At 37.0% G+C, this 144,179-nt stretch overlaps 1 protein-coding gene across 1 annotated transcript; it reads left to right on the top strand.

Annotated features, from left to right (window-relative positions):
• The first annotated feature begins 11,132 nt into the window (after positions 1-11,132).
• LOC145981929 (uncharacterized) lies at positions 11,133-104,825 on the top strand. The gene is made up of 10 exons (XM_083115427.1): positions 11,133-11,249; positions 22,204-22,385; positions 38,983-39,163; positions 57,499-57,672; positions 64,976-65,121; positions 71,735-71,846; positions 80,863-81,006; positions 95,167-95,374; positions 99,139-99,596; positions 104,425-104,825. Exons 1-10 carry the CDS (start codon positions 11,133-11,135, stop codon positions 104,428-104,430), a joined length of 1,728 nt encoding a protein of 575 aa, XP_082971553.1. The 3' UTR covers positions 104,431-104,825.
• Positions 104,826-144,179: the final 39,354 nt, after the last annotated feature.

The raw sequence follows: 144,179 nt of genomic DNA on the forward strand, positions 1-144,179 counted from the left end.
TATTGATTTATTCCATCAGCATTATATAAAATGTAGTGCCATACTGAACTTACCAACTTAACAAAGGCACATTGATTGCTAAATGAGGCATTTTCTTGTGTTGCAGAGCAGGTTCAGTTTTTGGAGTATTGCAATGTTTTACACAGTCCGTTCGAAAAATTTTGAGAATATTGATGTTTTGTCAAAGGGACCACCCCCGAATAAATATCTGTGGATGTTTTACAGGTTTCATCGTATTTAAGAAGGTAATATTTCCGGTGCAACTTTCCTCCGTACAACATGTCTTTTGCCACTCAAGCTGAAGAGCCGATTAATAGGTGCAACGACCTTGGCAGAGAGAAACTCTGATTGGCACCATGTTGACGAAATACTCAAGAAGTCCCGCAACCGACAGAACTCCTACGGATCCTACGGTGACATACACTTTGATTGAACACAAACGGATGCATTGGTAGGAAATACAATGATTTTATGGGCCGTCCCTTTCTGGGAAGTCGGGGAACTTTTGAAAACACACTTTCTCTTCATGCACACCAGGGGGCTTAAGAGCCCGTATCAGCGTCACTCGAAAAACGCACCGGACAGATGTCAAATTTTCTTCCTAGTCTTGCCAATATTGATTCCATTTCCCCCTTCGAACGCAAATCCATTGCATGGTAGACCGTTTGAGACTTTACTGGTGGGAGGGTTGCTTTGTCGAAAGAAACAGAAGACAAGGTTCCCTGTCCGCTACTCACCCCCCCCCCACCCCGCCTGGAAGGTCAGGCTCTGACCATAACAGACCTTTCTTTTGAGCCCGCACGTTTATAACTCCGTGCCGAGAGGGTTTCTGTGACAGTACAACACTTTTTCCGAGTGTCTGAAAGAAGAAAAACACACATTGACGAACATCGCAATACAACTTACATGTAATAGAGCCAAGGACTATTTAGGGGAGGCGGGGTGTCCAGGGAGTCCGAATCTTCCACGAGAGACTTACTAAAATTAAATTATGTAAATATGCTTGTTTTGTTTAGCATCTGTCGTATAATCGAGAGAGGTGTATTTCGTCAAACTTATTGTAAGGGAAGGATTACATTGGGGTCATACAACTTTGGATGACTGTATCAAAGAAGATTTATACACACCACTACCTAAGTAATATGCTTAAATATTAAATTAAGAGCTTTACTTTTCGTCAAATGGATCTAACATCCTTTTTTGTTATTCAATAAATATTCAATTCCTTATCTGTTTCACAATCACCTTGCCAGATCAGTTGTTTTTATACAAATTGAACTATTGAACTAATTGAACTATTCATGAGCTAGATAATTAATACGTGCTGTTATATTCCTATTCTTATGCCATCTTTTCCCATTCATGTGATAACAATATTAATTAATATTTTAATATTATTAATTTAATATTACTGTTATTTTAACTTGTTTTTATTATTAGAAGAAGGTACCAACATCATAGGCGTGCGCAGACCCTCTGATAAGGGGGGGGTGGCAAAAACCTTGAAAATTAAGTCAGATCGGCAAAGAAAAACCTCATTTTATCTCACTGTTTTAGTTTTTTTGCATTGATGTGATATATATATATGTGTGTGTGTTTGCGCGCGCGAGTGTGTATATTATATATATATATACCTAGGTATTAACACATTATTTAAATACATTACGTAATCTATTCATCCGCCCCTTAACAAACCAACAGCAAAATTTATATAGATTGTCTCTGAAATGTGAGCGCTCGTTTTCCTCCAAACCAAACTGTTATAGCAGCAAATGTCTGAATTACTTATTCGTTCTACTTTCTTTCTGGTAATTTACAATGTATTGGAGAAAAGAAACTGCGAGCGAAGCGAGCAAGAAAATTTTTCGATCCAAATTTTTGAAAGTTGAAAACAGTATTGATTTAATAGGGCGCAAAAAAATTCATGGGACGGCATGGCATTCTCTTTTACAATTTTTCTCAATCAGATTGTTCGGCGCCCAGGGCCAACTCCCGCTACTTCCTAGCTACGGCTCGGAAGTTGACAAGACTGCAAGAAAAGCAGGTACCCCGAGCGAAGCGAGAAAGAAAAAGAAATGTATTTTTATTTGTATAAAATTTAAAGTCGAGGGGACAATTGTCCCTCTGTAACCCCCCTGCAAGTGATCCTGACCGTCTGGAAGAAATAATGCAAGATGGACGTGAAAACTAATTCCGTCTTGAGTATACTTTTGTCCTGCTACTAGTAGATTCTGCTAGTCTTGCTTTCTTTTAATTCAATGATTTCCGTCCAAGGTTGGAAAAAGGCATAAGCAATGGCCCCCTGTCCCATTGTGGTTGCGCCATTTCCTTTTAGAGTATAATATTGTTTAATAACAGCGACAATATTGCTCTGCACTAAATTTCTAGGTGAAAGTATAATAATATAGGGGCATGGAACGTCTGGAAGGGGGGCAAGGATGACCACACCTTGAAAACAAATGTCAACCTAAAAGTATATATTTCACAAGTATAATTAGATTTCAGTCATAGTAATTTACATTAATTATTATGTAATGGGGACGCAGGAATGCGATAATTTCAAATTCAAGTGGTGTTTTATGAGGGGACAGCACTAGTATCGGGGTAATATGCCCCATGAAAAAATACCTTTCTTGTCCCTTTGTGGAAAAATCTGCGAACGTCCGTGATTAGGGGGCAATCCCCCCCCCCCGCCCGAGCGCACGCCTCTGACCAACATATATGGAATAGTTTATAACATCGAGTAGCAGGATATCTCTCCTGTATGGTGCTGTAAACTAGGGAAATAATGACGATGTTTTGTAGTAGTGCATAGCTATTCACCCTGTTGCGACACATGTGCAGGACAGGCGGAAGACATTCTTTTGTGTTTTCTGCAGTTGGTGGATTATCCTAAGTGAGATGATTTAGATGTTCTTTCTTTTCTTAACGTAATAAAAACGTGTCTTACAACCTAAGGCGTCATGCTTTGTGCTCAGCCTGAGGATGAATTGTATGATGAAACTGATGAACGGACACTCACAAAGAGAATCCATGCCGGGATTCGAACTCCCGGATGTGCTAACCACTTCATCACGGAGGCCAGTGCTAATGCACATGAATATCAATCCAAGTTAGCCATTTGGAATCATTGGGAAAGTCGTGTAGTTAGTAAAATGTGTACTTTTAGCATTTTTGATACAATTAAAACTAGTTACAGCCAATGCATATTACTCATATTGAACCGAAACGACGAATTTGTGAATATACTTCAGGACTTTTCAAACATCCGCAGATAAGGCTAATACAGTTTCTTGTTCATATCTATCATAGTTATCCTGAAATACACGTATGTCAGTTTTCACGCAGCTTACTAGTTTCCAGATATGCTTGATTCTGTTAACTGTACACTCCTCTTATTCATAGTTGCGAACTATCTCTCCGGATCCGAGCATGCATGTGAAAAAGAACTGAATTACTCCGCCACGGGGGGCAGCTTTTCTGATTGTAGTTTCTCATTCGAGTATTTGCAATGAACATAATTGTCAGCGATGTTTTCTCAATCCTTTCATCGTTACATCGTTATTGAAAACATCCGAGAGCCAAAAATACGACATTAAGGAATTAAAAGACTAAAGAAACTAACTCTTAAATGTTAATAATTAGAAAGATTATAAGTGAACCTTCCCGCCTCGGTTAGCGGTAATAATGATGCTTTGTAATCGACGGGTCACGAGTTCGATCCACGGTTAGGGACATTTAATTAAGTGGCTCGGATTCCACTATAGGCTGTAGGTTTTGTCCCGATTAGCCTCTGTGCAACTAAACATTGCAATTTAGTGCAAAAATCAGCAAGCTTGGGCAGTTTTATTCCTTGTAAGCCTAGGTCTGCATGTTAATAAATTATTATTTATGACGTTGGAAAATAATTTATGCCGGGTGGCCAATTTCTATTCCATGGAGAAGAATCAGATGTGAAACACATATAAAACTATTGGTAGTTATTTTCACTACTAATCACATCTGCCCAGTGCGAGAGCTGCAACTGTATCCATTGATTTATGTCAATGATATTGATAGTCAATGCTTTTGTCTCCTAGTGTAGGTGAATTTGCACTGAAAATATGTTTGTTCTCTCAGTGTTACCTTCACAATACAATTGGTAACATCCTCCAACTTATAAAAATTAATTTTTAACACTCGTTCCAAAAATAGTGACATGATTTACATAGGATAATAATTCAATTAACTTCGTAGGCATCGTATTATCATCGTTTGACCCTCCAACAACCAAACAGCAATCCCACAGCCACTGAACACATCCACCTACCAGATAGGCAGCAGAGTATCTGTAATTTTTTTTTGGCAAGTTTGGAGACTTGTGATTTAACAATTACTTAGTACGTATTAAATAATCAATGTCCGTTGTTGATCCATGCAGATCTGCAGCTGACACCTCCAACCACGATTTTACGTACAACACGTTGTAATAATCTTGCGATCTTATAAAAGCAGGAAATGTACTTGAACATTGCAATGGCCTTGCCCTAAGGGAAGTTTTATAATGGAAAATATTACGTAAGATAGCTTCTACTTCTTTAATTTTCGATCGCAAGGCGTCTACCGTACTATAAAAATCTGGGGGCTACAGGGAGCTTAGATCTGTTGTTGGGGTTTCATCCCCCCTAACCTCCTTGTAGCGCCGTCCCTGGCTGTATGTATTTCGTCCAATGAGTACAAGCTAGCAAAACTGTGAATTTCAACAAGTTTGTAGATAATTCTGCAGCTGTTCATAAAAACAGACGTATTTTATTAGTTTCTTGCTGTGGTTCATTTTCCCATTTCAGCAAAAAAGTATTCACACTCTTTGCATACGGTGAGTAAATGTGGGGGAAGGAAGAAGTTCCCCCTTAATAGTCTCACTTAGAAATTTAGTGCAGAGGAATCTAATAACCGTTCTTAAACAACATTATGCTTTTATAGAAATAAAAGTATATACTATTTTCAACCCTACGAAAGTTCCAAGTAACTACGTAAGGAAAGGGTAGTGAATTACTTCCTATGTAATTGGACTCGCCCACTAGCAAATTTCTTATTAACACCTCCACATATTTCATTCTTTAGTTGTATTATCTGTATGTGTCTGCAGAATAAATTGCCCATATATTGCACATGAATAAATTATGTGTAGTTCTTTTGAATTTGCGGTACTAAACCACGTTTATACGTACATTAGTCTTTGAACGACAGATATGGAAAATAAAGCGCCAGCAGAGAACAATGGTGCCACTGAAGTTGAAATTCATCTAATAAAGTGATTTTAGGTGGGTCGAGACACACACGACCCTGTTTTGTTCCCACCAATGTAATAAAAACAGTGAGATGGAATGAGGGCTTTATTTCGTCAGCTGAACTCTTATCAAGGCCCTTGCTCCCCATAATCGGAGGATCTGAGACAGATATAGTGTTATTTGTCGTATATCCAGAAAGTTGATTGATTTGCTTTATTTTACTTCGCGTTTTGTGCCACTTTTGGCCAATTTGCGAAGATGGGGATGAGTGATGATATGATGAAATTGATGAATGGACACTCACAAACATCCGTGGCCAAGCCGAAATTTGAACCCGGGACCCCTGGCGTCGTAGCGCGATGTGCTAACCACATCCCCCACGGTGGCCGGCCCCAGAAAGTTGAAAGTGAATGAAATTTTTATGGTGTGTTTTGTATGGTCATTATCAATAGTAAGTCTGTCATATTATTCCACTAAATAATGTCTTTGGAAAAGAAAAAACAACAAATAATTAATGTATTTTATTTTACATAAGACCTATGCCTAAAAGTATTTTTGTATATGATGACACAGAACTATCTTATGTTGTGATTTCTGACTGTAATATATATATGTAATTGGTGATAAAATAACGCAATAAAGTATTAAGTAAATATATTTTATCCCCCTACTTACAAATCATGGAAGGAGTCAAATTCGAAATTAAATTGAACGGACGTTCAAAATTTTTAAAAATAGCACTATTTCCATAACAGATCATCAAGTATTTTTTACCATTGACCCTCAGGAATATCTCAAACTTACAATGAACGTTCATTGAACTTATTTATGATCGACAGCTAAAAAGTCATTCATTTGCATGACTGGATGATAATCCACCACCAGATAGAATTTACACAATATTTACCTAAAAACTTTGGGTAAAGTCACCTTCACCCTAAAAAAAAATCCCTTGGTAATGGACTTTCGTGTTCTCACAAAAAAAAAAAGTTATAATTTGGCACAATTTTTCTTTCGCGGGCAAACCTTTTGTAAAGGTGTACTTCAGTCTGTGCAATCAGCCCTTCCCATTTGTGAACAATATACTGGGGAAATCCACCGTCCTTCACTGTTGTCATTGCACTACAACCCCATCGTGATTTAATATGAGGATATCGCGTAGTGAAGAACTGTTTACAAGCATCGCCCAAACCATTGATTCTCCCCCTAAAACCTTTCCCTGCCTTCTTTTTTCTTTTCCTAGCTCTCAGCATGCGGTTTTCTTGCCACTTGATGAAGACTGGCCGATTGTGAAAGAAAAAAAGGAACGGGATAGGAGGGGGTTCATGAGGGGTGCGAGCGGTACAGAGGGGGAAACGGCTAGCGCGACCAGCTTAGAAAAGTCGAAGTTCAAATTTACATTCATTGCTCTGTACGTCGACAAACTACAGACATTCTAAAGAAAATTATGTAAGATCAGTTTCATTTCTTTGCTGTAGAAGAACAGTAGAAGCTTTCTTGTTCTTTAAAATGTTGATTTAAGTTATTACATATAATTGGCGAGCAAGTGAATTTTACGAAATTGAGATAAGAAAAACTACGTAATAAATAATGTATTTAAAAAAAGGCTTAACGACATAACAAATTTCATATTTGATCTTTAACTCAGTAAAATTTAAATGCCACACACTTGACTGTTCGAGCACAGAAGGTCGACGCAAGAACCTATTTTTTAGGTATCGTCACCAGCGGTGATACGGGCTCTTAAGCCAGATGCCAGGTCACCCCTTCCCACAAAATCTTCTCTTCATCTGGCTCTGGTTATCGGCAGCGCCGAAACGCACTGCAGGTAGCTAGGACTTTCTGGGTTAATTACTTTATGGTTCAGCATGGACATAGGCTTTTCAAATTGCAAGAGACAAAATTCTACTGTTTGTCCTTTTTCTGGCGGGAGATGAATGACAAAGATGTCGCGGTTCCTTCAGGTTCCCACACTCAACCCTTGTGCTCATAACCTGCAATGAAAGGAAAGGCCATAATAAGCCTTTGTAATGGACTTTATATCCTTCCTTGGTAACTTTCCACTCATTTTCAAGAAACATCTGCTTCTTTTTGCCCTACTGTGTTGATTGGTCGACAATTGATGACTGCCAGCTAGTTCAAAGAACAGTTTGATCCAAGAAGTGGTTTCATAGTTAGCTTCTGTAAACGTGAGATTCCGGTAGAATCACGGAGTGCTTGAGATCTCATTTTCATGCTTTGCGAATGAAATTTCGATTGATTTGGTTCATTTTACTTTGCTCTTCTGCCACATTTGGCTAATTGCGAAGATGGGGATGAGTGATGATATGATTAAATTGATCAATGGACACAACAAACACCCATGCTCAGTCCGGAATTCTAACCCGGCACACCTGGCATCGTAGCACGATGTGCTAACCACTCCGCCATGGGGGTAGGCGAAGTGAAATTTCGAGTGTGAAGCTGCCAGCTTGTTTTCGTCTCGAAAAAGTTGAAGTAGGATCGACTGATCAACCAAATGTCCAACACATTGACTTTCTAAATTGGTGTTCGACTACCACACAGGAGACCGGGTTTGACTCCCAGGACGGTTGATCTCACATGTGATGAAGAATAAGTCACATTTCAATTAAGGAAGGAAACGAGGTATGTAGTCAACTTTATAAAGTAGTGTGCATGCTCTAGAAATAATACCTTTCAAAATTCTGCTTATTTTGTGATTTTTCTTCATTTAGCCTCCACCAGGGTTGTCAAAGGTCCATCTACCCATAAGTTCTATGGGTTTTATTGAGTTCCGTTGCAGAACCGGAACCTTTCTTCTCGCACAATTTAAATTCGGTCCTAGTAGTGTATTGTTCCATTAAAAAAAAGTTACTGGATCGCATTTAAATTGATCCGGAAAAAATCCTGCACCGAATTTTAATTGATCCTGGAAAAATGGAAAAAAGGTTCTTGGACAGTGTTTAAATTCAGCCGCAAAACAAGGTTCCTAGACCGTATTTAAATTTTACCGAAAAAAAAGTGTTCCTGCACCGTATTTAAATTCATACGGAAAAAAGGTTCCTGGACCGAATTGAGGCCTAGAACCCATTTACACTTCCTGATTTTCTCTCCCGGATGGGAAATGAATTTATTTACAATACCTGGACCATTAACAACCCTAGGATTGTTAAAGATTAGGGAACGCATACATTCTAATCGCATTATAGGACCGGAACCTTTTCTCTCGCACAATCTAAATTCGTACCAAGTTGCGAATTGTTTAATTTCAGTACGGAACTTTTGACCCTATTTAAACTGATCCGGAAAAAAATGTTAGTTGACCGTATTTAAATTCTTCAGGAAATAAGGTTCCTGGACCAAAATTAAATTCATCTGGAAAGAATATTTCTGGGTCGAATTGAAAACTTTACAAATGAAAAGGTTCATTACGGTCCAGAACCCATTTACGCTTGCTGATTTTCTCTCCTGGACCGGAATTGGATTTATTTAAAATTCCTGTACCTTTAACAACCCTGCCCTCCCCCGCAAATGCAGACGCTGTGGCTGCTGCTTAGGCGGAAAAATTGACTAGACATACAAATAAAATTTATCCAAAGGTATATAGCGAATAATAGTTGCTTACATAATAATATCATGAAATACGGAGAGCCAAATTACTTATCAAGCATTTTCTGTTATTTGCCTATCCTAGTGGGAGCGAAAATCATTTGCCCTTGCTGGTGAACTCTGTTCCTGAAAATTCAAGACGGCATTTTCTAATTTACATTTCTATTTGGGCTTACAACTCCGTGTTGAATGTCCCGTGTTCGAATCCCGGCCTGAGAATGTGTCTTCTTTGTGATGGTCCTTTCATCAAGTTAATCTTAACTCATTCTCATCTTCACGATTAGCCAAAAAGTGTCAGAAAAGTGAAGTAAAAATGAACCAAGTCAATCAATAATTTCTATTTCGTTATTTTACGCCGCTTTCTTCCTCTTGTGTTAAATGCGACGATGAGACTGAATGATGATCCGAAGGAATAGCGATGCGAGATATGAGGCAAACACACCTGTCCAAGGTCCGAACCTTGGACCTCTGGTTTCGTAGTGTGTCATGCTCATGCTTCGGGAGTGGAATCATTTGAATTAAAAACTATAAAAGTAGGGTGAAAGAAAACAACATTGTACTGCGCAAAAAAAAGGCATGTTTAGGCCCTCTAAAGAAAAGTACAGTTATTCAGTACAATTAATTTTGAAGGACAAAGCCTCCGAAGTGTTTTTCCATTCGGTGACGCGTGGCCATCACATCGAGTCCCATCTAGCTTTGAGAGTGGAATTCGCTTACATATTGATTTCAAGTAGCTTCCCAATTGTCCTCACGATGTTAGACCATCACAGAAATTTTGGAGTTCCTACCAGGGATCGAACCTTGAAAGACTAGAGCGCAATAATTTGAGCGCGCGGGAATTTTGTTTTTTCTATTGCCATCATATATTCAGTTTTGCACGCGCTAAGAAGATTACTTTTAAGAAACTAGATGCGTGCATAACATTTCATATATATAGTCATCATTCTCCAATGTGAACAGTACGACGCCACAAGAGACTCGTGCATGTCCCATATAATAAAGGCCGCCGGACTCGATTCTGGTATAAGCAATATAGATGGGATGCCTATCTTGAACTCATTACACAAACATTTCATTTTCGCACCGTTGTCATACTTGTACGTACACCTGATACCAGCACCCTTTTATATCTAAACCCACGGAAAAGAGTTTTCTCTACTTCTCAATTTTCTTCGAGCAAATTTACAAATCTAAGGAGTAAGGACTAATGACATTGTTCTTGGTGTCTCAAAAATCTAACATAAGAGAAAATACATGGAATTTTAAAGACTGTCTAGATATCGTTAAGTTAATAACTTCATTCTGCATTTAGATTCCCGAATAATGGCCGTGGATTTCGCGAGTCTATATCCTCAAATTTTTGGGGGCTACAGGAGAAAATAATGTTCTCTTCCAACAAGATTATATATATATATATATATATATATATATATATATATATATTGTACATATACTTATGTAGGCCTATATGGTATATTAATAGTTTGTAAGTTTTTCATGGTTTGATAGAAAAAAAAATCTTAAGTTTTTGGCCCCCCCGAACTGATCAACCTAGCTACGTCCCTGTCGTGCAGTCATTACACTCGCAACAAGACTTCGCACAGGTCACGTGCGAAACAACCAACACCTTACTCGACTTCACTTATCTTCTATCCCTTTCTGCAGTTACGGTGAGGCCATACAAACGATTAATCATATATTCTTTCAATGTCCGTTAAGCGAAAGACGCATAACTACTCTTTATCAGTGTATTGTACGAACAGGAACAACATTTCCTATTTCCATAGGATCCATCGTGTGGATCTTACACGGGTTCACCCGAAAACAAAACATCCTACTGTAAACAAAACCCTGTTGATCAACAAAGAGACCACAACAAGGAAGTGTGATATAAAGTGCTAGTGCCGAAGACAGTGACAAGTGAGTAACAGGCGAGAATGGAAGTGTTAATGACTTTGGTAATTCCAAATGCTTAGAATATTTTGTTTTCACAGAAGAGGAATAATATCAACACTAATAGCAACTTTGGCCGGAGATTGCAAAGGCGATGTGGGCTAGAAAACGGCAGAAGAAGAAGAAGCTTATTAATCTGTGCGCAATCGGCACAGAGGGGGAATGTTATCTGTGGTGTGGTGCGCATGATCTTGTTGCATGGCGGCAGTATGATGTGATTGTGTAACCGTAGTTGCTGTTGAAATATTGTTTACTCAGATATTCTTTAGTGTTTGTATTTTTTTGAGGTATAATTGCAAAATGGGTGACAAAGAGGGTATCGAGAAGTTGTTTTCAGACGATGTTCAGATGTTAATTAAGAATTCAGAGCCACAAGTGTGGAAACGTTGCCAGTTGAGTGTCAACAAATCGGACTCTGTAAGTATAAGACGTGTACTTAACTTCATGTTTTTGTGCTTTGGAAGTTTGTGAAATAGTGCATGTGTCAGTGCCTTTGTACAGAAAGACGTTGAAGCTTGGTGTCAAACACTTCGAGTTCCATTTAAATACCTCATGGAACCGGTGACCGATGTACCCCCCTCGAAAATTAAGTTTACTTTTCTTTTGTTATTCATAGTTTCGGTGTTTTATGTAACATGAAATTAGTTTCGAGCCACGAGACAGCCAATAAGTAAAATATTTGGTCTCTAAATCAGACCTGCGTAAGCCTGCAGACACGGCTCGCATTTCCTAGAGATGGTAAAAATTTACTATCCTTCGGACACCTCTAATTTTTTTCGTTTCGTCAATTTTTGACATTCGTACTTACGTATCTGCTTCGCAGAACATTCCTGAAGGTGTATCAACGTTGTTTTGATTAAATTAATTGCAATTTTTCACATTACCAGTACGTCTTTCTGGTAGGCCTTTTCGCTTCCCTGAGATGAACTTACCTAACCATGGGCCAATGGTTCGCAAGTATTTCCAATTTCTAGATCCTGATACTAACACGACTCCAAATTTTAACTATGTTTCCTAACCTAACACAACAGCTATCCACGCGCCAGTGGTTCGTGGGGCTAGCGCCAATGGTTTCCTTTCTTCACAACCCCGTGTTCAATTAGAAAATCCACTGGATCCTTCACACCCGGTACAAACTTCACCATGCATGCAGGACACGTCATCCTTCTAACTCTCGTTGCAAACGCAGACAGTTCGAAACACTTGATACCCAATGAACATGAACAAAACACAATCACGACTCGTCATAATACGGTCACGACGCGTGATGGTGTACGTCGGAGAATTAATTTTCAACAAACAACATGAATTTCAGCTATGAAACATTCCCACATCACACAAAACCCCTTCCTGATGTTCGACAATGCTACAGGAACTTATTACGGTAAGTAGTTTCTTCTGTAAAAATAAATAAATGTGTCCGAAGGATAGTAAACAAGTACAGGCAGCAGCATCTACAACTTCTGGGTTTGGCCCAATTTCCGATTATGCAAGTTTTGCGACAATTTTTTTTGACCCATGTGTCTTTGTTTTATGGCTGCAACTATTTTCACTAGGTGGTGAGAATAGCATGTAGGGCTATTTTCACCATGTGCTGAGAACAGCATGTGTGGCTGTTTTCACAAGCAAATTAGTTACCTGAATCATACCATAAAATTGTATTTTATCTTTATTATATTAATTGACAGTGTTGCCAAACTTACTGGTAAGAAGTTATTGGAGAGCGAATTTACAATATAGATATTCTCCAATTTTGTTAATATTTTGCACACTCACTAATTTAGGCCTCACAACCCCGAATCTGAAATTAAAATTTGGGGGTCATGTCTAGAAATCAGAAAATATGGGGGTCCATGATCTCGAACAACAATGTAGAATTGCTCATTATTTATCACAAGTTCTATCGTTTCACAACGAAATATACATAATCCTGATATACTACAACCTCAAAGGTTAACTATGTTTGCCTAACCCAACTGCAACTAACCTAACTTTACTGTGAATGGTGCGTGGGGCTATTTGCCAATGGTGCATGATCTATGCATGCATGGTTCTACAACCCCAAATTTTAACTGTTTGCCTAACTTAACGTAACCTTCCTGTAAATGGTGCATGGGGCTGTTCGCCAATGGTGCGTGATCTATGCATACATGGTTCTACGATCCCAAATTGTAACTGTGTTTGCCTAACCCAACTGCAACTAACCTAACCTTCCTGTGAATGGTGCATGGGGCTATTCTCCAATGGTGCGTGACCTATACATCCATGGTTCTACACTTTTGTATCATGTAACTGGTGAAGAGATATTTTCAATCAAAGGAACTGAATCACCATTTTCAAACTTACCTCTAATTAAAATCTGCATTCCACATGCTGACAATTTTAAAGCGTGCCTGCGTGGACACATGTAAATACCCTCCTTCAGCAGAACACCAAATTCCATCAATTTGTTAACCAAACCATGACCCTCCTCTTTTACACTTCACTTCTATAACTGTAGCACATTATCAATCTTTTCATTCCTCTCTGCCATTCTTCCACGACCAATGCTGTGAACCAAAGAGAATCACCCTAGACAGCGGAACGGGCATTGATCGTCATTTCTTCACATCATCAAACATGGTTGCAATTTTTGTTTATGGGGAATCATCACCATAATTAACAACATTATTTTACAAGTTCTACAACTCAATATGCAATTTAAACATGTTACCCCCAAATATTATGTGCATATACGTAAGTACGATTGCATATTTAGTGAGTATAACAACTAGTAAAGTAATTACAGAATATCTCTATATTGTAAATTCTTACCATTATGGGAGATGAAAAGTGGGTACGGACTACTACTATCACCAGGTGGTGAGAATAGCCGATACTGCTGAAGACCGGAAGATACATGATCAGGTGTTGGGAAGCATTTACAGAAGTGATTTTATTGCTAATAGCTCTAAACCTGACCTGCCTAACCTAACAACAAAATCATTTATGAACTTAATACCCCTTTATATTTATGTCACGTGACACATTAGCAGCACCAGTCCATATCTGTACACCTTGTGGTATTTTTCCAACTCCATGGCATGCAGGAAAAAAAAATACTAGCATTATTTCCAATAGAGCTCCAAAATACAAACCACAAATATGACGTAACATGTGAAATTCCATTCACGTCCATTTGCCATTCTTCCAAAGCACTACAAAACCAATTCGGTAAATATTCCATCTCCGCCGAACAGATTTCTTCATTTTTACACAAGAAACTACTTACGGAAATGAGTTTCTGTAGCATTTTCAAAGTTCGTGGATGTATTTTCTTCCATCGTGGAATCTATTTGACCGGGAATTGATGTATTTTTGAAGAAAAATATCTCCCCGACGCATGATTGCTGTTGCTTGTATTTGCTTCCTGTAAGGGAAGCAGATGTCCCATACGTTCAATGACTTATCCCCCTGTCAATGTTTCCAACCATGCCATTTTATAGCAAGAAGATGAAAAAGCTAAATATACATTCCAGATAGTATTACGACCACAAATTTTAACTATGTTTGCCTAACCTAACCTTAACCATGAATGGTTTGTGGGGCTATGCATGATTGGGGTGTGGGGCATTTTTTGGTTAAGAAGGTTGGAAACACTGCATACCCATTGATGATCCACGACGCGACTCAAGTTATGCCCGCCATATTGTGTGTTACGGAACCGAAGAAAGGAAGAACAATAATTACTGTTAATGTGAAAAATTGCATTTTTTTCATGAAAAAAGAAAAATGCCACCTTAAAGAATCTTTCAGAATGCAGAATAGGTAAGTACAAATGTTAAAAAAGACTAAATAAACGAGTGAGAGGATGCGTGGTAAAAATGAAAGGTGTTGAAGATGTAGTAGATTTCGTAATACAGCATGGTATTGTGAAAGAAGAAAAGGACTGTCTGAAATGTGGTAGCACATGTAAGCTGCACATTTCATGTACAGGTACATGGAAATTTATTTGTAGAAAGCAAGTGGCAGGATGTGGCAAAATGAGGTGCAAAAGAGTTCCGTGTTGTTTTAGGTGTTCTGCAAGATTAGGAACTTTTGTAGGACAAATTACACAAATGTTGAGAAAATCGTACAATTTTGTGTACTGTGGCTTTTTCTGCCAAACCCAAGGCTAACTCTCATTAAATTTGAACTTAAAATTTGTAGTCAAACGTTTGTGGACTGGTCAAACCACTGTAGGCAATTCAAGACCAATCAGAGGACATGGAGTTATTGTTGAAATTGATCAAGCTAAATTCGGCAAGACAGAAATGTGTTAATAGAAGAGGATGTCCAATTGAAGGACAGTGGGTCTCTGGAGGAATAGAAAGGGGTAACAGTAAATGCTTCTTCATGGTTCCTGTAGAAAACCGAAACGAAGAAACTTTGCTAAATGTAATACGCCAATTCATACTTCCCGGAACAACAATCATGTCAGATTGTTGAAGAGCATACATAAACTTATAGAGAGCAGGCTACAGACATCTAAGAGTTAACCATAGCGTGGAGTTTGTCGACACACCAGCAAGCGGACGTGTTCATCAAGAAAACTTGCCAAGAATGCAGGGTGATTACGTTCCAGTTCACTCTCAAAACATAGGACGAGTTTGGCGTAATGTTCGTCAGTCCATGCCAACTTTTGGACGGAGCAAATACTTGTTCTCTGGCTATTTATCCGAGTATATCTTCAAGACCAACTTCGCGCTGGACAGTAGAGTGCACACATTTTTTATGCGTGCAGGGGCTATGCATTATGTAACTTGAAAAGAGAATATATGATATCGTAACATGGATTAATTTTTTCTTTTTAATATGTAATACCAATTTTAACTATGTTAGCCTAACCTAACTTCACCTAACCTAACCTAGCTGTGCATGTTTCGTGATGATGTATAATGTTTGTTTGTGATTTAACATTTCTTAAATGCCTTTAAGAGGGACTCTATAGAGAAGGGCAGGTAGTCGGAGCAGAGGCGGTAGGTCAATTACCCCAGGGGTGGAGCCCGGAATCGGTGGGAAATTTTAACCCAAAAATTTCAAACTAAAATAATTTTTGAGTTCAAATTTCCCACAGATTCCGTGCTCCGCCCCTGGGGTAATTGACCTACTGCCCCCTACCACTGTTTTCTCAATAGAGTCAGTGTTAAAGGCAAGTTAGAAATTGGCCGGAGTCACCTGGCCCCAAATGAGTTCCAATCTTCAACTGCACATTCACTATTAGGAGACCAAAATTAGTAAGTATAACGAATTTAACATTGCAGACATTCCTCTTCACCGGCACATAATGAGCAATTGTGCCGATCGCGGACCACTCCATTTCGCTTTTCTTGCACTTTCTACGTGTGGTGGGGTGGAAACATTGCATATAGACTACAGTGGTGAAACTGTGACGGCCATTTCGTGTGTTACGGAAGGGAAGAAACAACCAAGAAAACTTACTCGATATGTCGGAAATATAGGTTATTTCGGTGAAATAAGCGAAATGCCATCTTCAACGATGTTTCTCAATGCAGAATACGTTAGTACGGATATTGAAAAGAAATGAAGTATCAAATTTCAGCCGTTTTCCGGAAATAAGAAATTTACCAAACATTCATTACTCCACTATAATAATCTCCATGAGCTAAAAGCAACAGAGATCATTCATATGAAGCTTATTGTTCATAGCCTATATCATACAAAAGTTTTACTTTCACATCACAGTATGGAGGTTTAAGTGTACCCTAGATGTTTGTGAACAATTTGTATTGTTAGCTCGTGGAGATGTATTATAGTGCAGTAATGGGTAACAGTTCTGTATATCGGGAACACATTACTTCATTTTTACAGAAGAAACTACTTGCGGAAATGAGTTTCTGCAAGCTTTCCAACGTTCGTCGAGGTATTTTCTTTCATCGTGGAATCTATTGAACCGGGAAATCATGTTTTTGTCAAGAGAAATAACTCGCCGACGCACAATTGCCATTGCTTTCGCTACGTGAACATCATGCTTCGCACGTCGATGACGTAACCCACTGTCAGTGTTTCAAACTCCTCTTTTTTTTTTATTATGCTTGCCTAACCCAACCAAACCTAACCTATCCGTACTCAATAATTTAGGGCTCCTAATCATGAATCTGCAGTTAAAATTTGGCACTCACTTGTGGAACTGACAATGCACGATTGCTCATTATTTATCGCAAGATTTTGCGTTTCCAATACTTAAAGAACGAAATATATATTCCTGATATTACGACGACCCCAAATTTTAACTCTTTGTCTAACCTAACCTTACTGTGCATGGTTTGTGGGGCTACCCATGTATCATTCCATGGGTATAAGGCTAATTGCGACCAGGCACCAGCAAAAAATGTCAGTTTCGAAGCACAAATTTTAACCACAGATTTGTGATCAAGTGTCCTAAATTAGTGAGTATGCGAAAAATGAACATATGCCCTGTATTATTAATATTTAATATTTAAACAACCGAAACTGACTAAAAAAAATGGCTATTTTCAAAGCAAAACTTATGAAAAAATGGACATTATCACCTCCCTTCAAAGATGCCATCTTCCTCACAAACAACTGTATCACATTAACATGTTTCTGTTCTGCCATGCTTTCCTGCTGAATGCACTCCAACCACGCAACAGTGTGGCAATGCTGTAGACAACGTAACGAATTGCGAACGTCACTTGTTCATATGAGAAAACATTGTTTCCAATCGTTGTTTATGTATCGAGAATCATCATGGTAATTACAACATTATTTTACAACTTCTACAGGTTAATTTAAAATTTCTTCATGTCACCACCAAATCTTAACTGCAGAACGTTACCAGGAGTCCATAATTAGTGAGTATTAGAATTATTAACGAAATTATGCCTTTTTTTGGTACTATTCTAAAATCGCAACCTTCTACATGTTATTTTGCAAGTTCCACACATGAGCACCAAATTTTAACTGCAGATTCGTGATTAGGAGCCCTAAATTATTTGAGTATGTGAAATATGAAAGAAATTTGGAAAGTGTCTGGTATTGTAAAATCAGACCTTGATTCTCTTATTAAAATGAAGTCCCTAAATGCAATATAATAAGGTTCTGATTTAGTTCTATATTAATTCCCACTAGTCTACAATACTTAGTCACTTCTCAAAGGAAAATGCATAGTCCGTGGGAAGCGTGCATGCTTGCATAAGGTAATTTTTAAGTTGTTTTTTAATCATAAATAACTTTTTTTCAAAATCCAAACAGTGCTAATTACTTTAAGGAAGGTTCAATTTTCGTGCGCCAATGATTTCCAAAATTCTATGATAATTTGTCTTCCTGCTAGGAGAATTTGCAAAAAAATCATAAAACAATCTGAACTTACCGTAATTTTTGATAGGTTAAGTGAGGTTCGATGACATTAGCTGTTAGAAATTTTACATGTGGATACCAATGTGATATTCTTGGGTTAAGAGTGTTAGGCTCTATGATGTTAGGAATTTGAAATAATAATAACTCGTGATGCAACAACCCATAAAGGCCAAGGCCTACCTACCGAATGCTCGCTGCACTCCTACTGGAGTTTGAGATCATCCAACCAGTTATTGGGTGAGGTGGAGTCTGCATGATGAACCCCCAGTCATTGTTGTAGGTTCCCATGATTGGGTTACGCTACACATTCATAGCTCCCAATTTCCTCACGAAGGTGGGTGGAACCTATCACAGGCTAATATCTCAGGAAAAGTTTTGTTTCCCCCAGAAGTTTGGAACCTGGGCACTTCCCGTAGTCCAAAGCTTGCATCTTGGACTACATGGCCACGGTGCAGGACAGTTGACATACAGATATTAATTTGATGTTAATTTAGGTGCGTTAGTTTTGATGGTTTTTGTAATTTGACATTTACATTATTATTGCATTTTCCTCATTAACATAACCGATTGGGTCTGCGTAGGTGCCCAAAAGTCAACCTCACTTCCACGCAGTACACCCTGGACTCCATTTTGCAGACGAACGAGGCTCTGGCAACTGGCATTATGGCCAGTATAATTTTGTGTGTGTTGTTCTGCTCTTTGTCCTTGTGTGTGCTGAGTGCCCGTTTACAGCCTCAGCTTTTAACAGAAGTCAGAAGATTTTAAGATTTTAGTTACGAAAAATTAGAGTTGTTATTTGTAATGGTAAGGGGCTGGCCCCGTATGTGACGGGTGCAATATAGCTTAAGTGCTGACGCACCCAAAATTTTAAATTCAAATTCAAACATAACTGATTGTTTGGTTTGATGCTAATGGCATGTTATTGTGTTATTTCACTATATGGTTGTCTAATGAATGTTTTTTTGATGGATGAGAAATAAGAGGAACTAGTTCTGATTGTTTAATTCTGAATCAATCATGGTATATATTTATTTATTTACATTAATGAACTCAACAGGCTGGCGCCCAGTTAGAGAGTTCAGAGATATAGGTTTTAATACATGCTTCAGTGACCATTATTTGATATTGTTTTCATTACGCTGTTTTTAAATTGTATATATGGCATCAATATTTTTGTTACGCTTTTCTAAGGCATTGTAGAGAACACTCATTCTCCAGATAGGGGATTTCTTGACAATGTTTGTTCGCGCTCTATTCACAAAAAAGGTTTGATGATTGGGTCTCTTGGTGTTTGGGTGTCTCAAAAGTCTCTGCCCATTCTAATAATGAACCCAATAAGTTTGTAAGCGTTGCTTATTACTTTGTTACCAGGTGTGCTGGTTAATAATTCTTAATTGATCCGAAAGAAAACAAGTGTATCTGGGGAGAAAGGTAACAAATGCTTTATTCAAAGTATGCACCATCGCTAGCTATACATTGTGCCCATCTGTCAGTCAAATTGTGGGTGCTCTTCCAGAAAAATCGTTCACATTTTGAGGTGATCCAGTCAACTAGCCATTGTTCAACATCTTCATAATTGTTGAAGTGTTGCTGGGAAAGTGAGTGAGACATTGATGAAAACAAGTGGTAGTCCGAAGGGGCTAAGTCTGGTGAGTATGGTTGGTGGGGCAAGAATTCCCAGCCAAGTGCAGAAATGGTATGTGTGATGAGGTGTTGTCATGCTGGAAAATCACTTTTCCATGTCTTGTCGCACAATCTGGGTGCTTTTCGATCAATGCATGGTTCAAATTGATGAGTTGTTGACGGTAGCGAACAGTATTCACTGTTTCACCTGGTTTCAGAAGCTCATGGTACACCACAGCCTCCTGATCCCACCAAATGCACAGCATTGTCTTTCTTCCGAAGCGATTCGGTTTTGCAGTCTATATTGAAGGTTGTCCTAGGTCAACCCATGACTTTTTGCATTTTGGGTTCTCGAAGTAGATCCATTTTTCGTCCCCAGTCAGTATCCGTTGCAAGAAAGACTTTATTTCATGCCGAGAAAGCAACACTTCACACACCGTTTTGATGTGGGACCCATTTTCCTGCCTTCTGTATCTTTCCCATGGCATGAAGACCATCAGATATGGTGTGGCAACCAACTTCTCTGCCAGTTGTTTATTGCGTTTGCGTATCATCTTTGTCCAACAGTGCTTGCAATTCGGCAACTTGGAATTTTTTCGGCTGGCCCGGGCGATCTTTGTCTTTCGAGTCAAAATTACCACTTTTGAATCGTCGAAATCCAACGCACACACGCGTCTTGCGTTAGGACATTGTCACCGTACATTTCCACAAGGATACGATGGCTTTCACTCACATTTTTCTTTTGATTGAACAAGAAAAGCAGGACGTGCCGCACATGCTCCTTATTTGGTTTGAAGGTCAACATGTTTCCCACACAAACCGAATATCACTATCACTCGCACTCTGTTGCACATCCACAGCTTTTTGACAGGTATTGTCTTGGCAACGCACTGACGTAACACTTGAGACTGTGCACCAACCCTTGCTTCCAGCACCATCCAGCGACGAAATTAAAAATTATTAACCGGCACACCTGGTAATATGGTTAGCTTAGAGTCAAAATACATTCCTAGGTCCTTTGCCGTTTGATTTTTTTAGATTGGTAATATTAAGTTTATATTGAAAATTTAAGACCGTTCTTTGTTTAGAATAAGTAACGGAATAGCATTTTGCTGCATTCAGAGAAAGACCGTTGCACAAGCACCACACACTCAACCTATTTATGACTTGTTGCAGACAAACAGTCTTCAATATTTTTTATTCTTTGAAAGAATTTCGAGTCTGCAAATAAGTTTCCTAGTATTAATCAAATGTTCTGGTGAGTCATTGATTAATAGAAGAAAGAGAAGAGGTCCTATGTTAGACCCTTGAGGTACTCCAGAATGTACTAAAAATTTGCTGGATGTGTGGCCTTTATACGAAACTGCAACATGTTGGATATTTGGAATTCAATTTTTTTTTTTTTTTTTTACAAAGAATGCCACTTAAATTGTAGTGCCCATGCAAAATGAGATGTCACTAAGTGAAAATATATAATATTCATGAAATATATTCTGTGGTTTAGACATTTTTTCTAATAAATGCAAATATGCATGAACATTCCGAAACTAGTCTCGATTTGTCTCCGTATGAAGCTTTACAGATTTCACCGAATTTGATGTCATTTTTGGTTCACCAGCCTGATGCAAGCTGGTGGATCGTGGAAAGCACGGATAGTGTTTGAGGCAAATGGAAACCAATAATGCTCTCTGCAAGTAGCTGGTTGTACATAAGCCACTATTACTTTGTGATGATTACTTTCTCCAAGATTCAAACTGAACAATTGATTCCAGTATTCTAAAACACTTCCTACTACAACTGTACTCCATGGTCTAGTGTTTAGCACTAGGGTGCAAGCACTGATCATCTTGATTTTTTTATGTTGTGCACCGTATGTCAATTTTACGTAGCTCTAGTAAAACTAGAAGAATCTCTCATGTAATTTTGACATTTGAAAATTCTATTTTGATAGTTAGATTTTGAAAAAAAAAGAAAAGTTTTGAAGCATGCACTATTTCCTGTAAGATTTTGAAATTACATTCGTTCCTTATTTACAGTGTTATAAATATTATTATTGTTTGTTTTAACTTTCTGCCTTCATTCTTAATGCACGTACAGGCTTGTCAATCAAGACCTTCTTTTAAAATATTCTATTTTTAATAAAACCATGTCTATACATTTTAAATTGAAGAATAAAATAAAACCCCAATATAGAGAAAAAATTAAATTATGTTAAAAGAGAATCGTCATTTTGTTTTCATGATGTAGAGGTTCTGTTGAAAATCAATTTCTTCATGTACGTAAAACTTACATAGCGCTAGTTACAATGTAAAATGGGAACACACTAGTGTTCTAGGGTTTATTCAATATAAGATGGTTTGTGTTACAGTTGGTTAATTTTTCTTTTCAGTTGGAGCTGATTCTCACTATTCCAGATGATGATGGCAAAGAGTGGTGGTTTTGCACTACTCTTAGTGAGGAAACATATGGAATCTTAAAATGTGCTCAGAATCTTACCTCGAACTTCGATGGTTTCTGCAAGGATTTAGTGAAGTTTCTGATTATATGTAAAGATGTTGATGATGACACAAGGTAAGTACTTTCGATACATAAGATATAAGTGTGAACTGAAGTGATTTTTAATAGTTTTATTACTATTTCTGCCTAAAATTGCAGTGTGTGAACCATAAGACATGTAGTTATACTGTAATCATTGTGCATATCTTTCTTAAGTCACTTAGGGCCAGTTGTACAATCTCTGCTTAACGTCTTAACACCATTTTGCAGTTGTTCAATTGCCACTTAATGTTAACTGGCAGTTAAAGTCTCGTGTAACATAAGTGGCAGTCAGGGCTCCACCTAATGCATTAAGTGCCACATAAACATGGAAACTAAGTACACTGTGCAGTTGACATGGCGAAGTCTAAATCAGCTGTTGTAAATTGCAAGAGTTTGTTGCATGTTTGTCATTATCATAATGACAGCAAGAAGGTGGAATTGTTATAATTATTCCAGGAATGGCAATAAATAAAGCAACATTTATAAATATAAACGTGTGTATGTGCGTATTCTGAAAATGTTATGTATTAGCAGTTTCACTGTAATTTCCTTAATTAGGATTTGAGCTCATGCTGGTACAGATATATAAATAAAAACTACAGTTCCAGGTTAAAGTCATGCATTTGATGCTTGCAAAATTATATTGAAATTTTCTCCCAAATAAATAAAGGTGTGCTTTCTACAACAAAATTCTTCCAAAAAAACAACACAATACATGAAATGTACAATTATACACCATGTATAACTTGCTTTTCTACAATCCTAATATGTAATCTTAAAATTAAAACATGTATAATATTATTACGAGTCCCTTCCTTTGCTGTGAATGTGAATATAACATTGCAAATAACCAATTAACATGTTGTTGCCGAATAATAACTGGCAAAAGAGAATGCAGGTATAATTTTTAGCAGCACCCTTACCATTCATATGGGCCATTACATGTCAAATCGACAAATTTCAGAAAAAATCCAGGCCATAGTTTTGGATTTGAATAAAATTTGGCAGAATAGTTCAATCATGTCTGGAAGGCTTATATTCCAAATGTTAGGTTCCTCCAAGGAATAGTTCTAAAGTTATAGCCTGTGCAATTAGGTGGCATTCAACAGAATATGTGACCCAAATCTGAGAAATGAGCCTCAGAGCTAACTTCAGGACTCTATAACTTTGGAACTATTGATCACAGCCTAGTGATGTTTACACACCAAACAACCCTACAACCAAGGAATATGCGTATTGCATCAAAATTACCTCAGCTTTTTTGTTAGCAAATAAAATACCCCCAAAATATGCCTCAATAAGCCTTACGTGTCAAAAAATTCATATTTTGTGTGCCTGCTGTTACAACTGTAATCCACCCAGCAAGGTGACATTAATTTTTCTAGTAAACCTGATGTGGGCTCAGTATGCACACATCATGTTGCTGCCATATATATCACCCAATCCATATTATATGTGGCTGAATATGCATGAAAAACCACCAGAATATGGCAGATTTTTGAAATGGTGTAGCACATAAGGGACAAGTGATATCCAAGCCAAGTTGCATACGCTACATAAACATACCTTCCTCAAATGTGTATCAACATTTTAACTTGTTATTGCAAGGCACTACTGTACAGTAAAGGTAGTCCCTTAAACACCGATCTCGTATTCAGCGGGAAGTTTAAAATTGTACAAGGTTTGAAATATAGATTTATATCTCCGTAACGACAAATGCTAGAGTTACAAATTATAGCTAGTTTCTTTCAGTACAGTCTGTGCTACATGCTCATTATTGAAAAAATAAAAGAAAAAACAATTTTCACTCACCCAATAGAAGAAGACTACAATGAAATTTAAAAAAATGTTATTTTCTTTTACAAAATTTTAATTTTGTAGGGCCCCCACATAGGCAACGCCAGGACATGACAGTTCAAAATAGTACCTACGTATTGCCGAATATGTATTTCATTCTTATAGCAATGATGATGATACTTGCTTAGAAAACTATCTAATGTAATAGCCTTGCTTTCTTAAAGGGAACCTCCAAATTCCAAAACTGTGATCTCTGAAACTATGAATCCTAGAGATAAAAAATTATGTCTCGTTTTCTTCAATACACACTAGACTATACTGTTATGGTCGAATACACTTAATTTTCATTTATAAGATGGAAGAAGACGAAAGTTCAATAAAACTATATTTTTACAAACTTTTAATTTCATGAGGTCCGCACATAGGCAACGCTTTAATATGATGGTTTAAAACGGAACCTGCATATTGCAGGATATGTGTTTCAAGAATTGTGCATTTGCTTCTGATACTTTCAGAGAAAAAAATATAATTTCCAATGTAAGAGCAGTATTTTGAGGGGGGGGGGGGGGTAAATTGCACCCATCCCCCCCAAATATATCCAGAAGTAAATTGAACCTTACTAATTACTAATACGATGCATCCAGGCTCTTTGTGTAGCAGTGAAAATACGTATCTCTGAACATTGCCTGAGTCGCACTATGCTCTAAAAGTCGAAGAAACCAAATGTGACATTTGTAACGTCCCGTCATTTAAACTTTAAAAACATGTATTGGAACAGATGACCACTTTTTTGTTACAACCTCAAAAACCTTGCAAGGAATCACTAAAATGAAAGAATCTTATTTACGGTTCTTTAGACACACACGCATTTAATTGCAGACTCACCATCCATTTCCGGACATATGTTGATATGAACTTTTTTGTTCCTTTACCTGTCAGGAACCACCTTCTGAAGTTTGTCCCTATAGTTTCTGTTCACCCTGTGTATGGTGGGAACGTGATGTGTGCATACTGAGCCCACATCAGGTTTACTAGAAGAATTAATGCCACCTTCCTGATTGGATTACAGTTGTAGCAGCAGGCACACAAAATACTATGAATTTTTTGACACGTAAGGCTTTTTGAGGCATATTTTGGGGTATTTTATTTGCTAACACAAACAAGCTGAGGGTATTTTGATGCAATACACATATTCCTTTGTTGGAAGTTTGTTTGGTGTGTAAACATCACTAGCCTGGATTAATAGTTCCAAAGTTATTGAGTCCTGAAGTTTCCTCTGAGGCTCATTTCTCAGATTTGGGTCACATTTTCTGTTGCATGCCACCTTCTTCCACAGGCTGTAACTTTAGAACTCCTCAGAGGAACCTAACATTTGGAATACAAACCTTCCAGACAGGATTGAACCTTCATGCCAAATTTCATCCAAATCCAAAACTATGACCTGGACGTGGAATGACCCATATGCATGTACAATGAACAATAGCAGCATGTTGGTGTGTTTTGTACAAATGGGATACTTCTACAATAATAACTTTGCAAGCAACTACATACCTGATGGTACTATGTACATAAGACGTAAATACAAATCTTTAAAGAAACATGTATTTATATATGTGATTTTGTATTTTAACTACCATAACTGGCCAAATGAGACTTGTTTACTGTTACGAGTATCCTTATATGCTGTTGGCACATATGTACAAGGAACAATTTTCAGATGGTTTGGTGCCTAACCTAATGTACCCTAACATACGTGGAAGTGCATAAGTTTTAAATCCCAAAGGTTTTTCTTTTGTTCTGTACAGGAAATATTTCATGTGAATTGCGAAGTAATATATTTTTATTATATTGTGAGAGATTTTGTATTTTAACTTTAAGACTGGCAAAAAAATATATGCATGTACTCTGTTACACAGTAACATTACGACGTTGATACAAATGTACAAGGAGCAATTCTAAATGGTTACATTTCGTAGAAACAAATAAATGCACCATTACAATAGTCTTGCAGTACATAATTATGTACAAGGACAGGGAAATCTCACCTGTTGCATAATCTATAAGGGTAGTCTCTCAAACTTTCGTTGGCACTTAAAAATAAGATTCATTTCTAGTTTAATCTCATTCCCAAATAGTAGGAAGTGGGAAGGATTCTCCCTTCGTTTAATTGCAGGTTCAGATAAACAGGGTGTTGTCAAATTGTGGGTCATTTCTGAATTTTAGTGGTACATAAGTACATTTGATTTGGTGTTCGAGGGGTGAATGTTACTTTACCTAAAAGATTATTTATAGGATTTCCCTTATAACTATAACCCTCCAGCTTGTGCTGCTAAAAGCTACTGAGGGTGACGTGCAAGAAACAAAAAAATAGCGGGGAAATATGAAGTTTGGTTTTGGGAAGGTTTGAGTTTGGATTGGGGTATCTTGTAATTTCTGAGGGTCTGGGGGCTTATCTTGCCTCCTGGGTGTCTTCGCAGGATGTGCAAGGATAGTTTGGGAGAATTGATTCAAATTGAAGGTAGGCTAAGTGGCCAACAACATGTGGACATCCTTCGATCTCGTATGCTCCCAGCAATAAAATCAATTTATCCTCATGGCATAATTCACATCCAGAAAGATCACAGCACAGTACACGACTCCATGGTCATTCATACTTGGTTCCAACAGGAACAGCACGTCAATTGGGTCAGATTTGAATCCTATGGAGAACCTTTGGACTGAAGTTCAAAGGACGATGAAGGAAGACTGGCCCGAAAATCCACCAAGATATGCCAATGCACTCTGGGGGCTTGTTGTCGATGTGTGGGAGGAAGTCGCGAAGAGCCCTAACTATGTTGCGAGTCTGGTTCATTCTGTTCCTCACCGCTTGCAAGAAGTTGTCACAGCCGAAAGTGGTGACATATTAAATAATTAATTATTAAATTAATTAAATATTAATATTAAATAAATCATGCGAGCAAAGCAGCCCTTTCAAGGGCTACGTAAACCCTCTAGCTTAACAATGCATTTAATTATTTCATAAGGAGAATTTCATTGGAAATATCCTATTTTACTTGCGCTGAACAAAAACAATCAGCGTGCACATGGAAAAGCACAGCGGTAAAGCACTAGACTCCAAATCTTAGGTTCACAATTTCGAATCCCAAGAAGAATGTTCTTATTTATTTTTTCATAATAATTTGAATTATAGACAATCATAAGGTAAATTTTAAAAAAAACATTCCTACAATGAAGGAAGTTGACAACTTTCTGATGTGAATCTTAAACTATTAGTAGATGTCTCATTATCTCACTTTCATTATATAACTTAACAAAAGAACTAAAGGCTAGTTCTTAGCATAGAAATTCCAGACTGGTGTCCATTCCATTTGAGAGCCGCCATTTTCACGTATCATTCACAATTTTAAACAAGGGGATAAGACCTATGTATATTTCATGTTGTGTCCATATTCTGCATAATCGCAATAAATTATGATTAACAGCAGACAAATTTATACTCAGTACAATGTAATTGAATGATGCACATGCACACCCCTCATGATTCATAATTGTATGTAACGACAAAAAGAAGTGTGTGTGTTTGTAAAATGAGGCATGTGGCTAGTTGCTCATATATGAAGGAGTGTATTGCAAGACATATACTGATGTAAATAAACATTTTCACACTTAACTTTATTCCAAAGCAGATTAACGTTTTATCCTACGGTGGCAGTTTTAGCAGCAACACGCAAAGAAACAAATACGTCCATAAGTCGTATTCTATAGATCAACTCCCACAAGCTCTCAAAGTATAATTTTTTCAATAATTATTTTCTTCTTGCCACACGAACTAAACCAAAATGATAAAACCTGTAACTCAGTAAAATACTTACGAGACATTTATTTGGCAGGGAAAAATTTACTTGCAAATGCTGGGATTCGAACCTAGGATTTTGGCTTACAAAGCTGGCCTTTAACCAACATGGCCACAAGGCACGGTGAAGAAAACAAAGATATTCGGGTAATTTCACCATAAGGTTGCATCTTTTCCTGTACAGCTCAAAACGTTTGATGTCAGTTCTCTCTAATTACATTCATTTGAAAGCAATATGCTTCATCAGATAGTGTTTATGTGCTCTGCACATTGCTGCCAGAATACAAGTGAAGCTTGTGCATGAAAATTAATGAAGACATTTGGAAGTCTTGCTTTTGTGGAAGGTTAGTGTTTCCAACCTGAAATGACAATCGTAATCTACCTTCCGTCAACATAGCAGACTCTACTATGTGATGATGGATCTAATTAACCAATGGCATATATATTATGTTATTTTAAACTATTTTTTTCAAAATGAGGTGTCATTTTCCTGGAATGTATGGAGGAAATCATTCAGTCAGTAAGAATTTTATGAGAGTCATCATTCTATTTTTTTGCTCCATTACAAAACCAACATGGACGTGTAAAAAAAGTAAAGCCCGATAATTTGTATTTTACAAAAATTCCATTTACTGTTCAAGTTAAATGAGAGGACAAGCATTGACTTATTTGTAATAGCCTGGATGACTGATGTTGGGAGGGGGGGTACCTCCTCTCATGTGCCCCCTTGGTTGTGACATAAATGCTTCTTCCTTTTGGATTTGTATTATTTTTCCCCATCTCATATTCAGTGCCAAATTTGAGATTCTGTTTGCCAAAGTGTACGGAGAAGGAGTATTTTTTATTCTTCAAGCCTTCTCCTTTACTAGGATAACACTATTTCCGAAAGAGATTTTTTTTTTTGCATAATTTTCAGGAATTTTAACAGCACTATTTCTGTCTTGCTTATTCAAATTGCATTCTCCCCCCCCCCCCCTTCGTTATTTAGTGTTATTATTCTTCCATTTTTGGCTACTCGCAACAATGAAGAGAGACCAAAAAATAACACCCATGCTTAGGCCAAATTCGAACCCAGGGCCCTCACATTCAAACGGTTTGTGATAACCACTTCATCATGAATGGTAAAATATGCATTCTTTTAAATATATTTTTCAGGAATTTTTCACATTTACATTCCTTTGATTGTAAAAGTGGACAGTTCAGTTAATTAATATCTATGCTGCAATTTTTCCGTTAGCCCTTTTCTTTTAGTCTGAGAGACACAAAATTCCCTACATGTGGTTAAAATGATTGATAGTAGCATGTTTAGCCATATTTAGTTTCCATTGCACTGCATTTGGCAACATTTTATGGCCGCAAACTCCCTCAGCAGCTCTGAATCAAACACCAGCCTCAATGCTTGTGGCAGTTAGATGGTAAAACCAACGCACCCAAAGGATCATATTGCAATGCATGAAATCTTGTTTGAGAAATGGGTCTCAACCCTCAGAGAAAAACTGAGCTTTTAGTGATTCTCGGAAAGCAACAGTCTGTCCTGTGACCATCCGTCAATTGGTGCGTCACAGCTGCTCGACATGCTTGAAGACCTACGCCGTTCAAGTGACGACAAACTGTGTGGCTCAATACTGGGAAGTTTGTGAGCATCCGTAGTAGTTTGGAGGACATGAAAGGATGCTGATGGCAAGCAGCAATCACCACATTATCATCTTCTGGTGTGGACGCTTCCGCGAAACCAGAACAAACTTTCCAGGAAATATTACAGGTTTCTTGATACTTCCTCCACCATCTGTACGCAGTTCTATGCAAACCTGATTCACTCATGCTCAAGTTGCCAGCTTCGATGAGAGCTATGACCCTCTCATGCATTGACTGTTCACGCTGATCCATGCTTGCCAAATGATAAGGTGGAACGTGAAGTGCCCACTTCGGGTGCAGGTTCATGGTGGCCGAACGAGAACGTCATTTGCATGACAGTGACATCAGAGGAATTGGATATGCATATGTGCAACCACACAGCTATTTTATTTATTTATTTTTTTCATAAATTTAGTTATTTTTTATATATATATATATATATATATATATATATATATATATATATATATATATATATATATATATATATATATATATACATACACACACACACACACACTGCAATATCTAGAAGGTGTGTGTTCGAACCAAACCAAGCAAGTGAAACATTAAATTTCGCAGATTGTTGAAAATGAGTGTGTGATTTACTGGAAGTGTATTATCCAGCAATAGTGGATTTATTTTGCTTTATGTCATTATTTGTTATTTACGGCAATTCATTTGATATGGTTTATTTACATCGCATTTCTGCCACTTTTTGAGAGACAAGAAGAGGAGAAGTGATGAAATTGTTAATTTAATGAAGTGACATTCACAAAAAACACCAATGCCCAGGGTTGGAATTGGAACCTAGGTTCTGTCTATTCATGACGATAAAGGTGACTGATAATTATAATTTGTCTGTTTGACAACCAGACAAAGTTGCTGGAAGGACAATCACAAACATCCAAGTTCATGTCAGGGCTTGAATCTGAACCCCGTGGTTTCGTGATGGTGATTGAAATGCTCAGAAAGCTCAACACAAGGAAGCTTAAAGAATGCTATCATGTGCATTTCTTGATTGCATGTTGCATTCCTATGTTGAATAAAGGCCTCTCATTGTTGCAACTTTGTGATGCAACTAGTATAAAAATCCGTTCAATTTAAAGGCATACCTGTGTGTTCAATCAGGCCATATACAGGTCGAGTTTAATCTTAAGTTCCAACACGATGGTGAGATTTCTAAAGAAACATTAAAGACAAACGTCAGGGAAATGTTTATAATACTGAAAGTAAGCCTGATTAATTTCTACATCGAACTAAAATTTCATACTTTTTGGAATTGAATTGAATTGTTGTTTTAAGTCCACTTTATGCCCTGAAAGGCTAATCGGAACTGAACCTACAGTTGAAAATGGGATCCATATCACTATGTCAAGACGTTTCGAGAAAGAGAAGGACGGACATACCAAGAACGACTATTTGCTTCAGGAGTCAGATGATCAACATTGATTTCTTTGTTGTTCATACAGCGTGAGGACATAGTTGGGGAAAATACAATTCTTTGAAGGGTTTATATTGTTTTTATTTTTAAGAAACAGAAACTTTGACTTTTTACTAATTGTGGCTGGCTTCTTTCTCTTGCCGTTTCTGTTGTGAATGCTAGCTGTTACTTGCTAGATAATATTTCATGGTGTAACAGATGAGGGACAAATATTGAATTTGCCTCTAATTACTAATTTTGATTTGCCTTGCAAGGGTGTATATATGCATGCCTACTCAATGGCCTACTGGCAATGCCGTTATCTGGTAATCAAGGGATTGAAGATTCAATGCACCTAGATGAGGATCCCATTTTAAATATTATGTCCAGTTACAATTACCCTATCTGAACACTAGTGACTTCATAAAAGCATTTTTTTGACAAAATTGCATTTTTTGCCCTTTGTAGCTAATCTACGTTTTCTTCAGTTTCGGATTCACTTTTAGTGTTACTTTGCTCCAGATTGTGAAGCCAAATTATATAGCAACTATTTCCGGGACAGCGTAGCAACCTGTGTGCACTCACAGCGTAGAAAGATTTTTGACAAAATCCAGTTTCCCTACTGCCTGCTTTGGGGAGGGGGATTTTTAATGTTGTTGCTTCTTGCCCAAGCACTAGGCCTAATTGGTTATTTGACCATGAGTTCCTTTGCAGGGAAACGTGGTAACAGGTGGTTTCTGTCATTAAGGCAGTTCCCGCATCGGATATAAGAGTGACACACCTGTAAATCCGTGACATGAATGAAAAGCGTGGAAAAATAAATATAATGAAAACCAATGTGTGTTAATGTATTTTCAAAGATTTAAAAAGTTGGAGATGAGAACCGAAGAAAGCCCTGTCAAATATAATACATAAATGTTTTTTTTTTTCCTGCCAAAAACCCACTATTTCAGATCATGTCAAGTGGTATTGCTCGGCCAAGGCCTTAGAACCGCTGACAAACACAAACCACGTGACACATCTGCCAGCCTCGCAAAGCAGTTGCCAAGCTGCGAGCAATGTTGTCTCTACATAGAGCGCATGCGTCATGGTGCTTCACTTTTGTGAAAGGAATAGATAATCTCCGTTCATAAGTTCGAACCCTGGTAGGATCAGTTATGTTTTTCATGCAGCAGAATGAAATGCCTAACCTGAGTAGACATTTTCATATGTGTGTGTAATTTACAATTGTCTGATTGCGTGGCCAAACTTTTGCAGCAGATAGGAATGGCTTTCCGCTTTCACTACTTAAAATAGTGTTAATTAAAGTAATGCAGTTGACACAATATGCATATCACTGTGCCACACAAAAAAAGCCTCCTGCTAGTTGTTTAAAACCAAAAATGTGCAAATTCAATTCGAAATGGGATCTTACAATGTCACATTACATGAATAGTTTTGAACACAGTGTAAATTTCGGACACTGCAGTAATTACCTATATAGAGAGTTTGCATTTATAATTTTAGTTAATGAAATTAACATGTCTTCTCTCTTCGCCTTCTTCTTTTACAGTAATAAAGCAAATCTCTGAGTTGAATTACCTTAATTATAATGCCATAATTTGAGAGCTTCATTTCCTTTTAATAATGAAAGAGAATAAATATTTCAAGTGCTTTTACATGCTGACAAACACTAATTCCATTTTATTCGGTTATTTTAGTTACAAGACAGCTTTGTATACTTGTAACAGTACTCCCTACAACCAGAGGGGAAGGCATATCTTGATGTGACAACTTCCATACAAGAAATTATGATATAGAAGCAAACGTGCACCCAGACATTCACTTGTGTCTATATATCTACCTACATATAGTATGTTTGTGTGCCTGGGTGTTCGACGGGCTGACCCCATGTCACCCCATTACCCGTTGAAGAACTCCACACCTCTAGGTAGGATTGTGGGAGGCAGACTGGCAGTTGCAAGATAGGCCAAGGCCCTTACAAGGCTGTCGCGGCAAGGAGTGTTATTATGTTTGTGTGTACGTTTACACGATGAGAAGGGCACGTAGATAAATGTCTCTGCTTCTTTTGCTGGTAGAGGAAAATGTGGTTCGGATCCCATTTTAAACTGTAGGTCCAGTTCCGATTATCCTGTTGTGCATTAAGTGAACTTTAATGCCAAACTCAAACAAACAAGCATATTGATGAAGAAACAATATTTCTATGCAACTCAATTTTTTTCTCGTTAATTTCAGTGACTCATCTTCCAAAGAATATTGAACACTTTATCTTCAGTTGTATTTCACAATGCATTTTTAGTATTGATTATTGTAAGCAGAGAGTTTTAGCCGCAACACGATGAAGAAAATAAAACATGCTTTGAACTGAAAAATATCTAGACATGCTCGGTCAAGGCACATAGTGGCTTGCATCCCACTTTTAAAACACTGAAATACGAAGACAATGAAATAATCAATGTGTCACAAGTTGTTAAAAAAAAAAAGGCGACGATGAGGGGGATTCGAACCTAGGTTTTTAGCTTACAAAGGTGACCTTTAACCGACATAGCCACGGTGCGGAAACTAAGTTATTCGGGTAATTTCTCCATAAGATTGCATCTTTTCCTGTCCAGCTCGAAACTTTTGATGTCTGTTCTCTGTAATTGTATTCATTTGGAAGCAATACGCTTCATCAGATAGTGTTTAGATACTGTGCACATTGCTGACAGAATACAAGTGAAGCTTGTACATGAAAATTAATGAAGACGTTGGGAAGTCTTGCTTTTGTGGAAGGTTAGTGTTTCCAACCCGAAATGACAATCTTGATCAGAGACTTGCACAAGACCTGGAAAAAAACAATCTGCGAGGAGGCGTGCCTACAAGAATATGCAACACACACGTCAAGTTCAGGTGTTCGACATCGCGCAAGCGATCTTCACGTTACAGTTGTGCACAGGCATCGATGCCTGCCAGGTTTTTCTATTACCCGGGTCTTAAGAAGACCCGTGAGACTTGATGTAGTTCTTGCAAGTAGAAGCGAGCACTCCTGTCAGTGTTGCCAATGGCCATTATATTTCACTATCCATGGAAATATTTGAATTTCTGCTAGGCGCAGCGTAGGTACCTTGAGGTTGTATAACCATTGGCGTAGCAGGGGGTGGGTGAAGTGGGCGACCACTTTGTGCCTTGCGCATGTAGGGGCCTCCCGTCCTATGAGGTTGATACGAAAAACATAATAAATGGAAGTGAGAAAGATAGAAAAGGCTAATTTTTGTGAGCAATAAAATGAAGACCTTTTTATCTGGCTTTATATTCTAGTTTAACGTTATAATTTTAATGAATACGTCAAATCAGAGGCGGGCGGGAGTTCTAACCATAAGGGGCCCTGAAAAAGTAAAAATAATTATCATTTCTCCTGTGAACCATCAACGCAAAAATTGCTTGGACATTTTTATCCATTTATTATTTTCTTGAATAAAAAGCACTTTATCTTGGCTTTTCTTCTGTCTCTTGACCTTGCATAGCCTACCCGATTTTAATATGTTAACAGTAAAGCACCTCAAACTGCCACGGAGCAAAGTATGGGGCATTTAAATGCTTCCGGTGTTTTAAACTGAAGAAGGGTATGGATAATATTAGCAGTTCTTCCTTCGTTCCTACAACTTCAGATGCAGCTATTGCCCTCTGTAACGAGCACGAAGATTATTTATCTTCCAAATTTCCTGATCCAAGTTCTACGTTTCGGGAATGTGCTTAAATCTGAAATCAAGTGCTTTGGGAAAGTTTATTCTCCGTGATAGCTCTACGCTAGTTTCCAGTGTTCTCTGTATCCTGTACCGCCTTCTGTTTTGGGGGAAGTATTTGTATTTTCTTCTTTTGAATACATAAATGTCAAAGAAAGATATGTTGTAATATGTGAAAATTCAGAGTTAGAGCATCGAATTGTATAGTTATTAATGTAATTGTAGCCACAACCAGCCATTCTAAGTAATTACATAAATTTCCTAGAAGAATATGACTGTACTTGAGGGACCCAAATTTATTTCTTGCGGACGTGTACTTTACGATTTTGTTACGCCACTGCGTCAAATATTTAATATTACAAGAACATTAAGATGTAACAACAAAATGAGATTCACAATTATTATTATCATCTAAGTCCTAAAATTCAAAGTTAACTGCTACAATTAATGTGCAACAAAGTCAAATTAGCTGTATCAATTGAATACACCATAGAATTCACACTTATGGTGCAAATGACTATCGTTTTAAGATTTGTTGTTGTTGAAACCGATTGTGTCGAAGAGCTTGTAGGTAGATACTTTGGGCCCCTAGACAGCATTGTGGTTTTGCGCACCCCTTTTCCCCCGCTCTATCAAGCACCGACATTTTATGTGCGTCCTTTGATATTTTCTACTTAAGCCATGGTTTGTGATATTTACATCCTACAAACTTTGAAATGAGGAAACAAAGAAGGACTCATTAAATAATATATAGGTTACATTTCAAGATTCTTACTTTGTATTTCTAATTTTTTTTAAAAAAGTTTAGCACATTTAAGGATATTTCAGTTGTCTTACTGCCTAAAGAACATTAGGAGTCGACCTATAGTTTAAAGTGGGATCCGAACCACCATGTGCTTCCACTGAGTATCAAACCTGGTACCCCTTGATTACAAGGCAACGACAGTACCACTGCACCATAGGGGAGGACCCCCCCCCCACCATCAGTCACACAAAGTTCCAAAATATTTACGATGGCACTTTTTGCGAGATTTGGTTCATACTCCTTTACAGGTGACAGCAGTGGCAGCAATTAGGGGCGGGACCGAGAGAGTGCAGTTGCCCCCCCCCCACTTTTTGCCACTTTTGCACCACGCTAACCTCATATACCAAGGGAAATTAAACTGTCCTTGCCCCCCTACTTTTGCACGTTGGCCCCCTAGTTTTGGAACCCAATCGCCGCCACTGGGTGTGAGTGATACAAATGTTTTCTAGCAAGGAATAAATATCATATTGACAAAAGTGATGAACATTTTAAGTGCTCCTTGACCATTTAACAATCTAAAAGTTGGCAACGGTGACTGCATGACTCATGTATCCGGAGACGGTGGAAAACCGGAATGAGCATTTGCTGAAGTTAAGCGAGCTTTGTCTTGCAAGGCCTTCCAGTTACCCGTGGGCTTTCGATCCTTGACGGGTCAGAACTCAGGTATATAGTTTTACTCACCCGCCCGACCAGCCAGGTGGGCCTAGTAAGTGATTCTGGCCGCTGTGCAGCCCTCTGATCGTGATCTACCTTCTGTCAACATAGCGGATTCTGCTATGTGACGATGAATCTAATTAACCAATGGCACATATATTATATTGTTTTAAACTATTTTTTTCAAAATGAAGTGTCGTGATCCTGGAATCTATGTAGGAATTCATTCAGTCGGTAAGAATTTTATTTTTTTGCTCCATTACGAAACCAACATGCAAGTGTAAAATAAGTAAAGCCCGATAATTTGTATTTTACAAAAATTCCATTTACTGTTCAAGTTAAATGAGAGGACAAGCATAGACTTACTTTCAATAGGCTGAATGACTGATGTTGAGGGGGGGGGGGGGGGGTTAGCTCCTCTCATGTGCCCCCTTGGTTGTGACATAAATGCTTCTTCCTTTCAGATTTGTATTATTTTTCCCATCGCATATTTAGTGCCAACTTTGCGATTCTGTTTGCCAAAGTGTACGGAGAAGGAGTATTTTTTATTCTTCAAGCCTTCTCCTGGACTAGGATAACAGTACTTCCAAAAGATTTTTTTTTTTTTGCATCATTTTCAGGAATTATAACAGCACTATTTCTGTGTCGCTTATTCTAATTGTGTTTTTTCCCTTCGTTATTTAGTGTTATTATTCTTCCATTTTTGGCTACTCGCAACGATGAAGAGAGACTAAAAAAGAACACCCATGCTCAGGTCAAATTTGAACCCAGGGCCCGCACATTCTAACGCATTGTGATAACCACTTCATCATGAACCGTAAAAAATGCATTCTTTTAAATATATTTTCCAGGAATTTTTCACATTTACATTCCTTTGATTGTAGACGTGGAAAGTCTAGTTAATTAATATCTATTCTGCAATTTTGCTGTTAGCCCTTTTCTTTGAGTTTTCTTGTTTTTAAAATGATTAATAGTAAGCAACACTGCTGCTTTCCGAACATTTACTTCGGCTGTTCTGCCAGACACGAAGCTGGACTTCAACTCAAATGAGTGTGCCACTTTCTCTGAACAGAAGTGTACTATATCTTCGCCACTGGTATGAGGAATATTCTTTTTTTAATTATGGTCATCGGAGTAGGTGGAGAATAATTTGAAAATATTGTAAGAATATTTCCCCACTACTTTGAAAGATTACGGGCTATATTGTATTATAGTATAGATTTATTTAATATTAAATGAGAGTACATCACATGCATTTCGATCAGCTGGTTCATTTTATGTCAATAAATATTTAGTTTTTTTAACATATTGTCAACTAAAAAAGGCATATACTTTTATCAAAATTATAAATAAGACAAACGCATAGTAAACAGAAACATGATCGAAAATACAACTTTCTTCAGTTTCTGTTTCCAGGTCTTATGGCAAGCAGTAGAAAGTGCCTCATTGTTCGAGCAACATCCCCCACTTAACAATTTCCACTTCAAGAGTGAATCTTTACACACAGGTATCATGATAGTATGAACATGTCACATGGTATGTTGTAGTAGATGAAACTGTTCATGGAAAAGAAGCAAAGCAGGTGGGGTATGATGGTTACCTCATGAGCAGTCAAAGACTGGCTGATAACCAATGATGTGTGACTTCATACGTTGTCATGGTGTAACACCTAACTCTTGTTTTTCTACAGCTCAGGCCTTTCTCTGCACACAGCAGCCTCAGAAGCTGTCTCTTGTTATGATGAACAAACAGCAACTGGTAAAATTGTTGCCAATGCAACAACCCTTGCATACAAAGATAGGAAGAGGAACATCTGCACAAGAATTCAGGAACATAAACTAGATATAAAAGGAAATACACAAAATTCAGGTTTATCAAAGCATTTATTTGAATAGAAAAAGCAGACACAAAGAAACAAAATTTATGAAAAGTGCAAGAGGACAAATTGAACTCAATCTAGGAGTCATTTTTTCATCTTGAAACATCTTAAAACTTAAATGAACATGTCAACCTTTCCAATAATAATTGCAATCATTTATCTAAAGTAGTACCAAAAAATAATGTAGTGTTTCTCTATGGAATCAAGATAAACAAATGACAGCCATTTCACAGTTAACAAGTGGCCAACAGGAAGTGTGACCATCTTTACTTCCTGCCAGCCTGAGATAGAGTAGGAAGCAGTCTTTTACCATCAATTTTAACCTTTTTGACCAAAATTACCTTTCCTATGTTTTAACTTTGACTGTCTTATCTCCTGAGGAAGCCACATGATGTAGTGAAAGCCTGAGTGAAAAGTGTGTCAACACTTTGGTTATTTGGTAACTTTTGGACTTGGTTATAAAATGGTGGCATGCGGTGTAAGTTATACCTTATCTAAAGATAAGAATGTTTGTTTAAAACAGTACTGAAGAATGTTTGTTTAAAGCAGTACCAAAACCACGATAAAAAAAATGGATGTCGCATGACGTCCAGCAAGTACTTTTTTTGCATCATAGACTGAAATTTGAGCCTAAATTATGCTCAAGTTCACACTAGTGTGATACCTGATTGTAAGTGTGATTACCAATCTGTATTTTGTCTAGTTCAGTATGTAAACTGAAATCCGAAACTAATAGTTTGACACTCAGTGTTTCAAGAAATAAAGCATTTATGTGTTGTTCTGTAAAGTTAGAAGTCAATGTCTTGAGTGGTAGGTATTGATTTGTAACACAATTAAATGATGGAATTCTTGTATCTTTCAGACTCTACCTCGAGATTTCCTTCAAGGAGTCAAACACACTGCTTGGGGAAACGAGCCAGGTGAAATGTAGTGTCTGCGACAACAGAGAATTTAAGAAAGTGGCATTAGTGTCATTTATCATGGAAAAGGAGTCTCCAAACCAGTCTGTTAAGAGGATTTCGTCCAGTCTGACCAAATTGAAGGTAAACATGTGTTAAAACAGAAATTGTTATTAGGTTGCCCAGTTTTTACATGAGTATTGTTAAATTTGCATGGCCTTATTACAACATTCCCTTTCTATTTCTCACACCCTTTGTGGCCGAGAGCATCAGGTGGTTGATCAACAATCTCACCAGTGAAAGTTCTAGGTTCAATTCCTGACTTGGCCATGTGTGTTCCTTTATGACTGTTCCTTCGTCAGTTTCACCTAATCATCATTCTTCCATATCATAGTGATTAACCATCAGAGGCAGAGAAAGTATTGTGTAAAAAAAAAAAAATAACAATAAAAATGTTCCACTTTGTCATTTGTACCTTGCCACAGACCCATAGCCAGAAGCCCTGAAGATGAATTTATCAGTGTAATACAAGGTGTTTAATCCTACTAAGGAAGTAAAATACCACCATACACTATTTAAATTTGATACTTACAGGATTGGGGGGGGGGGGGGGCATAAGCCCCCTGGCTACATGCTTGCCTGGCAAGGTTGATTTTTATGAAAATTGTTGTTGAAAGTAAGTACGGGGTTTGTTGCAAGCTAACACAAAACTTTCATTTTATTTGAATTTTTTTCTGGAGTAATTTTTGTATTTTTGTTGCTTTTCAACTACACCTGTAAGATACTTTTGTTCTTTACACTCAAATAGTTGATTGTATTAATAAATCTTAAGATTCACAACATTTCTTGTGCGCTTGCTAAAATGACAGTGTGTATGTTTACATATATTTTGCAGGATTACTGCAATAAATGTGGGCAGTTTCTTAAGAACCTTCTTTTCAAATTTTTACCAGCTGTTGTTTGGTGTGTTAACACACATCTTGCTTAAACAAGGCACATTATTACTGATTTTTCAGAAAGTAAAAAAAAATCACAAAATATACTTTTAACCTTTTAGCAGGTGGTTGGGATATCCGGTGGGACCATGAATGTACACTTTGCAACATCTTATTTGACCACCCTAAAATAATTGTAAGTCCCGAAATCGTAAACATTGCACTTCGGGCCCAGGTGAGAGTAACCAACTTTGAGTAGGTCTTTCCACTAGACTAAAAACGCTGCGGTGAGAGGTTTTCAATTTAACACTTTCCATGAACTTAGAAACTATAAACCGCTATTATAATAAACAATCAAACAGAAATAAATTGGGAAAAGAACCTTGAGGGATATTTAAAATCTCCACCTGGAGGAAATTGCCATCAAGTTTGTGCAGAAAGAAGCAAATTTGTGAGGAGTTTGTGACATTTTATTTACAATACCTTTCATAATATAGAACAGTTTTCAAAAAAATATATTTTACACGACTTGTTGAGAAAATGTGCTTGAAACACAGTAAAGTGGGAGTCTTCATAAACGTCAACATGTTTTTAAGGGTATAACATCATTAAGTTAACGTACAGCAGTTGGTTAGCCGTGGCCGCGGTGGCTCAGTCGGTAACGCATCTGACTACCATGCTAAAGGTCCCGGGTTCGATCCCCGGCCAGTTCAAATCCGGGAACTTTTCTAACGATGGAAGCAGTTCCGGCACCCACCCAGCATCGAATAATGTGGGTACCTGGGGGAAACCCTGGGAGGTAAAGGCGGTCAGGGGCGTTATGCTGATCACATCACCCCCACTCACGACCGGATCAAGAAAGTGTGGGGTGTTACCCCCACACCCCCTATACACCTTCATGGCATGGTGCTATGCACAGGGGAGCACTTTACTTTACTTTACTTTTTTTAGTTGGTTAGGCATTGCTATCCTTATTTTTCGTCAAGCATGAAAGGTCATGGGTTCAAATCCTACCCTCTCCTTTCTTTTTTTTACTGAACAGAGACCGTTGATGTTAGAACATTTAAAAAATGAATCCAATGCACACTTGAGGGACATATTTCACCTTAGAAGTTGCAGATTTCCAGTATTTAAAACTTTTCTTTTCAGTTATTTTTCATGTGTTGTGTTAACACACACATCATGATTAATTCACAAATCACGTATATGTATTCAGGATGAAAAATGTTTAATGTTATTTAAGTTGTGTATTGTTTGTTCTTCACTGACACCTAAAATATTGATTATTTGATTTCGATATACTAAAAAAAACAGTTATGTTAAGTAGTGATGTAGTGCAGTTCTGTAACGAAGGAGAGTGTTTAATGAGTTCAAATTGCTAAGATTGGTAATTTTATGTCCGTTCCTTCGTAATGACTGTTGTCAATCCCCTCACCACCATCTTACCATGCATCTAAAACTAATAGTAAATCACTAATTAACATAAGTGAATTGTTATTGCGACGGAGGCTGATTCGATAAGAAACTACTAATAAATATTTATATAGTGAGTGACAAACAAAAAATTCAAAACCTCATAATGATCGTTAATTCGTCACTGCTTTGTATCTAAAATGTTTGTCTTATTTGAACAGAAAGTACGAGTGTCAGATCTAACAAACATTCCCCACTAATTTTGCATTATTCGAAACCACCATTACAGACTTAGCTCTACGTAACTTGATTCTGCGCATTCCATGTGGTATGACTTCCTCCTATCATCAAAATAACTTCCTCTTACTATTTCCTTTCACCTCATGAAATACAGAGACCAATGTTAACTTCTTAGCACGATAGATAAACTTTGCATCCAACGATAAACTCTTCAGGTGGAGAATTGAACCTACGACCTCCCTCGTGAGAATCAAGCATGCTACCTCTTATCCAGGTAGCTCATGGTAAAATCTGCTACCAGTTTGAAGAAGTCAATTCACACATAATGTCATGTCTACCTAGGTATATTTTCCTCATGGCAATATTTATGAGGAATCGAATTCAGAAAAAATAGAGAAATGCTGAAAGGGAAAAATGATGAAAATGTCTATTGGTGTTTTGTCATATTTTGTAAATTGTGTAAAAATTCCGTGTTTTGAACAAGCAATCGTTTAGTTACAAAGTCTTTTGTTGTTTGTTTAAAGTAGGAGAGCAAAAAGGAGTTATTTGAACCAGAACTGATTGCCAAGAAACTTCAGCTATTTTCCAAAGATTGTATGAAAAGAGAGAGGAAAGGGATATTCAAACTTATGAAATATAAAATATGTGCAAAATTAAAACAATGGAAACCTTGCAGGATAATACTAACGAACTTCAAACTATGAAAATCATATTCTCATGGTGGAAAACTGAGTCATTTTCGAAAAATGAACTTTATTTTTTCTGTTTTATAAAGTGAAGATATGGGACGATACGATCCCTCAGCAAGAAAAATTTAAATAAGCTGCCTCCTTCCCTCCAACTTTTTCAATGGTCATAATTAGTAATTAGGGTCCGGAAGTTGATGAAAAATCAACTTTTTTTCTGACCCTTAAAAACAATGGTAAACCTGATATCATGTCAGTTTCCCTTCAGTTAGAGCCTGAAAACACTTTCTATTTTTACATTTTGTGTGCATTTTTTGGCCTTTTTTGGCTTTTAGTTTATTTGTCAGTATTTTTAACAGTTTTTGTTGCATTTTTACTTATTTTTGAGGTTTATTTTTGTCCTCCCCTGTTGTTTCATGCATTTTAAATGCATTTACTAGTAAAACTTACATATTTAGATTTCTTGACATGGTCCTTTTAGCAAATTCACCATGAATCGAAAACACGATCAATGGAAAAGCATAATATTATTCTTAACTGCAATGTTTGGCAATGGATTAAAATACTTTGTGTGAAGACTTTGAGGTTCTTTTTCTGGACACTATTATTCACTTTAATCTGTGGTTTTGAAGTAAAATTAGTCACAATATTAAATGCAATTATACTCTGGTGGCTCAGTCGGTAACGTGTCTGACTACCATGCTAAAGGTCCTGGGTTTGATCCCCGGCCGGTTCAAATCTGGGAACTTTTCTAACGGTGGAAGCGGCCCCGGCACCCACCCAGCGTCGAATAAGATGGGTACCTGGGGGAAACCCTGGGGGGTAAAGGCGGTCAGGGGCGTGATGCTGATCACATCACCCCCACTCACGACCGGATCAAGAAAGTGTGGGGCGTTACCCCCACACCCCCTATACGCCTTCATGGCGTGCACAGGGGAACACTTTACCTTTTTTTTTTACTCTGGTGTAGGCAAAGCAGAACTGTATTTGGATGCTGGCCGACTACAGTATCATAGCAGGCCCACTCTGAAAGGAGATTAATTGGTTGATTTGGTGTTTGAAGTCAACTTTATGCACAGTAAGACTAATCGGGACTGGACCTACAGTTTAAAGTGGGATCCGAATCACTATCTGCTTCCACCGGAAAGTAGATGAATGATTTATAAAGAAAACCTTGAGGTATATTTTATATAACCTTGAAGTAAACAAAGAAATTACATGATCACTTAGTTGCTATCTTCCCCTTTGCTTCAGTGGTCTCAACCACCAAACAACGGGCTTCATCGACTTATTAGATTACTTACTCTCTTGTAATTTATGACAAAGCATTTCCAGATGCAGAAAGATGCGATGTAAAGTCTGAAGTGGGTAGTTTCAAACGTTGAATATAGCATAATATTTGTGGTTGTATCATTTAAAACTCCGACGTATACTGTAGGTCCGCAGTGAAGAACACAAAGAACATCGTATCTGTGTGTGTGTGTATGTGTGATGGTATGTGTGTGTGTTGTTTTTGTTGTTGTTTTAAGTCTACCTGATGCACAGATAGGCTAATCAGGACTGGACCTACAGTTTAAACAGGAATCCGAACCACTGTGCAATGAGGCTCCACCTGATATTAAAATGGGGACACCTTGATTACAACATGCTGTTTAAGAACATGTATTTATGATATATTAATTCTTAATGTGTGCTAACATATTGACAGCTGAATGAAAAGAAAGGTCTTGCTAAACATCCTGCCAATCACTGAAAAATCAAGATGATGAGCAGATACATTCCCGAGGTATGCATCGCATAAATGTTTACAGTGATTTGATATAATCTTATATTACATTATTACAACACTTCGTACTCTGTAAATAATAATAATAAAAAAAAGAATCAGGAGTGGGTGAGATTTGAACCAATGATGTTTCGTTCTTGACGAAAAAGTTAAACGAGAAGACCATCTAACCAACTGCTCCAGGAGATTACTAACGTGAAACTCTGTAAAACAAGTTGATCTCAGGCAATATGTTATTTCAACTGAGTTCCGAACTTTTTTTCACCACAGATCAGGGAAAAGATGCACTTTGTAGAATTGTCCGGTATCGTGCAATTTTTTTACTATGATTTAACCTAAAATTGAGAGAAATTTGTTGCATTGAAATGTAATTTCAATTCTCACCAGGTGGTGGAGAACGAGTTCAGTGTTTCCAACTGCACATAAATTCCCCTATTTCCTATTTCAGAACGAATACTCTTTAAAAAAAATATCAACATTTGTATTTCCAATTTACGAGTTTTGTTTAATTGCGTATTATATTACTGGTTTAGGGTTTCTAACTTCATGGAATGTGATAGAATGAAAGAAATTCACAAGAGCATTTTCATTCAGAAAGAAAAAAATTGTTGCAAAGTTGGATACTATTTGTGGACTCTGAAGTGCTATGTTGCCAAATTTACGAATTCAGGACTTAATTTTTTCAGGGCGGTCAATTAAGATGTTGCGAAGAGTACATTCAGAGATTTTACATTTTCCTGCATTACACATTCAATCTACATGGTCCCAACATAGCTAATGCTATAAAATTTCCCTCCATTTTACATTTCCCCACATTTTAAGTTTTTTCAGCTTGGTCTCCTAAAAAAATGTTAAATCAAGGTTCCACTGTATATATTCCATAGTCTGTAAACCCATTGAGAATGGATCGTGCAGCAGCACATGGCAGCAACTAACATGTAAGTTTTTTTTAAAACTACACACACTGTTTCAGTTCTGTCTTTTTTGTTCATTAATATAAGTTTGTTGGTATGACATACTTGAATTTCAAAACAATATATACATTGTTACTATTATTAACAGGTGGAATTTGAAAAAGTCCTTTGTTTCCCCTCTTGAGTGTTATAGGATCGATTTTATAAAAAAGGGGGTATAACTCTTCAGCCATCACTTATTTCTGATATATTTCACTTTACATGCAATAATGAGAATATAAGAACATTTTAACAATGTGTAACAGTTGGGGATCAAGGTGCAAAGACCTATTTTCAAACTTTGCTAAAATTACAGCTTTTCGAAATGTCACATTTTTTCTTCAAAATTGGGCATACATCTAACATATCCTCAAAGAGTGGTTGGTCATTTGTCATGGTTCTTTTCAAATCCATAGGGCTGATGCTAGAAGAGAAATTCCAGAAATTGTTTCTGTAAGCTGACAGCGCCACTCTATAAATTATGATTTTTTTATCACAAGAAGTATCAGCCTATTTTCAACAAAACTTTGCATAGTTATTGGAATGTACTTTTATATACTACATTTTTTCATGTTGAGGGGAATAAACAATGAGGTTGATAATACAAGACATAAGATAGTTACTAAAGATATATCCGCGAAACTTCCTTGTAAATGTTCTATTAATTTCTGTGGCCTCAGCCACCATCCACTTGGGAACTTGATGCTTTACTGTTAGGTTGACTTCCGGTTCCTGTTGCTGTTTCCTTGACTACCACTAGGGGTGCTGGTGTAGCCATTTTGCCTGCTGCACGCGATGGGTTTGAACTGTTGTAATAGTGGGAGCCAAACATAATGAGCCTGACCGCTGTCGATATTCAGCTCGTGCATAATTGCATGCGACAGCAGTTCGCAAAGTTCATTCAGTGGAATGTGCCAGTGAACAGCTACAAAATTAAAAACGTCTTATACAATGCGCAACAGCGAGTGCTTACAGCCTTTATTGCGGACAAACACACAGCAATTAGACAACTGGCACACGTGTACGATAAACGAAGAACCTATCTCATATCAGTGCTACACCCCACGAGATGGGAACATGTCAACAAAAATATAAATTACATTCTACATACTGTAAAAAATGAAAAAAAAAAAACAGGACCCTCACCAGCAAACTACACCATTTAGGGGAAAGTGGCAGAGTGAAAGTGTGAAGGACCCAAATGATGGACAAGTGAACAACATTGTCAACTTGATGAACCTCAACATTCCACATTCCTTCAAAAATCTCCTAGTTTTCAGAGAAAAATTCAATGTACTAACCAGTGAACCCCCACCCTAGAAATCTTGACTGGAAGCCAACAACTGTTGGTGCATGAAATCAGATAAAACAAACCAGTATGCGATCATGTATAAAGGTGACTACTCCCGTAAAATGCATGAAATACTAAATAGTGATTCATACAAGACCATTGACAGGGACCCAACCGAAAAGTGCAAATGCATAATCAAGCATGCAGTTGAAAGTTGTGTAATGCTGAACAAGGAAGACTGCAAACTTCTCCTCAACACCCACCCATCTCCCACCATAGCTTATGGCATTCCAAAAATGCACAAACAGGGGATTCCGATGTGCCTCATCACCGCAGGGTTCAACCAACCAATGGTCCACCTCACAAAGTGGATAAAAAAGAAAATCTCTGAGCACAATCACAAACTGACCTACATTTTCTGAAGCAGTACAGATGCCAAAGAACTAATAACATCAATAGTACAAGCCAACCATGCCATAATTGGCAGCATAGATATAGTTGACATGTATAACTCCATTCCAATCAACCTAGTCCTCACCTCAGTGGAGAGATGGCTTTCTGCCAATAAGGTCTCACCAGTGGAAGTGTCTGAGGTATCCAAGTTATTTGAAATCTGCCTCAGGCACAACTATTTTCAATTTCAAGACAAGTATTTCATACAAACAGAAGGTTTGGCCATGGGCAACCCCCTGTCTGCTCCCATAGCAAACATTGTTATGCACCTAGCTGAAAACGATATTCTTCACTCACTAGAACTCCAATACATACGATATGGCAGATATGCAGATGACACCTTGGTAGTTTACAAAAGAGAAGAGGAAATAGGTCTATTCATGGAAAAACTTAGCAACATTCACCCCAGATTGAAATTTACAATAGAACGGGAAAACCAAGGCATCATTAACTTCCTAGATCTAACCATCAAAAGGAGAGGCAATCCAATTCACCACCATGGTCTATAGAAAACCAGTGGCAGGGAACCAGTATATCCACTCCCTTTCCAACCACCCACCCCAACATAAAGTCAATGTAGGCTTAATTTCTACAGAAGAGCTTTCTCACACTGTTCAAGTGAAGAAAATTTGAAGGAAGAAGTTTCCATAGTGACGTACATAGGACTTCAAAATGGATACATAGTACATCAACTCTCTACATGGTGCAGCAAAGCAGAAATGCTAGTACGACAACCTAACATACTCCACCCAGCCAGCAGTGATAAAGCTAAATGGATTGCCTTCCCTTACCACCAGACTACATCCAACCGCCTAGCCAAGACCTTGAAACAATATGACATAAAACTCGCACACAAACCAATGAACAAAATAGCCAGTGCCCTAAGCAAACACAAGAGATAATTCCTTTCCCCACTATACAACCCAGGTATATACTCACACAACATTGGCATATCCATCAGATCTGTCAACGAGCATATACATCAGCACTTAGCGGAAGCAAAAGAATCCCAACCCACTACCGTACTAGCAAGGCAGCTCAAGTTCAACAAACACAGGATCCAAAAAGTTTCAGTTAGGCATACATCACACACCCTAATTGACACCAAAATCAGAGACACGTATGCAATTATGCACTTTTCGCGTGAGCTGAATATCGACAGCGGTCAGGCTCATCATGATTGACTCCCACTATTACAACAGCTCAAACCCATTGCGTGCAGCAGATGAAATGGCTACACCAGCACCCCTAGCGGTAGTAGAGGAACAGAAAGTAAACCTAACAGCAAACCATAGAGTTCCCAAGTAGATGTTGGCGGAGGCCACTGAAATTAATAGAACATTTACAAGTAAGTTTCGCGGATATATCTTTAGTAACTCGCTTACGTGTGATACATATTTTCATTCACTTTGGTCTATTGTGGTTGACACAGGGGCATCACCAGTACCAATTTCTTTTTTAAAATTTCGATTTTCTACTTCTTTCTTTAACTGTAATTATTGGGAGGTACAGTGTGTAAATTTCACCTCCACCGAAAGCCTCCAGCAAAAAAGACTGATTTCTTCTCTACGAGCTAGAACTTTTTTGCACTTCATGGCAAGTTGAAAAGCATAGGCTTGAGAATGTCCCTTCTGGTGAGGCTATCCATACGTGGGTGGCTCCATCCACTAAATGTTAACATAATACTGGTTTCAAATATGTGAAAATTTAGAATTTTGTGTTACTTCAAGTACAATAACACCCCATGAAAGTATTGCACAGTGTTTTTGTGTGCCCCGTGAGATACCCAGACTCGAACATTAAATTGAGGGGGTATCCAATTCTTGTGCATTACTATTGTCTTAGACTGTTGCGGAAATTCTTGTGTGGAGACTGAGAATTATTTTTTTGGAGGAGGCAATATCCACTCTTCAATATCAACAGTAAGTCTAAAATTGACTTGGAAATTATGGTGGTAGGATTGAGTATTAAATTTAAAGGGAGAGATAGGAAGCTTTTGATAAAGTGTTAAATCTTAGGTTGTCAAGGGATTTCTGTAGTGGAGAAAGAGTTCGAACATTAAGTTTTGGAGACTGTATTTAGTGACATTTCGACCCCGAATGTGCCAAAAGAGAAGCTGGAAAAGACTAATTATCTTGGAATCGTAAGAAAGTATTGACACCTCATTAGATTAATATTCTTGAAAGCCTGCAAAGAGATGGATGTAAGAATTTTCCTGACAGCATGCTCAATTTCTTCCAGAACAGTGCTGTGCTGCTTTTCTCAGTGTCACAAAAGGTTCTGTTACAAAGTGAAAAATCATGGAAAATGGCCATTTGACTTTTATGGCATTTTTTTGAAAATTATTATTCCAAAAAAGATCCTACCTAGTAATTTGTGTTTGTGAATGTTGACATGTACGTGTTATATGCAGTGACATAGTGAAACAGGGTGGCGACAGACAGACCTGGAAAACTGGGAAATGTCAGGGAATTTAAGATATCAAAAAAAGTCAGCAAAATGTCTGGGAATTTTGTCTTGATTGACCTTTTTTTATGCTATGGAATGAATGTGCCAGGTGTTTGCTTTGAAAGATGTCGTTTGTAAAGAACTACATTGGAACAGGAAATCTTGTTGCTAAGTCTGAGAATCAACTTTTAGGCCCCTTTTACACACAACACAATTACAGTGCCAGAAACTCGTGATGGGAGGTGGGAGGGGCAGAAAAAATTATAAGCCTCTAAATATTATGTGGAAAATGCATTGAATTATCATTTCTTTTTCTTGTCTGTATGGGATTAGTAAGGGGACAGGACTGTCAACAAATAGAGAGTTTGGAGGGGGGGGGAAGCATACCACTGTTGTACCATCTGATAGTTGTCGGACGTTGTAGTACGGCATTTTGTCGGACAATCTGAAGGAACATTGAAACAAATAAGGGCACTATGCAACCCTGTAATTTGTCAATTGTCGTGGTACAGCATTTATCAGATGATCATTTTAGGCTCAATTGATGCATATGATTTTTTTCGGTTATCGCCATATGACTAACGTTGCACTTTGACAATATGTCTCACTACAACATGCAACAAAAATTGCATGCATGGCACTCTTATGGAAATTATTATATTTGAATGTCTTCGGACTGCAACATCTGATGAAAATGGCATGCATAAACAGAGCCTTGTACATCCGAGTTTGTCTGCTGTGGTACCACTTTTCATTGAACAAACTTCTTGGTTCCGTTTTAGCATGCAATTGTAATTTTGCAACATCCGACAAAAACTGCATGCGTTTCGCTCTTATAAATCTGATGTTTCTTTGATGTTCCAGTATGACATTTGTCAGATGGAACATCCAACAAAAGTCACATGCATAAACGTAGCCTCAGTCTGCTGCACCACTGCAAATATGCTGCTGGAATTTTATTACTCTTCTGCCTCACAACCTTATTTAATGTAGCAATCCCTACAAAGGTTTTCTTTCTTTCCCTTGGCTTAATACTGGTTTTGCACAAGTTACGAAGCATTTACAACGACATTGAACTATTTTTTGATATCAACAAGAATCCAACAAATCAAGATATATGTTGAATAGTATCACAAAAAGGTGAAACAGAAATCTGCATTGGTAAACGTTACAAAAATTTGACAAGCGCATGCTCCCAACCTCAAGTTTTCTGCAACATTCGTATTGCAATTAACACCCCCTCTGTCCTGTCTGCTTAAACTCGTAAGAGATGAATATTAATGTCACCGAGTCAAGTTAATGTGCAATGTTACGAAATAAAATAATAATAATAATTATGTAAATATTTTAATTACACAAACCGTTCAGTCCTAAAAGCATATCACTTTCTTCAATAATTGACGTTTCTCTGCCAGCCCTGCTAAATTTTCACATTTCATCTACTGGTTTATACGAGGGACATCCAGAAAGTAAGTTTCAATTAGTAGGGACCTTGATTTTTTGCAAATGTGATAACAGTGTAAAATGTTAATTGCTGCAAAGTAGTGTTTATATATGTGCAGAGATGTCTGGACACATTTTTCACCTGTTAAAAATAGAGAAATAGTGCGAATATGGCATAAAATATGAATTGTTGACATTTTTTGCCAATTTTAAAAACTGTACTTAAACAATGAAAAAGTATCTTGAAATCTAACATTCTTGTATATTTTTAGGCTTATAGAAACAAAATGTGCATCTTTGTGTGTATAGAACATGCAAGTTTTCCAACATTTTTATCCAATAGAAAACTATAATGCATGTTATACATAAAAAAAAAGTTCCAATATACACATTGAATCACATATTTCCCAAGATTTTTTAACTTCTATTGGAACAATTTGCACCACAGAGCAAAGTGGCAGGGTTCTGACTGGAGATTGAGTGTGTATTTACTGTCACACCGGAGCTGCATCATCAGTATTTGTGGCGCGAAAAGTATTTTGAATTACCGAGCTAAGTTGTGTGATTTTGACAGGGATTGAGTGCTCACCTACCGCCACAGGGGAGTCGTAACATCCCCATTTGTGGAGCGAGAAATAATGAAAAATGAGGGCGGGGCTAAAACTACACTATAACTTCCTTAAAAATCAGTTCAAACATATCAAACTTGTCACAAAAATATGTAGACAATGTTAGCTACATATGAAAATGATAGTTTAAAAGCACAATGAAAGTGTACGTTTTGGCATATTTGGCAGGAAAATCTAAAATAAAAACACATTTTGGAAAATATAACACTAAAAAGTAAAAGAAAAGAAGATAATGCCAATTTTTGTTGCTGTGATTGATTGATTGATTTAGAATTTGTGGGTGAGCCGCCCAGTATGGCCATTATGCACCCTTCAGTATATATTGGGAAAACTCCCCTTATCTAAAAACACTTACCTTAAGATTAAAAAGGGGTATGGAAAATAACTTTGTCAAAATAACTTCCAAGGTATCAGACTCGCAAAGAGGCATAGCCCATGAGACCTAAAATTTGAAACAGTACTTTAAAAACACCATGAAAGTATAAATTTAGGTATATTCCCCAGAAATGCACTAAAATGAAAGTGTGAATTGGGGAGGGGGAGAATGGCACCAATTTAGAAAAAAATATATGAAAAATCAAGATCCCTACCAATTAGGCATAAATAAAACAATATCAATAGTATTTTATTTTACATAGTTCATTTAGTTTATAATTGTCAGGGAAAAATGTAAATTTTGTCCTGGAAAAGTCAGGGAATTTCATATCTGCTTGTTTGTAGCCACCCTGTGAAAAATGGGTGGTTTTAATGTTGGCTGTCCCAATTATTTTGTGTATTATTCACACCACAGTGTTTTGGTAAAAACTGTGCATTATACATGATTAATTTTATCTGGACAAGCTATTTTTGTAACGTGTCAGGGCAAACAGTGTCCGACAGACACTGCATTGTTTTAAATGGATCTTGACCTTCTAATGTGATATTTTTATGTTGCATCACTGTGGAAATAAGCGAGTAACATGATATTTAACCTAATCATCATTGTTATGGCACTAATTCCATCATATTCATCATCATCATCATAATTGTATTTTTTTGCAGCATAGTATATGAAATATGTTAGGGTGGAAGATAGTGTGAGGAAATTGTTTTATTTGCTCATATATTTTTATTTTTTTTATTTTAGCGTTAATAATATTTTTATGTGATGTCTTATTAAATACTTTTATTTTTTATTAAACATTTGTTAATACATATGCAAATAATATTACAACTTTTGTTTATATGTTTACAAACTTCAAATTAAAATATTGCTGCAATAATTACGTAAGTGAAATGGAAAATATTTTTTTATGCCCGACCTTCTTTATATAAAGTCAAATATTGTGAAATGAAAAAGAAAAACAAAGAAAGTAAAAAAAAATATCATGTTCGCAGAAAGTATTGTTTGGAGTATGTGACAAAAAATATAAGCAACAGTGTCTGACAGACACTGGTTGCCTGGTTAAGGGTTAAATATGGTAATAACTTTTTTTGTGTACTGTCAATTATGTGTTGAAAATAAGTGTTTAATGATGGCATATTCTGAAAATTTGATGTGTTTGCCACAGTGATTCATATTTATTGTATATTTTTATAGAATATTAATTAGATATAATAGATTTAAAACAGACTGATACTTCTTGAGTAAAGAAATAATAACATTATTGTGGCAGCATTGTCAGCTTTTGAAAAATGTGCAAAATTTTGCTTCTAGCGTTGGCCCTATGGAAGCTGGATGGACCAACCTTAGAGAGATGCACGACGGAAGACCACTCAATGAGGATATGTAATGCTTGTGCCACAAATTGTTTAAAAAAATTGGTAATTATAGGCATTAGGAAACTTTGAAGTTTGGGCATTTGCCCCACCCCCTTCCCTGCACCCTTAATTGTCGAATGTTACTTAAATGTTGATTTTTACTCATTCTTAAATTTAGATTTTTTTTTGAAAGAGATGCAGTGTTTGAGCAGTTATAGCCTCTTATCTTCAATTTATTCCATAGTAACAAAGGGAAACAAAGGTATTTTTCAAATGGGGTTTGTTAATAATAATAATATTAATATACAATAATAAAAATTATATATTGTATTGTAATTGGAGTATGTAATACCTTTAGAGGCATACTGATGAACAAAAGAGACAGAACTGAAATATAGTATATAGTTTTCAAGAAATGGCACGTTAATTGCTGCCATGCGTTACCATGTGGTCTGCCAAATTTCGAATATTGGATACTTGCCCCAATGTTCCCACCCTAAATCCTTAATGGTTGGACATTGTTTAAAATGTTGCTTTTTACTTATTCTTGCTTGTAGAATTTTAATTTTTTGAAAAGATGCAGTAGTTTAGAAGTTATGGCCATTTCTATGAATCTATCCCATAATAATATGCAGGTAACTAAAGGAAAATAAGGACTTTTCCAAACTTCACTTGTTAATAATAGTACCAATAGCTATATTGTTTTGTAATTCGAGTATGTCACCTTCATATGTATACTAAAGATCAAGAAAGACAACTGATATATCATGTGTAGTTTTCAAGAAATTGTGAATTAATTACTGCCATGCACAGGTGGCAAAACAGGCTTCTTTGAATGACTATTGTGCTGAAATGACGCACCAATGAGAAAAAATATTACTGAGAATAGTTGAATGTTTTGATGCCGTCTATACATTGCTTTGGATCGTGGCTGCCATTAAAATGACACCCTGTATATAAAAGACTCTTTCAGTCACCTGACATTTATGACCTTTGCTATATTGGTGCTGTTTGTCTGTAGATCGTGTGCACATAATAGATAGCAAGTTTGCAGACTTAAGGGTTAAAACCATAAAATCCTTAACCACAATAGTCTGTTTATGCAGGTGAGTGGGATTGGTGCAATCACTTTCTTCTTTGATTAGTACCTCAGCTCAGGAACAATTAACAGCCTGCTTTGGTAACTCTTAACAGATGGGAGCCTCTTCTGCCTGTAACACTCTTGATACTGGTTTAACAAATGTGCAGTGCTGGACAAGAAATTTCACAGAAGGAAAACTATTTATCATGCAGAGTTAACTTTTTTTTCATTATGTGATCGCAGGGTCCTACAACCATGTAAACTTTTCTTGATTTCAGTCTGGTAATTTATCACATTTTTTTAAAAAATGGATTACACAATATAAAACATAGGTACTGGTAAGTACCTATCCTAGCAGAAAGCTAGGTAAATGTTTTATTGTAGAGACTGTATGCCCATCCCACTGTCTGAAACCATTTTTGGCACTGGGCACTAAAGACTGATCAAACAGAGGTGGAAAGAAGAAACAGTTTCCCTGAAGATGGTCTTTTCTGGTACATTAATTTCAAGAAACTAGGATACATATCCATTGCTAGAACCAATAGATTGCTTAGGAATAGATGGTAACACCACAATTTTTTTGCTTCTCCATAGTATGTATTAATGATATTTTATGATAAACTATGGAACAATAGTTGGAGATACATTGTGCTACTGCATTTTAGAATTTTTCTATTCAATTCAGAGTAATTGATTGATTGATTTGGTGTTTTAAGTCCACTTTATGCACAGGAAGGCTAATCGGGACTGGACCTACAGTTTAAAGTGGGATCCGAACCACTTGTGCCTCCACCAGGTATCGAACCCGGGACCCTTTGGTTTGCAAGGCGACGACACTACCACTGCGCCATTGGGGAGACTCAATTCAGAGTAATGCTGCAGGAAGTCACCAAAAAAGAATTTCTTGATAAATTACCCTTTTTTCTTTCTTCTAATTGTGCCTTTATCATGATGTAATGTCAACATTTTACTTCCTGAGATATACCTAGCCATTCCATCCAAAATATAACAAGTTTCAAGTTGCTGGATCCCAGTTGTCTACAAGAGGTCAAAGAGCATGGATTGTGTGATTTATGGCTTCTATCTTACAACTATTGCTTACCGGTTTACATAGGATAATTTGAAAGCTTGGGCTAGATCTCTTATTAGTAGGGCTGAGCTGATACCACCCTTTGATGATGCCAATACCCTAACAGATTCCTACCAATACCGATACTTGTATAATTCCAGTATAAAATAACAAAGGCTAGATATTGAGTCATACTAACTCATCACATCACCAGGTACGTATCTAGAAATATAATTTGGGGAGCCATTCCGAGCCAAGTGTCTCGGAAATATAATAACAAAAGTGTTTCTATTTAATGTGTTAATACACAGGTCTCTTCGTAATAATTTGTAAATTAATTTACAATTAGTTACTGTGATGCTTATGGAGTAATGTTGTATATGTAACCACAGATTAAGAAACTGAGGAAAGAAAATGTTAATTCCTATATTGTTCTTTGTTTCTTGACAAAAATATTGTTATTGTTATCATGAATAGGTAAAAGGACACTTAAGAATAGAGATATAATGGCAAATATTCATTATCTAGCTGCTGGCCCCCATGGTGAAATGGTTAGCACATCGTGCTACAACACTAGGGGCCCCAGGTTCAAATCCCTGCCTGGTCATGGATGTTTCTGTGTGTGTATTCATCAATTTCATCATATCATCACTCATCCCCATCTTCACAAATTAGCCAAAGGTGGCACAAAAATCAAAGTAAAATAAAGCAAATCAATGAACAATCATTATCTTGCTTATGTGTAGTTAAGGCTGCTAACATTTGTGTAAAAAAACTGTCCTGGCAAGGAAATTAATGTAAAAAAGAAATTAAAATGAATATTTATGAATAAAGAAAATAATGTTACATCCAGTTGGTGAAAAGTAAAGTTCCTGATTAATATTTTATGTGCATTATCATAAGCAGTTTTTACATAAATCTTTAGAGGGGCCTCCCTGATGGTGTAGTGGTAACATCGTCGCCTTGTAACCAATAGATCCCAGGTTTGATACTCTGTGGAGGCACATAGTGGTTCAGATCCCATTAGAAACTAGGTGAAATCCTGATTAGCCTATCTGTGCATAAATTGGACTTGATACAAAAATTCATACTGAAACTCCATCATCTTTAGTAGCATAATTCAGAGCTGTATGGTCCCAATCTAATCTCGTCTGAAATAAATGGCCCTCATTGGACGATACCAGCAGTCACACAAAAGACGGGCATAGAAGGGAAGAGGACAAGAAGAAGTAGTTGACTTCCCGCCTGAACGTAGATAAAACAGAGCTAATTTCAAAACAATCTTCATCCCTCTTTAGCAAGAACTCTGGAACTACCTAATGCCAGTCTTTGCAATTAGCCAAAAGTGGCACAAAAGTGAAATAAAATAAAGCAAATCAAACCTCTTTAGGAAGAACTCTGCAACCATCTGATCTGGCAATAGCATGGTTTGTGGTTTACTAAAAACATCCATGTATCTTACCCTCATGAGCTTTCAAGCAAGAATTGGCTCTGAATGGTTTATTTAATTTCCACAGCATTAACTAAGCAGTTCCATGCCTTCATGGTCACATTTTGGTTCAGCTTTCACTTACCCATGCCTTTGATTTTCTTCCCAGGAGGGTGAGGGTTTATGATCCAGTGTTTCCAGGAAAATCTATGGTAAATTCTTGTACTGGTCTCTCAATCTGTCACAAGGAAGGGTGAACGAAATGTTGAGACTTCCATTTGATGGCATTGACCGTAGGATTTAAAACCACCTCAAGAGCTCGCTCTGCAAATTCACTATTTTTTTTTATGTGTACATAGCCTAAATGTCTTGTGCTGACATCATAGTTTTGTTTATAACTTTTCAGTAGGTAAAATCACTTGGAAACAACTAAAATACAGCATGGAGCAGTGGTCACATCGTTGTCTTATTATCAAGGGATCTCTGATTTGATACCCATTGGAGGCACACAGTGGTTCGGATCCCAATTTAAACTGTAGGTCCAGTCTTGATTTGACTTCTGTAAATAAAAGGGTCTTAAAATAACAAAAACTCAAACTAAAATACAGCACAATATGGCTTCTTGTTTATCTTTCTCATACATTTTTTTCCAGCTCACCGATGTAATATTCTTGCTTCTCCTTACCAGTTTGCATTGCTTTGACAGTTTTGGCGCATACTGCTGATACCAGTTACTCCTAAATGTGAGCTTGCTTAGCTCTGATCTTAATTTCTCTTTTTTTTTGTCCAATGAAGCAACCAAAGGAATTCTTTAGAATAGCAATAACAAACTGTGTGTTCACCTTGTACTTTTTGTACCTTATGTAACTTTCAACTTTTTCAGGCAGAAAATCAGGAACTGATCAATAAGTTGGAGGATTCCAAAAGCAAATACAGCGAGTTAGAGAAAAGATTTTTCAAGAGCCTGGATGTTGAAAGAGATCAAAAGAAGGAAATAGAGTGGTTGAATAAGCGACACAGCGAAATGCTTTGCAGTAAGGAAAGGAAGTGGCATGACGTAAGTTTCATTGATAAAATTATTCCGGTGTCCTTAATTTACTAACGTGTTCTTCCAAATGTTAATGAAGAATAGAGCTTGAGAACCTTCATTGTGGTATTGCAGTTATCATTCACACAGTTCCTAAATTCAAATGATGTCATGGAGCTAAATGTAGTGTGTACTTCATGTTGCATCATTCCATATGAAATCACGTAGGTCCACAGCCTTACCAACTTGGATTTTTTCCCCAGTTTTTCAGGGTGGCTGCAGAGCTTGAAAATTGAAAAGAAATTTGAGTAACCAGTTATAACAGAAAGAAGTTGTGGAATTTTTATTTGGTTGAAGAATTCTGTGCTTTATGCCAGTATATTCATTTGCAACTGCATTTTTAATTCCCTGAAACATAAATAAATAGATTGTGATGTTAAAATGAGGTAATTCCATATCAGATTAACCAAAGTAAGTAAATTTTGGAATTTGATATCTTGGATTTGGCTAATTGTAAAGTAGGAGACAGTAAACAGTTATCACACACAGAAAAGAAAGGTTCATATTTCACAGCCTGGTCTCATGTTCACTGTTGAAGGAGAATTAAGATGGTGTCGGTACTGCAGTGTAGTCAGAAAGAGATGCTAGGTAACATGCATCTATGATAAAGTGTTTGCTGCATATTTGGTCATGGATGAGGTTCAGGAAGGAAAGTGTTGATTGAGTTGAACTTAGGTTATTGATTCTGATGTTCAGGGTTAGATGTTAAGACAAAATGAAAGTCACCACAGATTCGGTAGCTGAGGGGTGTACATGAGACTGGTGTAGTGGCAGGTACCCTTCGGGTGAAGAGGGAACTTACCAGCAGTAGTAGAGAGGGGAGATGATGAATATGGGGCAGGTCTTGCACCTGAGGGGAGCAGGGTGAGGGTGTTTCTGTGTATTTTGAACCAAGATGTTCTTGAGGGTTTTGGCAGGGTTGGGGAGGAGGGAGGGAAGATGACTCCAGGTTTGTCCCAAAAGATATTCCTTGTGTGATCCCAAATCACTGTGATTGATGGGAAGGAGGGGGTGAAGGGTGTTTGATCTTCATAAGGTGAGGGTGGTATTGGGTGATCAATGCAGGAGGGGAGATGGTTGGTTTTGGATTGCTTGGTGTGGGTGTGGTAGGTGGCTCTGGTGACTTATTTGTTGATGAGAGTGGGAGTAGCCTTGATAGATTAGGGCTTGATGGAGGCATAGGTTATAGTTTTTTTGGGATGAGCTGAGGTTGTGGCCTCTGAGGGCTAGGGAAAATAGGATGGCTTTTTTGGTGTGATGGGGGGGAGGGGGGGGGGTTGAGAGCTGGTATAGTAGTTCGGAACCTCACACACCACCAATTACGCAGTAAACACTGGCTAAAGTACTTTCTCATCAACACCTGTTACCTAGCACTTCTTTCTGTTTATACTGCAGTACATACATCATATTTATTCTTCTTCTACAGTAAACATGAGTCCAGGCTGCAGAATATAAACTTTTCTTTTCTGTGTGTGATTTATGATAGATGCATGAAGAGGAAGAAGAAGAATTTGTATTTTATAGCATGTTATTGGTTGTCATAGTAACCAGGTGTAAGATGTACGTGAATGAATGGCTTCCAGGCATTAAAGTTATGTTGTTTAATTTGAACCTACGTATTTTGTATGTTTTGTGCATGTATAGATAAGGAATCACACACATAACAAGACTTACATCTATGACACAGTCGTACAGGATATTCTTGGTGATTCTTCATACGAAGAAGTAGGGATGAAGATGTCATGAAGAGTAGGGACAGTCATCATTCCAGCATAGGTATATGCAAAGAGAAATTGTCTGTTTCTACGGTAAGAACCAATATTACACAGTTTGTGTATTATTTACAATAATTGTACAAGGGCAAGTTTAAATCAGTATGATAAGAATTGTATCTACAATATCGTGATATTAAGTTGTCCACAATTATAAATATGTTCGGTTTGAATTTATTCCGGCCAGATTCGGAAGAGAAAGAAGATCATTTAACGAGGTTTGAACAGTCTTGTTTGGCTCATGATGTTAATGAAGCCAGGAAGGTACCCATACTGATTGCAGTTATAGGATCTGAAACATTCAAGGTGCTGAAAAGTATTCTTGCACCAGAACCAGTCAAACAGGAATTTAATAGTGAGTTCGATCCCAAAAATGAACTTGAACAATGCACTTGCAGCCTGGAAGGAGGGAAGAGTTGCAGCGTAACCGGATCATCAAGAGGTGGCTTCTACAGACTGAAGTGGAATGATCAGGAAGTGCATTTAAGAAATTAGGAAGATACGTCAACAGTGGTTTTGTTAGTGATAAGTGAGCCTTGTTTAAGTGTCGAGAGCTCTCAAGAATATGGTTTAAGGCTTATTAGTGTCGGTCAGTATAAGGTAACAAGTACAGTGCTGAACTACAAAAAGCTAGCTAGCTAAAACCGTGAGTAATATTTCCCTGCTGGCAACATTTCTGGGCCAAAAATCCCTCACTCCAAACTACTACCAGTGAAATCCACCCAAGCCTCCTTCAATTTAGCCCCCCCCCTCCTCCTCCCAAGATCCACCCCCCCTGCCCACCAACCACCCCTTGGAAAGATACTGCCCTCATTTCCACCACCTGTGACAGCTCATTCTTAAATAACTTTCACAACCAACCTAACCTCAAACCCCCCCCCCCCCCAACAGAAAGCTCTGAGACCTCCGCAACAACCACAACATCAAAGTCCTCCCAGCTGACAAGGGGTCTACCACGGTGGTCTTGAACTCTCAAGACTACCTGGCGGAAGCCAACCGCCAGCTGGCTGACCCCTCCACCTACAAACCCACCACAGTTGACCTATCCGCCGAACACCTCAACAAAATCCAGGACTTCATCCACACCCGTGGCCCCCTGAAGGCCTAACAGCTCGTACCACCGCCATGTTAATACCCGACAATCCCCACACCCCCACCTTCTATCTATTGCACAAAATCTACAAACCTGGCAACCCTGGTAGACCCATTGTGTCCAGCTATAACTCACCCACAGAAAGAATCTCAGCCTTTGTTGACTCCCATCTCCAGCCTCTTGTGAAAGCTCTGCCCTCCTACCTCAGTGACACCAACAACTTCCTCCAGAAAATCAGCACCCTTCCACCATTGCCCCTAAATACCATCCTTGCCACCATCGATGTCACTTCCCTCTACACCAACATACCTCACTCCCATGGCCTCCGCTCCATAGAATTCTATCTCAATAGCAGACCCAAACCTCACAACCCCAGCACCAACTTTCTGACCCACCTAGCCCACCTTGTCCTCACTTGTAACAACTTCACCTTTGAAAACCAAAATTTCCTACAGATCCGAGGTACAGCCATGGGTACCAGAATGGCCCCATCCTATGCGAACCTCTTCATGGGCAAACTTGAGCAAGAGTTTTTGGCTACCCAACCCTTCCTCTGGCTCCGCTTCATCGATGACATCTTCATGCTCTGGATGCATGGAGAACCCAAAAACTTCCATTCCCTAAAATTCACCTGGACGCACTCCCCCAACCAGATCACCTTCCTGGATGTGGACGTGCACATCGAGGGAGGACACCTGACTACCTCCATCCACATAAAACCCACCAACCACATGCAATACCTACACTTCTCCAGCTCCCACCCGTTCCACACCAAAAAAGCCATTCCATTCTCTCTGGCCCTCAGGGGACAGCGCCTTAACACTTCACCCACCTGGCAACTCTGCAGTGCCCCAACTTCCGGTTCTGTCTATTTCTCCTCACACCGATGATGCTATGAAATTAGCGAAAATTTTGAATTTTTCTACTGTCCGGTGAGTGTTTCCTTTTACCTTCTTTGATTTATATATATATATATATGAATGTGTTTGTGTGTACTATTCTGTTACATCTAAAACTTTTCAAAGTTTCCCTTTGCCAATTTTTGAATTATTGTATTTTGAAAAATTACAAAATTGCCCCCAAACTGCTCACTGCCACAGCTTTAAATACAATTATCAAGAGACCTGTTTCAACTGCAGGTGAGTAGGTTTTTAAAAAAAATTAACATTTACTTTCACAATTTCAAAGTGTTATCTCTTTGATATCATCACTGAGATACAAGTTGGTGCTCAAATTTGAGTCCTTCCTTTCTTGCCCTTCTATGCTTCCTTGGCCACATAGATCCATTGTGAGGTAGCTGCCAGTTAATATCTGTGCTATGAATTGCGAGATACTTACTTTCCATAAATCTGAGCAATGTGGCAGATTGGATGATTTCTTTAAATTGCGGAAATTGAAGAGAACCTGAAAATATTCACTTCTTGTAGATTCAGTTAAGGAATGAAAAGCAAACTATCAGTCCTGAAAGAGAAAATCCTTCAGAGTTAGATAATGTTAGTAACATTAATTCAAAATTTATGGATGTTGGTACAGGCTTCAGCTCCTTGAATGCCTTTTGATCTCTCTTGGCGAGTCTCCAGTAAGTAAAAAGAAAGTGAATTCTAAAAACATATTGCAGAGAAAAGCTAGAGAAAATGAAAAGTACTTATCCAAATAATTTTTAAATTCAGATGGTGATAAAGTTGAAGAAAATGAATGTGATTGTAAGAATGCAGATTAAGAAATCCTTGAGCAACTTGTGCAGATTTAAAACTGCAAATAAAAGTGAAAGATTGATTTATTTTGACTGTTTTTCTAAAAAAAGAAGCTGCTTGCCAACCTCCATGGTGGTGTGGGTAGCACAATAATCCATGTCGCAGTGGTCCCAGTTTTGAATCCCCTCTTGGACATGACTGTTCTTTGTGAGTGGCCCTTCATCAAGTTCATCATAGCATCACTCATCCTCATATTTGCAAAAAGCCAAAAGTAATACAAAAACAAAGTAAAATAAACTAAACCCAACCAACAAGTTGCTCATGTGTATGAACTGAAAAAGAGTTTAGTTTGAGTAATTACATTTCCAGGAAAGCAAGCAAATTAATGGAGGAGAGTGGAATTTTGTTCTCGTCTGATCCTAGGCATGGAAACTTGACTACAAGAAACAGCCTTTGTAGAGGATTAGGTGTTCTGTAACAAGTGTTATGTCTTAATTTCATACTGTTTGATTCACAACACAAGCCTTGTTCAAGTTTTCCGAACAAAGCTTTCAGATTTTTTGAAAGCTGGTTTTCTGCAAAACCAAAAGAAAGCATATCGATTTTCTCTTTGTTCAACAGTGTGGAAACTACAAAAACTTTGGAAATTAGTGCAGTTATTGTGGAGATTTTGATAACATTGATGCTGGGTGGCATTTTTAAGGGAGTATGTGATAATGTTGGAGGGAGAGTAAAGAGGCTGGCAACCAAAACTATCCCACAGAACCCTCTTTCATACCAAATTGTTGATGCATCTTCAGCTATTTCAGTGGTGGCCAGAGAATATTCCATTACTAACTTTCTCACTATGAAGAGAAACCTTTACAGACATGGATTGATGAAGCTACAACTGTAATAGGGACTTAGAAAGTTCATGAATTGATGCCTGCAAGCACAGGAAAGGTGGAGACTGAAGTATTTTCTGCATCTGAAGAAACTTTGGTACATTGCGTTTAAGATGATGCAGATGTTGAAAATGTTCTCTTTACTCACAGTTCTTGTTGCTTGTGCACACACTGCCAATTAATGGGTGGGTGGGATGTGTACTTTCGAAAAATGATGTAAAATGTTAAGTGGAGATCTCCTCCTTGCATCCATGTTGGCCAGAAGCATCACTTATCTTCTTAAGATCTCAGGACATGCCATTCTTTGCACAATGGGCCCAGTAAGAGTCACCAATAGAACATACTAACTGATGCAAGAGTAAATGACACAAGCCTCATATATTTTATCACTAAGCAGTTGTTTATGTGTGCTCCTGTATTTCTTAGGTGGTTATGTATGCATCCTTCTGTATTCACATATTGGTTGGGTTTGTAAAATATGGTAACTTAAATTACTTGACCTGCAAAAAAATTTGTTTCATATGATACTAGAAAAATGCCATTCTGAAATTCTGATTCTGCCTTCAGTGGGTGTGTATCAAGTTTATAATTTGAAAATTTCAGTTTTTGTAAATTGTAAAATGAAATTTTTGAAAAGAAATTGGTTCAATAAGCCAAGATTGTTACATATCAAATGAAAGCCTTTTCCATAAGTTTTAAAATGAGGCCATGCCCAGTCCTGTAGTTTAAACAGGTTTAAATTTAATTTAAACTGTTGTCAGGAGTTTTTGGATCAGCTTTGTCAATTATCAAAATTTGAAGTCTCAAATCTGCAACAGGAAAAATTCAATTTTTTAAAATATATTTCATATGTACCAAATTTAGCCAAGTCCATATCATCAAAGGTTTATGTACTGGTTGATTTGACATGGAAATGCCCTATATTGTGTTTCCTGCTTTCAAGAATGAAAATCAAGCAAGGTATGAAAGTTGTGTAACACAAATGTTAGAAATTGTTTTAGGGCTTGTTAATCATACTGTTTTGCATACTCAAGTGAGGTCTCATTTGTACAATTAAAACATTGCAGTTCTGACACCATATTAACATGATGATGATGAATACATCAAAGGAAACATTCAGAACGTGCATGTAGATTGTGCTAGGAGCCTTTCATCATTTTGTTACAAATTGATGTTAACATGGCATCACGTCTTAAGCAAGATATAAATGAGGTTAACATCACGTCTTAAGCACTGATATAAATGAGGTTAACATCACGTATTAAGCACTGATATAAATGAGCCCTAAGGTGAAATAAGGGTATGGCAGATTAATCGATACTTTTTCTGTAAGGGGTTATGTAGGCATACCAGGCTATCATTTATTTGGTAACATTTCTGGCCTCCCTGATAGCATGGTGGTAGCATCGTCGCCTTGTAATCATGGGGTCCTGGGTTCGATTCCTAGTGGAGGCATATAGTGGTTTGGATTCCACTTTAAACTTTAGGGTCAGTAATGATTAGCCTTACTACATATAATGTGGACTTGATACAACAACTGAATCAATATTGGTAAAATTTCTGATAATTGTAATAATTTTTTCAGTGTTAAAAATATTTATAAAAATAACAAATTGCAAAACTGTTGAAGCAAGCTATTGAGCAGAAATACTGGATTGGAAAATTAATTGGGAATTTCACCAATGAATCTATATATATCTGATACTTCTCTGAATGTATAAACACCAACCTATCATAAGACTGGAATTTATTGTAAAAATGGTTTATTATTTTTTGTTTGGTTTATTAATTGTAAAAATCAGAGACTTATTTACACGTTTCTTATCCCAGGAAGTACAGAACTTAGCTGAACAGTTTGAGAGGAGTATGAGCTTGAGGGGCAAGGAATTGGCATGGAGGCAAAATGAACTACAGGAAAAAGATTTTGAGCTTCACGAGGAAGTGAAACACAGACAGGAGCTAGAAGATGAAGTTAGGTAAATCCATTAAATGCAGATCGAAACATGTGTTTGCTCATATTTTAATATCTTATTACATGAGAAATACCATATACATTGGTAGAAAAACACTAAAATACTTTAACACTATGGGGGAAGTATGTTTGTTTTCCTCCACTGTATATTAGTAGAATATAGCGGCTGTTTTATATAATGAATAATTTTTAAAAAATATTCATATTTCAGTACACATTTGGTACACTAAATAACATACTACATTACAAATATTTTTATTGACCAGGGTTGTCTATATTTTTTTTTTTTTTTGTCTTCATCGCTAAACTATTACTTCAGCAATTTGACACAGGCCATATTACATTTTAATTGTACAAAAGTAAAGCCTGAAAATAAAATTACATGTTATCAGTAGTAAGGTAGAAAGCAGAGATCCTTGGTCTACCATAATTTAGGTGGCCTTGTTCTTGATCATGTACACTTCTGTTCACAAAAACTGGCACACTCGTTTGAGTTGAAGTCCAGCTTCGTGGTCGGAAGTACAGCCGAAGTAAGTGTTCGGAAAGCAGCAGTGTTGCTTACTATCAATCAATTTAATCATATGCAGGGAATTTTGTGTCTATCAGACTCAAAGAAAAGGGCTAACAGAAAGATTGCAGCGTAAATATTAATGAACTGGATTTTCCATGTTTACAATAACAGTAATGTAAATGTGAAATATTCCTGAATTTTTTTTTTAAAAAGAAATGCATTTTTTATGTTTGTGACAAAGTAGTTATCACAATTCATTAGAATGCGAGGGCCCCAGGTTCGAATTTGGCCGCTGTTGCAATTCATGAAAATGATGGGAAAAAAATATCTCGGAAATAGTGTTATCCTAGTCCAGGAGAAGGCTTGAAGAATAAATAAACCCCTTCCCCATACACTTTGGCAAACAGAAACGCAAAGTTGGCACTGAAAAGGCGATGGGAAAAAATAATAGAAATCATAAAGGAAGAAGAGTTTATGTCACAGCCAGGGGGGCACATGAGAGTGAGAGGAGGTACCTGCCCCCACATCAGGCTATTAAAAATAAGTAAATGGTTGTCATCTCATTTAATTTTAACAGTAAATGGAATTTTTGTAAAATAAAATTTGTCGTGCTTTACTTGTTTTACATGTGCACGTTGGTTTTGTAATGGAGAACAAAAATAGAATTGTGACTCTTGTAAAATTTGTACTGAATGAATGAATGTCTCCATAGATTCCAGAATAATGACTCTTCATTTTGAAATAAATAGTTTAAAATAAAAAAGTTATGTGTCGTTGGATAATGAGATTCGTTGTCACATAGCAGAATCTGCTATATTGACGGAAACTAGAGAACGGTTGTCATTTTGGGTTGAAAACACTAACCTTCCACAAAGCACCATTTCCCAAAGTTTTTATTAATTTTCATGCACAAGCTTCACTTGTATATTGTCAGCAATGTGTACAGCTTATAAACCCTATCTGATGAAGCGTATTGCTTTCAAATTAATGTAATTATCGAGAAGGGACATCAAAATTTCGAGCTGGACAGGAAAAGATGCAATCTTATGGATAAATTACTCGAATAGCTTGGTTTCTTGATTGTGGCTTGTGGCCATGTCGAATAAAGGCCAGCTTTGTAAGCTGAAATACTAGGTTCGAGTCCCCGTGTCTCCAAAATATTTTTTCTTACCAGATGGGTGCTACATAATGTATTTTATTCTCGTCACACCATTGTATTGCATATTGGAAGTGAAGATGGATTTTTAGAGGGTGGGGAATTCATTATGGAATCTAAAAAAACTGTAGATTATCATGAAGAAATGACAGGTAACGTTTTTAAAAACTGGTTAAAGAAAATTTTACCTCTCCTTTCACAGAACAGTGTGATCATATTAGATAATGCATCCTATCACTGTGTTAAGTTGGAACGTATTCCTAACAAGCAGTGGCTTAAACATGATATTATTGAATGAATGGATGCAAAAGGTATTGAACGCAGGCCAAACATGGTGAAAGATGAACTCATAAACGAGATAAAAGAGGCTAACATTCACCACGTTTATGATAAGTTTGTTGTGGATTCAATGGCTGAGCAGGAAGGCCACAAGGTGTTAAGACTCCACCCTTATCATTGTGTCCTGAATCCTATAGAGCACGTTTGGAGCCAGGTAAAGGGTCATGTTGCTTGGAACAATAAAACATTCAAATTGAATGATGTCAGAACTTTGCTTCATGATGGTATTAGGCTGGTAACTGCTGAAATGTGGAAATCGTTTATACGCCATGTGGAGAAAGAAGAGGAACGCTTCTGGGAATCAGATTACATGTGCGACACGGTTGTTGACAGACTTGTTATCAATCCAGCTGATAGCAGTAGCGGCGGCACCAGCAGTGAAGAGGAGGAATCTATGGAAGGAATAGACTTTCTATCTGACTCTTCTTAGGCAAGTAGAACACTTTTATATCTTCAAATTAAATTCTTAAGTACAGAAGTTCAGCTTATCTTGTGAATAGTTATAGTTTTCCTTTTTATTTAATTTCTCGTAGCTTGTAACATTGCTTTCACGCCAACTTTCTCTCACACGTGGTGGAAGCAGCAGAAGCTTTACGATCATCCAATCGCTGAAGCCTGGCGGAGTAATACCTTTGCCCTTGTGTTTACAGTGCAGTCACTTCTAAGCACGGAAAAAGTATAGTAGTATTCGTTTAAAAAGAAAGCACTATTTTCGGCGACTATATAATTCATAAACAGGATGGAAAGTTTGCCTGTCTCTTTTTATCTAGAAATGTGGATTATTTGATTTTTATGTTGTTGGAAAATGATTTTTTTTTGGCAGAGTTAATTTTATAGTTCTCCAGCTTAATTGTGAGCTAAATTAGAAATTGATAAATTTCATGACATGAGAGAGTGACTTTTGTATGTTGTGTTGTAAATTAGTCCCCTTGTAATAGAGTGTCTCTGGGTGTGATAGCAGGTGGCAGACACATAGTGGTTCAGTTCTCACTTGCAACTGTGATTCCTGTCCCGAGCGTGAGTGTGACATATCAACAGACTTTTGACACGTTTTGAAAAAACATCACTTTGCCACGTGCCCCTGTAAACATCAAGAGATATTTGAAATAAATGTATAATTTTTCCTTCTCTATGTAATCTCTAAAAGTGCAGAAACATAGGTTACCCGTTAGCACCATATGTTTTGACATCTGAATGTTTGCTATTGAATGGAACGTTGGCGGTTTTGGAAATTACATATTATACATCGATGGCTTAAATAAACCGAAATATCAAAAACTACTTTCGAATCTTGCTACACTTCACTGTTTACCACGTAAATAAAGAGAAGAAAAAAATTCTTATGACAGGGTTCGAACTCGTGACCCTTGCAGTTTGTTAATTTATACCAAAGCAAAATTAATTGTTTCTGCTTCTCAGTAGCCGAGAAGAAACAGCTGGATTGTCAGGTTCACGTGACTACGTCACTAGTGCTTACCTTACTCGAACAATGCGAATACCTGACCTTGGCAGTCTAAAGCAGCTTCCGCGAAAGCCAACACACAAGAGGAAGCTTTTATTCAGATAGTTCGTAAAAAGGAAACAAACATTCCGTGGAATGTAATGTCGAATTTACTTAAAACCAATTCATACGATAAGATACCCCAGACGTTACCTGCATAGTATAATGTGAATGATGGAAACGACACAATTGTCCCTTTCATCTCTCTATACTTCATTGGTTGTATTGCTATTAATATTAGATTGCAGTCCGGATTCAGCTGTGTCGCTAAAATTGAGCCTCAAAAGCAGAAGTATAATAAGTATAATATAAGAAGAATAATTCAACCAGCTAATTATCCAAAATACATATCTGACATCTCTATTCTAAGTGCCATATGAGTAATGTTTAGGTAAATAATTGTAGTTACTGATTAATTCTGTTTGTTTCTGATAATAACATATACAATCTGCGCACGTCTTGACATTACAATTTTTACCAGGCTTTCTTTCTTTCACATCTGAAAATTACTCTTAAGGTGCGAGCATTCATTGAGTGGGTCACTTGTAAATATCTATCAATGTATAAAACTAGGATAGTGACATGTGAATGACGGAACATCTTAAAATACATCTGCTGACATTCCTCACAACTTACTCATTTAATTTTAGTGGTTTTCTTCTTGAGAATATTAACGGTGTGTTTTATCAAACAACAATCTTCAATTTTAGAACTTGTTTTAAATATCAAGGCTTAGGAGCAACTAAAATATCTTAATTTCAAGTAGTCTCGAGTAAGTCACATTCTCTGAACGAGTAATAGTTTCAATACGTATTTTCTTATTGGCACAAAAACAATAACAAAGTTTCAGGCTACAATTGGTGTGACGAGAATAAAATACATTATGTAGCACCCATTTGGTAAGAAAAAATATTTTGGAGACATGAGGACTCGAACCTAGTATTTCAGCTTACAAAGCTGGCCTTTATTCGACATGGCCACAAGCCACAATGAAGAAACCAAGCTATTCGAGTAATTTATCCATAAGATTGCATCTTTTCCTGTCCAGCTCGAAATTTTGATGTCCCTTCTCGCTAATTACATTAATTTGAAAGCAATACGCTTCATCAGATAGGGTTTATAAGCTGTACACATTGCTGACAATATACAAGTGAAGCTTGTGCATGAAAATTAATGAAAACTTTGGGAAATGGTGCTTTGTGGAAGGTTAGTGCTTGCAACCCTAAATGACAACAGTTTTCTAGTTTCCGTCAATATAGCAGATTCTGCTATGTGACAACGAATCTCATTATCCAACGGCACATAACTTTTTTATTTTAAACTATTTATTTCAAAATGAAGAGTCATTATTCTGGAATCTACAGAGACATTCATTCATTCAGTAAGAATTTTACGGGGGTCACAATTCTATTTTTATTCTCCATTACGAAACCAACGTGCACATGTAAGACAAGTAAAGCCCAACAAATTTTATTTTACAAAAATTCAATTTACTGTTAAAATTAAATGAGATTACAACCATTTGCTTATTTTTAATAGCCTGATGTGGGGGGGGGGGGGGTTGGGTACCTCCTCTCACTCTCATGTGCCCCCCTGGCTGTGACATAAACTCTTCTTCCTTTATGATTTCTATTATTTTTCTCCATCGCCTTTTCAGTGCCAACTTTGCGTTTCTGTTTGCCAAAGTGTATGGGGAAGGGGTTTATTTATTCTTCAAGCCTTCTCCTGGACTAGGATAACACTATTTCCGAAAGATTTTTTTCCCCATCATTTTCATGAATTGCAACAGCGGCCAAATTTGAACCTGGGGCCCTCACATTCTAACGAATTGTGATAAACTTTGTCACAATCATAAAAAATGAATTTCTTTTTAAAATAAATTTCAGGAATATTTCACATTTACATTACTGTTATTGTAAACGTGGAAAATCCAGTTCATTAATATTTACGCTGCAATCTTTCTGTTAGCCCTTTTCTTTGAGTCTGAGAGACACAAAATTCCCTGCATATGATTAGATTGATTGATAGTGAGCAACATTGCTGATTTCCGAACACTTACTTCAGCTGTACTTCCAGCCATGAAGCTGGACTTCCAACTCAAAAGAGTGTGCCACTTTTTGCGAACAGAAGTGTACTATGTCAAAGAATCAATGGAATCCTATCATTGGAATTACTTGAAGCTGTTGATAATATCTGCATTAGACATATCAATACCACATTTAATCATTTGTGCATCAAATGATACTTTTTTGGAGTCTGTGAAGTGTACCAAAATACACTTTCACACAATCTGAAAATCTTGGGAATTATGCAAAAGTCAGAATTCTGATAAAGTAAAACAAACTCATCCACTTTGCCACACAATATTGGTCTTAAATAATGCAGACTGGTAGACTGGGTGTTCTCATATGACCGTGGAATACTTACACTAAGGAAAACATTGACAAAATCAATGGTTAAATGAAATTAAATTTTTTTTTTTTTTTGCAATACAGACATGGGTTTTGGATCACGTATTTATGGTATCTTTCAGGCTTAATAGAGTGTTGTACAATTATAGTGGAGTTGCAATTTTTTGTTTTATGTGTTTGCCTACATACTAACATTTTACAGTTTCTTAGCTGTAGACATCAGACACATATATTAGGGTTTTATTGTACATCCTACAAGAAAATCTAGTGTCACAGCACCTATGCTTTTGCACAATAACTGAAGGGTTTTGTTTTCAATATAGAGACATTCTGTTGTGATTATACATGCTGTAATTTATATCTTGCTCCATAAATTCCATCACTCAGGTATAGGCAGAGTGTCGTGTTCAGTAAGTATGTGTTTGTCTTGATTTTATGTTTTACCAAACTTATGTTCCAGCTTTACATTTTTCTCAAACTGTACTGATATCATACAGTTTGCAGAACACCCTCACCCCGAGAGAAATACATACACGCACAAGCTTACTCTCCCTCTCTTTCTCTCCCTTCAAGTTTTTTGCCCTGAATAGTTTGATCCAACTCTCCATACATAAGATGGTAGAATATTATGATAAGTGATGTGACCAATACACGAAGGCTAAACCATTTCTGAAAATCTCAATGATCATTTTTCTTTAGGGGACTGCGCGAGACCATGTCTCTCCTCTGTGAGGAGAATCTCAGGCTTCAAACCAAAATATCATACATAAGAAGTGAAGCAGAATCTGCAATGAGGGATAAAGAGGAAAAGGTAAGGAAATTTGGAAACATGGCAAGTGTACTTTTAATAAAAAAATATGTTACAAACTGTACTTACGTATGAGAGTATGTTGTACCTATTTTTCTTTTTTTAGAACTACGTTTCGGAGATTATCTATCTCCTGCTTCAGGTTCGTATGAAAAAACTAGGTACTTAGCATAGTACCATGTCGAAATGTAATAAAAGAATTGTGGACAAGTGTTGGTGTGGATACATTTAAGATATATCCCCTCCCTAGACGTATATAAAAAGCTCATCATTCACTAAAAACTTGCACAATTAACCTATTCTCATGTTAAAAACGTTAAAATACTAAAAAACCTGTGTGTATCACTATATAGAACTTGCAGGTTCGGCCTTTCCTGCACAACTCGCATACGTAAGTACAGTTTTTAACATTAATTTTTAATGTCTTATTATATTCTGGAATTGTGAATAATACACACCAAACCTACAAAATGCTAGTGTACTTTTAATTTGTGTGTTCAGGAAAACCTCAATTATAAACTTCCAAGTATTGATGTGTAAAATAAAATACAGTTGAATATATTTTTTTTTCAGGAGGACCCGAGATTGGAAACATACAATATATAGGGAAAATGTAAAATTTGGAACATACAATCAGGGTCCCACTGTATATAGACATATTGAATCTTCATCAAAATGAGAAGGAACGTGTATTAACACGTTCAATGCCACGTCAGTCTTAATGTCTGAAACGGGTGCACACGATGTTGGTTATTATGACTGAAACATGTGGCTTGCACTTTGTTGCTCCTAGTTCGCTGTCAATCACAAGTATAACAATGATGCCCATAATGCTAGAATGACAATATATGGGAAGTTGAGTGCAAATAAAAGTGTTTTGGCAATTTATTCCTGGAAAACATGTCAGTTTTCTCTTTCAGAGGTTCTGGGCATTCACTATGGCAGTTGAAAGTAGCAATTCTATTGCAAATTTTCTCCACTTCACTCTTTTTCTAAAAGGCAAAGAATACGCTGCCATTTGGTCTGAAGTTCACTGATGATTTTCCAGTATTGTAATCAACTACTACTTTCAGCTTCTTAATGATTTGGCCATTTCTCTCCAAAATTTCAACTGTGTTGTCAGAATACTTGGAGAGCATTGTCGCATTCTGCCTGTTCTTCCAATTTAGGATAGTGATTCCTCTACTACTCTCTTTCGCAACAATGTCACTCTTTTTCTCTTTTTCACATGGCATTTAAGGGTGACATCTTTAGGGGACCCTTTTTGTTACTTCTTTCTGAAAGTTCCCAGCAAGATTTCTTTTGTCCAACAATTAGTTAGTTCGATGCTTGTGTATGAATTTCCAGTACATGCTGTTCTTTCTGCATTCAAAAGAGGTTCACATAATTACTTCACAACTCCTGTGAGTGTAGTTTTTCTAACTTGAAGACTCTTTCCAGCATATATTTTCAAGAGAAATGTGTAGCCATGTCCCATACATATTTTGAAAATATTTTTTCCATATCTGTGATGCTTTTGCTTCATATATTGTCGCATGACAAGCCACCCTCGAAAAGGCATGAGTGACACATGAACACACACAGTTTCCCCAGGATGGTGACTGGAAATTCTCCATTAGTTGGCTAAGATGATTCTGAACTTTAACCTGTTGCCTTCTGGACATTAATCTTGTTTGCAAAATGACCATACATAACAGCTCAAAACTAAAAAAATAGTTTCATTTCTGCCAAGGTTGTAGGCTCCCACTGATGCAGTCTTGATGATTCTGACATATCTTCTTTTTACTTCAGCTGTTGTGTAGAATCCTCAACTGCAGCCATGTAAAAATCACTAGGCATGCCATCGACTAGCTCATGTATCACAGCTGGACTTACTCCAACATATTCCATGAATTCTGGTAATTGATGCTGTCCACCTTGGAGTGAAAACCAGGAATAATTGTTGTCACTTCTTGCTACTGTGTCATGTTGAAATTGCTTTTCCAAATTGGTAGGTTTCATAGCAAAGAAAGTAGATGAGCAAGAGCATTGGTTCCAGTGCTATTTTTGTTTGTACAGAGGTTGATTTGGTTATATCTGACCAAGATGTAAAGTGTATTTACCCTATGAAAAACCATGCCACCACCACCGTGGTGTTGTATGGGACTATCACCCAACATTGCAATTTCCACTGCAACAAACTATTGGAGCACATGCATAGGAATTGCATCCCATTCCTCCTTACAGGATTTCCATAGGCCAGTGTGGGTGCGAGGGTGGCGATGTTGTAGACATTGTCTTAACAGTCCGAATGCACAGAAATCCATTGGACACTCATCAGGGCTTTGACAGGAATGTCATGAAAGGGCATAACACTGATTCCTGTTTCCTGCTCCATGTTCTGATAAAATTGGAAGGATGATCTAGCAGTATGGCTGGATGCTTTGTCCATGTGGATCCACACCTGGTTCGTGTTGGCTCCGTACAGATGAGGGATGTCTGTCCGATAGATTGGCACCATAATGGATTCCTGGAAGTAGGCAGCATTCACCTTTGTTTTTCTCCACCTTACGTATCTCCAACTTCCCCTCGTAACCATATCCGGCGACAACATGATTCTCTGCCAGAAACTTTCTCGCCACTGGTGGTAAAACTTGGCACGTCCCTTGCCAGAGGTGCCATGGTACGTAATTGCCCTAATGTTACCATTACGCATGAGATAAATGTACGCCTCATCCAATGTGTCAACTGTCTTCCATTTTTACCCTGCCAAGTGTCTTTCGTACAGTTTGCGGCAGTTGAACTTGCATTCTGCAATGTGTTGTGGGAGGAGATTGCGAACCTGGTCCTTACGTATGCACTGCAGGTCAAGACTGCGACGAATGATGTTGCTGACAGTGGACTGTGCCACATTGACCCTCTGGGCCATGTCACGGGGTTGGGATGGTGGATTTTCCTGGACTGCAATTCGCCAAATTCCACGAAGTACCTCAGGCTACACTTTCGCTGGCAACCTCGAATGGCCCCTTTTGTTGGGGAATGTTTTTGCATGAGCACCATTTGTTTCCCTGGCCACGATATCTTTGGCTGTAGTCACTCCGATGGTTAAATCATTTTCCCGACACTGTTTCACTATTTGGTTGTACAAAGAATGTGCATGGAAAAGAGCCAAAATGTACCCTTCCCAATAATGGTTAATTTTCGGTGGCATTTCACTAGCACGAACGTGATGCTCCGGCAACTGCAAGCTCAGACACAACACTGGTTTCAACGTTCTGGTGCAACTACACACGTGGCAGCAGCATTGCCAAATCGATCAGATATAGCCAAATTAGCCTTGTGAGATACAAACATTGAATGCAATAATGGAAAGTTTGATGTGCTGCCTACTGTTACAAAATATGCAGAGAGTTCTACAGGGTGAGTCAAAAGTACTCACAAAGGATGTTGCCCCTCCTTATTACGGGTTAGTTTCCTGGTTCATGGACCAATTAACATGGTCCCATTGAGTGGTCTCCAGGCCTGACACCAATGGATTTTTTTCCTTTGGGGTCATTTAAAGGCACTCATCTACAGAACATCCAGCATCTGAAGGAACACATTGTGCAATGTGCAGGTAGGATTATGCCAAACATTCTGCAAAACGTTCTGGAGAACTGGAAATGATGTGTGCAAAAATGCATTGATGTTCAAGGTGCACACAAATCCCCATGTAACCTGACTTTTGACTCACCCTGTAGTAAAAGAAGTCTTCTTTGTCTGGACGATGAACATAACAGAAAATTGGCATGCAAATCGCAAGCAACGTGCAAAGATTGCTGAGAGTTTACTCGTTGCCTCTCCCCCCCCTCACTCAAACAGAATCTTCGTTGCCAAAGAATGCAGAAAGGGCATTGTTATATGCAACAAGCTTTCACTGAATCAAACTTACTTAGGGTGGCGACAGACCTGGAAAACTGGAAAAGTCAGGGAATTTGAGGTGTCAAAAAAAGTCAGGGAATTTTGTCTTCATGGACTTTTTTTTAAATTTATTTATTTAAAGATATCGTTATGGAACTCTGCAGAGGAACAGGAACTGGGCCTCTCGGTGGGTATTTTAAATTTGAACACTCTTTAGAGGAAAATTGTTATAACTCTGGCACTATGGGAGCATTCTACTTCGGATAAGTTTTGTTTTTCAGATAAAACATCATAGCATGCAACAGTGTACAATTCATAATGCCGGACCGAGGAAGGCGGCTTGGGGGCATGACCCCCAAATTTCAATGGAAAAAAACAAAAATCTGGAGTTTGCCCCTTCTTCCCCCGCTATTTTGGGTAGAGGGCGTAAACTTTAGTATTCTTTTAAAAGAATGGACATTTCTCAAGAGAACGTAACATTTTTCATGTTCTTGGGTGCCATACAAGTTAAATAATAAGCCAAAATGTGATTTTTTTTTTTACGAAAAATAAGTAATTTGCATTTTGGAGGTAAATTGTTATAACTCGGGCACTATCGGATCAATCTACTTTGGATAAGTTTTGTTTTTCAGATAGAACATCAGAACATGCAACCGTATACAATTCAGAATGCGGGACCGAGGAAGGGGTCTTGGGGGGGGGGGGGGGCATGACCCTTGAATTTGAATGAAAAAAACATAAAAATCTGAAGTTTGCCCCTCTTCTCCCGCTATTTTAGGGAGAAGGCCCTAACCTTAGTATTCTCTTCAAAGAATGGATGTTTCCAAAGAGATTGAAACATGTTTCATGTTCCTGGCTGCCATACAAGTTGAATAATGAGCCAAAATGTAAATCTCTGTTCGGAAATGTGGCATGGATATGTTGCGGAGAGGGGGTGAGGTTGGTCATCAATATGAATTTCCCAGGCTTACTCCAGACCTGTTTCAGAGTTTCCACCCAAACATAAGAGTATGAAGATCTAAAAAGCACATTCATTTCGTAATCAGAACCATGATACCATATGGTATCATCGGGGGAGTAAAGGTTAAGCCTCTAAATATTATGTGGAAAATGCATTGAATTATAATTTTTGCTTGTCCGTATGGGAGTAGTAAGGGGACTTGTCACCAGATGGAGGGGATGGGAGCAGGTGGCACCATCCAACCCGACGTCATAGTAAGGCATTTTGTTGGGCAAACTGAAGGAACATGGAAACAAATAGGTTCCATTGATATATACGATTTTTGTCGAATATCGCCACCCGACAAAGTATCTCACTACAGCATGTGACAGAAATTGCATGGACTGCAACATCCAACAAAAATCGCATGCATAAACAAAAAGAGCTTTAGACTGCAAATATGCTGCTCGAATTTTATTACTCTTCTGGCTCACTTCACCTCATTTAATGTAGCAGTGCTTACAAAGGTTTTCTTTCATCGTCCTGATGTATTAATGGCTTCACACAAGTTAACATACGTTTACAATGACATTGCACTATTCTTAGATATCAAGAAGAATCCAACCAAACGGGATATATATTGAATACTATCACGAAAAAGTGAAACATAAATCTGCATTAGTGAACATTATAAAAATTGGCAAGTGCATGCTCCCAACCTCAAATTTACTGTAACACTAGTATTGCAATGAAATGAACGCCACTCTCTGTCCTGTCTGTGTAAACTCGTGAGAGATGGTCATTAATCTCTCATTGAGTAAGGTTAATGTCCAATATTATGAAATAAAATACTAATAATAAATACGTAAATATTTTAATATCATATTTACTCGAATCATTCAGTCATAAGAGCAAATCACTTTCTTCAAGAATTGACTTTTCTCTGCCAGACCTGCTAAATTTTCACTTTCCATCTACTGATTTATATGAGGGGTGGCCAGAAAGTAATTTCCAATTAGTAGGGACATTGATTTTTCGCAAACGCCAAAACCGTGAAAAATGGTAATTGCTGCAAAGTTATATTTAGGAATGTGCAGTGATGTCTGCACACATTTTTTGCCCATTCGAAATATCGAAATAATGCGAATTTGGCATAAAATGCAAATTGTTGGCATTTTTAGCGATTTTTTTTTAAAGAAATGTCCTAAAACAACGAAAAATTCCATGAAATCCAACATTCTTGTCTTTTCTAGGCCATGTTTGTGTACATAGAACATGCAAGTTTACCATCATTTTACTCAAAAGTAAACTATAGAGTTATACGTACATGGAATAATTCAGACAGACACATTAAATCATGTATTTTCCACGATTTTTTCAATTTCTATCAAAACCATTTGCATCACAGAGTAAAGTGGATGGGTTCTAACAGGAGATCGAGTGCATATCTACCGTCACACAGGAGCCACATCTTCGTATTTGTCGCACGAGATGTGTTTTGAATTACCAAGCTAAGTGCGCACCATCGGCATCATTTGTCGAGCGAGTAATAATGGAGCTCAGTCGTTAGGGCATGTGACTACTATGTGAGAGACCTGGGGTCGATCCCCTGCAGGGGAGAACCGGGATGTTTTCCACCTATTCAAACTGCTCTGGCACCCACCCAGAATCATATGAAGCTAGTACCTTGAGGAAACTTTGAGGGATAAAAGTAGCCAGGAGCATGGTGCTGATCACATCACCCCCACCTTCAGCCGTGATCAAGAAAGTGTGGGGCCCTAACTCCACACCTCTATACACCTTCATGGAAAAGTGCAGGGGAGCACTTTACTTTTACTTCCTCAAAAATCTGTTCCAACATATCAAACTGTCACGAAAATACATAGACCATGTGACCTACAATTTAAAATAATAGTTTAAAAGCACAATGGAGTATTAAGTTTCGGTATATTTGGCAGATAAATGTTCTAAACCAAAAACGCGAATTTTGGGAAACGTAACACTAACAAGTCAAAAAAAAAGATAATGCCAATTTTTGATGCCATAATATATCTGTATCTGTCACGTGAGATTGATTGATTTTAATTTTTTGTGTGCGTCGCCACTTATGGTCATTATGCACCCTTCAGTATATACGGGGAAAATTCCATTATCTAAAATCCTTACCTTAAAATTAAAATAAAGGGCTTACGTGAAATTTAGAAGATTTCGCAATTCCGCGTTGCACAATTTAATGATTCAATCCTATTAATTTCGAAGATCCACTGTCTTCATTCACATAAGGGTACGGCGTTTGAAGTGGAGATGGTACCGCGTCACTACATTGTGACAGTGACAGTGGATCTTCGAAATTAATAGGATTGAATCATTAAATTGTGCAACGCGGAATTGCGAAATCTTCTAAATTTCACGTAAGTAATTTTAAACCGCGTTTACCGCAACCACCATGAAATAAAATAAAGGGGTATGGAAAATAACTTTCCCAAAAAAAACTTTCAAGATATCAAACTCTCATGAAGAGGTGTAAGCCATGAGACTTACAATTTGAAACAGTAGTTTAAAAACACCATGAAGGTATAATTTCAGATATTTGCCAGAAAATGTGCTAAAATGAAAATGTGAATTTTGGGGAAAATAACACCGTATAGTAAAAAATAAGAAAACATACTAATTTTAAAAAAAATAACAAAATATCAAGGTCCCTACCGATTAGGCATAAATTTAAGAAGAATATCAGTTTTAATTTATTGCATTAGTAACAGTGAGTCCTAACCTAATTTTCGGCATAATCACCACAGTTGTTCTGGCATTTGTCGTATCATGGCACTAAATTTTGTATGCCCATGGCATATGTGTCTGACAGCAGACTGGAACTATCTCTACCGCAGTGTAAAAATTGTATTTTTTTTTGTATGAAGAAGTGTAATTACATGATGTACTTCTGTGTAAAATGCAATTTGTCCTATCTGATTTTTTAAATAAAATTATTTACATTTGAAGGAAAGACCTAAGCCCATTTCCACTTTTATTTCCTGCTGAAACCAACTAATTTCACTTGCTTAGAGCTGTCATTTGGACCGGTCACCCTGACTGAGTTTGGAAGCAGTTTGATTGTTGCTTTTCCTTTGTAAATAATTGCTGCTACACTTGCTCCTTGCATTGCTTGCAGCTAGAAACATTGTTTTCTCAAGAAATATTAATGAATACATGTAAATGAGTTACTCATTTTATCTGCTAAACTTACTTTTAGAAGTTCAATTAAGTTGGTTGAGCAACAAGTTCCCAAGAAATGCTTGTTGGCAATACTATATTAATACATCAATTGTTTTAGCTCAACCTGTTGCAATTAAATATAATTTACCAACAGATTTTTATATTTTTGGAAATTATGTGCATAAGTAAATAAGTTGCTTTGCAAGTCAGTCTGATATTTCTTTAGATCCAAACTCTTATACTCTCTCCAAAATTAGGTTAAGATATCTCAGTTAATTTACAAATAGAACTGAGTTAACATGAATCATATGTTGTCACCCTTGATTTTTGCAGGAATTTGAGTAATCTGAGATTTTTGGGGTATTTAATTTAATTTTCTTGAAATCTATGTTTTCAGGTTCTTCATTTTCCTACAGAATACATCTTTAGGCATTTTACAATTACACTTTTTAAGATGCATACGCAAAGACACCGGCAGATTTAAATTTTTGTTGTTCACTCCTTTTAGATCAATTCAAGCATCTACTTTTGTAATTTTGTTTTGTGGCTGGAAAATTTATTTCTAAAGTGTCAGTAGCCAAAATGGAGGACAAATTGATATCATGTACAAAATTTTACAGGCCATTAAAGCAGATTGTGGAATAATCGTTTAAAAATAACATATCTGCCAACCATTGGTTTTGCAGACTATGATGATTCAAATGACAAATTTGTTAATAAAAGTAAATCATATAGATTGTCTTTTGACATGTCCCATTTACTGTATAGAAATTTTCGAATGAAGATGGCTGAAAACATATAAGTCCCAATATTAGTACATTGTCTTCATAAATATTTTATTGCTTGCATAATGGAAAGAAAATGTAATAACAATTTTCTCAACAAAAATAAGTTCTCATAATAATATTCATGTACTTTAAGACTCTATTTCCTTGAAGTAAGCTGATGAAATTTAGATAAAGGAATAATGGCATTTTCTTTTTTTAGGTAAAGCTTGAACAAAAGTTGTCTGCAAGAGAACATGAGGTTATCTGTAAAGTGGAAGAAATTCGTAGTCTTGGTCTTGATTTGGTTAAGGCCAATGAAATAATTTTTCAGTTGCAGGAGGAAGTGAGATCCCAAAATAGAGCTGTAAGCATTGTGATTCAGATATATCCTAGACCTAAATAGTATGAATGTAGTTACATTTTTATTGTTATTAAAAAAATTACCAATTCTGATAATGTTCTGATCAGATATAACAGCATGTAGTTTCGTAATGAAACCATATGTTTCATTTACCTAAACAATTAGCCTTTAGTGTCCAGATAGTTGAATTTGAAACCACACCTGTATTTCCGTTGAGGACAGATAGTTGATTTCAACCAGCAGGGCACAGCAGTAATTAATGCATTATTTCTTGAAAACTGTACATGATATTTCAGTTCTGTCTTTTTTTTATGTTTAGTGTACATATGAAGGTATGACATACTCGAATTACAAAAGAATATATCCATCGTTAACTATTATTAACAAGTGAAGTTTGAAAAAGCCCCATATTATTATGGAATAGATTTTAAAAATGGCTATCCTATAACTTCTAAACTACTGCACAAATTTGCCTGGACCACGTGGTAGCACACGGCAGCAATTAATGTGCCATTTCTTGATAACTAGTATACATTATATTTCAGTTCTGTCTTTTTTGTTCATTAGTAGAGGCACATAATTTTGGTAAATAAAAAGCAAAATTTCCGTACAAAAACAGAGTCAATTTTGGGTTCAAAAGTGGCAAATTAAATAAAATTTCAGTGTTATAGCGGTGAAAAATCGCATGAAAAGTGGTATATAAAAATACATTTTGGTTTTAAAATTGTGAATATAACCTTAAATTTGATTTAAAAACTATGCTTACTACACAAAATTAACATTTCACTTCTAATAGCATATTTATTTAGTTATCAAGGTATTAAGTTTATTTCTGTGTAAAGGAGCCCATTTTTGCTTCTCCAATATTAACGGTGTAAGTAATAAATTTTCCACGAATTGCATAACTCTCAGGATAAATCGGACCTCAGTAGGTTTCACATCGGTAAATAAACCCCAAATTTCATGTTTAAGAATTTATTTCTCATTTTGCAGTTTATTTCGCATTATGGTAACATTTGACACCTTTCAAAAACATGAAAAATTAACACTGCAATGTGTGTTTTGATATTTCGTTTTTCGTCAAAAACTAAATATGCATGCCCCTATTCATTAGTAGAGGTAATGGTCTAAATATGGGCCCCCCCTTTTTTATTTTGTCATTTTCGGAGAAGAAACAATAATATATCAAGCACCTGCCTTTAAAATGCATATCTATGAAATATGTACTCAAAGTACCAGGTGTGCCGGTTAATAATTCTTAATTGATCCGAAAGAAAACAAGTGTATCTGAGGAGAAAGGTAGCAAATGCTTTATTCAAAGTATGCGCCATCGCTAGCTATACATTTTGCTCATCTGTCAGTCAAATTGTGGATGCCTTTCCAGAAAAATCGTTCACATCTTGAGGTGATCCAGTCAACATCTTCATAATTGTTGAAGTGTTGCTGGGAAAGTGAGTGAGACATTGATGAAAACAAGTGGTAGTCCGAAGGGGCTAAGTCTGGTGTGTATGGCAGGTGGGGCAAGAATTCCCAGCCAAGTGCAGAAATGGTGTGTGTGGCACCTTTTGCTGTGTGTGATGAGGCGTTGTTGTGCTGCAAAATCACTTTTCCATGTCTTGTCGCCCAATCTGGATCTTTCCCATGGCATGAAGACTATCAGATATGGTTTGGCGACCAACATTTAACATCTCTGCCAGTTGTTATTGCCTTTGCGTATTGTCTTCGTACAACAGTGCTTGGAATTCGGCATCTTGGAATTTTTTTAGCTGCCCCAGGCGATCTTTGTCTTTCAAGTCGAAATCACCACTTTTGAATCATCAAAACCAATGCACACACGCATCTTGCATTAGGACATTGTCACTGTACGTTTCCACAAGGATACGATGGCTTTCACTCACATTTTTTTTTTTTGATTGAACAAGAAAAGCTCCTTGTTTGGTTTGAAGGTCGACATGTTTACCACACAAATCCAACAGTTGAGACTGTGCACCAACCCTTGCTTCCAACGCCCATGCAGTGACGAAATTAAGAATTATTAACCGGCACACCTGGTAATAGCATGCTAAAGTATAGAAGGTCTCCAATTTTTTTTTAAAGAAAAACAATTTCCAAGAAATGGTAAAATGATGTATTTCAAAATTGTGGTCTAAATATGGTCTACTAGTGGCAATATCACAAAAAGCAATTAAATTTTTTTAAAAAAAGTCATTTATCGCTAAAACATTATAAAATTCATATTTATGAATAATCTGTTGTTTTGAAAATCATGTGGAATGGGAAAAATCGAAATTAAGAAAAACATCCAAATATTTGTTGGAAATGTGATCTCAGCATTAAACATCATGTCATAGCCCATATTTAGGCCATCACACTATTTTTCTTCAATTTATTTTTGCTCTCTGTGGTACATATATCATAACCTATACAAAGCAAATGAGAATTCAGAAAACGCTGACTTAAAACATATCTGCAAAAAGTTTTCGGAGGTCGCAATTCTATAACAGCGTCCAAGGCCGAAACTAACCAGCACTTTCTCTTTCTTGCAAATTGGCGCTGCAACCTTTGTCCTTGACAGATAACCAGTTCCCATAGCCTCTGCCAGGTTGCAGCAGCCGGGAAGTACTGATAACTCCAAAACCCATATTTAGACCTTCTCCTCTATACCTCCAAAGGTATTACACACTCGAATTACAAAACAAGCATTGTTTGAAAAAGCCCTTTGTTTCCCTTTTTTTTATAATGGTATAAATTGAAGATGAAAGGTAACTGCTCAACCACTGCATCTTTTCCTTTAATACTAATTATTGGGAGGCACAATGAATAAATCTTACCTCCGCTAAAAGCTGTCTTTAAGAAAGAAAACAAAACCAATTTCATCTCTACGTTTTTCAGCTACAATTTATTTTTTACTACACTGAAAGTTTGAAAAGCGCACACTTGAAAAGGTGCCAGATGCAACTGGAATATATTAGTATGATGCTCCACCTGCCAAAGATTAATTTATTGTGGGCTTGGTGTTAGAATGCAATGAATTCTCAGTTCACGATCTCACTGCTGAATCTTTTGAACTTGTGTTATGGCCAGAGTATTGATGCTTCATTGTGTTTATTGTTTCATCAATTTCTTCTCATGATTGTCTATTATCGTTGTTGTGATTTTGGTTTTGCTTTAAATGTGTATATAGATTATGTGTACATGTTCATAAGAACAGTAGCCCGACCCTGTGGCCGAGTGGTTAGCACATCGCGCTGCGACGCCAAGGGTCCCGGGTTTGAATCCTGGTCGGGCTTGGTTGTTTGTGAATGCTCATTCATCAATTTCATCATTTCATCACTCATCCCCATCTTCGCAAATTAGCCAAGAGGCACAAAACGCGAAGTAAAATAAACTAAATCAATCAATCATAAGAACAGTAACACAGTGGCAAGAAATTAGATACCACTACCAGATATTACCATGTTTACCGATATATTAAATTGTAAATATTATCAGCAAATTTAACAGTATTTAAGATGTTCAGTATGCATATCAGTGCAGGAATTAGAGGCTACACCAATAGTGGTATGCTCTTGAGAGTTATACAAAATTTTAGTGATCAATCAAGTAATGCATATTTCTTTTTTGATGGAAACACAAAATGTTACATAACACACTGTAATGTTCATTTTCCATGTTTCTGAAAGTTTAAGGTGCATTTTCCAGCCATGTTTTGTCACAAAATGAAGTGAATTGAACTGCAGAATGTCAAGTAAACATGAAATTTAGTCTATTTACATTCTGAAGTCCGAACTATCATGCAAGTTATGAAATTCCTGAAAAATTGATGAATTCTGTTGTAAATATTTGAGAAGCGAAAATGGACTCCTCTTCACAGGAATACACTTAGTGCTCTGGTAACTACATAAATGTGGTATTAGATGGGAAATGTTTGTTTTATCTTGGGATAATTGCAAATTCAGAAAGCATTGTGTTGGTAAATAAATTCAAAATTTCATGTTTGATACCTAATTTTGTGTTTTGCAGTTTTGTTAGAAGTTTGTTGGAAAATGTACCTCACACATTTCAAAACCATGAGAAGGTAACATTACCACATGTAATTTTACTTTTCGTGCTACAGTTGAAAGCGAAATGTGCTTGCCTCTAAATAAACTCCATATTGGGCCTACTGATATGGTTTTTCTCCTCTAATTCTTCCTCCAAGCAGGCCTTCATTATTCCTTGTCTCAGGATATCACCTACCATCCTAAATTTTCTCTTGATCATTCTCCACAGGCTTCTCTTGCTATGTGCACATTTCAAAACTTCTATGTTTCTTATTGTTTGACCTTCAACATTCTCCTGTAGCTCCACATTTCAAATTTCATTTTTTTTTTTTTTTTTTGCAGATCCGTGCAATATGAAAATGTAATCACATAAGCTAAAACAAAATGCCCTCCATTTTTAGAATGTGCTGTTGTTTAGTCACATGAGTTTAAATGTGTTTTTAAGTCCACTTTATACATTGCATGTGCTCAGTGAGGGGTAGGTACTCACTTTGTAACCAATTCTCAGCCTTTTTATACAAAGTGAAGTATGTACACCAAAAAGTTTAGAAATGAGCCGGTGGAAGAAAACTTTAAAATACAGAAAAATATAAAATACATTAAAATGTTGTAACCTATTGCTTTATATGTAACCACAAAGACTGAATGTTCAATGCAGGGAAATGTAAAAATTACGGTTCCAGTGTATATAAATTGAAAGACCTTGCAAATGCATGTAGCAAGTGCCATCTTGCTCAAAGTGTTCTGGGATTGAATCCTGTTGAAAGCATGGATATTTTGTTGTTCTTCTGTCTGCATCATCCTCATCATAATGATTAACCTAAAAAGGTAGAAAGCTACGATTTGGAAAGATTGATACATATTAAATGGGATCATCCAGAAGCACCATCCGAGACCTTTCACAGGGTGGCTACTCACTGGGAATTCTGGGAATTATGTGTGAATTATTTGCTCCAGGAATTATGCGTGAATTCTACTGGAATTTTTCTCCATAGATGTGAAAAATTACAACTAATTAATCCAAATCCTATTCAAATTTTTCATGTATTTATAAATGCTCTGAGGCAAGTTTTTCAAAGTTCAGCTTTCATTTATATCTAGGATGGCAATGAAAGCTGTGTGAAAAATAAAACAATTCTCTCAATCTGTTTACTTTGTTACTGTCCTTTCCAGAAATAATCTCACAGATGAAAGATTCTTGCAAGATATCTTGAGGTTGATTAGGTGAATTTGAGTTTGACAATTAACAATTTTTTCTAGATTTGTACATCTCGTAACATCTTTGACTTGTGCTTGTAGATGTATTTTGAGTCTGATTATGTGAAATTGTAAACAGTTGCTCAACCACAAAGGGGGGGCAGGAAGCATTGCCCCCAACCTTGGACAGAAATTAGTTGGAGGGGGCAATGGGACCAAACACTGACGGCTAAGTGTACCTGCAGGGGGCAATTACCACCCAGAACTTCACATTTTATGCAAATAAAATTTCCTTAGTCTTATCAGGTTTATAATCGTAGCTAGGGGGCGGCGATAGTCGGCCCTGGGCGCTGAACAATCTAAATGAAAAAGTTGTAAAATTGATTGATTGATTGTGGTTTAAGTCCACTTTATGCACAGAAAGGCTAACCGGGACTGGACCTACAATTTAAAGTGGGATCCAAATCACTGTGCCATGTGCCTTCATCGGGTATCCAACCTGGGACCTCTTGATCACAAGGGGACGATGTTACCACTACACATTCAGGGAGGCACAAAGTTGTAAAAAAGAGAATGCATTGGCATCCCATGAAATTATTTGCACTCTATTAAATCAATATTGATTTCATCCTTCAAAAAATTAGATCCAAAAATTTTCTTGCTTGCTTCGCTTGTATTCTTTCATTGTTCTCTGTAATGTAATGTAATGTAATGTAAATTATCAGACAGAGAAATAAGACTTGTCTTAATTGATTTTGTTTTAAATGTATGAACAATTGTTTTGAGGAAAGGGAGTGTGCACATTTGAGAGACAATATATGTAATTTTTTCCGTTGGTTTATTGTGAGATGGATGAATTTGTTGTGTAATCTATTTAAATAATATATGTTGTATATAATATGTTGTATATAATATGTGGCCGCGGTGGCTCAGTCGGTAACGCGTCTGACTACCATGCTCAATGTCCCGGGTTTGATCCCCGGCCGGTTCAAATCTGGGAACTTTTCTAACGTTGGAAGCGGCTCCGGCGCGCACCCAGCGTCGAATAACATGGGTGGAAACCCTGGGGGGTAAAGGTGGTCAGGGGCATGATGCTGATCACATCACCCCCACTCATGACCGGATCAAGAAAGTGTGGGGCGTTACCCCCACACCCCCTATACGCCTTCATGGCGTAGTGCTAAGCACAGGGGAGCACTTTACATTTTTATAATATGTATTAAAGAAACTTTGAATACGTACACAATTTAGTGTCCACGTTGCTCCATGTTGCATATATGTGAAACACATATCGTGCGTGAAAGTTATACATGTTAATGTAAAAAAGAATTATATTTGGAATGTATTTATCAAGCATTTTCTGTCTCGAAAATAGTTTGTGTGCTTGTTTGTCATTGTTAATGTGAAATTGAACATGTTGAAAAAATAATTCAAATCCCTTGTTCAAACACAAATGCTTAGCACCAACTTCTACCCCTTTTTTTGCATGATTAACGAAATACTAACTTTTTGATACTACTACTACTACAACTAATAATAATAATAATAATGCTGGTCCTGGGTTCGAATCCCAGCTTGGGTATGAATGTTTGTGAGTGTCCATTCATCAATCAATTTCATCATATCATCACTCATCCCCATCTTCGCATATTTGCCAAAAACGGCACAAGAAGCGAAATAAAATAAAACAAATCAATAATAATAATAATAATAATATTATTATTAACACTATTATAATAATTATTAGTATTAGTACATTTATCCTGACATTCCCCCCCCCTCCTACCCAGACAAAAATTCATGGTCGCACCTCGGATTGTAAATAGAAACTCAGTACCTTAAATTAAATATTTTAATTGTATTACGTATACCGTTTAATTAAATTTGCATTTTTGAATGTTGGAATCACATAGACCTTTATTAAGATATTTGTGTGTGGATGTTGAGAGGCAGTAGTATCTGTTTGAATTTTTGGAAAGTTTGCCTTGAAAACCAGGAATTATACTTGAAGTTTACCATGTTCCTAGAGTAGCCACCCTGTTTCAGCTGTGCAGTACAAGAATTTTGAAGGAAATTAGTGGCACCACTCACCCTCGATAGGTGGAGGTATCTTCCATTCTGTGTGTTTTGACTTGACTGCATCATGTTTATTTTCTTCAGCTGAGTTTCTCTGAAGGTGGTTCCACAAAGTGGCACCTTAATGACTTGTTTGTTGAGCATGTGTAGAATGTGGGTGAATTCAAGAACATGCCACTTTTTGGATGTACTAAATGGTGCATACACAAGGTACAATCCCAATGTTCGGAGACTCTGTTCATTGGGATGACTTCAAAACACTGATTCACAACCACCTTGAAGCTAATCCACATGGGTGATGATTAGAGGCATGCAAATTTAGTTTTTGACGAAAACACGAAATATGAAATAACATGCTGTAATTTTCATTCTTCGTGTTTCTGAAAGGTCTGAGGTGCATTTTTCTACTCTATTTTGTCACGAAATAATGTGAAATTGACTCTTAAACACGAAATTTACCGTTTATATACCGACGTGACACTTTCTGAAGTGTGAAGTATCCTGTGAGTTACGCAATTCATGGAAAATTGATTAATTCTGCTGTAAATATTTGAGAAGCAAAAATGGACTCCTTTACACATGAATAAACTTAATACTCTGGTAACTACATAAATGTGCTATTAGAAGGGATAAGTTTATTTTGTGTAATAAGTGCAGTTTTTAAATCAAATTTAGGATTATATTCACAATTTTGAAACCAAAATGTCATTTTATATAGCACTTTTGATGTGATTATTCACCGCTATAGCACCGAAATTTTATTTTATTTACCGCTTTTGAACCCGAAATCGACTCGGTTTTTGTACCGAAATTTGCTTTTTTATTTACCAAAAATGTGTGCCTCTAGTGATGATACACTTTTGCCAGTGATGATAAAGCTGTTGGAAGCAGTGCTGGAAGCCATGTTTGCAACCTCCCATCATGCCTCCTACTTTCAGCTCAGTTTCTGACACAAAAAAATGCCCCTTTAGTTGTGTTTTCATACCAGGGAAAAATTAGTTGTCACAAAGGGATAAGTCTGGTGATAGGATGTTCCAGCACAAACATTCCATGTGTAACCATAAACTCAGTGATAATTATGGACTCAAGGTCCGTTGACTTGTTTGCTGCTTGCTTTGGAAGGTGTGTTCACAGTGACCCTTTGAGCAAGCTTAGGTGGTTGTAAAACTGTGACATCATGGGGATGGCAGATCTCTGGGGGAAAGTCTGATATCAGCTAAATTTAGCAAGTGCAACTTGCTGTTCTTCCTTCTGTTCTTTCCTTGCGTTGTATTCATGTATTTCCAGTATTTTTTTATGCGATTCATATTGTAGTGTCTGAGTGACAATAAATAATGTCTCACTGTGCTGCAAGCACATGAATATATCAAGAAAACAAAAAAAATCCCATATTGTTTAGCTTATATTTCCATCCGATGAGAAGTTCTGAGCAAATGCTATTAAGACAAATTTCAGGTTGCTATTTTTCTTTTTATACCAGTGTGTTACAAATATGATTTAAAATCCGAATTAGTAGGAATTACAACAAAGAACAGCCTGAAGAAAGGCACCATTCCTACACTAACAGTGTTCGTGCAAGATTTGTGTAGTTGGAATTGCCAAATGCGGAGTTTTTTTTTTTTTTTTTTACGGAGTATATGATCTGACTTCCATGTGGGAGACTGGGGTTCGATCCCCGGTGGGGGAGAACCAGGATATTTTGCACATGTTCAAGCAGCTCCAATGCCCAGCCAGCATTACATAAAGTGGGTACCTGGAGGAAACTCTGGGGGATAAAAGCAGCCAGGGGCATGGTGCTGATCACATTAGCTTTTTGGCTAATTGCAAAGATGAGGATGAGTGATGATGTAATTAAATTATTGAAGGGACATTCACAAAGAACATCCAAGCTCAGACCTAGTATTGTAGCATGCTGAGCTAACCACTCCACCATGGAGGCTGGTGGAAGGCTGATGTTAGGAGCAGTCCAGGATACAGCTCCCTAATTAACTCTGATAAACTTACTATTCATTTTTCCGCATAAGTTTATCAGAGTTAATTAATTACCTATCTCTGCGTAACCGCCAAACTGATATCTTTAGATACAATGTACAACTCCCTAGTTCTTTGCATGTACTGAATCCCATCTTTTCAAATACTCTTTAAGAGATAGATACAGATGAGGCCAAGCCAAGACTGTAAAGGGAACAGGGAATGAAGTTGCTGCGGCAAAACTACCAAATGCATTCTGGCCAGAGATGCTCTTGTTGGACTGTCGGCATAGAATGGAGCATTGTCGTGAAGAATACTGACCTTTGTAGACATTGCTTTAGAATGGTTTGTCATAAACAGTTTTTCAGCAGACCTGAATAATACATGGTATCAATTTTTTAACTCTTTCTCAATGAGATCCACATGAATTACGGGTTCCTTCACACAAGACAACTGCACATCACTACACAGTGATACATCTGTAGTGCATTACATGGATAGTAATGTGTGTTAAAATCCATACATCATAAATTCACCTTTGAAAGCATGAGCATGCAGTGCAGAGAGGTAGCTGAGAGCACAGAAACATTCTTCCATTTTTAGTTGCAGTAACATGACTTTCAGGAGTAGTATACAGACTACTTTTTGTCAGCATTTGGGGAAAATGCAGTGTGAGATTTACATAATGCTAAGGACAGTGTAATGTGATGATGCACTCAAAAGTGTTCAAGTGGTATCAGTAGTTCAAAGAGGGTCGAGAATCCATCACCAATAATGAAGGTCTCTGGCAAGGAAAAACATTCAGTGTGTAGAGCACCGCACATCTACATCAAACATTTGAGAAAATTGCTACTAGTACTAACGTATCTGTTACTACCTGCCAGCATGTTTGGATTGATGTAACCAACCTGAAAAGTGGACAATGGTAACTCTTCCATGATAAAATACCTGCATACTAGTCCATAACAAGGTCCGTAGACTGCTAGTTTCCCCCGCTCTTCAAGGTCTGGTCATAACTTGCCTTTTTTCCAGCCCCGGCACAGTCTCTGTGACATCATCAGGATGAGACTTCTCAGAGTGTCTGCTATTTCCAACACTGTATAGCATTCAACGCTCTTGTTTTTAAGAGAAAAAACACATTTAAGAGTATCGCAAAGCAACTTAACACAGAATACACGAATGTGATGGTGCTTGGAAAAAAGTAAAAGCAAGCAAAATCACAAATTTACCCATGGTTTGTGCTGGAAAGAATTGGAAAAAGAGCAGCACTGGATCCATTGTTTTTGCTTCATGGTATTTGTCCTTTCAATTTTTGGATCCTGCGGTTCAAATATAGAATTAGGAAAAAAATAATGTTCTTCCTTGACAAAACACGAAGTACTTTCTGTTGTTTTGTATTTATGATTTTTTTTGTTTTGTATTGAACAGACAAATGATAAGACTAATCAAGATTTCTGTTGTCGATCTGACACACACTTACTCAGAACATTTTTCCTAGCAATCTTGCCTTCACATTAAGGATGGCCAAAAAATATCCGGATTCCAAAAAATTTAAAATCTCGATTCAGAAATTTTACTATCCGAAATTCAGGGATAGAGGTTTATAACAACTTTCCATTTTTCAGGTCAGATTTATTAACAAAGCAGCAGACGAGCTAAGTAAAATAAACCAAATCAATAAATCACTGCCCAACAAAAAAAAATATTTTTTCATACCTCTGGTGTCAAAATAGGTGATTCTTAAGGAAACAATCGCGCTGATTTCGAAAATCACCTTAAGAATGTCCTACCATGCCAGGTTCAAAAGATATGAACAGATTTAGTATTATCATTATATATTATACGTGAAGTAAAATGCTCACACTGAGATTGGCACATGGTCACACTTATAAAATCATGCCACAATCTTGTTAAATGAGCTTACAAATGTACAATTGATATACATGCAATGATATGTAACAATAGCGTAGATAAGAGGGGGACATGATGTAATCCCCCCTTTTAGGTATTTTTTTCTGAACCTTGGGATTCAAGGACTATCCAACTTTTGATGATTACATGATTTAATGTACCACTAGTATCCCCCTTAGCCAAACCCTATCTATGCCACTGATAACTTATCTTGTAACGAAACATGTCTGTTACCTTGCTTAAAAATGCTGCCAATTGTAATCTTGTTTACTCTCCCGCATAAGAAACCCCACAATAATCCCCCATCGTGGTAGGATCCTTATGACCTCCTCCATGATGGAAATGTCTTGATGAAACCTTCCCCCTTGTTCATCACTAACATCTCCTAGATTTTTAGGAAAAAAGTCAATATGTGAATGGAGGAAGTGAATTTTGAAGGACATATGGCATCACATATTTTTGTAGCATTCCAACAAATTTGTGACCAATGTTTTGTAATTTTCGGCTTTTCTGTTTTCAAGAAACCCATGTTCAACACTTTTAAAGGACTGCTAAGCTGCAAACTCAACTCCTCCTAAAAGATTTTCAAACGTTTCATCTCAAATGAGCTTTGTGATTTGAGGGCCGATGAAAATTCCTTCCTTCAATGTTGTATATTGCATCTCAGGAAACTTATTTTGCAGATACGTAAATGCGTCGCCATCTTTGTTGAGGGCCTTCACAAAGTTCATCAACCAGAGTTTGATGTGCAAGGGAGGAAGAAGAATTTTATGAGGCGGAACCAATGGTTCAGCTTATATGTTACATACTCCTGGAACAAAATTCTTCCCGCTTCTCCCACTGTTGCACCACACAATCTTTCACACAGCTGTCCCACAGACATAAAGCAACAATATTTCGTGAAACCACTTTGTAATCCAAGCAGTAAACCAATCACTTTTGGGTCCCCACATGTCTACCAACCATGAGCCTCGTATTTTATAACACACAATTACAGACATATTTTATGGAACACCGGAACCGATGACAAAGTATTACCATTATGAAGCAATACTGCTTTCAAACTAAATTTTGAGGAATCTATAAACAATCACCACTCATCTGGATTGTATACAACACCCATTTTGTTCATGAAACCAGTAATGTCTGTACAGAAACACACATTCTGCTCCGTAGCAAAATATTGTGCAAAGGGCTGGTGCCTGTGACGAAACTTAGAAGTTTTTGTACCAGGGGCAAGTAATTGCCATTGCTGAAGTCTAGAACCTAGAAGTTCGGATGCTTCTTTGGACAAATTTAAGTCCCGTACTAAATCATTTAAGTCTTCCTGCTGTATTAAATGTATGTCACTGCCAGAATGTACTGGTGCATAGTCCGGATATTTTGACGTAGAGGCTGCTGGCTGCAGTGAAACGTCCGGTTCAGGTTCATCATGGTCTCCTTCTTCGATTGTCCATGTTTCAGGGGGTACAGGTATAGGTAAATCGTCATTGCGAGGCACAGGTAGCATGGCAGGAGGCATATCAGGATACTGGATCATGTGTTTATTTTTCCTAGACATGCCAGATATCTTAGTCATGCAGAAGTAACAGTCAGTAAGGTGGTTTGTTGGTATTATCCGCACCATTGGTACAGCAAATGGTAAGGATTTTAGTTTTCCATGTAATCACAACCTAAAATTTGTTGTACATGTTATGCAGCACTGATGAGGAGCCCCATGGTTTGTCTTGGTCACCAATCCGACACCCGACTATAGGAAACAGGAGAGATAAGTGATATGCAGTGCGAGTGACGAAAGGCATGACAGTTTTATAACCTCAAGTGTGTAAAATTGTTGTTATCTGTTTGAAAAAAGGAGAGAGGGCTTGGAAAGGCAGAATGTCATCCTGGCAAAGTATTTTAATCTTTCACTCTTTCATTTCTGCCGGTTGACTGGGCTTACTTTACATTCTTCATTTCAACAAATTAACAGTATGAGCGAAATATACCTAATGCAATATCTCTATGACTTGATGTGCAAGTATCATTATCATTTCCATTATCTACACATTAAAATCATTAACAATCACCAATTATTTCCTTGGAGGTAAAAATCCTGTTGGGCAATCCTTCTTTTACACCAATTCAATCATTGTGCTCCAGCAGTAGTTCTTTGATGCTCAAGGAGAAAACTTTGAAAAACATACTTAGTTTTGTGAATGAAACTTTTCCGCTGTGCTAAAAAACAAAAACATAGTCAATTCTGGATTACACTTATATTTAGAGAAATTGAGTGAAACCAGAAATAATTTTGGTATTTTTTAAAAAGGATTTCTCCATATGTTTTTAGAGAACTATTCACATAACGGCCATCTATATCAAAGATTATGCTAACAGAAGTTCACAAACTGAAAATCAACAAATTTGGATGTCCTTTTTTTTTTTTTTACCATAAATATAAGTGATGTTGGCATGAGATATTTTGCAACTTTGAGAATGTTAATGTGATGGCCTGAAGAATGACTTAGACAATTTAATTTTCTGTGAACTTCATTTAGGACAGAGCATTGTCAAATAAATCTTGAAAGATTCCTTAAAATTGCTTTCAATTTCTCATAAAGTTTTGTGTACACCTGATAAGTCTTCCCCCTCTTTTTGTGCCTTGATAATTTTCTCTTCTGACTGTTGTTATTCCTTAACATGTAGCATTTGTTTTAAGTTGGATGAAAGTGAAACCTTTGGGTTTGAGCCCCTGAAATGCCCTTTTAAATTCTAAATAAATGCACCTGTATGATAATTGTCTCAAGGAAAGTGGGGTGAATGCCCCTCCCTTGCCCCCCCTTCCTGGTGCAAAGTACAACTGCATAGAATGCAGAGTGTAAAAGATACATGCTAATTGGCAGTACTAAAAGAAATTAGTTTACTGATTATGTATTCAATATTCTCTATTTTTGTTGTACTATGTGTAATTTTTGTACTATCTTAGGCCAAACGTCATGAGACAAGTGACTTAGAGGTGCGTGAAGAACTGAATAGATTCCAGAACGTGTTTTTCAACATGAGCAGGGAACTGGATGAGAAGAACAAAACATTGGGGGAGCTACAAATGTCTGTGACACTGCAGAGAAATGGGATACGGGAATTGGAGCAGACAGTGACCGATCAAAAACAGGAGATCCAAGTAAAGGACAACGGTGAGTGAAATTGTATTTCCAGATTGGTCACTTCAAAGCTCTTTATGCAGTGATATATTCTAGGGATGTGACAGATTAATTGTTTACTCCATTGGTGTCTTCCCATGTAGGCATATCAGTGTATCATTTTATTGGAAAAATTTCAGATTATTTTACCAATCTGATATATCTATACATATCTGTAAATTTACTACAAAACTGTGCCATTTTGTTATAATTTTTATGGATAATCTGCATGCTCTAATTTTGAAAAAAGTGTCTAAATATGCAGCAGCATTACAGTCACCTGGAAACACATTTATTAAGGAGGTCAATGAACCATTCAGGTTCTTCAAGGACCATTTGAATTTTTATATAGGATCTGTAGAATATCTGTTATCAGTATCAGTAAGTGTTATAGCTTTCATATCAGCACTTTTCCTGTATCTACCAAAATTTCATATCAGCCCGTCCCTAATATTTTCTTTTGTTTCATGTTGGTGGTATTGATAAAGTACTTGTATGTAACTGGAAATGTTACAAACAAATTGGCATAATTTTTTAACTAAATTACAGTATTATATATATATCCCTTGTCGCCCTCCTTTCTTTCATCCACTATATATATATATAGGGTTAGTCAAAAATGGAGCAGATTTCAAAATGTTATTTCCAACAAACCATGCATGACAGAATTATAATTTACACATCATTGGATAGATTAAGGTTCAAAGTTTTGTTGTACAATATGTTGATTTTGTTCATGCACTAACAATGACTTTTTCTCATTGCAGGAAATGATGATGCCACAGCAAAAGTTGCATTGTGTGGTACAATTTGCAAAGTGTGAATCCATTGTGCAAGTGCAATGGATAGAGGAAATTTCAAAGTTTGAAATTTTCTAATGAAGGTGGGGCTGTTTGTTGAATCTACAGTGGAATTCAAGTTGCACAATGGATTCACACTTTGCAAGTTGCAGCACACAAAACAACTTTTCTTGTGCCATTGTCATTTACCCACAATGAGAAAAGAAAAATCATAGTTAGTACATGAACAAAACCAATTGTCGTACAACAAAACTTTGAAGCTTAATCTATCCATTGATGTGTGGATTATGTTTCTGTTGTGTATTTTTTGTTGGAAATAACATTCTGAAATCTGCTCCTTCTTTTTGACTAACCCTGTATGTATATGTATATATGTGTGTGTGTGTGTGTGTGTGTATGTGTGTGCGTAAAATAAGGAGTGGAAAAATACAGTGTGCCTGCATTTTAAAAATTAAGCTCTAATTAAAAATAAAATTTTAGAGTTCGCTTGTGGAAATTTGTTACCCTTTTTTAAGTAATGAGTATAGTTACCTTATTTTTTTAGTAATGAGTACAGTTACCTATTTTATGTAGAGTACAGTTACCTTTTTTATGTAATTAGTACCATATATGTTTTCCTTATCATTAAATCAGAATAATAAACATGGCATTATAAATATTTACATTATTGCTAGCCGAATTTTAAAATCTGCAATGATATGCTACAGTATGTATAACTGTAGAATGTACTACATAGTTAATCGTGCTGTTGCCAGTAGAGCCATGTATATAGAATTGTGTAGGAAGGCCAGTCTGGTGTAAGAATTAATTACCTTTAATCCAATATTATATTAGTAAGTTAGATGTTTTAAGGTGACATTTCAACATGTGTAGCTTTATCTTAGTTGAATTTATGATTTTCTTAGACCATATTTGAAAAATAAATAATATTTAAAAAATAAATACTGGCTCTTGAAAAAAAGGTGATTGCCTCTGAATTATTTTTAGTAGGGATGGGACCGATTAATCGGTACTCTATCGGTATCAGGCCGATATAGGCATATCAGTGTATCTGTTTATCGGTAAAATTACCGATCCAATATATCTATAAATATCTGATAATTTAGTGCAAAATTCTGCCATTTTGTTGTAATTTTTATGGATAATCTCCATGCCATACTTTCTAAAAAAGTAAATGTCTTATATGCAATTTCTTTTTCCCTGCAGTCACCTTGAAACACACATTTATTCATTTATTAAGGAGGTCAATGAACCTTTCAGGTTCTTGATGGACCATTTCTAATTTTATATCGGATCGGTAGAATATCGGTTATCGGCATCGGTAAATTTTGTATCTGTACTTTATCGGTATTGGCCAAAATTTCATATTTCATCCCTAATTTTGAGTTTTGTGTACTCCTGTGTATATATGTATAGCAGGGTGGCTACTCACTAGGAATTCTGAATTATTGGCTCCGAGAATTATGCATGTATTCTGTCTGAATACCATAGAAGTGAAAAATTGCAACTTTTATTAATACAAATCCCATTGAATTTATACATATTTATGAATGCCCTGAGGCAAGGTTTGCACAGTTAGCTTTTATTTTTATCGAATAAGGAAAATAAAAGAAAGCTACATGGAAAATAAAACCCAATTCTCTCAATTCCATTTGCATTGTTAGTGTCCTTTGCAGAACAATATCTCTGCCAGATGGAAGATTATTGCAAGATCTTGAAGTTGATTACGTAAATTTAAAATTCTTATACAACTAACAATTTTCATAGATTACTATATCCCATAACATTTGTGACTTGTGTTTGTAGATGTATTTCTAGTCTGACATTTGAAATGGCAAATCTAAACTCTGCAACTTATATATACCATTCAATTGAATCGAATTAGAATTTTTGGATACAACGGAATTGCACAGACCATTTATGTTGTTAACATATTTGTGTGTTTATATGTGTGTCTTGGGGAGAGATGTAATAACATACAAGGTTGAAATAGAGAAAACATCTGCTTGTATCCTTGCATTTTTGGAAAGTTTGCCTTGAAAACCAGGAATTATACTTTACTTTTATCATGGTCCTTGAGTGGCCACCCTGCATAGTGAAAACGTGTGTGGTTTCATGTTGGCTGTCAAATTAATATTTATAAAGCACACACTACAGTATTTTGTGGCAAAAAGTCAGGGGGAGGGGGTAAGTGCACAACATACATCCATTTTTTCAGTGCTAAACTGTTACAAAATGCTATTAATGATTCACACTGCACAGGAACACAATGTGACAGAAATAAAGCATTCCACATGCTGAACAATTTTGTCCTGGTAACTGAACAGCTAAGAGAGCATAGTTAGGGGTGTAAGGTGTGACCTTCCATGTACACCCAATTGCCAACCTCAATTCCATGTAGTACAGCCTGGACTGCATTTCACAGACGAACGAGGCTCTGGCATCTGGCCATATGGTCAGTATAATTCTGTGTGATGTCCTGTTTTTGTCCTTATATGTGCTGAAGGCCTCTTTACAGCCTCAGCTTTTAACCGAAGTTGGAATATTTTACTATTTTAGTTACAAGACATTACAGTTATGTTATTTTAGTTATGGTAAGAGGCTGGAGCCTGTATCATGTGACAGGTGCAAATAGCATAAGTGCTGATGCACCCCAACTTTAAAAATCAAATTCAAAAGAGAGCATAGTTTGGTTGTGGATGAGCAATTTTTAGATAATCAGTTCTAAAATATACCAATTTTATGGATCTAGTGTCCATTTACTTTAGAGATATGAGCCAAGGGAGGGTAGGGGCATACCACTGTTTCTGTCGATGGAAATGACAAGGAAAGGTAAATATTTCAAAGGGAAGAGAACTTGAGCTTTATCAACCTCAGGATTCAACACTCAATAAGATCTAAATGTGTAGTGGTTGTCTCAAAACTTTTTTTTTAATTGTTCTTTTTTCTTCCTTACAGTAATATACTGGTTGTCTAGAGTCGCTGGTATTCCTGTAAATAATCCTCCACAAGTACAGTTGCTTGGCCCTTTACAGCCTTTGCTAGCTTTGAGCCCTCCAATGCCAGCTTTGAGCCCTCCAGTGCCAGCTTTGAGCCCTCCTGTGCCAGCTTTCAGTCCTCGAATGGCAGCTTTGAGCCCTCCACTACCAGCTATAAACCCTCTGGTGCCTTTGTACCGGCCTCCAGTTTTGAGGATGCAAGGGCCAAACATGGTAACGGAACCACCTGCTCTTGAGAATAGGCCACCTTCAACACTACTTCCTAGAAGCTTTGAACCTAGGCTAAATGTGTCGCATCCACCAGGGAAGCCTGTGTCGCATCCACCAGGGAAGCCTGTGTCGCATCCACCAGGGAAGCCTGTGTCACATCCACCAGGGAAGCCTGTGTCACATCCACCAGGGAAGGCTTTCAGCAAGGTAAGATACATAAATTAGTAGTTTTATGTATTTCATACAGGGTGTCATTAAAATGGCACCCGGGGACCACAGGAATGTGTGGAGGATATGAAAACAACACTTTTATCACTAACATTTTTGTCATTGATGCATCGTTTCGACACTACGGACATTCAAAAACCTTGTTTTGCCACTTTCGTGCTGGCAACCCAATGTAACATTAAATTGCATTGGTAATGTAGTTTCCTGTTGTGAAACAGTGTGTGCCACTGTTACAAGGAACATGCATACTCTGGGAAAAATGAAATACTACCAAAAACATTATGTATTGTAAAGCGTAGCATGAAACATGTTGAGTAACCCAAAGGAAAGCCTCCCCAGTGGCATGGTGGTAATTTGCCTTGTAATGAAAGGGTCCTAGGTTTGATACCCGTTTGAGTGACATAGTGGTTCTGATACCACTTTAAACTGTAGCAACACATTTAAAATCTATGGAGAAATAAATAATGTATGGAAAAGAAAGTGATGGAAACTCAGGTTGAAGTACAAGGAAAAGAAACTAAGCATGCCTAAGGTTGGAACCATAATTTGCTGTTGGAGGGAGAGGGGGAAGGGAAGCCTTCGAATACCAAGAGTTTTTAAAAAAAAATTGTTAGTGCTTATTCTTGGGCACCTAAAAATTGGTTGTATCAGATTTTATCTCTCAATCTGGTATTGAACCAGGGAGCCCTTTATTACAAGGCGAAGTTACCGCTATGCCATCAGGTAGGCTTTCCTTTGGGTTACTCAACATGTTCTCTGCTATGTTTTACATCACATAATGTGGTTGGTAGTATGTCATATTTCACAGAAAATGTGTGTTCCTTGCAACAGTGGCACATGCTGTTTCACAACAGGAAATATGTTACTAATGCTGGCAAAACAGTTTTTTTTTAAGTTTCGTAGTGCCAAAACAACACACCGACAAAAATGTTACTAAGAGAAGTTCTTTTCATTTCCCCAGGGGCCATTTTAATGACATCCTTTATATTTAAAATGTGTATTGCATGACAGACTGAAAAGATAAATCATGACTTGTAATGAAATGATAAGGAGAACCTCAATGATCCTGGTATTGAATAATTTTAAGTGCCATATATTTGAAAGCTATTTACATTCCATGGTCAATGAAATAGGATATTCAACATATTTCAGTATGCTTAGATCAAAATATGGATACCTTTTAATTTTAAAGTTAAGACAGGGGTGTAAGGAGTGACCTTCCATGTTGTACACCCAATTGTGAATCTCACTTCCACATACCAGGTGTAGAAGTATGAAACCGGAATTGGCCGATAGATTGTGCTAGCCGGCAGTGGAGGGCGCGGAAAGATCGCGTAAGTAGCGCCAGCTGCTGCCCTCCACTCCCGAGGACATTATATCGGAACACAGTAACCAGAGTGCCAGACAAAGGAAGGTGTTGCACACCCGGAACATGTCAAGTTTTGTGCCTACGAACTACGATTTGCGGACAGCATTGATGTTCTGTTATCATTTGAAGAAAACCGCCGCAGAATCACATCGAATACTCGTCGAAGCTTACGGCGAACATGCTCTCGGGAAAACACAGTGTTTCGAGTGGTTCAAGAAATTCAAAAGTGGCGATTTTGACTTGCGAAATGAGGAACGTGGGAAACCTCCGAAAAAGTTCGAAGACAAAGAATTGCAAGCCTTATTGGATGAAGATGATACCCAAACGCAGCAGGAGCTCGCGGAACAATTGAATGTGACGCAGAAAGCCGTTTCTCTTCGGTTGAAAGCTATGGGAAAGTTGCAGAAAGTGGGCAAATGGATTCTGCATGAACTGAATGAAAGACAGCAAGGATCCCGCAAGACCACTTGTCAAATGCTGCTCGCCAGATACAAAAGTGAATAGCGATGAGAAATGGATATATTTGGGGAATCCTAAGCATTGTAAATCGTGGGTGAATACAGGCGAACCATCGACATCCACTGCAAGACACACTTTGGAAAAAAGACACTGCTCTGTGTTTGGTGGGATCAGCGGGGCGTCATCTATTATGAGCTGCAGAAACCCAGTGAAACCATTAACGCAGATTGCTACCAACAGCAAATGATCAATTTACATCTAGCATTACATGACAAACGGCCGGAATATGAATCAAGGCAACACAAGGTCATCCTGCTCCATGACAACGCCTCACCGCACACAGAAAAACTGGTCCGGGAAACGATCGAGGCATTCAAATAGGAGATACTAGGGCATGCGGCATATTCTCCCAACTTGGCTCCTTCAGATTATCATCTATTTGCCTCACTGGGACATGCTCTTGCAGAACAGCGCTTCAATTCATATGAAGATGTACGAACATGGCTCACAGACTGGTTCGCTTCAAAAGAAGAATGTTTTTTTTGGCATGGCATTCATAACCTGCCGGAAAGGTGGGAGAAATGTGTAACTAGCAATGTAGCTTACTTTGAATAAAATATTGTTTCTCAGTTGCAAACACCAGCCATTTACTTCTTGCATACAAATTCCGGTTTCATACTTCTACACCTGGTAGTACACCCTGGACTGCAGTTTGCAGACGAACGAGGCTCTGACGACTGGCACTATGGCCAGTATAATTTTGTGTGTGTTGTCCTGTGTCTTGTCCTTATGTGTGCTGAGTGCCTCTTTATTTTAATATTTTAGTTACAAAACGACATTACAGTTATGTTAATTTTAGTTCTGTTAACCTATGTCAGAATATCTTAGTCTTCCAATGTTATAGTTATGTTATTAGCTACATTTTAGTTCAGGTAAGGGGCTGGACACCATATAAAGTGATGGGTGCAAAATAGTATAAGTGCTGACGCACCCAAATTTTTAAATTAAAATTAAAAAATAAATAAAAGTAAGACAGTTTAAGCAAGGAGAATGAGTATGTAGACAGACACATGTATAAGCACTCTGTTGTCTGCATGTTCCCTTCTCTGCCTCTCTCTGGGTGAGACCTGGTCAGCCTGCATATGTATGTTAGAGCTCATTTGTATGCACTTTTGAAATGCAGAGCAAGCAAACTGAGTGAACCAGGCAGTAAGCTTTGTCCATCATGTTCCTGCAGTGGGGAAACCTCCCTTTATCCGATTTGTAACAATGTGGTATTGTAAATAGGGCAAAAGAAACTGACAGTGCCTCCATTATCCCCATGGTATTTTTGTACCTCTCAATGCAAAGAGCTCCCACATTTCTTTTTTGTTGCTTGCTGGTCTGGAAATGCAACACGCAGGTGGGAAGTTCACACTGCATGGAATGCCCACTGACCTCTACAAGTGTAAACAATTTCCTCAAGCCTGCCCTAGGTTCTGTTGAGTCATTTGGAACAGGTATTTGCTGCAATTCTAGCTGCCTTACTCTTGTAACAGGGTGTTGACCAGTCAAGAATGTCAAGAAATCAACAGATAGGTCAAGAAAGTCATGAAAAAGTCCAGAAATTATGCTTTTGGTCAAAAAATTGTTTTTTTAAATTATTATTATTATTATTATTATTATTCAGTATAGTGAACTTTCATTGTTCCTGTACTGGGATTTAATAAAATTGAATATTTGGAAATCTGAAATTGAAGTGAGTTGTGTGTAAGATTTGTTCACTTTGTTTCTTAAGAATTACATTCTTGTAATCGTGAAGTTTTGTAAAAAAAAAAATAAGAAATGTGGCCATTCCCTATCTAGGATGAAGTTTGAAGCGTTAATTTTTACATGCATTAATAATTAAAGCCAGTCTAAATTTCTTGTTAAAGTACAGCTACAGTTTTCATCATAACTGGCCTTGTGGTATGGGTTTTTCATTGAATAAAAATATATATTTTCTTAATCTTGCAACTATACCTGAGTAGTGGGTGATTAAATAAATGTTAAGAAAGGGGGGGGGGGGGGGTTAGAAAAAAAAGGTAGTGAAAATGTCAAGAATTTTTTGATTTCTTATTTTGGTAGATAACCTGTGTAAGTTAAGTTATGATTCTATGAGGCCTTCAAGAATGTGAAATGAATGCTCATTGTTTACTAATCTCCAACAGGAGAAAACTTTTATAACCTCTTGGCTGGGTCATTTACATGGACTTGATCAAATTTCAGTAAGCACATTATGCAGTTTCTACCTTTATCTTTTTTCTCAAGTGTCAATTTATACAGCTTAGAGGAGAAAGAAACTTGTTTGCACTTACATATTGTTTTGAAATTGTTCATGAATGAAAGATCACAGATATTGAAGAGTTCCAGGCAAGGATGATTATTTTTTCTGTGATTTAAGTTTCTTTTTAAGTCGTGTTAGGGAAGGGATGGCAGCTTTGCTGAAAAATGAATGGAGGTGGGAGAAAGTATATAATTTTCTGCCCTTCATTTCTCCTGGATGCAGAACAGATTGCATTGCAATTTTCCAAACATGCAATGGGGTAAATCCATTCAGCTTTTATCCTCATTCAAACACCAGCAGTTCAAGTTGCATTGTCTAAATTGCGATGGTGAGAAAATGATGTAGCACCTAAGAGCAAAACAACCTTCTTGCAGGTACATGCTGGGAATGCAAGTTATGTCAGGCATAACATTCACATAAAGAACATGTTTGTATTTGTATGAGGCCTTTTGCCAGGACTTTGTGCTGCAGGCTAAATATGTTGAACATTAGAACACAAAATACAGCAACCAAGATCAGAGTGTAGGTTCCTTAAAATGTAAAAGAGTTGTCTATCTGTAAGTTTACTTGATCTAAACTTGGTTCTCCATCCCAACCAAAGTGCTCTTTATGTGATTTTGTTTTGTTGCATTTTTCTATTCAGGCTTTAATTTATCTGTGCTTTTTCATTGCAGAAGTAAGTTGAGAAGATGGAGTTCTTGGATAGAGTGACCTATGACAGTAGTGTATTATTAAGAAAAACTGCAAATTTTTACTGATCATACCACATATACCATGTTGCAGTATTACAAAGATTTTCTACAATTTTGTATTGTTTATTATAGTTTGTGCATTTATGTATGTACAGAATTCAGCTTATGTAATAGGAGAGAAACATTCACCTAGCCAGTATTATTGGAGTGTTTTAGTTTTCAGTGATCAATGTTGGATTATCAGGATGATCTTGTTTGCACTTACATATTGTGTTCATGAATGAAAGATCGGATATTGAAGAGTTCCAGGCAAGGATGATTATTTTTTCTGTGATTTAAGTTTATTTTTAAGTCGTGTTAGGGGAGTTAGTACATAATTTTCTGCCCTTCATTTCTCCTGGATCCAGGAAAGATTATATTGCATTTTTCCAGTCACTGAATGGCGTAAATCCATTCACCTTTTATCCTCATTCAATCTCCATCACATCACACCAACAGTTCAAGTTGCATTGTTTAGATTGAACTGCCTTCAAATTGCAGCAGCGAGAAATGATGTATCAAACAATCTGCTTGCAGGAATGCAAGTTATGTTCACATAAAAAAAAACATATTTGTATTTGTATGGTCTTTTGCCAGGACTTCGTGCTGCAGGCTAAATATATTGAACATTAGAACATAAATACAGCAACCATGATCCAAGTGTAGGATTATTTTTAAGGAAGCAAAAGAGTTAGTTGTCTATTTGTAACTTCACTAGGTGTAAACTTGGATCTCCATTCCTATCAAAGTACTTTTGCATTCTTGCATTCACTTTCTACTTATCTGTACATTTGCATTGCAGATGTAAGTGTAGATGGTGGGCAACTTCGAGAGTGGCCTACTTTTGAACTAGTAATATTTACTGTACTGCAGTAATTATTTAATTTGACAAATTTTGTAAACAAGGAAATAATGTATGTATTTTTCCTATGCTGGTACAAATAATATTGAAAACTGCATTTTTTTTAATTGTGAGAGTTTTTTTTTAAAAAAGTTTCTTGTATTTTTGTAATTATAGTTAATATAATTCGTTTCTGTGCGTATACAGAAGATACATTAGAGGAGTGAATACTGGATGAGTAACCAGTAGAACTGAAGTTATGTTAGTATTGAATGGTGAGGGTTGTATGGCCAGGATGCCTACATGTAGCTCTTCGCTGCAACACAAGTTGATAAGGCAATTGTTACTGCACAGAATTTTCTACTTGTATGTTAAAACTGTGTGTGTTATTTTTACATAATTATACGGTGCAAGTTCCTGTGTAGGAGATACATAGTTCCTTATGAAGAAATCTATTTTGATGTTTCTGTTACTAATTTGAATTTTGTCTGTGATTACTAAATGTATGTACAGAATTCAGTTTATGTAATAGAGAAACATTCACCTAGCCAGTATTATTGGAGTGTTTTAGTTTTCAATGATCAATGTTGGATTATCAGGATGATCTTGTTTGCACTTACATATTGTGTTCATGAATGAAAGATCAGATATTGAAGAGTTCCAGGCAAGGATGATTTTTTTTTTTCTGTGATTTAAGTTTATTTTTAAGTCGTGTTAGTACATAATTTTCTGCCCTTCATTTCTCCTGGATCCAGGAAAGATTACATTGCATTTTCCCAATCATTGAATGGGGTAAATCCATTCAGCTTTTATCCTCAACCAAATTCCATCACATCACACCAACAGTTCAAGTTGCATTGTTGAGATTGAACTGCCTCCAAATTGCAGCAGCGAGAATTGATGTATCAAACAATCTTCTTGCAGGAATGCAAGTTATGTCAGGCATTACATTCACATAAAAAAACATATTGTATTTGTATGGTCCTTTGCCAGGACTTCGTGCTGCAGGCTAAATATTTTGAACATTAGAACATAAATACAGCAACCATGATCCAAGTGTAGGATTATTTTTAAGAAAGCAAAAGAGTTAGTTGTCTATTTGTAACTTCACTTGGTCTAAACTTGGATCTCCATTCCTACCAAAGTACTCTTTGTGATTTTGTTCTTTTGCATTCTTGTATTCAGTTTCTACTTATCTGTACATTTGCATTGCAAATGTAAGTGTAGATGGTGGGCAACTTCGAGAGTGGCCTACTTTTGAACTAGTAATATTTACTGTACTGCAGTGATTATTTAATTTGTCAAATTTTGTAAACAAGGAAATAATGTATGTATTTTTCCTATGCTGGTACAAATAATATTGAAAACTGCATTTTTTTTAATTGTGAGAGTTTTTTTTAAAAAAAGTTTCTTGTATTTTTGTAATTATAGTTAATATAATTCGTTTCTGTGCGTATACAGAAGATACATTAGAGGAGTGAATACTGGATGAGTAACCAGTAGAACTGAAGTTATGTTAGTATTGAATGGTGAGGGTTGTATGACCAGGATGCCTACATGTAGCTCTTCGCTGCAACACAAGTTGATAAGGCAATTGTTACTGCACAGAATTTTCTACTTGTATGTTAAAACTGTGTGTGTTATTTTTACATAATTATACGGTGCAAGTTCCTGTGTAGGAGATACATAGTTCCTTATGAAGAAATCTATTTTGATGTTTCTGTTACTAATTTGAATTTTGTCTGTGATTACTAAATGTATGTACAGAATTCAGTTTATGTAATAGAGAAACATTCACCTAGCCAGTATTATTGGAGTGTTTTAGTTTTCAATGATCAATGTTGGATTATCAGGATGATCTTGTTTGCACTTACATATTGTGTTCATGAATGAAAGATCAGATATTGAAGAGTTCCAGGCAAGGATGATTTTTTTTTTCTGTGATTTAAGTTTATTTTTAAGTCGTGTTAGTACATAATTTTCTGCCCTTCATTTCTCCTGGATCCAGGAAAGATTACATTGCATTTTCCCAATCATTGAATGGGGTAAATCCATTCAGCTTTTATCCTCAACCAAATTCCATCACATCACACCAACAGTTCAAGTTGCATTGTTGAGATTGAACTGCCTCCAAATTGCAGCAGCGAGAATTGATGTATCAAACAATCTTCTTGCAGGAATGCAAGTTATGTCAGGCATTACATTCACATAAAAAAACATATTGTATTTGTATGGTCCTTTGCCAGGACTTCGTGCTGCAGGCTAAATATTTTGAACATTAGAACATAAATACAGCAACCATGATCCAAGTGTAGGATTATTTTTAAGAAAGCAAAAGAGTTAGTTGTCTATTTGTAACTTCACTTGGTCTAAACTTGGATCTCCATTCCTACCAAAGTACTCTTTGTGATTTTGTTCTTTTGCATTCTTGTATTCAGTTTCTACTTATCTGTACATTTGCATTGCAAATGTAAGTGTAGATGGTGGGCAACTTCGAGAGTGGCCTACTTTTGAACTAGTAATATTTACTGTACTGCAGTGATTATTTAATTTGTCAAATTTTGTAAACAAGGAAATAATGTATGTATTTTTCCTATGCTGGTACAAATAATATTGAAAACTGCATTTTTTTTAATTGTGAGAGTTTTTTTTTAAAAAAAGTTTCTTGTATTTTTGTAATTATAGTTAATATAATTCGTTTCTGTGCGTATACAGAAGATACATTAGAGGAGTGAATACTGGATGAGTAACCAGTAGAACTGAAGTTATGTTAGTATTGAATGGTGAGGGTTGTATGACCAGGATGCCTACATGTAGCTCTTCGCTGCAACACAAGTTGATAAGGCAATTGTTACTGCACAGAATTTTCTACTTGTATGTTAAAACTGTGTGTGTTATTTTTACATAATTATACGGTGCAAGTTCCTGTGTAGGAGATACATAGTTCCTTATGAAGAAATCTATTTTGATGTTTCTGTTACTAATTTGAATTTTGTCTGTGATTACTAAATGTATGTACAGAATTCAGTTTATGTAATAGAGAAACATTCACCTAGCCAGTATTATTGGAGTGTTTTAGTTTTCAATGATCAATGTTGGATTATCAGGATGATCTTGTTTGCACTTACATATTGTGTTCATGAATGAAAGATCAGATATTGAAGAGTTCCAGGCAAGGATGATTTTTTTTTTCTGTGATTTAAGTTTATTTTTAAGTCGTGTTAGTACATAATTTTCTGCCCTTCATTTCTCCTGGATCCAGGAAAGATTACATTGCATTTTCCCAATCATTGAATGGGGTAAATCCATTCAGCTTTTATCCTCAACCAAATTCCATCACATCACACCAACAGTTCAAGTTGCATTGTTGAGATTGAACTGCCTCCAAATTGCAGCAGCGAGAATTGATGTATCAAACAATCTTCTTGCAGGAATGCAAGTTATGTCAGGCATTACATTCACATAAAAAAACATATTGTATTTGTATGGTCCTTTGCCAGGACTTCGTGCTGCAGGCTAAATATTTTGAACATTAGAACATAAATACAGCAACCATGATCCAAGTGTAGGATTATTTTTAAGAAAGCAAAAGAGTTAGTTGTCTATTTGTAACTTCACTTGGTCTAAACTTGGATCTCCATTCCTACCAAAGTACTCTTTGTGATTTTGTTCTTTTGCATTCTTGTATTCAGTTTCTACTTATCTGTACATTTGCATTGCAAATGTAAGTGTAGATGGTGGGCAACTTCGAGAGTGGCCTACTTTTGAACTAGTAATATTTACTGTACTGCAGTGATTATTTAATTTGTCAAATTTTGTAAACAAGGAAATAATGTATGTATTTTTCCTATGCTGGTACAAATAATATTGAAAACTGCATTTTTTTTAATTGTGAGAGTTTTTTTTAAAAAAAGTTTCTTGTATTTTTGTAATTATAGTTAATATAATTCGTTTCTGTGCGTATACAGAAGATACATTAGAGGAGTGAATACTGGATGAGTAACCAGTAGAACTGAAGTTATGTTAGTATTGAATGGTGAGGGTTGTATGACCAGGATGCCTACATGTAGCTCTTCGCTGCAACACAAGTTGATAAGGCAATTGTTACTGCACAGAATTTTCTACTTGTATGTTAAAACTGTGTGTGTTATTTTTACATAATTATACGGTGCAAGTTCCTGTGTAGGAGATACATAGTTCCTTATGAAGAAATCTATTTTGATGTTTCTGTTACTAATTTGAATTTTGTCTGTGATTACTAAATGTATGTACAGAATTCAGTTTATGTAATAGAGAAACATTCACCTAGCCAGTATTATTGGAGTGTTTTAGTTTTCAATGATCAATGTTGGATTATCAGGATGATCTTGTTTGCACTTACATATTGTGTTCATGAATGAAAGATCAGATATTGAAGAGTTCCAGGCAAGGATGATTTTTTTTTTCTGTGATTTAAGTTTATTTTTAAGTCGTGTTAGTACATAATTTTCTGCCCTTCATTTCTCCTGGATCCAGGAAAGATTACATTGCATTTTCCCAATCATTGAATGGGGTAAATCCATTCAGCTTTTATCCTCAACCAAATTCCATCACATCACACCAACAGTTCAAGTTGCATTGTTGAGATTGAACTGCCTCCAAATTGCAGCAGCGAGAATTGATGTATCAAACAATCTTCTTGCAGGAATGCAAGTTATGTCAGGCATTACATTCACATAAAAAAACATATTGTATTTGTATGGTCCTTTGCCAGGACTTCGTGCTGCAGGCTAAATATTTTGAACATTAGAACATAAATACAGCAACCATGATCCAAGTGTAGGATTATTTTTAAGAAAGCAAAAGAGTTAGTTGTCTATTTGTAACTTCACTTGGTCTAAACTTGGATCTCCATTCCTACCAAAGTACTCTTTGTGATTTTGTTCTTTTGCATTCTTGTATTCAGTTTCTACTTATCTGTACATTTGCATTGCAAATGTAAGTGTAGATGGTGGGCAACTTCGAGAGTGGCCTACTTTTGAACTAGTAATATTTACTGTACTGCAGTGATTATTTAATTTGTCAAATTTTGTAAACAAGGAAATAATGTATGTATTTTTCCTATGCTGGTACAAATAATATTGAAAACTGCATTTTTTTTAATTGTGAGAGTTTTTTTTTAAAAAAAGTTTCTTGTATTTTTGTAATTATAGTTAATATAATTCGTTTCTGTGCGTATACAGAAGATACATTAGAGGAGTGAATACTGGATGAGTAACCAGTAGAACTGAAGTTATGTTAGTATTGAATGGTGAGGGTTGTATGACCAGGATGCCTACATGTAGCTCTTCGCTGCAACACAAGTTGATAAGGCAATTGTTACTGCACAGAATTTTCTACTTGTATGTTAAAACTGTGTGTGTTATTTTTACATAATTATACGGTGCAAGTTCCTGTGTAGGAGATACATAGTTCCTTATGAAGAAATCTATTTTGATGTTTCTGTTACTAATTTGAATTTTGTCTGTGATTACTAAATGTATGTACAGAATTCAGTTTATGTAATAGAGAAACATTCACCTAGCCAGTATTATTGGAGTGTTTTAGTTTTCAATGATCAATGTTGGATTATCAGGATGATCTTGTTTGCACTTACATATTGTGTTCATGAATGAAAGATCAGATATTGAAGAGTTCCAGGCAAGGATGATTTTTTTTTTCTGTGATTTAAGTTTATTTTTAAGTCGTGTTAGTACATAATTTTCTGCCCTTCATTTCTCCTGGATCCAGGAAAGATTACATTGCATTTTCCCAATCATTGAATGGGGTAAATCCATTCAGCTTTTATCCTCAACCAAATTCCATCACATCACACCAACAGTTCAAGTTGCATTGTTGAGATTGAACTGCCTCCAAATTGCAGCAGCGAGAATTGATGTATCAAACAATCTTCTTGCAGGAATGCAAGTTATGTCAGGCATTACATTCACATAAAAAAACATATTGTATTTGTATGGTCCTTTGCCAGGACTTCGTGCTGCAGGCTAAATATTTTGAACATTAGAACATAAATACAGCAACCATGATCCAAGTGTAGGATTATTTTTAAGAAAGCAAAAGAGTTAGTTGTCTATTTGTAACTTCACTTGGTCTAAACTTGGATCTCCATTCCTACCAAAGTACTCTTTGTGATTTTGTTCTTTTGCATTCTTGTATTCAGTTTCTACTTATCTGTACATTTGCATTGCAAATGTAAGTGTAGATGGTGGGCAACTTCGAGAGTGGCCTACTTTTGAACTAGTAATATTTACTGTACTGCAGTGATTATTTAATTTGTCAAATTTTGTAAACAAGGAAATAATGTATGTATTTTTCCTATGCTGGTACAAATAATATTGAAAACTGCATTTTTTTTAATTGTGAGAGTTTTTTTTAAAAAAAGTTTCTTGTATTTTTGTAATTATAGTTAATATAATTCGTTTCTGTGCGTATACAGAAGATACATTAGAGGAGTGAATACTGGATGAGTAACCAGTAGAACTGAAGTTATGTTAGTATTGAATGGTGAGGGTTGTATGACCAGGATGCCTACATGTAGCTCTTCGCTGCAACACAAGTTGATAAGGCAATTGTTACTGCACAGAATTTTCTACTTGTATGTTAAAACTGTGTGTGTTATTTTTACATAATTATACGGTGCAAGTTCCTGTGTAGGAGATACATAGTTCCTTATGAAGAAATCTATTTTGATGTTTCTGTTACTAATTTGAATTTTGTCTGTGATTACTAAATGTAAAGAAGCCAAAGTTAAGAGATTTTCTCTATTTGTTCATTATTTTGTCATGAGTACCTGAAAAAGCGAAAGCTTACAAGTTGTATGTATTTTAGAGGTTGAATTTTTTATGACGGCACTTGCCAATGAAGAGTTTTAAATACATACATGTTTATAAATAATATGCATTTTGCACCTTCCTGACTTTATTGTGTTTTATACCCACATTTTTTCTTCCTCCACATTACTACTTAATCTCCATTTGCATGTTACAAAAAAGTGAATATATGGAGGTAAAAATTAATGTGCCATTTCTAAGGACCTTGATTTTTTGCAAATGCAATAACATCAAAAAATTATAATTGTTGCAAAAAAGTGTTTGTTTGTGCAGTGATACGTTCTCAGGATTTCAAGAAACATGGACTTAAAGGAATGAATGAATTGATTTATTTTACTTCATGTTTCTGCCACTTTTGGCTAATTGAAGATGGGGATGAATAATGATAAAATAGATTAATGGACAATGACAAACACATATGGACAGGATACAACACATGTCCTATAGAGGATTGTACTGGCCATGGGTCCAGATGCCAGAATCTCGCTACCTGGAATATCATGGTTCAATCTGTGGAAGTGAGGTTTATATTTGGGTGTCTTTGGAAAGGGTTGCCCCTTCCACCCCAGGAAACATGGACATGATTGCAGTGACAAGTCTGGGAAATTTACTATTTTTCTGGGAAAAAATGTGTTTTTTCAGACCTTGTAGAATAGAGATTGTTTAAAAGTTTGGATGTTGGCTGCAACAGGTGGTATTCATTCAATGACAAAGCATACCTTACATTGGAGCTTGTAGTTTCTATCTCTGTGTTAAACAAAGATCTCGGTCCATATCAAATGCTGTCTGATGCCATACCTTTGCTTATCAGTAGGTTTGGACTCTGCAAATTGTTTTTATATAAGATTTTGATTACTTTGAAATCTTTCTTAACCTTTTGCCGCCCAAGGCCTTTTTCACAAGTAAGCCTCTATTGCCCGAACCGATTTTGAGTAAAATGCAGAGTTTCAATTAAATGAGTGTAGATTGGAGGCTAATTGCCCTGGAGAGATGAGTGATATACCGTTGTACGCGGAATGAACCAGAGATTCAGACTATGAAATTTTTGAAAATTCGGCGTATATGTGGCGGGGGGCAGGGGGCTAACTCTCAAAATTTCGGAAAAAAAAATTGGTTCCCCCACCCTCCCCCCAAGAAAAAAGTACACCACAGTGTCGACATGCACATGGAAATGATCGCTGACATGTAAGGAACACAAAAATATTTGCATTATTATCATATTACCAATGTAACTTGAGTTGTACCCCCAAAAGGAATGGTCGGCACACCACTGATTCAAGCTTCAAAATGCAGTGGTACCTTGAAATGACTATAGCTCAGAAACTAAATGCCCTAGAGATATGAAAGATATACTGTTGTATGCACAATGAATCACAGATTTAGACGATATATAATTTATGCACATTCGGTGTATATATGGAGGGGGAAAGGGGGGGAAATTCCCTGAAAATACTTTTTTTAAAAAATGGGGTTTCCCCCCCCCCCCGCTTCCCGAAAAAAAGGATATGAAAAGTTCAAAATGCACATAGAAATTATCGCTGGCATGTAAGAAACAGAAAAATATTTGCATCATTGTCGTATGACCAATATAACTTGAGTTGTACCCCCAAAAGGAATGCCACTGATTCAAGCTTCAAAAAGCAGCGGTACCTTGAAATGACAATAGCTCAGAAACTAAATGCCCTAGAGATATGAAAGATATACCATTGTACGCAGAATGAATTACAGATTTAGACGATATATAATTTATGCACATTCGGCATACGTATGGAAGGGGAAAGGGGGGAAATCCCCTCAAAAATACTTTTCTTTAAAAAAATGGTGTTTCCCCCGCCCCGAAAAAATGTCAAAATGCACAAAATGCAAAATTTGTGCAAATTTGGCATATATAGGGGGGAAGGGAGAAAACCCCCAAAAATTATTTTAAAAAATTGTCACTTCACCCAAAAAATGTCCTCGCACTTGGGCACAAAATGTCACCTACGCACAACATTCACGGACGAAAAGCTAGAATGTAATGACAAATGAGCGCGAATTCTTGCAGCTGCTTGAAATTCTATTTTTAGACAATGCTGGGTAACTCCTGTTGCCACTTGTGCTAAAAAAACCAAAGGTTTCCTTCAGCGTGTTTCGAAATTCCATTCTCACAACACAGATTCAACAACCAGTCTTCCCCCTCCCCCTCCCCCCCCTGCTTGCGCCCTCACGGAAAACTTTCATTTTGACATCGGATACTGATAAACAAGCTTCCTTCGAATGCACTTAGCAGGAGGGAGTGAAAAGCATTGCTTTAGGACAACAAAGCCGGTCTTCCTTTGTTGGCAAAAATTGACCTTGAAAAGAGGTGCAAAAGAGAAGTCCCTTTTCCCGCCTTTCCCCCTCCATTTTCATGAAGACAAAAAAAATTGCAAAAAACCATTTCTGTTAAGCACATGTGTTAGGAACAATATAAAGAAATAAAATCGAAATTCTAGCCAAAAATAGAAAAGTTATAACGTAAAAACTACAACCTTGACACAGCGTCTCGATCGAGATGCTTGGTGTCCTAAGGGTTACTTTTGGGTATCTCGTTCGAGATGCTTGGGCACCAAAAGGTTAATTTACAGTTGTATGGTCATTTTAACTTTTATTTATATAACAATTAGAATTGAAATTTTTACAATTAGAGAAATTATAGGATTCTCCCACACCTGAGAACTGGAAAATTGCATGGAATCTAAAGCAAAATATACAAAGCTAAGGTAAAATCTTATGATTGATGAATGAGTCCCAATGAAGCACAACTGAGGGACTTAAAATGCTCCTGTTTGCTCATAACCCAGGCTGTTGTAGCATTTCTCTTTCAGCAAGGATCACATATCTATTTGCTTGTCTGTTTCTCATTTTAAATATGTTTCCAGGGCTGGTGACCAACTGCAATGCAATATTCAAAACTATATTGGAATTTTAAAATAGCTGCAATTTAGCTAGAAAATCCTTTTTCATACAATACTGGTGCAAAACTGAAAATTTGGTATAATTCCCATGATAATTAGATTCCATGAAAACATTGCTCTGCATTTGGTGAGATCCTGCAAATAGTGTGTGGTATTGGTGAATAAATTCCAACTGATATTTCAGTACATATACAGCAGCGGCAGTATTGACTCAACCCTAATTGTTATCTGCCGGACCCTGTGGCCTAGTGGTTAGCACATCATGCTGCGACGCCAAGGGTCCCGGGTTCAAATCCCACTCGGGCTTGCTTGGTTGTTTGCGAATGTCCACTCATCAATTTCATCACTCATCCCCATCTTCGCAAATTAGCCAAAAGGCACAAAACGTGAAGTAAAATAAAGTAAATCAAACCAAACCAAACCTAATTGTTATCTATAGTTAGTCTAAAGCAGAGATCGCCAAACTCCCAAGCCATGGAACTACTTTCCACATTTGAAAATGCATAGCACAATGCATGGAATAAATAGAAATATTAAAAATAGTTTCTTGGTTCATAAGAACTTGAACGTGTAATGAAATTATTCTTTAATAGATGGATGGGGCATTAAAGATGTGCCACATTAAACTCTAATTGCAGGATCTTGGAAAACTTTTAGATCTTCTCATTTACTAACTTCTGATGTAATTGTAGATAATTTTAGGTTGATGTCTTCTCTCCCACAGCCCGATAGGTGTATCGAATCAATTTGTTATTTTGATTCTTCATTGCATGAAAATTTGTTCTTAATGCCTCTGGTTGTTATTGAGATACCAATATTTGAAGGGCTCGGGTGTGAAATATGGTAAGTGACATTTTGATCATTTTGAGTTGCAAAGTATAATGTCCCATTCTTAAATTTTTGAGTGAAATTACCATGTCATGCAATTTGCATTGGATTTAGTGAAGCTTTCTGAAATTGGTAAATACAACTTAAAACAATTTATCCACGGTAAAAGTTCTAATAACTTTTTTCTTAATGAACTCCGAAATGACCAAAATGTCACTTACCATGTTTTACACCAGAGCCCTTCATTTGATACAGTAAGACAAATGAATGTAACTGGCACATAAGATTCTCTTTTTCAACTTTGCTTAAAATGTTATTTTTATTGGTGCATGAGTAATCTTCAATGTCAAGATTTAGTTTCATTTTGTCAAGATTCCACCTGTCAAGCGAGTAGAATCTACATAAAGACATAACTTTGCAAAAGTGTCTCTTCAAGATTGCTGCCAGGATCTATCTGTGTAGTGTGTAGCTGACCATTCACGAGCTACTGATAACCTATGATCAATTATCTGGCTATCCTTATTCTAGAGACTATGTTAATTACTTTAGGAAAAGGGATTTAGTTTTGGTATATACTTATCGGGGGTAAAAAATATTACTAAATTTTGCTACAATTATGTATTATTTACACTAGTTATGAACATTAGTCAGTATGTAGGAGGTATCACATAAAAACTCACCACTGAAACTGGTGGGGTGAAAAAATGAAAGTTGAAATTTTTAATTCAATAACCCACAAAGGTGCCCCTGGCTTTACTTACAGTTCACACAAAGATAGGTTTTTATTTCTGAAAATTTCTTTTTTTAAATGGTGGCAGGCATAACCAGGACAAGTTTTACGTGCTATTTCATTTAAAGTACCCTACTTCCATATTTTTACTCCACCCTAACTTATGTGCTTCTCTCTGTCCAACCAAAAACAGCCAATAACTAAACAGTTACTTTTGTCATTATTTCCTTAAAGTCTGAAGTCCTACTTATCTGTTTCTATAATTTGTTTTACCTGCATTAATCCTAGAATGTCAAAGCTAATTTTATTCTAGAAAAGTCAGTTTACGGTTTTAAACTTGATTGTGACTTAAGTGTGAATTTTCATCTAAGTGCTCTGATTTTCTTGTACATATCACCTTTGACTGGCTGCCAAAATTTTGTGTTTGGGGCAAGTTAATTTTTTCTTGGTAGATAAGGGATAGCATTAAAAGACCATACTGGTGGGGCAAAAAGTAGGACAATCCCTCCACACTCCCCTAATCACTGCTACTGTACATACATGTTCGTTAATTGCCCTAATGACTTGGCCTGGAAAAGTCAGGGAATTTTGTTTTCACAAAATAGTCGACACTATAAACATCTTGTTTTTGGCAGGGAAACAATGATAAATGGAAGCAAGTTCTTTGCCCTGGTGAGTTTCATTTTGTAATTTATTAATTTAATTTCAAATTTTCTGTTGGTAATGAACGGGCAGGAAGAATCATTGTTTCTGTGTATGTTCAATGTTGTTCCTTTTTTAGTGACAGCTATACTCTTCTTTTTTATGCAGTTTCCAATGTAACCTGCTGTAGGGCTGGCCTACGTGATGGTGAAAGCCAGCATGTAGAAGGCGCTTAGTTTAAAATCTTGTCCTTTCAAACCTGAAAGGGGTGGAAACGTCCAGTTGACTGTCTTTTTCGAATCGCCTATATAAGGGAACCGATTGAGTAAAGGGGTTGACATTCTTACATTTTTTGGGCAAGAGGGGAGACCTTTGGAAGGTTCTTTTGGTGTCAGAAAGTGGCTGTGGCTAGTCTCGAGGGTTAGCAGTTACAGTTCAACCATTTTTTCATAGAAAAGTTGTTTGGTGTCAAGCCAACCCTTAGTTTTCAGTGGACATTGTTATTTTTCTTAGAAAAACATTGTATCCGGGGGATTAAGGGACGCATTTCTTTTCAAGTATATGTCCATCCGTTGGTGAAAAGCCAAGTACCTTGTTGCGTGAAATTATTAGTTTAAAATTGTAGATTCTACACTGTTAAGGTGTCCGGTTTTTATTTAATCTGGGATTAAAGGGACAGTGACAGGGTTGGAAAAGAATCAATACAGTTTTGTTAATTTCAAGAATAGCGGATAATTAGTTGTTGTAATTTCAATCAATTTTAGTCCCTTTTTGCATAGCAATTTATAGAACAACAAGAAAGGGAGGGAATTAGAGAACCATGTCATGTATACAAGTCTCAAGCTTGATATATTTTTGAAATAGTACGTCATTTTTTATGTGGGGGTTATTTCTTATGTAATTCTTTGTATATATCAAATCAATGAAATAAATAGTATTTTTATATATTTTTAAACTGAACTTCTGCACTATCATTCAAGATAAAATAACAAGAGTTTTTCCCTAATGTCCATGGTAAAGAATATGGTAGTTATTCAATGTCTTTAATTCGATTGAACCATTTTGTTAGTTTATTTAAAGTGCCTGGGGAAGTAATGAAAACAAGTAACAGGTCGAGCCAAGGCAGGTTACTCTTCACAGAAGAGGAATAGAGCATAACAAGCAAGAACACTATCGTGACCAGGGAAAGTGATAACTATCACATTTATAGACATGTTTCAAGTCGCCTACTATCCAGTTGTCTTGTGGAGTAGGTGGTAAAATGCTCAAATTTGAAATTCTTTATTCATTCAGTGAATGAGACAAGCCTCTCCAGTGTTTTTCTTATGTTTAATTTTTTTTTACATTTGAGAGTTGTTGGTTAAGAAATGTAGTGATTAAAAATACAAGAATACAGAATATTTGAGCGCTGTCATTTTGACCACATGCACCTCCTCATGTAAGATGTTTCCACGTGCGTTTTCCCATGTAAAATAATTTTGTTTCAGAATTTTTTTGTAATAATTCAATGTAGTATTCAAATTATTATTTTTCATCTGCTCAGCTTATTTTATTTTTTTCCGGATGCTGAAGGTAGATGTGAGAGTGAAAAGCTACATTTATTTCACAGCGTATTGCAGTTGACACTTTTAATTCACGAGCTACCCACATAATTGACATTTGCCATATGTGAGAAGTTGTGCAAATATTTTGAGACAATTTTTTTTATATATTACTGTTGTACTATTCACTCAAAATAATTCTAGTCATTATTTTCTTTGTATATCAAAATAAACTTTTATCAGTATCTTCCAGAGAAAAGGAACTGCTTAATGTTAAATTTGATGTTTTGTGCCTGGCTGAATATATTATAATTACCTCATGGAGGATTAATGGTTTTTGTTCGTAAGATAAAAGAAAAACAAAAAAATAGCTTGCCTCTTATATCTAAAGAAGAAAAGAACGAGTTATTGAATTGGAAACACTGCAGCAACAATGCTGAAACTGTATGCAAGACTCAGGGGAGAACTGCACAGCTATCAAGGTCACCAGCACCTGAAGAGAACAAGCAGTGTTAGTCACAAGTCTGGAAGGAACTTATGTAGTGTTTCATTCTTTGGCTATTTGGCCTCAGAAAAGTGATTTGTTGTCATTTTGAGCTCTCAAAGAATGACCTTCTCAGATGACGATTTATTCACAAATATATATTTCCTCCATTAATGCATATTGGTTGTTTCTTCTTTTTTTGTTATTGTGGTTATCAATACCTAATATTCAAGGTTCGAAGATAGGTCCCTGTTTTCATACAGTAGCGTGCTAACCACTTTGCCATGGAGGCTCTCAATTGCACCAGAAAACCTGAGATTAGAACATTTTAAGTGTTTAGACAGATTAGCAATGCACATGAACCAAAAACAATATGGTTCTGCCCTAAGAATTGAAGGTGGTGCTCCTCCTCATTAATATCTTTTGTCATAATAGTTAAACATTGTTGTTCTGCAACACACAACCTCGACTTGACACAACATGGCCATTCCTTTGTGTCCTTCCTTTCTATTTCAGTTATATTATGTCGCCTTCTTGCCTCATGGGTTAATTGTGGTAACAGGGATGAATAAGCGACTGATGACAAGGATGTGATTGGACAAACACAGAGATACATCCGTGCCTTAGTCATGGTTCAAACTTATGACCTCTGGCTTCGTAGCACGTTGTGCTCTGCCACATGTTTCTTTTCATATTCACAGTCACCATTATTGTCAAGAGGTAGAAAACAACATTACTCAAGCAAATTGCACACACACACACAAAACATCGATACGTCTAAGTTGTATGAAAATGAGAAAGAGTCAGTTTAATTTGTTCATTGAAACTTTTACAGAAAGATATTACACGGAATGTGACATATAGCATGGTATTCTACAAAAATAATGTAAATATCTACTGTGTGTGTGTGTGTCCATCTAGACCTCGGATTTTTATGTAATACCAAAGTACAAAATACGTACATAAGTATGTAACAATAATTGATAACAGATGTACGTAAATATGTATTATCAAAAGGATATGTAGCTAAATATGTAGTATCAAAGAATATGTAATAGATAATAATAATCTAGTATCCAAACAATTTCAAGAATTCTGCTAGATACAGAAGGCTGATCGAACTATATCCGACTGATTTGTCAATGCTGCTGCCACATGTGTAGTTGTGCCAGAACCTTGGAACTAGTATTGTGTCTGTGCTTGCAGTTAGCGAAGCGTTGTGTTCGTGCTAGTGAAATGCTGCCAAAAATTAACAACCGTTATTGGGAAGGGTACATCATAGCTCTTTTCCATGCACATTTTTTGTACAACTAGTGAAACAGTGTTTAAAAAATGGTTTAACTATTGGATTGATTACAACTAAAGATATCGATCGTGGCCAGGCAAACACAAATGGTGCTCACGCAGAAACATTTGCCAACAAATGGGGTCCATTCGAGGTTGCCTCAGGTGCTTCATGGAATTTGGCGAATTGCAGTCCAGGAGAATCCACCACCCCAACGTGATGTGGCTCAGAGCTTCAATGTTGTGCAGTCAACTGTCAACGATGTCATCGTCTTGGCCTGTGGTGCATACGTAAGGGCTGGGATAACAACCTCTTCCCATGCCACATTGCAGAATATAATACCAGATGCTGCAAACTGTAAGCAAGACACTTGGCGGGGTCAAAATGGAAGACAGTTGTCACTTTGGATGAGTCTTACATTTATCTCATGCGTAATGGTAACATTAGGGCAATTATGTACCATGACACCTCTGTCTGGCAAGTGATGCACAGAGTTTTACCGCCAGTGCTGAGAAAGTTTATTGCAGGGAATCATGATTGTCACCGGATATGGTTACGAGGGGAAGTTGGAGATATGTAAGGTGGGAAATAATCATAAAAGTGAATGCTGCCTGCTTCCAGGAATCCATTATAGTCCCAATCTATCAGACAGACATCTCTCGTTTGTACGGAGCCAACAAGAACCAGGTGTGGATCCAAATGTACAAAGCGTTCAGCCATGCCGCTTGTTCATCCCTCCAGTTTTATCTGCCCCCACACCCTCACTGGCGTATGGAAAGCCTGTAAGTAGGAATGGGATGGAATTCCTATGCATGTGCTTCAACGTAGTTTGTTGCAGTGGAAATTGTGATGTTAGGCGATAGTCCATAATGCTGGTGGTCCCATAGAACACAACTGTTGGTGGCAGCATGGCTTTTCATAGGGTAAGTAGACTTTACATTTCGGCCAGATATAACCCAATCAACCTCTGTATTTATTTTATTTGAACATATTCAGCATAATTTGAAGGATATAAGTTGTTCAAAGTAAAATTTGTATCAAATTTATAAACTCAAGGAAGCAAAGCAACGTGTACATATTTAAGAAACCAATTTTGTCAACTATTATTTACTTTTCACATTGCAAAGTATTGTAGAATATGTAAATATGTAAGAGAGCTCTTTGTAACTTTTGAAACAAATTGTAAGAAAAACAATCACATGAAAATACATACATACTTGGGTACTTTTTGTATAAGGAAACATTGTGTATGTACGCTATGTACAGGAAAGTAGCTTTTTTATCCACCGATGCCAAGTTTGTAGGTGATTTGCCTAAACCTAAAAGTGAAACGAAAATATGTGACTAGAAACGGGGGGGTGGAAGTCCAGCATCTTTCAATAAATGACACTTCCCGTATTTTTTGGTCTTCAGCGTGTCTTTCGACTTGGCAGTCAATTTTACATGACTGTAAGCACTATGCATCTCATTGATTAGAAAATGACTTCACATGAGCTACAAATTTTCTTCATGTTTCAGAAATCAAAAATACAGGAAAAGGGATGAAGATAGGAAAGAAATACCAAAATATGTTGTTTTATGTCAAGTAAATTAGCAAATATGTAACATAAAACTTATGCAATATCATGTCAGTTATATAATTCGTTGACATTTTTCTGTTCAAGGTATGTATCTAGAATGGAATAGAGTATGTAATTACATACAAATAAGTCCACTTTTTGAACAGAAAGGCTAATCACAACTGAGCCTACAGTTTAAAGTGGGATCCAAACCACTATGTGTTTCCACCAAGTACCGACCCCGGGACTGAGCAATGTTGTGATCGTGCATAGAGCATGATGCTCGTTGAGTGGTTGACTTTCAATCTTGCGATAAAAGTTCCCAGGTTTGAGTTTTGGTTCGAGCATGGGTGTTCATTGCCAGCATTCCTTCATCAATTTCATCTATCACCACCCATTTTCATTGTTGTGACTAGCCAAAAATGATATACAGGACTGCTGTTAAGAAATGCGAGGTGTTGTGCGAAAAGGGAAAATATATACATGTTCAATTCAATGTAAAATTCTACACTAAAACCAACATGGTTATTAATGCTGCATAATTATTAACCCCCCCTAACACAAGGCTTTCCTGTGAACCACAGACGACATTTGGCAGCATGTAGATCTCATCAATAAAAAAAACCTTTCTAAGTGCTAGGTACTTCAGGCCATCTTTCGGCTCTACCAGCTCTCGAAAAACATATTTTATCATGTGTGTATGTAGCCATGCAATGCAGAGTCATGCCTACATCTGTGGCAGAGTGGTTAGCATAGCATGCAGTGAGGAGATGGGTCCCGGGTTCAAATCCCTTCCTGGGCATGGGTGTTCTTTATGAGTCCTTTCATCAATTATATCATATAATCACTTGTACTCATTGTCGCAGTTAGCCAGGAGTGGCAGAGAAGTGAAACAAAGAAGTAATTACTGTGCTCTATAGATGTCATATTTTTATATCTGGTAATGGAATATGTAGCATTCACCTTCTTTTTAATGCATTAGTGAGTTTCGTCCCTCAATATTGAACTAAGAGCAATCTGTATATGTCACGTTAAGAGTTATGGTATTTCTTTAATATTTCGAACAATAACCATTTGTTTGCCTACAGGCTGATTCCACATCAAATCGCCCAGAAAAAAATCAAAATGACACCCACTGATTCTGATTTTACTGAGACTTGGTGTATTTGTTAATACTACCAAGGTATGAACACATGCAAAATTTTTCTTCTGTAGAAGGTGCATTCAATAAATAACCGGAAAAATAGTATAAAAATATAAAATATGACCGTGATTGTTATATGTTAGTTATTTTGTGAAGGCATCTGTAAGCTATTCATAGCTGGGGCTGGCATGCCTGTCTCATGCACGGGATGCTGAAAAACAGTTACACAAGATGGTAGCACCCTTACAGGAGTGCTCCAAGCTGGAGCAGCATATTGTCGTGAGATATTTGTTGAGTGAAGGCGTGAAACTGATAGAAATTCATCACCACATGATAGTTCAGTACAGTGACAACTGTATGAGGTGATCACAAGTGTACGAGTGGAGCTAAGAAGTTCAAACAGGGCATTTGCCAGTGTTGAAGATTCTCTGTGTCCAGATCCCTCTGTCACTGCAGTCATGGAAAGGAGTGCCGGAAAGGTCATGTTAACTTTGTTTTGGGACCACAAGGGGCCAATTCTTGAACATTACATGCCAAGAGGTCAAAATGTAAACAGTACCACCTACTCCAAACTTTTGCGTGAAAAACTAAAACCAGCCATTCTGCAGAGACGAACTGGTCTGGTGCGAGATCACACACTGCCAGTGTCACATTGTCTACCATCGAGGGCCTAAAGTTTGAGTGCTTACCCCACCTTCCATATTCACCTGATCTCACGCCTTCCCATTTCCACACCTTTGGCCCACTGAAAGATGGATTAAGTGGATTGAGGTTACAGAATAACGGAATTATGACGAAATCCAGTCAGTGGTGCTTGAGTGGTTACAAGCGTCCAAAATATTTTTTTCCCCCCTTTAGAATCACTGCCCTTATCAAGCACTGGCGTAGGTGCATTAAACTGGGGGGGGGGGGATTATGTTGAAACATAGTACTGTAGTTCTTTTGGTGCTTGTAATAAATATTTGTTACAACCATGTAAGCCGGGATTACACTTTATTAGTTCTAGTAAAATGTATGTAATTATACTGCAAAATTCGTAAAAAACTTCAAAGTTCATCTCGGCCCGATACCAGTCTTCGAGATCCTGTTTGTTAGATTGCAACACTTCAGCACCAGATGGCACATGAGAACTCCTGCCTTCTGCTTGGGGAAAGTTGTAAGCCATCTGAATGTTGCCTTACAAATTTCTGACCACAAAGGAGCAGTGCCTACCGTCGCCCACTGTATCTGGATGGAGAAGAGCAAGGAATATAGGGAGAAGAGCGCATCGAAACCCTAGGTGTGTAAACCTATGGACAGAGGCTTACAGCAGCGTTGCAAACCTCATGTTTAGAAAAAGTGTTGTTCATGGACCTCCGCAGTATTTCTTTCCACCAGGGAGGATTAAGCAAAGTATATTTTTTTCAGGGGTTGGGTAAACTAGGTATATTTCCCTTCTCAAAATATACTAATTCAATTTGAACTTAACATTTTTCTGCAACGCCCTTACAATAATTAACAATTTGATGTGACTGAAATGAAATTATATGTGTGAAAATGGTTAACATTCATTTTTCAGGAAGTGTCTCCTCCCCTTGCCCCTTCTGGACATCCATGGTGTCGTTTAAACTCCGAAATTATGCTACATACTACTAAATTGTTCTTGGATTTTCATATTATAAATATTAATTTATGACATAAACAAATATAAATTTGAATGGTTCAACCAACGGCATGGGTTCGACGTTATGTGAAAAGTTTGAGAAAATTCAACCACAACGAAAAGTGGCTCTGTTGTTTTATTTATATCTCCAACTTACAAAAGACTTTTTAAACTTGTCCGAGATTTAGCACCATTATGCTTGGGTTGGCTTCACTGAATACGTGCCAGCGAGAGACCGGTCCTGCAAGAGGAGGGGCTCCAGCGTTGTCGGGTATGAATGGTTGACTGCAAAGGAAATTTGAGTCGGTGGTGCTTCAAGGATGTTTTTTCCATGAACAGGGAATTCTGAAGCAAAAAACTAAAAAGAAGGGGAAAAAGGAGAAACCTAAAAATGAGCGGGATACAGGAAAACTAGATACACATTGATGTGCTAAATTCTTGTTTTTGTTTTTTGCTTGTAGGAGACCATAAACATTATAAATATTAAGATCTCTGTTTTCCGTTTATGTATGGACTCAGCTGGTAATAATTGAGCTAAAAAGTGAAGTAAATAAATAAATGTTAATGAAAACTGAAGATTGAACCAATTTTACAAATTACATGTCAATCAATCAATCTCCCAGCTTTAATTATTTTCAAATCACAATATTTATTGTCTTGTTGAAGCCACAGTCCATGTGCAATTATTTTCAAATCACAATATTTATTGTCTTGTTGAAGCCACAGTCCATGTGCAACACTTCTTTTCCATGTGCTTCTCGTCTCTCGGCGTGGGCAAGGTTGGAAGGATGCACTCTAGCTGGCTTTTCCTCCACCTCACCAGTACCAGGTAGAAACAACTGCGAGAAGGGAAAGGGAAGATTTCTGCCTCTACCTCCCTCCCCCCTCACCACCTGCTTCAATAATTGAAAGCTCATGCTTTCAGGCCCTCCAGTCTTATCTCCTATAGGAACAGATAGGGGATTGGTTTCCCTTCGATTCCTCTTAAAGATCTCGGGGGGGATTTCTGCAGTACTTATGTTCTCTGTATTTACACCACAATTTTTTACACTTTTTACAATATGGGATGTAGTTTTATTATTTATGAAATGGAATGAATTATGTGCAGACAAAAATGCTGTTTTTTTTTCAAATATGGAATATATAATGATTAAATAACAAATATCTTCTCACGCTCTCTCTCGCTCTCATTTTAGTAGTGTTTTATTTCAAACCTCTTGGCCTCCAATAAAAAAATGGGTAAGCTAAACAGTCATAAATACAGATGTATTTATTTGGGCAAGGGAACGTGAATTCTAATTGTTGTTGTTGGTTTGGTTTATTTTACTTTACTTTTCTGCCACATTTGGTTATCTCGAAAATGAGGATGAGTGATGATATGAAGAAATTGATGATGGGACGGGACCTCACAAGGAACAATTCAGGCCGGGATTCAAACCCGTGACCAGCGTGCATTCTTGTTCCTATGTGTTGTACTCTGCAGTGAATAATGAAATAATTTGGAATGAAAAATTTATCCCAGAACTCAAAAAGGCAAATTGATATTATCAAAGAGACTACAAAAAGTGTGTTTTGTTACCTGTTTATCCACTTTAATATATTGAATTTTTGCTACCTCCCATCACTTTTTCTAGCTGTGTAGATTTATTTAATCATGATACATAGCTAATGAGCTTATGGAAGTCATGAGGGACAGAGAACTCTGGGACTCCTGATTTCACAGTGCCCTGCAGATGCACTGCGAGCAAATTATTATATATATATATATTACTTTTTTAGCATTGCTTTTCCACCTAACTTCTGCCATGACAATCAATGTTGATTAAATTAAACGGGTGAAGAGTGGTTACAATGAAACACTCATGCACAGGTCAGGGCTTGAACCCGGATCCTTCAGAAACAAGATCCTGAGATGGAGAAATTAGGGAAATAAAGCAATGCAAATTTTTTTTTAAAAAATGTTAATCATATACGAAGATGGGGTTTCAAAAATCTAATTGAAAATTACCACTGAGGCAAAATGCAGTTTGCTTTACCGATACCCATGTATCCGAATGGTTAGCACTTTCCTCCAGTCTTTGTTGTCACCCGACCTCCGTGGGGGAGTGCAAGGGGTCCTGGATCAGTTGCTGGTGGAGAGACACAGTGGTTCGGATCCCATTTTAAACTGTAGGTCCAGTCCTGATTAGTCTTTCTGTGCATAAAGTGGACTTAAAACACCAAATTAACCAACCCTGGGGGAGTGGTTATCACAGCACGCAATGACACCAGGAGTTCAGGGTTCAAACCCCGATCTGCGCATGGGTGTTCTTTGTGTTTGTCCCTTCATTAATTTTATTGTGTCATCTTCGTGATTAACCAAATGTGATTGTTTGACTTCATTTATTTTTACTTTGATTTTCCACAACTTTTGGCTAATTGCGAAGATGATATGATAAATTTGATGAAGGAAGAGAGACAAGGAACATCCATGGCCAAGCCAAGAATCGAACCCAGGATCTCTGGCTTAGTAGTCAAATCAAATCGTTTTTTTTTTATTTTGGAAAGGGGGTGGGAGTTACATGTACTTTATTTAGTAGTCACTCCTCATTTTGAAATCTTTTCCTGTCTTTGACATTTTTTGGGGGGCGGGGAATACTGCCCTAAAGTTTGGGACCCACACCAATCCCCCCCCCCCCTCTTGGGCATGCCACTGATTGCTACCCCAACTGGTTGACATCACTGCACGTCACTGACAATGATGCAAGCATTCATAGAATATATTTGTATACCATTCTTTATTCGAAAAACATAAGCTAAACTACTGCACATTCTGTGATCTTCTTTGCTCGTCATTTCTCAGGAACCTCTGGTGGTGCAGCACCATAAACACAGCTTCAACTAGTTTTATCCTTCAAAGAACTGCAGGTTAGGATGTTAACAGATTTTTTCAAGACAATATCCAAAGAATGCTGCCACATGTGCAGAACATAAAATAGGGAAACAAGCTTAGGGAAACTAATCACGCTTGGAATTTTACTATCTTTGAGCCTTCTTTCAGTTCTTCATTGCTTACCTGGTTCATTCGGATGCAACAATTAATCATGTGTGAGTGAACATACATGCACACATACACAGTGAGAGAGAGGGGGGAGGGTGACATTAAATTTCTCCATTAAGAACCCAGTTAATGTCTGACAAACTCAAACAGAAAATTCTCAAGAAACAAGTATACATGCCTGCATTGCTCACTCCTCAGGCTCTGTGTTTCAGGGCACTGATGACCTTGTCAGCAAGGACTTTTCCTTCCCTTCACACACTTATCAGAATACAGGAGTAATGAAGTGCTTCCAAGTCCATTCTGTAAGAAGAGGACTGTTTCTTTTGATCGAGACAATACAAGTTATTACTAAAATTAACCACCCTAGGAAAGAGTTTAAAAACACATGGAATGTAAATTTTTAGTTATATTTGGGAGAGAAGTGTGCTAAAGTGAAAACTTGAATGATCACAGAAAAGTGAAAAAACTACCACTCTTTGAAAAAAAAAACACTCAAAAACAAGGTCCCTAGCCATTTCAGGCTTCAAAGTAAATTATCAAAGAAGTGTAATCCCATCTGTGAGTTCAAGCTTTAAGATAGTGTCAAAGATTAGAAGTTAACTGCCTTCAAGCCCATTTGCATGTCTGCATGTGATAAAGCTTTTAAGTACCTGTTAACTAGTATGTTTGTGGAAATAATTTATCAATGTGAAAGAAAACACAATGCTGTTTTGCCATTCAGAATTCCACTACGTGCATCCAAATAATGCATGTGTTGTGCAAATTACCTTGTTTTATTGATATTTTAATGTAGTATTTTTGTGAATGCAATACTGTAACACAGTTATCATCACACATGAGGGACTCCAAATTAAATATACTGTGCAGTGACATAGCGGCAGCCCCTACAAACCCTGAAATGCCAGGGCCACAAAATTTAGGTGCCTCACAATGTTCAATATAATCAATACTAAATTAGTATAAAATTGGACTTACTTAACGTGAGTGAGTATGAAGTTTTGAAAACAACATTTCGGGGTACAACTGCCGCCTTCTTCAGGTTCTTATTTTCTCTAGGCACTAATCATTATGCCCATAGGCAGAGTTCTGGAGGGGCCAGGGGGGCCTGGCCCCCAACTTAAAAAATACTAAAAAAAATAACATGATTAAGTTCAGTTACTACATTTTTTGTTATGAAGCCATACCGTAAATCTTGACATGATGGCATGTGAGGTAATTGCGCCACAATAGGGGGTAGTTCATACAAGTGGGATTGGAAACATCTGGCTCTGTTTGGCTGTCTGCACATTCTTTAGCCGGTGTTATTCGACAACATTTAGAGGAACTTAATATTCAAAGAAGTGCAAGAAGAGCCCTGGACCTCATGAACTCCATAAGTTGAGCGACACTTGCTGGTCTTGCAGATCTATTTCAGTTTTAAGTGTCAAGAGAAATTATCCTGCCCTTGCTGCTGTACTCACTGCGACAGCATCTGATTTAAGACATTCTAAAAACCCTGAAGCCAAAGGCCTGCTTTCAGCTATCAAATCGTCAGATTTCATTGTGTTTATCAGTATTTTTTGAGTATCTCCCCCTCATAAATGTTTTATTCCAGTCCCTTCAGAAAGCTGATACCTCAATAGCTCAAAGTTCCAGTGTAGCCAACGGAGTGATTAAGAATCTTGAGTCTCAGCAAAACGAAAACACTTGGGACAGAAAATGGAATGGAATAAAGGGGGTTGACAAAGAATTAGGTCTAAACAATTTTGAAGGTGGAGGTGAGATGAAAGAAGGTAAAATCCAAAACCGCCTAGACTGATATCAAACAAATTAGATGCTTATCTGGTTTGTTCTTCAGTTGGCCAGCGAACCAGAGAAGAGACATCTGCTGAAACACTTTCTGCATTTCTAAGTGAAGAAAACTGGAAGAAAAAATACAAGTGTAATTTTTTTTATTCATTGCTGGATATTTTGATTGGCGAACTAAAAAGAAGATTTAGTGGTGAAACTTTGGAAGTTGCTGAAGCCAGTGAAAGATATATTCGTCTGGATGAAGAAGGAGCTGCATGTTTCATTGAGATTTACTCCATTTCTGGTACAATGTTGAAGGCAGAAATTACCAGTTTAAGAAATGGAAAGTTGAGGTTTGAGTTTGATATGTGCGCCTTTGAAGAATGTTGTTCCAAAGATATTGAACAGTTTTGAGCAAACATACAGAAACATACAAAAAAATTAGCATTCTTCTGAAAATTGCTCTTAACCTTCTAGCGGGCACGTTCATAATCATGTCACCAGCGGTCGCGTGATGCATTTTTTACGTCATTTAGTATAATTCATTATGAGCAAGGATTTTTATAATATAAACGTAATTTTTTTTTTGGGTCTACATTTATTTATATCTTATCTGAGGTTAATATAAATGAAACATATTCAATACAAGTTATAATGCTGAAAAAAATAAAAAAAATACAGTATGTAACTTATTACATATTTATAGCGCACCATGCTTTTCATCAGCAGGCGCGTGTCGTAGTTTTTACGACATATATTCCTGCTGAAAACCTAAATGTTACAAGTAATTTTTTTTATTTTTTTCAGCATTCTAACTCGTATTTCAATATGTTTCATTTATATTTACCTCACATATGATATAAATAAATGTAGACCCAAAACAATTTACGTTTATATTATAAAAATCCTTGCTCATAATGAATGATACTAAATGATTCACTTTCATATTGATTGACTTCTATATATGCGTCACTTAAGTCACTATCACTTTCATATTCATGTGATCCCTCTTCATCAGAAGAACCTTGGAGGATACGCTGAATTTCGCTCACGTCTACGTTTTGTCGACTCATTTTCAACAATGACCTGAATAAAAAATTATAGAACAGGAGCAGGCGCGCAGCTCAAACTTTACGACACGGTGTTCTGATCTGAAATAAACAACAATTGACAGAGTATAACATATGGATTAGTAACAATGACTATTACTATGAAACACAAAATACCTCTTTGAGGAATACATAAAAAGCATAGGTCGACGAATTCAAAGGAAACACAAGAAAATTAAAGAAAATTACTTTTGGCGTAAATTTTGCGCATGCGCACCCACTCGAAGGTTAACCTGCCATCACATAGTGCCACTTGTGAGAGGACATTTTCTGCTATGAGGGAAATCCACAACTGGTTGCGTTGCACAATGGGCCAAGAGAGATTGAACAATTTAATGATCTTATACTCTGAATCAGATGTTGTTAAAAAAATAACTTAGATGATTTGATTGGTTTGAATTGGTGTTTAAAGTTCACTTTATGCACCGTAAGGCTAATCGGGACTGGACCTACGGTTTAAAGTGGGATCCGAACCACTGTGCCATGTGCTTCCACCGGGTATCGAACCCGGGACCCCTTGATTACAATGCGACGACGCTACCACTGCGCCATCGGGGAGGCCACGATTTGATTGATGTGTACAGTTTGAAGAAAGAAAAATGTAAAATGACTTTGTGTTGAGTCAACAGTTACCATTGAGGCATCGAAAGAACTTTTCATTTTAATTTTTCTAAAATTTCTGAAGCTTACTATTGTACCATAGCTTTTTTAAAGTACAAAGTATTGTATCAATAAGAAATAATGAAATACAAAGTGCAATAATCATACTGTTTTGCTTCTTTAAAACTGACAACCAATATACTAATAAATATTTGTTTACTTAAGTGAGGAAATTTAACATTTTCAAATCTAAAAGACCTAAAACTCACTGTTTTTAAGTTGTTTTTGGGGTCCTACCCTCACATATCCTAAATGTGCCTTCATGGCTTTGTGCTATATCCACAGGGAACTTTAAGTCAACCTTTACCTGTATATATTGTATTCGTTTCTGTACCTCTGCGTAACTAAGTTTATTTTTTACATATGCGAACCCTCTGCTATGTCAATGGCTGAGGGCCTTCTAAAGGCTTACTTATCTCCAGGCCCCACCGCACTGTGGGGTTTTGCGGCTTGTAGATCCCACACTGATCATATGCTTCTCCCAGAGTCTGGCTCCCCCAAAGCAAAAGCTCAAACTCTGCCCATGATTATGCTGTGTCACAAAGTGTTAAAAAGGATTAGGTTAGAGGTTGAGTTAAAGAACTCTTAAAGTAATCACTGCCAACATTCCCGTCTAAAAACCACCAGTTAAAAATCCCGTTTTAAGAAAGTTCCCCATTTCTCGTGAGACCTCTTAAAACCGGGGTCCTAAAAATAGTTAAAACACGTTCTGTTGCTCAGCCAGTACTGGCGATCAATGGGGTACTTTTTTAAAACAGGATTTTTAACTGGTGGTTTATATACAGGAATGTTGGCAGTGATTATTTTAAGTGTTCTTTAACCCAACCTCTAACCTAATCCTTTTTAATACTTTGTGAAATGGCATAATGATTAGTGCCTAGAGAAAATAAGAACCTGAAGAAGGGGCCATTTGTTCCCTGAAAAGTTGTTTTCAATACTTCATACTCACTCACGTAAGTAAGTCCAATTTTATACTAATTTAGTATTGATTATATTATATAGTGAGTAACATGCACTACACGTAAATATGTATCTCACAATGTTCTCTCTCTCTGTGCTCCTGAAATGTTATATAATCCAATTAATTCAACAGATAGTGTTGCTTTTTTTTTTTTTAAAAAAAAAAAATGGATTTACAAAACAGAAATTTGGTTCCCAATAACATATATGAAGACATCTGTGATAATAAGCAGCAGCGTACTGTCTCATCTAGAGGGGTTCAAGCAACTTGATATATGGGTCTCCTCCAAAATGCAAAATTAACTTACTTGTTTGCAGATGGCCATCAATAAGAAAATATCCATCATCTCATACCTTTATAGTTACTTAGTTGTCGTAAACTTAGTGTAGTGAAATGTAGTACAGTTATGAATCCAGCAGAAAGATTCATTTGCTCAACCAGTCGATGCCTTATTGCTATACAATAAAGAATCAAACTTGATAATGCATGACCTTTTACCAGTAATACAGAGTGTCCGAAAAGTCACGCAACCCGGTGTTTACGACCATATAACGGAATAGCGAAACGGAATTAGAAGAAACGCTTTCTGCCAAGAGAATGCCCTGTATATTGGGAAAATTTAGAGAGACAAACATATGTAAGAACATGCATGTTTTAATAACAAATAAGCAAAGTTTTGCCAAAGACGGAAAAAAAATATTTGCAAATCGTGTGTATTGATGCACAGAACTCACTGAGGTAAATTATTGCAACATTTCACAATACCAACGAACAATTTGGATGGCCATCTATTGAATTTGACAGAAAAAGAACTTTGACGAAGTTTCAAAAACATTGCAGAAGGGAATAAATGGGCTGTTCCAAAAATCGATGTTTTCACAATATTACGAGGGACACTGGCAACACTGTTGGTGTCACGTGTCACTAACAGACGTGTTTCATCTCAGGCTAACACACTAAGTCACTTTTAAGGACAAAGGAGAAAGTTGGTTATTCTCGAACATATGCAATAAATTACATACACCTTGCAACCCTGAAATGTGGGTATCCCTAAATGCTTCTCTTAGGCAAGAATATGACGATGTTCGGATATATTCTTCAACAATAAACACTCTTTCCTGTGTAGAATATGGCATTTTAAAAACACACACACGACGGAATGCCGTTCGCGGCAAACAGCAACCACCTAAAGCACAGAAAACATAACAATTGATACACGTTCTTCTGAACACACATTTCAGGGTTACAAGGTGTATGTAATTTATCATGTTTTTTTGTTCATGCTCTCTGTAATTTCCAGTGTACAGTTACCCACAGGAATACAGTAAACAATAATTTCAGACCAATCTCATTTTTTTGCAGTCAAACGTAGCACACCCTATCTCTTCCACGAATGGCGATAGGTCCAAACTGAGTTCGGATTGTCGTTTGTGGGACGATTCTAGCCTAAATTGATGTGTCATACATACCCCTTTCCATTTGAAAATATTGTGTGATATCCAATATGGCAGAATCCAAGATGGCTGCCATGATGACCACACCCCCATTCATTGCAGTTTCCACACCAATATTAATTTGCAACATGTGATTGTCCTCCGTCCAAACGTCTCTCTCTCAGACAAATCTAATTTTTTGCAGTCAAACGTAGCACACCCTGTCTCTTCCAGGAATGGCGATAGGTCAAAAATGAGTTCGGATTGTCGTTTGTGGGACAATTCTAGCCTAAATTGGTGTGTCATACATAACCCTTTCCATTTGAAAATATTGTGTGATATCCAATATGGCGGAATCCAAGATGGCTGCCATGATGGCCACACCCCTATTCAATGCAGTTTCCGCACCAATACCCACTTGCAACATGTGATTTTGCTCCGTCCACGCATCTCGTTATTACTGGCCTGTCCCGATACTTTTGACTAACCCTGTATATGTTATTCACAGTGACATAGTCTGAATTATTCTTTGCATAATATACATAATTATGGGTCAAAAATTTTGGAAGAAGGTGTGCAATAAACATGAGTAAATACAGTATATACGTTCTAATAAAATACATAGCCTTTGAGATATTTGCATTTTCAAGGGTCTTGTGCACTAACTTGCACAATTTTGCAAATCCAATACACGTGTAAATATCTTAGAATTTCGTGCAATATTCTGCCATTTTGTAATAATTTTTATGGGTAAAAATATATAATCTGCATTCCCTACTTTCTAAAAAATTAAATGTCTAAATTAAATATGCACCAGCTTTTGCTTTGCAGTCATCTTTTAACATACATTTGAATGGCTTATTGCAGAAAGGGACCTGAGTCACTTTTGCACAATTCTGAGAAAAACAATGAAAAATCGTATAATATTAATAGTGTAAGAAAGAAATGTGCCGTTGTTGGCTCAAATATTCAACATAATGAATAGTTAATTTTGCAACCCTCAATGCACCCCCCTCCAGTATGCTGCTAGACACAGTGGAGATGAAAAAATTAACTCCGATACCTCAAAAATGTGACTCGGGTCCCTTTCTGCAATAAGCCATTCATTTATTAAAGAGGTCAATAAACCAATAACCATTTGAAATTTTGGATTGGATTGGCAGACAATTGGTAACACTAAATGTTATATCGGTACTTCAACCAAAATTTCATATCGGTCCATCCTTAATTTTAATAGATACACCTGTAAATATTACCTAGTTTAGCTTGTAAGGAAAAAAACTTTATGATGATTAGCGTAGAGTGCAAGAAAGGAGAAATTATTATAAGTGACTATTAATGGATGTAATGAGAGTGAGTTTTAGAGAAGACTTTGCAAGCTCATGGCTGTAACAGTCAACACAGAACAAGGCATTTTCAGATAACAATGCCAAAACAAAAAACCATAAAGATAAACAGGAAAGCTTATTTTAAGTATAAAAGATGCTTGACCATGCTCCAACTTCTTTACCTCACCTACCCTAGATTGAGTTCCTAGTGCCTCCCTTATTCTTTCCTGGAGAGGAAATGACTCAGTTCATAATTTTGGCCAATGTAACTCAAGTTAACAATTAATTGTAAAAAAAAGTAAAGTGCTCCCCTGTGCTTAGCACCACGCCATGAAGGTGTATAGGGGGGGGGGGTGTGGGGGTAATGCCCCACACTTTCTTGATCCGGTCATGAGTTGGGGTGATGTGATCAGCATCATGCCCCTGACTGCCTTTACCCCCCAGGTACACATGTTATTCGACGCTGGGTGGGCACTGGGACTGCTTCCAACGTTAGAAAAGTTCCCGGATTTGAACCGGCCAGGGATCGAACCCGGGACCTTTGGCATGGTAGTCAGATGCGTTACTAATTTTTTTTATATATAATTTACCTTACACAATATCAATCATCAAGAATTTACACAAGTAATTAAGAGATATTACAAATTGGTACATAGTAGATTATACAATAGGTTTCAACCTGCATAGAATTTTACATAATGCTGGAAATCTGGCCTTCAGGTCAGTAATTCAATATAATTTTGTAATTCTACTAAGTAAGTTATCCATCTTTCTTTGTCAGTATGTTCAGAGTTTACATAAGATATTACATTACATTATGAAGTATATTAATCAATTGTTATTAAGATACAATCGTACCAAAGTTACGCTATTTTTACATTAGTACATTTTGTAAAAAAATTTGATTACAAACTTCTCTTATCATAATTGTTCAGTTGTAAGTATTCATTTTGTACATAATTCTGTAATGATTCTTCACATTTGGCTGGTCTCTTCTTTAAGGCAATACACATACTGAGCTATGATCCACTGCACAGCCTGTAATTTGGTTCTTGGATAAAAGTTAAAGTCTGGAAGTAGGATGTGGTCTACTGTAAGGTAGTTGGCAGGAATTCGGCACATTTTTCCTAGTCTTTGGCAAAGGTATTGCCAATCATCACGTATTTCAGAGCTCGTACTGAGTCTATGTTTCAAAGTATCACTTTGATTGCAAAATCTGCACCCTTCGTTCCCTTCCAATTGTAGCCGGAGCGCCATCTGGTTTGTCAAGACTTTGTCATGCACTGCTAAGTACCACATAGATCGCACAGGTGTAGGATTGTGTCATGCCGTTACATTACGCCATGCTTTTGACCATTGGATAGTAGGGTGCACGGTTTGAATTCTTGGCATCACTCGTCATCTTTGTAACTGCATTCGATATAAGAATTTGCCCGTATTTGTTTCACTTTGTAATTGCGGGCATGCTATGAGTAAATACGTAAATTCCACCATCGTCGTTTGAAAATAGTTGAGAGTACTGGTTAATTTAGGCACTGAGACAGGGGCTGTAAGTTCGACATTTCGTAAGTAAGAATGTAGCACATGCCTTGTCAGGTTCTGTGTTGTACTCAATAACTGTTTTATGTTGCACTGTATTAGAAGTGACTATGCTTTTATTTCCACATTCATTAGGTTAAGTCCTCCAACTCGTTCAGGTAAACACAGTGTCTCATACGTGACCCGTAATACATGTGTTTGCCAAATAAATGGTGTTGCTATATGCCGTATTTCAACAGATTTTTGTTTGGGGATTTTTAAAAAGACTTGCGCTACATACCACACACTTTAGAGAAGAGAAACACATTAACGTAGGTTACTCTGGCTATTATTGATAATTCCCATCTCCGATCTAGAAAAGTTGCATGTTGGAGATGTGTCACTACTTGATTATATGTTTTTACTTTGGTTTCTGTTAAGGTGGTACCGAAAACTATTCCTAATATTGTCATGTTCTGTACTATCTCATAGACAGAGGATCTATAACAATGTACTGGGTCCTTTCCCAGTTGTAGAATTTTCAATTTTTTGTAATTCACTTTCAAGCCCATTATTTCTTGTGTTGCTTCAAGTATTTTTTGTACTGATTTCAAATCATGTTCATCTTGAAGTATTATAGTCACATCGTCTGCATATGCCAAGATTTGATGTGTTTTAGAATATAGTTCAATTCCTTTTACCTAATCCTGTAGCCAGTTTATGATAGGTGTTATCGCTAAACAAAAGGTGAGAAGTGAGAATGGACATCCCTGTTGGAGGCCTCAATGCAAAGGAAACTGTTTCGTCAGCGTTCCATTTAAATTAAGTTTTACTCTTGCTTCAAAATAGAGACCTTGGACAGCTTCAATAATTTTGGCTCCTAATCCAATTTTGTGTAATAATGCAAATAGATAATCATGTTGTATGGAATCAAATCACTTGCAAAATCTAATGCTAAAATTGCTGTTGTAGATTCCTTTTCATCTTGTGTTAAGGCTACTATTTCTCTCAAGGTAGTTAATAATTCAAATATTCTTCCTTTGGTTCCAAATACATGTTGTTGTTTACCAATTATTTTATCTGTATATAGCTGCAAACAACTAGTAAGAAGACGTGCGTAAATTTTATAGTCTACACATAACAACGTTATTGGTCGGTAATGTTGTGCACATTGACAGCAGCCAGGTTTCGGTACCAATACCATAACTCCTAACAAGCTTGAGGGACCCATTCATTGATACCGAAAAACTTCGTTTACCCATCTTGTCATTAAGTCTTTCATCAAGGGCCAAAAAGTTTGAAATAGTTCCATGGGGAGACCATCAGTTCAACCCGCTTTATTCTTTTTTCCTGTCATTACCACTTGCTTTACTTCATCCATTGTAAAGTTTTGCTCCAGCATTTTTTGTCTTCTTTTGTTATCTTCGGATTGTAATTGGCGAGAATCGATAGATCTCGTGGTTCTGTGGTAGACTGGGCTCTAAATTTACTGGAAAAGTTATTGACGAGATATAGGTATATATCTGCTGAATTTGTATGTTTACATCCATTCTCATCTTCTATTTCTGTGATTAATTTCCGTTGCTCTCTTTGTCGCTCTTTTAACACGTGGAATAAGGTTGGTAGTTCCGTTGGATCGAACATAGGTAATTGACTATGATAGCTGTATCCCTGTAAGTTTTGGTTATACATCTTCAAGACAACAGCTTGCATTTTCTTGTATTCGGGCAATTGTGAGGAGTCACTTTCGATTTTATGGGCTAGTTCACATAATACAGCATAATAAAAATTATATTTCTTGTAGATGTCAAACATTCGTTGTTTACTGTATTGTTGACAAAAATATTTTTTGTACGGTTTGAGGAAAGAGCCCCACCACTGAATCAAATCTTTCTGACGCAAACTCATGGATTCTCATTTCTTCCACTGTTGTTCAAATTCCATACGGAATGTCGAATCTTGCAATAGTGGTATATTGAAATTACAGTATCCTCGACCTTTCCTAACGTGAGCTATATTTAACTGAATGTCCATATTTACTCCAAGGTGATCACTAAAACATGTTGTACAGTTATTCTACTAGTCTGTGAAAGTAAACTGCTGGTTTCGTAAAATCGGTCCAGTCTACTTGCCGAGTGGGTTCTTATATATGTGTAGCCTGGCTCGTGAGGGTGTTTATTCTCCCATACATCACTTAACTTAAACCCATTCACTAGAGCTTGCAAACTGTGGCAGGGATTAAATCCGGGGTTTTGGTCGTCTTTTCACAAAGTACAAGTAAAGTCGCCCACACATATCAAATTTTGTCGATTTCCCCCTAATGCTGTTGCTACAGGGGTATTAAAAAAAAGTCTGTGCTCTCCTTCCTTGCTGCAGTACCCGAGGGTGCATCCACACCGATCCCACAAACACACATGTAATCCTCCCTGATGGGTGGTATAATACCTTAGAGACGAGGATAGTTTTCTTAACAATTATTGCCATTCCTGTGAATTGAGGGTTACTATTATTATAAACTACATAGTCTATTACTACCTCAAGGTTTTCTATACCGACTTCCTGTATACATACGATGTCCAAACCATAAGTTTTTAAATAATATTTGAAAGCTTTAATTTTTCTGTCGAGGTAAATTTATTTATATTAATTGTGGCTAAATGAAATATTGTAACTTGCGCCATATCGTTTATGGTATTGAAATCTAGGTTATTCGTGACAAGTAATAGAATACACACCAAAAAGTACCCGTTACTAACATTTCTTAACATCTCTTAACTCAACCCGTATACAAAACCTTCTCTTACACTCAATTCCAACAAAAGGGGGTGAAGGAAGGGTACATGTACACGTCTTTTATGTCAAATGTTGTATAACAAAAGTACTTCCAGACTTTCTGTAGAGCCACTCTTCACCTGTTTATCATCAAGAGCAAGGGTTGTTTCCAGATTGTTGGCTACACTTTGGGACAGGTTATCCCTCACTTGCGAAGGGGAACATTATTCACTTGGTTTCTTTGCTGGAGGCCCATTCATCGGTTCGACGCGACGATTCCTCCTCCGTCTCTGCCTCCCCACTGTAGGTGATGATGTGAACTGCACCGATGAACATGCTGGAGACTGGCCCCTGGTAGTCATCTGCAATGAACTTTCATCTGTTGTCGGTGAATCTTCAAGTGTTTCCCTTGGTTCTTTTTTCTTAAAAGTGTTGGTGATCGGCAAACTGGGATCCTCGTCTTTGGTTGACACTGAACTCTCCATAAATTCGTCACTACTTTCATCATTTAATGTGATTTGTTCTTTTCTGGTCGACATTTGTGGAACACCCTGTATTGTCTCATCACTGACACATGCAGGTGGTTCGTTTTGTTGCTTGGTCGTTACACCTGAGAGTATTGTAGGCTCACTGGATATCACTTCTTCTGTGCTGTTCAAGTTATACGGGATGGGTTGGGCTCTTCCTGCATACGAATTGTCACCCACTCTTGCTGATGATCGCTGTCATGTGGCATTGATTGAAGAAGTGTTCCTGGGAATCGCATGCTGAACAAGTCTTAGCTTGACCATTATGAGTGACCAATACCTCTCTCCACTTATAGACACGTAAGAAGGTATTGAACGTGTCAAGGTCATCTTTACATTTTTTCTGCCCATATGTACTGGATATATATGATCTTTATTAAACTTCTCATCTACTAATGTATGTATGGTTCCATATTGGTTTAAAACTACTCGTATCGGGTCATCGTCTAATTCACTTGGGATCACATAAAGTTGAACTATTACTGTTGCACTGTCCGCCCATGTCATTAAAACCTCATGGGCACCTTCCGAATCATTATACACATAAGATCCATTTCGACTGAGCCACCTCGGCTATTAACAATTAATTGCCTTAAAAAAAAGATAAAAAAAAAACAATACCCTTATAAATACTTAATTTCGGTTGTGGTAAAGCCTTGCATTGACTCTGAGCTCAGAATGTCTATTCCACTCTCAGATTCCATCATGTGTTGGCAGTATCTAGAGCTCAACCAAGATGAGAAGATTCGTCTGGTGCTGTTGCTGAATTTTCGACTGAACTTGAGCAGAGAAATGTGGACAATGCATTCAGCTGCTTACCATGTAATGCTGCTCTTGTGTTGCCAAAATGTGCAGGATTCTTCAATACATCATCACCTTTATTCACTGCAAAATGTTTGTGTAATCATGATGGGGAAAATGGCACACACTCCAGTAGCAGACAGGTAATACAGTGATCTCTTATTAATTTGAACTCCAGAGTGCACGAAAAACGTTTGAGTTAACAAAAACATCATGCCATTAAAAATGGTTTGAAAGGGAATAAACTTGTCTTCGAATTATCCAAGTACAAATTAAAGAGCTCGCCCCCCTCTTAAAGTTTTTGGTAATAAAGCCATGAAGGAAGCTGTACACATGGCAACATGAAGACACTTGTGCACAAGCAAAGGATAATGTGAGAAGAGAAGAAATGATTATTGACTTTAGTTTAAGGGTTTGCCATGGTTCTTCTCATCTTGCTTGAGCAATAGCCTTTTAATTTGTTATTGGTAGATGTTCCATGTAACAATTTTTGGTACATAATTCCTTCTCCTGGTTCCCAATTATTGGTAACAACCAGTCACAAAATTGAAGTGAGTCAAGATGGCAGATGGTAGATGGAACACGTTTCCTCATTTCTCAAGTTTAGCCTGTGTTCTTGTAGTGTTTTGTGTCATTTGTGTCTTTCAACATCTCAAAACTGTAAAGTTACACCCTGGCTTGCCATTGTGGGCTAGGGATCCTGTGAGCACCAACTGGATACTAGGTTATAGAAGTTACTATGAATCCCAGGCCCCTCCAATGGAATGCTACCTCCCTCTCAGTTTATTACCAAAATGCTCAAAGCATAAAAAATAAACTCACCAACTGTACTACTCATCTGACAGAGCTGCTGAACTATGATTTCTTGGTATTTACAGAGATCAGGCTGAATGACATTGTTCCAGACAATGAATTGCCTCTTGTGAATCACTTCAATATTTTTCGAAATGATCGTCCTGTGCAAAGGGGAGGGGGAGTGATGATGGTGTGTGTGTGTGTGTAAATGTAAAGTGAAAAAGCAAAATTCGCAAGGATCTAAACCATGCTTGTAAAATCGTCTGGACTGAAATAAATATTGAAAAAGGCAGGAAATTTACATTGGTTCATATTATCTATCACCCGAACAAAAACTCTCCATTGCATATTCTACTGTTGGATTAAAAATTTTAGATAGGGGAAGGTGGGGTAAGATCGGGTAGTGGGGTGAAACTGGGTACCTTGGTTCTGGCGTCACTAGTTCTCCTCTCTAGTGGACAGATTGTGAACTACACTCCACTAGTCAAGAAGAAGCAGTGGCCATATTGGCGTGTTGTTGCTGTTGAATTCACAGCATCTGTGTAGGTGAGTTTGTTTTACAATGTCATCTCTCTAATGTTCTTTTGTTTTTAAACCATCCTTATTTAATAGTCATTACAGTTATAAAACACTCTTTAGTCCAGCTTATTATATGTTTACTAAGGATTTATACCCTAACAACAATACGGATTTAGTCCAATAGTAGTGTGATTCTGTTTAGTTTTTATAACCTCTGCACTAGGGGTAAGACTGGGTACGCCGAGTGGGGCAAGACCGGGCACTACCCATCATTGCCCCATCATTTAAGACTAAATTATGTTTTTTGTGACGATGCATTTTCTAACTCAGGACAAGGAGAAGGGTGGATCCAATGCGGAAAGTGTCTTGGCTTGGCCCACGAAAGCTGCAGTGGAGCGGAGGAAGAAGACAACTACTTTACTTGTGATTTCTGTAACTAATATTCTTGAATTGTTCAGCTAAGGCATGAACCAACTTGTCTTAGGCATAAGATAAAAATGTCTGCTACTTTTCCACAGAAAATCTCATTTTTCTATTTTCCCATAAAGTTAACATATGATTTGACTTTTTTCAGAAGACAATCATTGATAAAAAAGTAGGGCAACTATGACTTTTCAGGAATGATACATAGTATACTCAGTTAAACAATGCATATTTTACTTAAATCTGACAAACTCTAGGTCAAATAGTTTAGCTCCAGCAAGCCTTCGAGTGTTTGCTACCTGGTCTTACCCCACTTACCCCTAATCGAGTTTGGACTCCAATTAAAAATTAACCAGCAGACCTACATAAGAACGAGTTACATCAAAATTTAGCTTATTCAATTCTGCATCAGTCTATGCTAACCATTTATTTTCGAGTATGCCATCTATTTTTTATCGTCGTGGGGAAAAAAAGGCTGGGCTTTTTGAATTTTGTAAACGATCGCAATCTTTGAAATTCTGTAAATCAAAAACAGCTTGTCCAATCATTATGAAATTTTAGTAGGGTGCAGGCAGAAATCTGATAAATACAATTATTAGTTGTCAGGTTTTCAAGATTTCTAAAAAATGGGCACGGTGGCTCAGTTGGTAAATTTAGACCATGCTAAAGGTCCTGGGTTAGATCCCCAGCTGGTTCAAATCTGGGAACTTTTCTAACATTGGAAGCGGCCCTGGCACCCACCCAGCATGGAATAACATGGGTACCTGGGGGAAACGCTTTGGGTAAAGGCGGTCAGGGGCATGATGCTGATCACATCACCCCCACTCATGACCGGAACAAGAAAGTGTGGGGCGTTACCCCCACACCCCTATATACCTTCATGGCATGGTGCTATGCACAGGGGAGCACTTTACTTTTTTTTTTTTTAGAAAAAAACAGTTCTTAACAATTTTATGAAACAACGTTTTCTTCTTCAATTTAGAATCTACAACATTTTCTTAGTATTGGGTAGTCTTTCACATTGCGAAACCGATTTTATACAGATTTTTATTCAGCAGAGCAAAGCTGTTAGCAGAATGTGCCAACATGGTACACAGTGATGTTCGTTGAACCAGAGAGCCCTGATAGACAATGCTTGCGGTGTTGCCATGTTTCACGTACAGATTTACTGAACTTTTCCAATGAAGCTTGGAATCTGTGGAAACAAAGCCCCAGTGTGCACACACACCAAACGTTCTGTGACATCAGACGCCGCTTTAAACATTTACTTAGGAAAAAGTAAAATGACTATGTAGACAATGTAACAACACAGTGCCTCACTAATCCAAAGAAATTCTTTACATTGTTAAATTCAAGAAAGCAAAAACCACATGTCCCCATTTAAATCATGAACAAATCGAAAACATCCTGTGGAGAAGAAAAGAGTGCATTTATTCAATAATTTCTTTCATGAAAAATTCCCAACCTGCTCATCAACATGCAGTCTGTTTGTTCACACACTCTCCCCACCATCAAAACCACTTCTCGAAAAGTTAAATCTG

Source organism: Lepisma saccharinum, chromosome 2 (assembly GCF_977018435.1).
Source record: "Lepisma saccharinum chromosome 2, izLepSacc3.1, whole genome shotgun sequence".
NCBI classification, from domain to species: domain Eukaryota; kingdom Metazoa; phylum Arthropoda; class Insecta; order Zygentoma; family Lepismatidae; genus Lepisma; species Lepisma saccharinum.

What these genes read in the sequence shown, in the direction of transcription:
- LOC145981929 (XM_083115427.1), top strand. Translation starts at nt 11,133, where the DNA reads ATGGGTGACAAAGAGGGTATCGAGAAGTTGTTTTCAGACGATGTTCAG. An exon ending in GATGTTGATGATGACACAAG is followed by an intron (nt 22,386 to 38,982) that starts GTAAGTACTTTC and finishes TGTATCTTTCAG; the next exon opens with ACTCTACCTCGAGATTTCCT. An exon ending in TGAGATCCCAAAATAGAGCT is followed by an intron (nt 81,007 to 95,166) that starts GTAAGCATTGTG and finishes GTACTATCTTAG; the next exon opens with GCCAAACGTCATGAGACAAG.